Below are 144,179 nucleotides of genomic sequence, written 5' to 3' on the forward strand. Positions count from 1 at the left end.
CCAAGATATCGCTTGATCAAACACAAATTGTTAAGGGCACTGCAACTCTTGCCATTCCATAAAAGAATCCTCATTTCTTTTAGGAAAAAGGCTATGCCTTTTCCCGGTCTCAATAGTTTTTCCTAGTTTGTTGCACTATTAGCTATAGACAATTTCACCTTGGTTGACTTTAGGACCCTCTTATTTTTTCTTTCACATTAGGTTTTTGAATCTGTGAAGGGATCTAAAAGATAGTCCTTACCTTTATGGTGTCTCCTTGATCATGTAATCCAAAATCATCTTGTCCTTCTCCTTCATCCAAAGAATTATATTCTGATTATGTATTTAGATTGTTATCTCCAGTATCCCTTAAACCTTCCATAAAGTTCACTGAATTTCTTATAGGGGATATTTGAATGTCCTTACAATATCATCAATTGTGTCCTCATATTCCCTAAGGTCAAATTCTCAACAATCTATTCCCACCAAATCTTCCTTGTTGCTTCTTGGCTTATAACCTCTACCTATGGTAATATGCCTTATGACTTTTGGAGTTACTAGTTCCCCCTCCAATGAGTCAAGGAAAACTAAAGATCATCCAAATTGGAGTCCTATCCCAGTCTCTACCCCTTTCATCAATCTCATATATATTTGTTTGACTAGTGCCTTGCAAACCTTGTTAGCTATCCATCATATCAACTTGAGAAATGTTGTTTCCTTTACAATCTGCGTAGAGTTTAAACTCCCTAGAAATTTGGCAAGGTGCCACTTATTTCCCAATCTCAAAGGTTGACTAGGTGTCCCTCCAAAAATAATCATAGATAAATACCCTTTCCTCAAATATTTGTTCCTTCCCAAGGATCATCTCCTCCACACACTAGATCGACCATGTGGGTTTAGAAGTGAGTAGTTTGGAGCTCTCTTTTATTCGATCCAAATACACTTTTTCTTCCAATCCCTTGCCTTGCTCATTCTCTAGGTCCTTGAATTGTTCGTCACTCAAGCTATCTGCCTCAATCTATTGTTGCAATAATCCCTTATCATAACCCAACACTACAAAATATGGTATTTTTTTGTATTCTTGTATTTTGACCAAAATACTTGAGTAAATAGAGATTTTTTTTGCATCAATCGATTCCTCAAATTGAATAAAAGCCCCATAGTTGTCACCTATCACTTTTAGAGTCTCTTCATCTTGATATTACCAAGCTAAGTTTGTAGGTTTCATCCAAATATCAATTTCTTTGACTTTCTTTGTTACCAAATTAAAGTTAAGCCTCCAATCATAGATACAAATCCCATTCCTTCAAGCATATAAGGGTCACCTTTTTAAGATTCATTCCTTTCCCTCTTTTGTAGGGCACAAGATAAAAAAGAACTCGTTTGACATTGTTTTTATTACAAAATGATTACCCTAGTGTGTCTCCATCTAGGCTTGGATTAAAGAGAGAGATGGCCATGGGCCTAACAATTTCATAAAGATAGCCCTATCTTGCAATCTACTCACAGACTCTACCCATTGTTCATTTTTAATAAATAAAGAAGAAAAACTATGAACCACCATATCACTTATTTCCTAATCTACTTTGGTAGTCGGAAAAATTACTTTTGGATGCCAAAACTTCAGCTCAATATAATCCCATTTTCGAAGATGAAAACACCTTGTCTTCTTCTCGCTCTTGCAATTCCAATTAACCTCAACCCTTCTAAAACTTCATCTTTCACAAGAATCATTAAGGGGTTGCTTTGGCATTCTTGCCCTTGTATTAAAGCTCAACATTCATTTCTAGTTAAAAGACCATCAAGCGTTATTGACCTGAGCTCGACCATATGTCAGATTACTTATATTTTAACTCTAACACCATTTCCAGATTCTAACGTTCCTAATAAACCCCAAGAACCAAAATCCTTCTACCTATTACCACCCTAAAAACCATTATTGCCTAACCGTTGTAGGGGTGGGCACCATGACCATTAGCACTCTACATACACCATTTTACATTTATCACATATTTTTATTAAAATATTATACTGTATTTTTAAATAATAGTTCTTATATAATTTAAATTATAAAATATTATAATTATTTTTTAATTTAATTAATATTATATTTGATTGAATGATTTTGGAAAAAAGAGGGGTAAAAACTTTATTGAAGAAGAGAGCAAAGCAGTACAAAACAGAACAGGGCCTAAACCCCAGGAAACACTAGAAACCACAAAAAAACCGTAGAGGCAAAATCAACTCTCCCTGATACCACTTACATCCTTTGTCAACGTTCTCTCCAAGTCTTGACGTATCTCACCTAGCAGCTGCTCCCGCTCATCAATCCGCCAACCATCTACATTTCCAAATGCCCACTTTGCCAAACTATCAGCTGCCCTATTCCACTCCCTTGGAATATGGGTATAAGACACTGAATCCATCATAGAACTAACCTGCAAAATCTGTTGCACTATCAAAGACAACTCCCAGCTAACATCCGAACACTTCCTCTCAAGTAGAAGATTCACAAGAACCTGAGGGTCAGATTCACAAATCACCTTGCGCCACCCCAGAGCATATGCCCTCTGCAAAGCATAAAGAATAGCCAAACCTTCCATTCTATTAACAGTTTGCATCCCTTTATTGACTGAGAATATAAAAACCACCCTTCCAGAAGAGTCCCTACCAATCCCACCTATACCAGCAGGCCCTGGATTTCCCCTAGACGAACCATCAGTATTAGCTTTTAAAATGCCATCCGGAGGGGTCATCCACTTCCCTATCCTTTGGACTTTATGTTTCGCCCTTCTGCCTCTCCTAACACAGGCAGAGTCTGGGGAAATTCCTTGAATTCCAAACCTGTCAACCATTACAGCATCGTCCCTCTCAAGAGGCATCAACACCTCACTTTTAGCTAAGACTGTGTCCTGGATCATTCCCAAAATTCTAATCCAAACCTGTTGAATCCCCAAAGCTTCTCCCTGAAATATTCTCAGATTCCGTTCCAACCAGACTTGCCATAGCAAAAAGGTAGGTCTAGTATACCAAACATCCTACAAAAAGGAAGCCAGGGATGGGGGCCTCCCCAGTCTCAAACAAAAATCCGTCAGAGAGGAGGCGTGAATGCACGGGCATTTCCAAACCTCCCACCAGAAATGCCATAACTGTAGAGTGAAAGAGCAATGGAAGAATAAATGCATAGAGTCTTCTTCCTCACTACTACAAAGGATACATCTCGACGGGCCGGAAAAACCCCTCTTCAGAATATTGTCCCAAGTCAGGCACCTATTCCAAGCCAAGGTCCAAATAAAGCAGTTACATTTTGCCCAAGAAAACTGACTCCAAACTTTCTTCCACCAATGAACCTCCCCTCCCACCCGCTATTGGGAGAGCAACTCCTGATAACCAGAGGAAACAGTATAAATGCCCTTGGGATTAGGGGACCAGGCTAGCACATCCACACCCCTTAGGGCATTACAGTCCCGCCCCGAAAGAATGAACTGGAGCTCAGCCCGCTCCACTTTCGAACCAAAAATAGGCCACTCCTCCAGATTCTTCCACCTTGCCTCCACCAACTGACCCTGAGGGGAAAAGGATTTAAAGTCGCACACTCTTGACCATCCGGCATCACAGAAACTCTGAGCCAACCTATGCAAATGAGGATACTGAACAACCAGGGGAGGATACCCATCCCAAACATCATGCCAGAACTGAGCCTCTGAGCCACTTTTGCAGATCCAGTGTAAGCCACCCTTAATGAGGGCCGCTCCTTTCTTGAGAGTACTCCAAATCACAAAGCCTTTCCCACACAAGCCATACTGAGGAATATCATTATGGGGGATCCCTGGAAGGTACTTCAGAGACAAAATTCTAGCCCAGACCTGTTCCTTATCCACACACCAACGCCAATACAATTTAGCAGCCAGAGTAGTACCAGTCAGCACTAATTGCCGTAAACCAAGACTAGTATTTGATTGAATGATATTTAAAGCTAAAAGATTAATAAATGTGAAGGGTGGGTGGTATTGGAAAAGTTTTTTATTAGGAAATTAGGTTTTGAAGGGACCTTGAAACCCAGATACAAAGAATTTGCAAAGCCAAGCAACCTGCACACAAAACTAAATGATATGCAATAAGTTCTACAAAAAAGGAAAAATACATAGATAGAACAAGACACAGACAAAAAGGGGGATCCTGGCATCTCATCACCCCCACAAACATTGGCTAGTGGTCAAAAGAAATAAGTTCATGATAACTTGACCACCCAATAAAGATAGAAAGATAATAGAATTAAGATTTTCCCTTAGCCTCTGACTTGTGGGCAAAAGGAGAAGATTTGGATGGATACTTCTTTGAATGTTTTCCTTTTACCATAATCCATCCTTCCTTAATCTTGGAAGTCATAGGATGCTAGGCCAATAAATCAATAGAGTTAATAGCATCAACAACCCCAACACCATTAATGACATGGCCAATAGTTTTAGAATCAACAACACCATATCCACCATTTAGGACATGTCCATCAGCTTAGGTCTTCCCTCAAAAGCCACTGAACTGTTACACTGGGATTTTCCAACAATAAAGGACTCTTTGACCACATGTTGGGTGGAGGCATCAACATTGATCCGATCAAAATCAACAATTGTAGTAATTCCAGGTTCCACATAACCATCCAAATGAAGGACAACAACACCAACATCCTCTTGACCAAGACCAGCTACCCTCCCATGATTAGGAGAAGGGACAACCTCTCTTTCTTGATAATAAGCAATAGCCTCATAAGATTGCTCCTTGGACACCAAATAATGTTGCGACAAAGCACCTTTCCACTATGGGGAGGGTTTCTTAAATTAACCTTGTTAGCCTCACACTTTGCCACAACATGCCCAATATTAAAGCAAATCTTGCACTTGAATGGAAGACCTTCATAGTCTAAAGATTGAATCCATGATCTTATAGGATAATGTAGTTTGATCTATGCCAGAAGGCCTTTGGACACATCAATATCCACAAGAATCCGAGCATAGGTAGAATGCAAACTATTAGAAGATTGTGAGTCCACCATTAAAAAATCACTTAAAGCCTCACCTACTTCCTCAAGAACAAAAGTATGCCAGAGTTGAAGATGGAGGTTAGGAAGTCATACCCATAAAGACATTTTATAGAAAGAATCAACAACTGGATTGAAGTCTTTGTGCCTAGGTTTTATCATCAGAGGATAGCAATTTTCCCATGTGAAAAAATGGTCACATAGAAAGGTTTTCCTATCCTTCATTGTATCAAATCTAACAACAAAGAAACCCTTCACCATGGGAAAGACTTGAACAACGTTTGTTAGATATGGCTCCTAGTGCTTGACAATCCAAGTGTGAAGCTCCTTAAAAGAAGGCCAACAGCCCCAGAACTGACATATAAAAACATCCTCCTCAAGGGGTACAACCCTTCTCTCAATCTTTGTAACTGCATCTTTCTCCAAATCAATTGCAATGGATTGATAGGCCGGGATGACATTAGAGACAAACTTATTGCTAGTCCTCAAACACCCACCTTTAACAAATTGGGCATAAGAGGGCCCATTCAAAACCTCCAAACCCTGCACCACAACCTCTTTCCATGTCACAACTTCTTTTAGAATGGCTTCATCAACAACAAAATGAGATAACAAAGATCTGATCTGAACCCCTCCAGTTGAAGCACCTCAGACCCAACAACTAGAGGAGAAACACCTCCCTCCGTAGTAAAAGGAGAAACCAAATCCTTAGAACTCACAGACAGAGGCTCGCCCCAATAGATATAGTTGCAACAATGAACACATAACCTAAAACCTCCATTGTCGAGATAGGAAACAATGAGGTTGAGGGCGGAGAACGTGCGTGCCAATGATTTCAAATTCACCATCATGGATATGTGGTATTGACAAAGTGAAATGTATTGTTGTCCATTGTTTTTGCAACATGTGGCATTTACAAGCATGCACATTGTTTATAGAGTTTCCCAGCCTTTCAAAACATATTTGATCTTTAATAAAAAATATATTATATTAATTATATAATAAATATTTTATGTATTATAAGACAAGATCCTATACCACACAATGATAAATTGTGAGCCTCTTATCTATAAAAAAACATTTCACATATTGCAATAACTTTTTAAATAAATAATAATTCATTTACATATTATAATAATAATAAAATTAAATATTTATTTATATATAATATAATCAAATTTTATATTGAATATTACTCAAGGTATAGAAATGTTGGTTTTATAAGGATATATTTAAGAAGTAATAGATTCAATTCTAAACTTAAATCTCTTGAAATGAAGTAAAACAAGGGTTGCGCGAGTAGCTCAAGTCCCTGCCTATGGCAAAGGAACATGAAGGAAGTGTAGAAGAAGGGAAAATACAATGTTAATTTTGTTCATCTAATCAATATAATTGCAATTTATTTCTTCCCACTCAATATTGATTATTGTTTCACTGCAACATTATTGAGGTTTTAAATGATGATATTGCAGATATAAGTTAAAATAACAAACTCATGTAATCTTAGAAGATACTTTTAATCTAAGGAATTGAACTGATTCTAAACTTGGCACCTCAAAAGTCAGTGATAGCTAAAGATTGGTTCAAGGTTGTTACAAAGGTTGAGTCCATCAAACTGATTGTAGATTGATAAGAAAATAAAATTTTAATCTTTTGCTCTAATATAGTTCTAAGATAAGAATTAATTTTTTATTTGGCATGCTTATCACCAAAGAAAATTTAGAAAAATAATATTTAAGATTAGGTTTTCTGCTTTGAACAATGGAAATATGACAATAGATTTTTGCATCTAAATATTAGAGCAGTAATGTTTATAGATTCAACAAATTAAAAGGACTTTTTCTTTTTATAAAGGACAAGAGCTTACTAAGCTGAAATTTAAATCACAATGTGCTAGATTGATGATCACATGTATAAAATATACATTTTCTAGGGTAATGCACAATTTCTTCATCAAGCTCAAAAACAATGCTTTGAGTATGTGTCATATTAATTGCTATTTCATCTTTGTACATTAATAGGTCATTCACTAGAAAGTTTATTAATTCATTAAATTGTCAAAATTTGAAACAAAACCAAAAGCACAAAGTAAAAGAAAACAAGCCATAAAATACATATATGTCTCTTACATTTTGAGTTCTTTTCAATTCCTAATTTTTTTTAGCTTATTTTTTCATATTTGTTTCTAGAGAGGTCATGTTTATCCAAGTTGTTTCAAAATCAGTTAGCAACAAATATGACTAGAATGCTTATTTTTTAACATTAGTCATTGGGCTAATTAGATTTGACATCATATTTTTTATTTCATTTTTAAAATATATTATTTATATCATAATTTAAGAATAGAAAAAATTTAAAAAAATATTAAAAATTAAACCAACATAAGTTAATGAATTAATTTAATATGTTATGTGGCTTGAAACACTAAACTTGGAACTCAATAGTAATTGACCCAAACAAATAATAGAGTTAATTAGATTTTTTAAAATAAATTTTAATTTTTTTATGTAATAAATAAGAAAATGTTAAAAATAAAAATAAAAATAGAAATAGAAATCTTGTATTTTAATGAATTCATTTGATATGATATGGTGCTCAAATTTTTAAAAAGAATTACTTATGAAAAGTAAAACAAATATTTATAATAATTCTTTTCTAAAATATATTTTTTCAATAAAATTTATTTTTAAGTATTATTCTTACATTGATACATTTAAATCTTCTTATATTTTAACTTCTTTGATTGTGTGGAAAATGTATCAAATATTAATAAAATAAATCTGATCAAAGAAACTATAACAATTTATTTAAGATAAATAATAAAATCAATTGATTAATGTATCAAATAATAATAAAATAAATCTAATCAAAAAAATTAAATTTATTTAAAATAAATAATATAATCAATTGGGGCTACAGAAACTAGCTAATTTGAATAAATAACAAGTAGTATTTACCCTAGGATGAAATAGAAGTAGATATAAACTATTTGACCTAGCATGTGAAACATTTTTTTTTCCTTCTCTATATAAGACATTTGAGCTAATATGTAAAACATTTCTAAATTCTCACCAAAAATGCAATTTTTAAAAATTCAAATAAACATAATCATGAAACTTCATAATTCCTTAGAAAAGTGATTGCATTAAATTTATTTAGATAATCCACAAACATAGCACATCATCTTGTGCATGTTAAAAACTAAGGTTCTTTCCATTGCCCAACTGAAAATAAAGCTTAATTTTCCAATGACATTAGTAAAAGATTTCCAATAAATTTTTGATTTGCAAAGAAAATTTCATTTAGATAAACTTAAATATCAATATTTAATCTTTTAAGAGACTAAGGGATTGATTACATTTGCTACCAAATCAATTACGAGAAAATTATAGATATTTGGACAGTTGCCAATGTATACTATTTCAAAGATTTTAACAATTCTATGATACAACGATGTTGTTTTTGGTGGACTCCAATTGTATTATTTTAGTAAAATGTAATATATTTTGTATTTTTATCACTCTTGGATCAATGTGAATGTAGCACCTTTTTCCCAATGGTGTTATTTAAACTTCTTTGTGAATAATTGATTCATTTTATCACGGATATGAAAGAAATTTTTTTAGAATATACGCCTTTATCTCTTTCTAAGAGGCTTTAGAATGTGGTTTCTGAGTCACATCTTTGTTTCAGAGTCATGCCTTTCAAAAGGAAGCATGTAAAAGCTCATAGTTTCATCCTTTAAACTATTACAGATTTGAAGAGATTGTATTTATAATTATTTTGACCACTTTTTTCATTAGCTTCATTATGTACAAAAAATAAAAATAAAAATCAGAATGACAGCTTAGAAGGGCAGAGAAACTTAGAGAAGATCGAAGATGCAAGGACTCACCATACAATGTAGAAGCACCCATTTTTCCTTTTGGATTTCTTGAGAGAATGTAGAAGCACCCATTTTTCCTTTCGGATTTCTTAACTCCTCTCTTGGATTGGACATGCTTGAGTTTCCATTGATTGGACATGCCCAAGTTTTTGTGGGCTAACATCAGGTAAACAAGAAGAGGGACAAGGCCATATGAGACACCCAACACAAGTGGGAAAAATAGGAGGAGCAAGAATCAACATGGAAATTGTATAAAAAAATGTCAAGACCCACCATACAGTGCAGAGGAGGTCATTTCTTTGTTTCATATCCGCAAAGCATGCCCCTATACGAAGCCAATTATATCTCCAATGAATGCACCAACATAAACATCCCCTTATCATTTAGTCTTGCCCCCATTCAATGCACCATACTGCTAGTAGATGTGGTCACCATCATCGTAACTCAAGATATAGTGTTTGGAGAGTTAGATAGATAGGTAGAGGATAGTTGGTTGCTCACCCTAGCTTCATTGCAAGCCATAGACAACTAACTAATCCTCAAAGAGCGTATGATATATTTCCATTGAAATAATGGAAATCTCAAAATCGTTACAAGCAGAATCCTGCAAATTGTCAAAGAATTTTATAAATTGTAAAATCTTACCTGAATGGCATCCATGAAAAACTAAGCTAATGCAGTGGCACATTGGTAACTTCAATCAATATGCAAAAATTAACATCCTTAATTATTATTCATGGCCCTATTCAATGCACCAGTAAGTGGATTTGGGTGCTATGGAGATTATCTTTTAATTTTTTAACATTTTGTATAAAATGAAAGCCACTTTATGGTTGCTGATGACTTCATTTTCTCTTCCTACTTCGAAGAAAATTGAAAAGTACTATATGAAATATCTTACCAGCAACTACATACAAAATGAAAAGACCTTCCTACATAAAACCAAACTATTATAGCTCATTAATATGAATATTATTATTTATGTTGTAGTTGGCTTGTATTTTCTATGTTTGAATGATGAAAGATGGACGAGCTTAATAAAAAGACTTGCAACATTGAAGATATATAGTATCTTGATAAAACGATAATATAAAATTTAACAATAACACCATGGATGGAGACCCTTAAATAACACATATGGTTACCATTTCAAGGATAAATTTTATGATAAAAACTTGCAATGAATACTTCTAATTTATTTAAAGCTTTCAAAGATTGTAGGCAATAAACCTTCCCATAATACTAGAATAAATACAACACAGATCTCACAACCACAAATTAGATCTCAAAACCACAAATTAGTTCCTGAGACAAACATCAACATAAATATCCAGGTATAAGAAGATAAGATGATTACAAATTAACATAAATATCCAGTTGTGACTAGCATACATGTGAGCATGTCCGGCTCCCAGTTACTTCTATGACATAGCTTGATATTACTGTTGTAGGAAAACATATATAGCTATATATAGAGAAAGCCTTCACTATATATACAGAAAGCCTTCAAACTTACACAAATTGAAGAAAGTACATACAATGTAGTCTTGGCAAAAAATCCCTAATAACATATATGAAATTCAACCCTTGTTTTTTTATCATATTAATCCCCAAAAGAAAAACACGAGGTTGCAGAGAAATTGTTGAATGTACATTTTTTCTTTTTCCTTTAAAAGCAACACTATTTGTAGTTGCACATACAAATTTGAATTCATAGATTCGTATGAGAAGAACATTGCAATGGAACATCCCTAATGGAGAAAATCTCAATTCCACGGCCAACACTGGCAAGGATAATGCAGTGCTTCACCACATCAAAGGCGAACTTTGACGACCTCCTCTTTGGCCATCCCTACTCCATATACTCCTTAGATCTGGTAGATGACAATGACGAATCTGCCCTCTAGCAGGATCTGGTGACCTACATAACCTTTAGATTTCTTCATTCATTCTACCTCGAATTGATTATGATAAACTCACTAAACTCAGCGGCCAACAAATTGGTCCCAAAAATAAGCTCAAAATTATAAATCAAAACTTTGAAGAAACTACCAAGCCCGTAACCATAATTTGAAAAAATAAAAAATTGTGATGTTTCCACAATTAGAGATTTGAAGACAAAGAAGCAACAATAATTCTAATATGAAATCAAAATAAACAAGAAGCAACCCAAATTGCAGTACCAGATCCATGGAAAAGTCTAAATGTCTCTCCAATTTTTTTGATGAATAGTCCTTTCCTTATACTAATTTAAAAAAAAATAAAGTTACATATTCACAAAAAAAGGCGGCCGAGGGAAACAAGATCACCTCGTGAGTTCATACGGCCAAAGGCCGGATATCAACTATTCATAAAAAAAAACTTCAGAAAATGTAAAAAATCCTCAAGCTGCCAATGCAGTGCCAGCCGAGGGAGGAGGATCCTTATCATCAGATCCCCACCCAAGGGTGAGTGAGTAGATGGCTCAAGGAGAGCCCATTTGACATTTGACACACTATTTTATGCAGCAATCTCTACCATTTACGTCCACCTCAACACATGCAAGAAAATATTTACAACCACGTATCCTTCTTCAAAATGTCATTTGTAACATTTTCATATTTTCCTTCATATTGCTGAGGAAAAAGAAAAAGACTCCCAAGAAAAATGACAAGAACCAATGATAGAAATAGAAATTTATATTTATGAAGCATGTTTAATTGGAAAATTTCTGAACACTATTTTTTCATAATTTTTCCATTTTACACAGTTCCCAAAATGAAAACTAACAATTAGAAAACAAATTTGCGAGCTCCATGTGTATATAAATTTAGAACATGGAGGGTCAACATCATCTAAATACTTATTCTCTAATTCAACGCAATCATTCGTGGAAGCTCTTCCACTGCGGTTGCAACGCCAAGACCAATGGAAAATGGCGTAGCAATGTCCTAACATCAACATTAAAATTTAACATTAAATGAAGATGTTGACAAATTCAATATTTTTTAAATAAATAGTTAAATAACTAGAAAATACGAAACAAACAAAACAAACCTCACATCCCAACAACCGAAAGAGAATTAACGATAGCCGACCTTGACATTCTGTAAAGCTGCAAAATGCATGATGCACTCACACTCACGGGAAACAGATTTCACTTCCAACGAGTTTCACGACAACTGCCGTATTTCATTTTACCCGTCAACAAACAACAAATTTCGTGCGTGTAAATCATTCTCCGCAACTTGACGGTGGGGCCCGCGCACTAGAGATAAACCGACGGCTTTTACCCACGACAAAAATTCCCACGTCCAAACGGTCTGCAGGCTAACGTTTTCCGTTACGTCAGCTACGCCGTCCGTCTTTGGACGGCGGGAAAAGGTAAGCGGAGGTCGTGGTTTCGAGTCTCGGGGCGGATGCGGAGCGGCACCTAACAGGCGGCAAGCAATACAGAATACCTACAACATTTATTATAAAGTAGGGCCCACCACTCTCCGTGCTGAGGGGATGTCCGAACTGCACATGATTTTATCCCAGATATATTTCCGTTGAGGTGAAGCTTCGACTGTAGAGTGCATTTAATTATTATATTTGAATTGCCCTCTTTTCAGCCTACACAAAAGGGCTCTCGCAATTACGACCGATACTCTTGCGAGGCGCTCCACTTTGGGTTTCGCTGTTTATATCGATGGGAGAGGTGTTTTTATTAATTATTAGCATGGATTGTTGTTGTCTTTTGTGTAGGTTTTTGTTTTGTTAACTAGAACAAATTAATGTGATTGCAATTCATTTAGGCATGGTCATAATCAGTTGAGAAGGATCCAATTTGTTGCTTTTCTTTTAGTTCATTCACATTGGGAATTTGTTTTGTGTTAATGCCCTATCAAATCAAATTTCACTCAATTCTAAGAATAATGCTATTTTTGATATTTAGTTTCATTGAATTCTAAGAATAATGCTATTTTTGATATTTAGTTTATTTAGTTTATTGTTGGTTGAATTTTAAGAATAATATCATTTTTGATATTTGTGTTTTTGTTTTAATGAGTAAGTCAAGTATATATATTTTTATATTTTAGTGTCAATAAACAATCAATTGTATAATTTAGAATTTTAAAGTCATCTTGAATTGTTTATGAAGAGAATCATTGTGCACAATGAGCAAAATCACTATTAATACTTTATTACAAATAATGAAGGTATGGAGATTATTAATGAGAAGAGATAGATTATGAAACTTAAATTGAGAACAACATAAAAATACTAAAGAATCAATTGACCAAACTCAAGAAGTAAACCTAGAACAACCATTGATCCTTGGTAATCAATTTTCTTTTGTTGTGAATTTGGACTAAGAATCTACTATCGATATAACTTATTTATCCTTAAATGAAGTGTTTAGAGACCCAACTTTTTAGAATGTCCATATATTTGCCTTAAATGAAGCACAAATCATATGTCATTTTGTTTCTATTGACCCACACATGCCAAGAAGACAAACCTTGTTAACCCCCTCCTTTTGGAGCCTAAGTCTTTTTCTCGTTCCTTAACAAAGAGGTTGGAGTTGTGTGGAAAGATTGTTAGCTCATGGAGGAGACCCTTTACTATACAAAATGGTGGACAAACTAGTACTATAAAACTATCTAGATATTGTCCACTATGTAAGATTTAAGTATTTTATTATTGGGTAGATGTCTCCATACACAATGATGCAAAGATTATTATTATTTTTAAATAGAAATAATTAGACTATATCTCGAACATTTTCCAATTAAATCCACTACAATAAAAATATATTTCTATTATTTACACTCTTATTTTTAAAAATATATATATTTTTAATATTGAACTCCATAATAATCCTTCGTATGACGAATCCTTCTATAAATGATTTTTTTGGGTTTAGATGAGTTCCTCCTCTTTTCCATATATTTATTACTTATAAATAAAAAATACGTTACAAAAATTTAGGACCTGTGTACATAGTAATGAACCATGCAACAAATTTATTGCGGATCTCCTTGTACATGCTTTATTTTCAAATTTTACGTAGGTATAAAATCGCGAAATTGAAGTAATGGAAATATCGTGGTATAAAACTACTTCAAGTTGACGACGTGGAAAGTGAACGTTGTACGACGTGTTTGAAAACTAATTTACGCCACGATTAATTGGCGCGGCCGCGTGTAATATATGGGGGTAGGAGTGGGAGAGTGAGTATAAAGCCCGGGTAAATGGAAAAAACCCGGGTTCGAACACGGGTGGGTTTGCGGTCTGCCACGCTACTGGGTGTTCTCGGGCTTTTCTTTTCTCCCTTCTGGCACGTACTCTGCAGTTTGCTTGCTTTTGCTGCAAAAGGAGATGATCAAACAATTCGACAATTGATGACTCTGTTCTTTTGAGGGATGTGCAGGACTATCGATTTTGATCATCTATGAAGCTTCTTACAGTTTTTCCACCATTATTTATTCTGCTCTGCTCTCCTTTCCCTTCCATTTGTTTATTTTTTATTCTTCTTTCACTTACTGGAAGATTTCTGCGGCATTTGGAAGTCCGGCGCAGCGATCTGTCTGGGATCGCTAATCTGTACAGGATATATTGTGAAGGATCCATCGATTCTCGTTCGATTATTAGCAGAAACGAGGTGTCATTCAGCTGCGACAATCTTAACCTCATCGACAGCATTAGAGAATGTCTTTGTTTAAAAGGCTTTTCTACAGAAAGCCGCCGGACGGGCTCTTTGAGATTTCCGAGCGCGTTTACGGTTAGTTTTCCGATCACTGCGTTTTATTTCAATTCAATTGTGTTTTTATTTCTATGGGCAGGTTGAATTGATCACCGAAGAAAATGCAACAAAGTAATTGAAATCATGACATTTTTTTGTCTTGATATTCTGGAAAACCAACATATCTTCCCTCATATTTGGGGCTCTGTAAAAGATGAGCATTTGTTTCCTTTAAGGTTTTAGATTCGAAGAGTAAACGATAAACTTACATAATACGCTGTTCGCTGTTTTGATTTTGTATTTGGGGTTTAAGAAGTTCAATTTTGGGCCGTGCAGTGTTCGACTCCTGCTTCTCAACAGAGATTACGGACGAGCGGGCTTATAAGAAGTACTTGGCAAACATTGTTACACAGTTACATGACCAATTTAGGGATTCTTCATTCATGGTATTTAATTTTAGGGAAGGGGAGAAACAAAGCCAGCTCACAGAGATTTTGTCTCCATTCGACATGACTGTAATGGACTATCCCAAGCAATACGAAGGATGTCCCCTGCTCTCGCTTGAAATGATCCACCATTTCTTGAAGTCAAGCGAGAGTTGGCTAACCTTGGATCAAAAACACAATATATTGCTAATGCATTGTGAAAGAGGAGGGTGGCCTGTGCTGGCTGTTATGTTGGCCGGTCTTCTTATTTACTTAAAACAGTATCCAGTGGAACAGAAGGCATTAGACACAGTTCACAGACAAGCACCCAGGGAGCTTCTGCAACAGCTGTGCCCTTTGAATCCTATACCTTCTCAGCTCAGGTATCTTCAATACGTATCAAGAAGGAACATTGGGACAGAATGGCCCCCTCTTGATAGAGCCATGACATTGGATTGCCTCATGCTTAGAGTCATCCCCAACTTTGATGGCGAGGGAGGATGCAGACCTATTTTACGTGTTTATGGTGTGAACCCCTTTAGTGGCGATGATCGGGCATCCGAATTGCTCTTTTCCATGGGAAAAAAGAATAAGAACGTACGATATTACTCTCAGGTATTAATAGTTTAGTTCTTAAGAAGGGATGCCAATACTTTTTGTTTAGAACTTGTTTTTATTGTTTCCATTTAATAATTTAAGAAGAATGATGGTGTGCATCACTATATGGGGAAAAACCTCGTTAATTCAAAAAACTGAGATATGAATTATTATTTTTGAATTTTGTTGTTCCTGGTGTCGGTTTCGGATCGTGGAAGTTGTTAGTGGATAGGAATTAACTCCTTTATGCGAATGGATTCCTACCATTAGACTTATAGATTTCGAGTGCCTATGTTAGACTGCTGATGGCAAGTTCCAATGACCCATTGGATTAAACCGCAATTATACTGACCTTCTGTCTATTAATTTACTTCAAAATATTCCATTGCAGGCAGATTGTGATATTGCCAAAATTGACATCCGCTGTCATGTGCAAGGCGATGTTGTTCTTGAGTGCATCAATTTAGATGCAGAATTGGAACAGGAAGAGATGATGTTTCGGGTTATGTTCAACACTGCATTCATTAGATCCAATATTTTGATGCTAAATCGTGATGACATTGATACTTTATGGAGTGCAAAGGATCGTTTTCCAAAGGATTTCAGGGCAGAGGTGTGCATTCTTTATCTCATTTATATGTAACTAGTTGTTTGTTGTACGTCAGTGACTAATATTCGTGTTATGTCTACTTATAAACTTACGACACTGGATCGGGGTTCTATGGATAATCAGGTTCTTTTCTCTGACCTAGATACTGCTTCATCACCTCTCAATGTGGCAACATTGAGAGAAGAAGAAAAACACATTCTTCCAGTGGAAGCATTTGCGAGGGTGCAAGAAATCTTCAGCAATGTGACCTGGATTAATGGTAAAGAGGATACTGCAATTCACATACTTGAGAAGATAACGGCATCAACTCCTCTTCAAGAAAATCAGGAGGCACCGGCGAAGCAGCAGATAGAGGCAAAATCACAGACTGAAAACAAACACGAGGACAATGACAAGGATGATACTGCGATTCGCATAATTCAGCAGATATTGGCGTCAAGTACTCTTAGAGAGAATCAGGAAACACTGGTGAAGCAACAGATAGAGGCCGAATTGCAGACTCAAAACAAACAGGAGGATGGTCAAGAGAATGGTTCAGACAATTTGTTTTCTTCACAGCAAAAGGAGGAGAATCAGGACAAACAGGTGAAGCAGCAAATTGAGGTGAAACCACCGATACAAAACAAACAAGAAGACAGTAGAGAGATTGGTTCAGATAATTTGTTTTCTTTGCAGCAAAAAGAGGAAAATCTGAACATTCAGGTGAAAAAGCAGATTGAGGTGAAAACACCAACACAAAACAAACAAGAGAATGGTTCAGACAATTTGTTTTCTTCACAGCAAAAGGAGGAGAGTCAGAACATACAGTTGAAGAAACAGATTGATGTGAAGCCACAGACACAAAACAAACAAGAAGACAATCAAGAGAATGGTTCAGCCAGTTGTTTTTTTCAACAGAAAAACAACGAGAATCAGGACATACAGGTGAAACAGCAGATCGAGGTGAAACCAGAGATACAAAACAGACAAGAAGACAATCAGGAAAAAATCATAAATTCTGATTCAGAAATTTTGTTGACTTCACAACAAGAGGTGGAGAAGCAGGAGATGCATTGGAACCAAATAAATCAAGTTGAGAAGCAAGATAGAGCCATAACTTCGGATTCCAATTATTTGTTGTCAGAAGAGCAAGAGAAACAGGAGGATAAACAAGAGATTATAGTACCTTCTGATTTAAATGATACATCAGTTTCACCTATCTCAACTTTGTTGGTGCAAGATTTGTTTCCAGAAGAAGAGGACATAGATTGGAAGGAACTCCAAAGCTCGCGTTTATTACCTGGGCAGCCAAAGGCTTTAAGTCCATGGACACAACCACCTTTTTTTTCAGATAGTATCGCTAATGCAAATGCTAATGTTTCACAGCCACTATCTGTACCTCCTCCATCAAGATATCATAGTGCACCAGCAGCTCTTGGAATCCTTTCTTTATTGCAACTCCGTGCTGTATATAGAAATACTGTAGAAGTAAATTCAACTTCTGCCGAAACCCCTGTGCATGGGAGGGCTTCCAACTTACGTCCATTTCGGCCTGTTTCCATTGTTACTCCTTTGCCATCACCTTCTCCATCATTACCTCTGTCAGGGAAGGATTCCTCCTCGTCATCTTCTTTAACTCCTATGAAGATTCAAATACCACTTACAAATCCTTCCCCACCGGGAAGTAGTCATATGGCTCATACTCCTACACATCCTCAAAGTTCACTCCCAGTCCCTCGCTCTCCTGTATGGTTGGGAATTAATACAGCAGCAAACTGTCCAGCCTCACCTTCCCCTTCCCCTCGTCTGCCTTGCCTTGAATCCTCCAAACGTCTGCCACCAACCTCTCACTTGACTCCTCATTTGGGCGCTCCTGTTCCTCCTCCTCCTGCCCACCCACCATCACATACTTCATCTCTTGCCATGACATCCCCCCCGCCACCTCCTTTACCACCCCCACCACTCCCCCCTCCCATGCCTCATTTGCAAAATCGTACCTCTCATCTTTTCCCATCAGCCCCACCAACACCACCTCCCCCTCCCCCTCCTCCCCTTTCTAGATCTATAATGACTACACAATCCTCACCACCTCCACCACCACCACCACCTCCTCCTCCCTTTCCAAGATCTATAACTACTACACTGCCCCCACCTCCTCCCCCTCCACTGCCCCCTCCAAGATCTGAAACTCTTGCAACATCCCCATTGCCTCCACCTCCACTACTTCCTCCAAAATCTAGAACTTTTGCACCTCCCCCACCACCACCACCTCCCCCTCCATTGCTTCCTCCAAAACTTGGAAATTTTGCACCACCAGCCCCAGCCCCACCACCACCACCTCCACCACCTCCTCCTCCTTCTAGATCTGGAATTGTCCCACCACCCTCACCTCCTCCCCCTCCACCGCTTCCTCCAAAATTTGGACCACCACCACCACCACCACCACCACCACCTCCTCCTCCTCCTTCAAGATCTGGAACTGCCCCACCACCCCCACGCCCACCTCCTCCCCCTCCACCTCTTAGATCTGGAACTTCTGCACCAGTCCCACCTCCTCCCCCTCCTCTTCCTCAATCAGGAATTAGTGCCCCACCTCCACCTCCACCTCCTCCTCGGTCTGGACTTGTTGCACCACCCCCACCGCCGCCTTTGCCTCCTGGAGGTGGTGTTCGTAACTCTCCTCCTCCTCCTCCACCACCACCACCACCAGGAAATAATAGGGGAGCACCACTACCTCCTCCTCCTCCAATTGGTAGGGGAGCACCACCTCCTCCTCCAATTGGCAGGGGAGCACCACCTCCTCCTCCTCCTCCTGGAGGGCGTAGCATTCCTCCACCACCACCAACACTACCAAGTGGGAAAATGCCAAACGGTACTATTAGTCCATTGTCTGGCCAAGCACCACGAGCTTCTGGACCCCCACCTCCTCCTGTAGGAAGAGGACGAGTATCTCCAGGATTTGGATCGCCTTCTCCTGCAACACCCAAGCGATCATCATTAAAGCCATTGCATTGGATCAAAGTAACGAGGGCTGTGAAGGGAAGCTTATGGGCGGACACTCAGATATATAATGAAGCAACTAAGTACTTCTCTAAGCATCCTTTCTAGTATCTACTATTTTCTTGTCATTAGCATTTAGAGCACATTATGGTCATGACTTTTCATTATTTTGGATTGAATTTACAAATAATCTTTAATTTTGTCTGTTTGTGTCAGGCCACCAGAGTTTGACATGTCAGAACTTGAGAGTCTATTCTCTGCTGCCATGCCAGCTTCTGTTAATAGTAGCTCAGAAAGATCAGGAGGAGGTCGTGCAGCTCGAGGGGCCAAATCTGATAGAGTGCATTTGGTAATGTGTTCTTGTCTGTGTATACTATGGTTCTTTTCCCTTTTCCATTCCCTTATTTGCTTTTTATCTGATCCACCTATTGTATGGCCTTTATATTTCCATTTTTACAAGTGATCAGGTAAGCTTCTCACGCTTAAGACTGTCCCTCAACCTAAAATCATTCCAATTTATAGGACTATTAAAGTATTCAAACATTTTCTCGGCAATTTTTTATTAATCTTTCACTTAATATAGACAACAGACAAAAAAAATTCATTTCAATTTATTACATCCAAATCATGCTTCTTAAAAACCATTGATGATGAACACATTGGTTGTGAGCACAATAATACATTTTTTTGAGTGCACAATATAAACATGATGCGACTTTTTGTTGAAGGTTTAGATTCTATGAGAGGAATAGATTGTCAGTGTTTCATTTCTTTCTTCTCCAATCTCAGTACTATCATTTTCAGCAGTGGATGCAATAAAAATGGACATACATGCCCTAGTAGTATTGTTTCTGCTTGCATATTCTATTAGTAGAAATTAGAAAAATGTGTTCTTACAAGGAATATGATGAGGTGGATTTTCTATAACATCATAGCCAGGTCAAGGATTTGTATGTTTTAGCATTAAATGGTAATGCATTATTCTATAAGACACATACAAGTTTTGGTTGAAATTATTGCTTTTTAGGTGCTGGATATGAGATCTATGTAAGTGGGGAAAGATATATGGGGGTTAGAATAAGAATCCCATGCTAAACAATTGTTTTGTTATATCGCAGGTTGACTTAAGAAGGGCTAATAACTGTGAAATTATGCTCACTAAGGTCAAGATGCCATTGCCCGATGTGTTGGTAAGCTATTGAGTAGCTAAATATAATAAAACTTAAATAGATGCTGCAATCAATTTTGTTCTCTATATCTTGTGTAAAAAGTAATTTGTTTATTCCTATGGTAACCATCCCTTTGACAACAATCAAGATGACTGGAATCAATCTCTTATTGGAGCTATAAACATGTCCCTTTTAATGTGCCACTGGATGCCATTGAGTTCCTGCTTTCCTAATGTCAAAGTCTCGCATGACAACAGTATGTGCTTGCTTTATATTTGAAATTTTGAACTATAATTGTATGCAAAATTCTGATATTTCTTCCTACCAATGTTAATTACATAAAATCTGTAAGAGGAGCCTAAATAAACTTGAACCCAGATTGTTATTCTCTATGGTACGGTTGTTTTCTATCACTGGCATGAACTGCACGTAGCTTGAGTTTGAATGTTGTCAACATAAATGTATACTTTGTCAACTGGAAATCTCTACCAAGTGCTTGCCAACTTCGGAAGCTAGTTTTCAAGTTTTATTCCAGTCTTCCTCTTTTGTATTTTTGATTGGATTAGCAGGGAAAGAGCCCTGATCCCAGGTACAAAACAATAAACTAGGACAGCAAGACCAGAAGTACTTAACCAGTCTTCCACTTTTTGTTACTTTTCTAGTCATTTTCAATTTTGTATTCTAGGCAGGCTTGTAGGTGGTTTGGATTTGAATAATTTATGAAGAAGTTCGGAACCACTGTAGAAACTTCTTTTTCCTGTCTTGTTTGTCTGACTAAACATGTTTTATGCTTTGATCATAGAGTGCAGCATTGGCCTTGGATGATACAGTCTTAGATGTTGATCAAGTAGACAATCTCATAAAGTTTTGCCCAACAAAGGAAGAAATGGAACTCTTAAAGGTGCATGCCATTAGAAATAGAAATTTTAATATGCAGTTTATCTCATTCTTTTACATTTCTTGGTTTTTCCTGGATAGATTTGATGCCAGGGCTTTGTTTATCATTGAGCAGTTATAATAGTCATCTTATCTGAGACTAACAATAATTTTATGTATTTAATCTTTAGGGTTATACTGGAGAAAAAGAGAACCTGGGCAAGTGCGAGCAGGTAGCACAACTTATTGCATTTTAACACACATTCTTCAATCTTTATAATCTGACTGAGGAAAGTAATTGTTTTTGCTTGTCAATTAATTTTATTTATTTTAACAATATTTCAATATAGATAGTAGTGTTTAGGTGTGAATAGGTTATATTAGTTTGTAAGAATGTATGTATCACATCCGACTTTCTCAATTAATTTTTCACCATGTTTAAATTTGATATACATGCAACTTTATTATCATTATTAATATTTATTCATTTACATAGGTTAAACTTCTTTGAAGATATGAGTGTGAATACACACACGTCTATAAAGATTTACTGGGAAGACTAATACAATGTGATCATTTAGCAAAATGAATATAATGATAGGTTTCTCTAGGAAATCCTAAAAGATCCCATACTAGGACATGTTTTTTAATTTTACATGATGTTCTTTGTTGCACTCAGAAGCATAAGATTCTTTCCAGTTTGAAACAATTTTTGGGCTAGGGCAAGCCTAGCTCATTCTTGCAAATGCCAAAGTGATTGCTGTAGGAAATGCTGAAAAAGAACTAGATAAGATCTAGCATAGCATCTATTGAGGGAAGTGGATAGAATATACTTCATTCAGGACAAATTGCAGAAATGTTACCCTAAAACAGGACACCACTGTCACAGTCTTCCCTTGTTCCTTTTCTTTCCACGGCAACATAGCTTCTGAAATTAAATTTTCCGTCTTGCAAGTGAAAGATTGAGTTCTAATATATAGCAGATGCTTTCTATGCAGTAATAGCAAATCAGAGCAGAAATGAACACATTCAAAAGGGACGATAAAGTTGGAAGCAAGTGGGTTGAAAATGATATGTAAGGCAGAGTGCCTTAAATAACTAATTGATTGAAATAATAAAGCAATGGCAGTAGGCAAGACATGAATCACCCAAAAAACAATTTTCAAATGGAGACGATCTTTGTTTTAGAGAAAATTACTGCTGAATAACCTTTAAGCCCCTAATTAGAAATAAGAAACTGTCAAACTACTAAAAAAGAATACTCCAAGGTTATGTGCTGCATTAACTGTGCACTCTATGGATGAATAGGGGATTAATAAATGTGACAAATTAAATTGGACCCATACTATTACCCCAGAATTCCAACGAGAGGCAAACTCTAAGTATTAAGTAAAATTTATTTACAACAGATTTGTGATAACCATATCCTTCCCACTAAATCCACAGCCAAACCTTTCTTTACATTCGAGTTAAGGATGTTTGAATATCATGCTAGAAATGTAATTCTTGCTTTACTTTTATTTCTTTGGTGCTGAATATTCATGTGCATGCCATCTCAACTGCATGTGTATGCAGGCACAAGAAAAGTTGTTTGTAATGGCTTATTATCATGTATATTAACTTTGTAATGGATGTAGTTCATATAATGTGCTTCTAACTAACAAATGAAGATCATATTATCAACTTCTTATTTCTATGTGAAATTCAGAAAATTGTAATAATTTGTCTCTCACTTAAGATGTCCAAGTTAAGAAATACAGAATTTATTTGAACATAATTTAAGGACCAAGATGAGCGTAGATCTAACACTCTACTTTTTATGCTAGTTATATTGACAAACTCTACAATGGTGATAATAAAATTGCTTCTGGAGTTGCTGTGTGTATTTTAAAGTTTAAACCATGCTTACCCCAAGTTCTGGGATGGGGGGATGTGTTTCCGAACGACTATAAAAAATAGGGAAAATTAAAATAAATAGAAAAAATTAAAATGTTCATGTGAAAACATGGATAAAGTATGCACATATACATATAGAATGTTAACATAAAAGATTTAGCAGAACTCTTATGCCAAATTTGTGTTAAATTGAAAGTCAAAATCAAATTGCTAATTGAATATATTATCAATATGTAGATTTATAAGGATGTCTCCTATCCCCAAGACATTTTGGAAATGTGGACGCCTGCAAAAACCCCGAGGACATGTCCCTAGGTATTCAACCAATCGTGAATTGGAAAGTTAATGCTAACTGATGGTGATAATGTTTGTGATGCATAACCCCTGTGGATGCACTTTCTAAGCTTCGCTAGGTTTTAGTGAGTGTATAGTTGAGGCATAAAAATTTGGCTCTTGAAGAGAACTCAATATTAAGATCATTACTTTTTGTTTATCATTTTTAATGGCTGTTTAAGATGTGGAAGGGCTTAGGGTATACCTTGTCCCAATCCTCTCTTCTTTCACATAGATTCTTGACAAGGAGATTTGTTCTACAAACAAAGTCATGTAAGCAATTTTGAGGTGTTCAGAAACGCTAAAGATTGTGGATTAGAAGGTTTGTGTTGCATTCTTAGAGGCCAAATGATGAAAGTCAAACCTTGGGTTTAGTCAAAAATCACATAAGCACCTCTAAACATTTGTTAGTATGAGAGGAGTGGGAAGTATTGGAAACTCTACAACTTTGGGCATTGCACTCTCTTGTGTCTCTTCCAGGAGAGAATTCAATGCATATAAAGGCTTTACAATTATTCGGTTCACATATTATCAATAAGGGATATTCCTTCCCAACACATTGTTTGTATGTGTTGATGTTGTAGCTTCAATCGGATTGAATTGATCTAGAGACTATCCGTCTATGGTTATTGGTTAAACAATATTGCATTTGATTAATCATCAATTAGACATATCAACTTATATATATATGTTTATATATATGCTTATATTTATATATATGTTTATATTGTTGTTGATATTTTCCAATGGTAACTAATTTACAATAACCAATATTGATTAAGATAGAGACATGTCTCTTCTACTCTCCTATATATATATACATTCAAATCCTTGGAAAACACATACCATACAGGCAGTGCTAATACATTTGCAACGATCTTATATTTAACATGGCATCAGAGCTAGACTGTAAATGCATATATGAAAGGGTAAAAAACTATAGTAAGCTATTTGTTGGATTGTCTCTTGGAGATAACTCATGGAATGGAATAATGTCCAATGCCATTTTTGGGAGTCTACAAGGGCCTGGCTTGGCAAATAGTTGTAGAGTGATTGTTGAAGATGGTACCCACGTTTGAAGTGGATCATTGTCGATTCTATAGGCAACACGCTACTTTTTCAGGGATCCTTACCATTAGGTGTCATTTTGAGGTTGAAGTGCAAGAGATCATAGTTTGATTGGCACACACAATGAGTATGGGCGCTTGTTAGTGCCAAAGGCAATTGCAATTTTAAGTATTTTGGGTGTTGATCAGAAAAGTCCACCAAAACACGATAATCTCTTTGGATTGTCAAACACATAAGTTTATACGGAATAGAGGAGCCGTCAGGGATATAAGTAGCAACATCGAGCGAAATAAAGAGAAACATTTGGATGGAGGATGTAGAGCAAGGTCATTGCATGGAACAAAGATAACATGAAGTTTGGAACCTATAACATGGGAGTTTGCAAGGAAAGTGACGTGGACACAAGACAGGTATAACCTCGATCAAGCCCAATCACCCAACACATAGAGCAATTGGGCCAACATTGACAAGTGGAGAATTCTTCTGTCCTTGTGAAAGGATTGGTAAGAAAAAAAAAACGTACTTAATAAGTATCATGGGCATTTGTTGAAATCTTGGGAATCATTATCCTTTAAGGTAAGTATTTATGTTGTATTATTTTTCTTTTCATAATTATTATAATGAAATATATTGTTTAAGTGCTTTATATTATTAATAACATGTTATAGATTTATGATAGATATATAAATAAATATGGAAATCTATAAGGATAATATTATAATTCATCATTAAATGTAAGGATTAATTGACGATAGCATAAATTCTTATGAATATAAGTGAATATAGATGGGAAAATTGGTCAACTTATATTATTATATGTGGCATTCATAAGGAAATAGTATGTTGAAAATATAGATTAGAGTATATATGTAACATGGAACATATGCGTATATGTTCAAAGTATATATTTAAATTAGATATTTACTTGATCTATATTATATTGGAATGAATATCTTATATAATTATGCAGAATTATTTATTATACTTAAGTGTTATATTAGCCTCTCTCATATTTTTATTTATTTATTAATATGTACTATAAGAGCTACTTGCCTTGATCTTTTCCTTTTTCTTCGGGGATGATCTGCAGGAAAAGGTATTGGAGATTGTAGTTCCGCTCGAGATCTTTTTCTCTGGGTGTTATTACCATTATGGTCATCTTCAGTTGAAAAGGACATTTATGATAAATTGTAATATTAAATATTAAGATGTGTCATAAAACATATGTTGAGGCATGAAAATTCAAAGAGTTTTATTTGAAAATAAAGAGTCATATTTTGGGAAACTCAAGACACCTTCGGTTGTAATGTATAGAGTTTCTTCTCTTGCTATATATATTAAATCGAGCGAAGGACATTGTATACCTGAATTTTATTATCAATAAAGTGATATTTTGCTGTGTTGCTGGGTTTTTCCCTTCATTCTAGAATGGTCTTCCTAGGATATTTTTGTGTGCCTCTTGCATCTATTCTAGTTATTTTTATTGCTGATTATCTATTTTTTGGGCAAATTTTTTAACATGGTATCAGAGCAAGGTTGATATTAGAAATGAGGGAATTTGCCTCTTTGAGAACTTGTCTTGTGTAAACCTTTTTTATGTCTCTTCCTCTTGTAGGTTTGTGGTTATTGGATATGTGTGTGATCCAAGCATATTATTTCTGTTCTGTGTATGAGCATTACATTCTAAGTGTTATCTACTCGATTTTCTTAGTTGTGGTCCATCTCTAGGACCCCTCTTGACCTAGTAAATTTTTTATCGTTGTCTGTGGATCTTCATTATTCATAACTTCTTGGAGAAGTCTTTGATGTTGATCTTTTAATAATCTCATCTTTTAACTGTTCCTTCTTTTGATGTTTGAAGTGTAAGTGAGTGTAGAGCAGTTAATTGGGTTACTGTGCTTTCTTAGAAGTGCTCAAGTTTGATTATCCGCCTAATCTCTATGCTGTTTGTAAATTTAAATTGGATTGGCACATTGGAGTTAGTACCTTGCAAAGCTTTATGTCTTATAGTAGCATCGAAGGAATTATAATCAATGTTATTGGTGTAGCGCTCATGTATCTTAGTTTATTCTCTAGTGGAGCTTACTGGAGGGCTGGAAATAATTATTTGAGTTACTTGAACAAACTCCAGAAGCTGTTCTTTGATCAAGTGCTGGCATGATATCTCTTTCATCACTACCGTTATAATCTTCAAGTGAGCAACTCAAGGTAAAGGATAATTGTCTAGGTTCACCGTGGTAAAGATTAATGCTGTCGTGGCAAAATGCAGATTCTGATTGAGATTTTAATGTATAGAATGATCGTATGTTTTGAGTGATACTCAGAAATGTCGGAGAAGGGGATGTTGGAAATCCAGGATGGGCACGGGTAGCAAATTTTTGATGGTAATTCTTGATCAAAGTTAGCGAGACATTTTTATAAATGTTTTCTGAGTGATGATTGTAGAGGTATCAACTATTGCTAAATGCGATGGCAACCAAACCCTCGATCTTTTAGCTTGGTGATTGTTGCATTTATTTTGTCTTGCTTGTGCTCTTTGACCCTATCAGAGTCTTTCCTTGGAAGAGTCACTGTGGTTAAATCATTCATGTATGAGTGTTGAATTTCATAGTTGTGAGTTTGTTATTAGTGTCTATTCTGCGAATCTTGTCTTGGATTGTAATCAAAAGAAGCTTGGATGAGATGTCCAAGATCAACAAGCTTGAGGTTAACCAGAGCAAAGGACAACTTGGTTGTGTAGAAGTCGAAGGTAAAATGGGAAATCAACAATGAAGAAAATGAAATCGCCTTATAGTTCATGAGTGCCAGCAGGTGTTGGAAGAGTTCAAGACTCAAAATTATGTCAAATATTGCCGAGAATCTTAATGATTATTTTTCTTGCTAGTTTATGAAGTCTTACACTACAGCTATTAAATCCTTAGCACCGTGCGTGTGTTGAGTATGGTCGGATTATGCATTTATAGTCACAATTTTGCATATTATAGAGTGAGAGGGAGTATTGAAGGTCCCGTCAGACATTTTGAAGAGCATTGTCAATAAGAACAAAATATTGAGGGCTTCCATTGTCGACAGTCGTTTTATCTTCTACTTGTCGGGTCTTCACCGCTTGCTGCTATTTAGTAACCAACGTCAATTTCGTATTTTCTATTCGTTATTTCTTTGGCATTCATTTTGTTGTTGTTCTTTGTATGAGTGATTGGGTGATTACGGTGAAGCTCGAGATACTCATACTGGATTGATTCATATTCATTCTGATACTACCACCATGGCTATGACAGTCTTTTAGATTCCTAACTTTTTTTCTATTGTTGATGTTTTGGGATTACATATTCTCCACGAGTTCATACTGAGATTGTTCTTTACTGTGAATCTATAGTTGTTTTGATCGTTGAATATTAACATGCATCTATAAGGGAGCAGTGATTTTGGTTTTGCAAATATACTTAAGGAAAACCTTGGTTGTTGACTGGATGACACCCAAACAAATTGATTTTCTCAAAGCCCATCATTCCGTTATGAGGAGATGACTTAGTTGTTATGTGCGGGTCTGTTCTGAGGTAGTAGTGTCTAGCCACTGGTGAGGTTCTGGCTCCTCTATATGAAAGAGATAAGTATTCTATTTTTATAGAATTCATATATTTTTATATAATAGCATTGATATTTATGGTTTTAATATCTCTCTTGATTATAGGATGCAACAAGAAGCAATGGGATGTTGTCTTGATGTTGCATATTCAAAGGGAGCTTGTGATTAAGAGGTAGATGTTCAACTTCAGAGGGAGGTTACATTAACAATCTTATTGTGTCGATCAAAGTTATCCCTGCTGAGAGGGAGTCTTTTGTTGAGAGGGCGTTTCAATCATTGTATACATGTTGTTAATGAGTTTCCTTAAATGTGATAAGTTATTGATATTGTGATATTGAGACTCTTGATGGACATGAGTCTCAGCTATGATATTCTTTTTTGTTAATGATGAATTCATATTCATGTGATATAAATTAAATTTGTAAGGTCAACTTGATAACTCTTTCACTTATGAGAGACTCATAGTGAGCATCATGTAGAGAGAGTCCATGATGTCATCACAGTGAGATATTCCATGATGGGAGTTGGAAGTCATATTGAGGGAGTCCATGACGGTATCATGTTGAGAGAGTCCATGATAAAATGCTGGTTGTAAACCTTACTAACTTGTCATTTTGAGAGATCGCATGACATCAAGTTGAGTGAGTCTGTGATAAAAAGTGATTGTGATTCTTGCAGGTTTGTCTATTAAAAATGAAGTGATATTTTGTTGTGTGGCTGGGTTTTTCCCTTCATTCTAGAAGGGTTTTCCTAGGATATTGCTGTGTGCCTCTTGCATCTATTTTGATTATTCGTTATTGCCAATTATCTATTTTCTGGGCAAATTTTCTATCAAAAGGAAGATTGACATCAGATTCCAAGGGAGTTTGACACTTCATCAGAGGCAACATCGGATGAGGAGCTTAGAAGATTGGTATTTAGAGGGAGTGAAAATCCATGTGTGCGATTTTATGATTTTAATGGGCTTGCCCCCTGTGTACATCAAAGGAAGTGACGACTTTCAAATGATTATCACTTGTATTTGTAGAAGTTATTGAAAGGTGACGATCTTACAATAACTTTATCTTCTATTATGATGGACATCTTATGATGTCTAAGTAGATCATGATAGATTATAACTTGCATGGTGGATCAAGTTCCTTAAATAGACCATGGCCTTGTATTATGATGGACATCTTATGATGTCTAAGCAAATCTTGATAGATGATAACTTGCATGGTGGATTAAGTTCCTTAAATAGACCGTGGCCTTCTATTATGATGGACATCTTATGATGTTTAAGCAGATCATGATAGATGGTAACATACATGGTGGATTAAATTCCTGAAATAGATCATGAATGTTTCTATGGTAAGTATTATTGAGGATACATTATCTATGGACATTTTTTTGAGTATATCACGCGACTTGATATTTTGAGGCCATTACTTAGAGTGCTTGGTGAATATCATGTGACTTGATATTCTGATTCCATTATTTTTGATATCATGAGATGATATCTAAATTGCGAGTATCTTCTGATCAAAGATATTCTTAATCATGCCAAATTGATATTATATTGAGGTAATACCTAACCATGTGTTTATCCTCCCTAACTAAGAGGGAGTGTTGATGTTGTAGCTTCAGTTGGATTGAATTGATCTAGAGACGATCCCTCTATGGTTATTGGTTAAACATTATTGCATTTGATTAATCGTCAATTAGACATATCAACTCATATATATATTTATATTGTTGTTGATATTGTCTAATGGTAATTAATTTACAATAACCAATATTGATTAACATAGAGACATGTCTCTTCTGCTCCTATATATACACATTCAGATCTGCACCTGGAGAACACATACCGTACAGGCAGTGCTAATGCATTTACAGTTATGATAAAATTTAACAGTATGGAGTAAGAACTTCCTTTTCAACTTTGTTTTATGTTTTGTGTAATTGAGTGAAGGTGCAAATAGTGGTAATAATAAATGGCAGTAGACGCTAGGAAGAGAGATAAAAAAACATCTGTTTATGTCTATTAATGGAAAACAATTGCTTAATGGGGTTGCTGCTAATATGTCTGTCAACTTCACATACATTCTAGCTACTAATGACATTTTATAAAATTATTCTATTAGTCTATTTCTTCTTTCCTCAGATGTAATATAAGCTTCAGGTCATTGAGCTATTTAAGCATCTGGCTTATGGTTTGTAATTGTGGGGTAATGCAGTTTTTCTTAGAGATGATGAAAGTTCCAAGAGTGGAGTCTAAGTTAAGAGTATTTTCCTTCAAGATTCAATTTCAGTCACAGGTATGCATATATTGGTCTTTTACAAATTTCATTTAGCCTTTCTAATAAGTAGAGGTTGTGGCTCATAAGAAACATTTATAACACTATCACCTTTGGTTATTATCATATTTATTTGCAGGTTGCTGAACTACGAACAAGCCTAAATATTGTAAAGAGTGCATCTGAAGAGGTGATATCTGATTTCATTTCATATTAAAAATAATAATTATAGCTGCGTTGTCCAGGTTAATTACTCTCTCAACTTTTACCTTGAGCTTTGGCATTTTCACAGGTCAGGCAGTCAGTCAAGCTACGGAGAATTATGCAAACGATTCTTTCATTAGGAAATGCAATGAATCAGGGAACTGCACGAGGTGAGTTCAGTTTAATCCCACCAAATTGTTTTTCATGATTTTGAAACATAAGTTCATAGATGAGATGGAAAATATTGAAAGAGCTATTTTATTTTAATTTAATGTTTCTGTATATATAGTAATGTGTACCCTTGTTACCCACCCTTGCTACCCACCCTTGCTGAGCACCTTGACACAGTTTGGAGATGTTATTTTCCCCTTATTAGTGACTGCAGCTCTACTACTTTTTTTCATCTAGTTTCTGTATATATAGTAATGTGTACCTTTGTTACCCACCCTTCGTGAGCTCCTTTGCACAGTTTGGAGATGTTGTTTTCCCCATATTTAGTGATTGTAGGTCTACTATTTTCTTTCATCTAGTTTCTCTTTTGTGTGTGGTGCAATCATTATTGTTTTTCTTATTCTTGTTGAGTTCAATATTTTCAGGTTCTGCAATTGGATTTAGGCTGGATAGTCTTTTGAAATTGTCAGATACGCGTGCTCGCAACAACAAGATGACTCTGATGCACTACCTGTGTAAGGTATGAAGGCTAGTCCCAGTCTTTTGTTCAGTCCCTAGAAAACATACTATAGAACTATGTTTCAATGCTTAGTCTTGGTGCTATTTTTTAGTGAGATTCCAACTATGTAGGAACATTGAAGGTTTAATGTTCACAGTTGGATTTCTAGGTGCAATCCATCTTTGTGAGGAGGTGAATCTATTTTTCTGCATATTTGATTTTTCTATTCAATATTTACTGATTTATTTTTTGTCAGCAGTTTAGAGACACTGCAAGTGGTATCAGAGTTTAATTGATCTTTGTTGCCGCTACAATTATGCCACAGTTTTTTTCCCAATAAATACTTTAAAGCTTGTGACAAGTGTAGATTTGATGGGACTTCTTGCAAAATTCACAAAAAATATTACTATGGTGCTTATCCCTGTTGGGAAAAGATTGGTAAATCTGGAGTTTAAACAAGATGTTAACCCATGGAGGAAATCTTATGTCCCATATGGGGAGACAGAGTGGGCGAAGGATGCCACAAGGAACTTTTTACTAATTTGCAAAGGTGCATATGGAGATCACCAACTATTTTGGGAAGGGAGTAGAGTTGCATACTTGGCTGAGTAAAATTTGGCTAGTAATTTCAAGGTGCACAGAGTTAATGACCTTAATGGGAAACTAAAAGGTGGATGTGCAACATCTCAATGGGGCAGTTGCTACCTATCTTGAAATGCAAATCAAAGTGTTCCATCCAGGGTGCTAAGGATTTGACTTAAGAGCAAATTGAAAATGAGACAAACCATTATTTATTGTACCCAAATCATGCCCTTTTCCAAAGCAACAAGCATATGCAAATATGAAGTCATGCAACTGAAGTCCAACTCCTATAAGATATGGTTCACAATATCTAAATCTCGAATTTTCGCTCACATATTCAAACAAATTATTAAACTTCAGAACCTTTGAAAATGCTATTCATATGTCTACGAGCTCAAAGATCAACTCAGAATGTATTAGAAGGAAGAGCTTAAGTTTGAGAAGGGAAATACATTTGATAGGAAAATTAATTGGATAAGCCTGTTCTTATGCTTGACATTTGGGTGTCATAAACATTAAGCCACCTACTGCCATTCCCTTTACAGAAGTTCCATATCCTAAAGTAAGGACCATCTATGTAATCCCCAAAACTCCAACATGGCTGAAGATGTATGCTTATTTAGGTCTGAACTTAAAATATGATAAAGAAGATATACATGAACTATGCAATATTGAGTGTGAACTACAAAATCAGTCCCTTCTTCTTGTAGAAATAGTCAAATAGTCAAATAGGGGGAATCCTTAGTAATACATGGAAGGTTATTAATCTTAAAGTATTGATCATTGTGGGTGTGCCTCACATCTGTGAACTCTTATGAGGATGAATAAAAAGAAATTTGCCATATTCCACGTGATGTAAAAATTGTTCAAACAATATAAGAGTGGGAATTTTACATTGTGGGGGGAATATAAACCAATGTTCCATTCCCATTGTTTGACAAATGATTATATAGAGGCATTTTCTGACTTGATGGATATGGACTTTCATTAAAGCAACTTGTATCAAGATGCACATATAAGTATACATTAGCTTTGAGTATTTTTATCTACTTACTATATTCTCTCTTAATTGTATCCGTACTAAAAGAGTTATTTGCCTTGATCTTTTCCTTTATGTGTAGGGATGTTCTTGTAGGAAAATAAGGTTGGTATCTTACACATGCTACCAAATATTGTGCAGACTCAATCTTATGACAGTAGCTTCAAAAGAAACTTTGAACTAGAATTCATTAGTCATTTGATGATTAATTCAAATTAGTAATTACTAATTAGATATATGTTCATAATCTATATGCAAGAAAATGACGAATTTTGAAATAATGGAAAAGATTCAAGAACTTAGAACATATGAAGATTGAAAGAGAAATGAATTTTTTTTGGAAAAACTAGAACAAAACAATAGTAAATAGAATAAGATCTTACCTCTTGGTCCTTTTCCAGCCATTGCAAGTTTGCAAATGTGTATAAATGTTGCACAAACACTTCAAGAACACCAACAAGTATTGCTTCAAACTTCTCCTTGCACAACCGAATGCTTGCTCAAAAACTTATGTGCTCTCCTTCAGGGCAAAACAACCTATTTAGAAACATCAAATGACTATGAGAGAGCAAAAAACCAATTCATAACACCTTTTTAGGGTACGTGGACTCCAAAAATTATAAAAAAATGCAAATAAGTCACTTTATTTCCGCGTCCGTGGGCGGGTTCTTGGTTGGGTTCGAACCTGGTTCAATTTTCCCAGCCTGGTCCGCCCGGGTTCGAACCAGGATTTGAAAATCGAACCCTGGTCGAACCCTGGTCGAACCGGACCAGAATCTCGAACCAGTTCGAACCAGTTCGAGGTCCGGAGGGGGGGGAGGGGTACTCGTGTAACTTAGGATTAAAGTGAGGCTCATGAAGCGATTATCCTTGATGATTGGAGAGGGAGTTAAAAAATACATGTGTGTAATTGCATGATTTTGATGGGCCTACCCTTGTATACATCATGAGGAAGTAACGACTTATCAGTAGAAAGTTGGAAGATTGATATCAGATTCATAGGGAGTTTGAAGGCATCCTTGGGCGAGTATAGCTTCTAATGGAGTAACTAGAGGACCTGACTTTCTAGGATCATTGTTCAGAGGGAGAAATTTTGACATGAGATCCCTTGTTAATAACCTCTTATAAAGGAGAAGTTGGAAGCAAGATTCTTTGCAATGCACTCTCTTTTATGAGAGAAAAGTTTGAGGTGATAGCCGGTGTTCCACCCTCTGACTTGGTCCATGGTGGTTACTATTTGGCATATGATATGTAATGAAAGGTGATGATCTTTCATTGACATATATAAACATAAGGTAACCATTATACGGTGATGATCTTATAAATGGTAGACCTGTTATCATGACAGACTTCATTAAGTTGTTGTCCCAGAGTGTTGAAAGTAATGATAACGAATGTATCATGAAAGACTTCATTAAGTTGTTGTCACAAAGTGTTGAAAGTCATGATAGCGAACGTATCATGATTAGACTTCATTAAGTTGTTGTCCCAGAGTGCCGGAAATCATGATACTTGTCATGATAGAGACCATGACATTGTGATTTCTTATTAAGTTGCTCTCCCGGAGTGTCGGAAATTAGATAACTCATATCCTTCTAGGATATATCATATTCTTTTGGTAGGCATCAAGGATTTGATGCTAGTGCACATACCATAAGAATATATGTATGATGAATATTTCTTGTTGAATCATACTTCAGATTATATTAAAAGATAACATCTAAGTTGATGGATTTATGTTGATATCCTTAAACATGCCATTCAAAGAATATCATACTGAGATGATATCTCTTCATATACTTAAGAGCATAGTGTATTCTACAAAATCCTCCCTAGCTAAGAGGGATTGTTAAGGTTGTAGCTTCAGTTAGATTGATTCGATCTGAGATACATTATTGTTATTGATAAATTATCATTTCCTATATATACTTATCCATGTTAAATAATATATATATATATATATATATATATATTGTTATGCATATTATTATTTACAAAGTATTGGACTCGCTCTGAATCTGATATCAATCATTTTTCCTGCAATAACAATCTCATAAAAGATCAAGGCAAAAAATTCTTATAGTATGTATGGAACAAAAAATAATTAGACAAATGTAACACGCAGTAATAATAACTAATTATCTCATATGTATCAATTTATAAACTGTCTTCATATGCATCAAATCCAAAAATGCCTAATACTTATCTGCATCCTTGATACTTTGGTAATGCCCCCTCTTATTGGACTCCTTGACTTCACTTGTAAATACCAATGTAAGGATACTTTAGATTTTTCTTGTAAGGATACTTATAATGTTTCTCTTAAATATTCTGTAATAGTATTTGACAACTTTTTGTGTGAAAATGTCATATACATAAGATAAATCAAAACTCTTTAATACTTCAATTATTTTATCAATTTTCTGATATGAATGTATTATTTCCCAATCCAATTTAACTTTCTCTTCAATTCAACTCTCGTCCTTCTTTTCTTCCTACTAAAATCCCTGCCTTTAAAGATGACAATTATTTCTTCATGCAACTTTATTACTCTTATAATTTTTTTTTTTTTCTCTTGGTGTTCGATGGCAAAGCTTAGTTATTAGTGGGTTGACCTTACTCACATAGCCTATGAGCTGTTAGGGGAAGAATTCTTGGTTTGAAACTAGATTTAAAGTAACCCTCTTCCGTGTGATTTAACTTCCTCCTCTAGTCCACGTTATCACTTTCCAAGCACCTTTCTTCGTTCTCCATTCATATATCATCTTTTTAATTCCCATCTTATTGCAATATAAATGTCTATGCATTTTGATTAGTCTTCGATAAAACTGCTTTGCCTTTCTTTAAAGGGTAGTTTTATATCAAAATCAATGTATTTCGACAAAAGACTCCGTAGTTGTTCCTCCAATATCTTTTTAAAATTTATTTCGTAAGTTGTGACAATGTGCGTTACTCCATTCGTGTAGTAGTAAACATTTTACAAACAACTCTGGTAACTGCAATGATGATATCGCAAAAGTTTGTCAAAGTATTATTATGTTGACGAGTTTTCTTGTTAACCGAAGCCGCCATGCGGGGATTTTATTTTATGGTGTTGTTTTTCTGACGGAACATCTTCTGACACAAATTATGATCGTCTTTGTTTTTCATTCGAAGATGTGAACACTTTTTCTTTTACAAAAGTTGCATCATGGTTTGACGTCATGCTAGAATGTCACAATCTTCTTGTCTCCCATGTCATGTAGCTGTGTGTGGGAATTTGACAGTAGGCGTTTTGTGTGATTTCAATCCTCTATATCCTCTTTGGTTCAAGAATCCAATTGGGGAAAGGGTATTGTAACAGCTAGGGGTCTAATAATCTTGGCTTTTGAGGGGTCATCTGAAAGTCTTTACTCTATGCTTCGATAGATATACATATTATATTTAGTGGTCCCCATTTTGATATTGATATGTTTGACGTTGACAAATCAATTAGAACCTGGTTTTAAAGCTGCGAGTTGCATTCATTTGAAGGTTTTGAAATCTTCATCCACAAAATCAATTATCAAAATTTTATAAGATTTCAATGACTCCGCACAATAACCTTTTAAAGAATATTTTGTCACTGCTACCGAAGGCATTCCAGGTGGTGTTCTTTTAATTCTCTTGTTGACTCATATTTTATCGTTGATTAGATTTAGCTTTGGAGAGAATCAACACTATGCAATATTATTTGTTTTCTCACTCTCGTAACTAGTTCCTGACTTTTTATTTCAGTCTTTCCCTCAAGGCCATAACTACCAGATTATATCTCTACTTGTGGTGCTTGTTTGTGACCATCTTGTCTTCTTGTTTGCTGACTGCTTAACATTTGCAGCCTGGCTCTGATACCATGTTAGTATCCAAGATCGCTGCAAATTTAATAGCGCTTCCATTTAATTTTGGTATGTACTTTTTAAATGGCAGCATCCTCTTGTATTTGCCTATTCATTAATATAACTACTATAATGATAATCTTAATTATATATATATGAATCATTATTATATTAATTAATCTCATAGGTTTATCCTACTAAAGCTACGAAACATCAACAATATGTAACTGAGGAACCAAAAGGTAAACAAACTAAAAGAAAAACCGAATACTTAGTATCCCAAATAAAACACCAAAACTCAAACTCTCTCTTGAACAAGGAAGCTTAATTGCTGAACTGTGTGATCAAATGAGACAACCCTAAGGTTTCTTCTAGTTGTGGACTTTCACTGAGTTTTGCGATGTGATATTCTGGGTATCACAATGGGACTTACGCTATTCATTTGATGGATATCAACTTTACACTTACTTTTAACCAACTAAACTACTTCTACTTGATATTAACAAAATCCCACCCTTAAGTGAGGTAATGTGGAAACCATGCAATACTCCAAACTAGTACGAGTAATCCACCATGATGACCAACAATGAATTATGAACAATTTTGGCAGTATTATTGCAACAATTTCAACAAGTCTCTCCTTTTACAAATGACAAGGCCTTGCCTTTCATAGTTCAATTAAAATGGATGGCCAAGATCAAGAGGTGAGGTTTATGCCAACAAAGCCCTAATCAAACTAATAACTACAAGCATTAAATGCTTGACCAATTACAATAAAGGATCACCTTGTGGTTAATGAGAAAATTACATTGCTTTGATTGACTGGCCAAAAAATAGGTTAGGTAAAAGCATTATATGGACTTCACACGTACACTTGGCATGATTTGATTTAATGAGCTTGGACACATGCAGCTAAAACCTTATGATTGGTGGAAGATGAATGGTTGCTACCTCAACATGCTATAAACTTGATTAGTTCCTTGAAGAAGAGGAAATAATATCTTTTAATACTCATTATCAAGCCTTGGATTGAGAGTGATGGCCCACATTCCCAAATTATTTCGTCTTCACAAGTTTTTCTTATTTCCTCTTGGTTTAGAAAAGTTTCTCATTGCCATGATTTTGAACTTGTAGAATTGATGCAGGTACTTCAAGTTAATGTACTTAAATGTTGAATATGGATTTTTGAAGGAAATTCAAGTTGATAACCTTCTCCCTCCTACTCGCAGCGTAAATCATTTTCTTTGCACAACTTGTTCCTTTTGAATTTCTTCTTGATCTAAATTATGAACTTGGGCTTGTTTGTTTGTCTTTAACCTTGAGCCATCATCCTCTTGTCTTTTTGGTAAGTAGCTCGCCATTTGTAGATACTTGAGTCCTTAAATTCTCAATGTTATATTGGCTTGAAGTCTTGAGCCTGATCTTGCCATAGTCCTTTGTTCTCCAACATCTGCTTCCTCCATCACACTTGGCAAAACAAAAGGAAGAATTGCATTAAGTCTGTGAAATAGATCAATATGGACAAGATTAAAATATTGTCTATGATCAACAATTTTTTAATTTCAGATTCAAGTCATGATTTTTTAAGTTATCAACCCTTCCTAGAGCATGCCCAGCAAATGTTGATCTCATAATTCCACCTTTACTAATGAACATGAGTTAATTCCTAACTTGAACCTATGATCTTCATCTTTTTGCTAACTTGATTGAGTTTTCATTGAATTTCCTCTCAACTTGATCAAGGATATCCACTGACAATTTGATTTCAATGTCAAATTGGAGGCTTATAGGCTGCTGGAAATGAGGGGATTGAAGTCTTCATTTGGTAGTTGAAGTGGTCAGATTCCAACCTTTCCATGTCGAACCTCATTCAAAGATTCACCTTCTCTTATATGCCTCCTTCATTTGTCAATTCTTTGCTCAAAAAATGAGATAAGATTTTGAATTTCTTGCGCTGAAGGGCCTGATTTCATGCTTGAGATGGAGAAATTTCCCTTTTACCAGCTTACATCTAACTTGACATGGCTTGAGCTGTCTTTCCTCATGCTTGAGATTGACATGAAGTCAAATGGCTCCTCTGTTTTTTTTCCTGAATGGCAGAAATCTGGGGTCTCAAGTCCCCATCTTGGACTTGGTGAGGTCGGATTCCAACCTCCCTGATTCGACCTCCCCAAGTCCCATTTTCATTCCAATTTTACTTTGAACTTCTATCCCATCTTGATCTTGGACAATCTTTGCTTCCCTTTAAACTTCCACTTTTTGATGGCTTGAATCTTGGTTTCACTTTGAAATGTTGGACTTAATCATATCCTTTCAGGTTTGATTGTGATGTTTTGATTGAAAAGCAGTCTTCAGTTCAGTAAAATCAAACTTGTATGGGTGAGGAATCTTGACGTTTACCTTGAAGTCCTTATATTCTCATGCAAGAAGTCATAAGAAATCAACATTTTATCAGGAAATATGGGCAGAATTTTGGATTTCCAAGTCCCACCTTGGACATGAGGTGGTTGGATTCCAACCTACCTATGTCCAGGCTCGGACATGGAGTGTTTGGAATCCAACCTCTAACATGTCTAGGTTCTATGTCTCCTTTCCATGAGTTCTTCACTCCATCTCCCAAAAGAAATTCAATCCACTCTTCTTGATTCATTCTCATTTCAATTTCATATCAGAACACCCTTTCCTGATCAGATTGCAGTGATTGCAATAAGCTTGATGTTATTTTTTCCTTCATTCGAGACCTAATCATGACTTTCTTTCTTTCCCCAAGGTCTGATCTTCATAGTTAACTTGAAATTTTGATCTTTTTATCAGCCCAAACAAGTTTAATTTGGAAGGGAAATGATGCTTTACAGCTTGAAACCCCTGTATTTTCACACAAGGATGCTCGTAGAATTGAAATTTTCTCAAGACAAGTGGGTGGAAATGTGAGGGGTGAAGTCCCAAGTTGGGACATGAGGTGGTCGGATTCCAACCTGCCCATGTTCAAGCTTGGACATGAGGTGGTCAGAATCTGACCACTCCATGTCCAGTCCTTTTTGTTCCTTCACTGTGATATACCCCTCGAAGAATAAAAATTTAATATTAGATCATGATGAATATAATGTTATTTAATTAATCTATTGATCACTACAGTTTATTAAGTGATAAATATATTTGATCATAGTATAACACCACTCAATATATTTACTAACCGGTAATCAAATAAACAAATAATATTGATAATAAACTTAAACATCATATTTATTAATAAATAATATTAATCAGTTATAGTTAAACAATATTAGCTAATACTAAACAAATATTAAGTATGTCACGTTGGCCTCTATCTATGACACATGTATCAAGAGGCACGATTTTTCCTAGGTCCCTCTGGTGGCATATTAAACTTTCCTAGTCATCGGATAAGTAAGGGAGGAGGAGATATACGGAGATGGGAGATAAAATACAAGTGAAAGGAGAGGTAGAAGGCAGACATCGCCCATATTCATCCAATATAGCCAGTCTGCTAACAAGAATCATCTTTAAACATGGAGAGCAAAACCTTGATATCTGACAACGTAGATGTCAAGGACCATCTTTCAGAATCTTAGAAGAAGACGAGAATCAAAGCATATGCCCTATCGTTGACCAGACGCTGAAGGAAGCCAGAAATACAAGGAATCGATTAAAACAATATGGAATACTGGAATTTGGCTGCGTTTATTGGAGAAGGAATAAGGAGATAATATATTTGAAAGAAGTGAATAATGACTTCAGACATATCATCGAAGAGCACTATACGAGACAAACAACTGGAGGCGTAGATAGAGCCTGAAGTTATCAATATTGTGAAATAAAAAAAGACAACCTTGCCAGAAATAGATGAATAGTTGTGAAGTGCAGAGCGCCTTTGACGGGAAGGAAGGATCACAACGAACACTGCCGAGTGGATAAATATCAATACCATCTGATCATCCAACACATGGTGTGAATACAAGCTTATATTGTTGAACATATCACAAGCAAGGGGATAGCATTGACGGTGAACAAGACATTGCACGATGCACTCAACACTAATTTCTTGATTAACAAATACACCCCTGGACCATATCTGTAGATTGTATAACACAGCGAATGGAGGAAAGAGAACAATATATTAGTCAAAAGAAGTTTACATGCTAGCAGAGGGACGGGACCATAAGTTTGTACACCCACGTCCAATTTAAAGCAATAAAACTCTGAACAACAATAGTAATAGGACAAGAAGCATTGAGTACAATGAAAATAAGAAAATAATAAGTCTGAAGAAAGAATACTGAAATAAGATAAAGGCATCATGGGACAAATAATTGAACTGTAACATGACTAGATGATAGAGCATATTGTATTACCAGAGAGCAATAAAGGAGGAAACATAAAAACATAAATTTTAACAAGAGGACAAGGAACGATCAGAACCAACATATAGCATGAAACGTATAAAGACTATTAGTGATCTGTATGAAATAATTGAGTCTCACAATATTAATGAAATATTACAATCATAGAAATATAGTGCAAAACCACTTTGATAGTGGAGACAGTAAAAATAATCGTCTGTTGACAAAGGGATACAACTCCAGATTTCAGAAAGAGGCATAGAAAATAAATATAATTATGTAATTGAGAAACCTATCCATCTAAGATTGATGATCATATGGGATAACAAAAATATAGTCCAAATAGAGACCAAGATTAATCTTGGTAGAGGGCATCTATTATAGATGTCAAGTTTCTCATTAGGAAAACTCAGAGGACCTTCTTAATTGAACGTCAGGATTTCAAATTGGAATCCTAGGGAGAGATTTACAGAGAATCTCTTAGAGACTATATATATAAATATTGTAGTGGCCAAACATATGCATATGTCAGAGATAAGAGACTTGGTAGAGGTGGGATCTCTACCGAGTAGTGTTACCAGAGATCCCAAAGAGGCCTTAGGGAGAAGCTTATTGTATGACAATTACCTAATCGAGATGTAGTTCTCACTAGAGGGTTAGGTGATTGGAGAAAGGATCTCTCTTGAAGGATTAGGAAGAGTAGCTTGGGTAGTATTTAGATTTGTATTTACTTAAATCTAATGTTGTTAATATGTTTTACATACAATTTTTGATATTGTACTAACAAATGGTTGGAGGTTATAGCGTTCAAACCTAATCAGAAAGTGGGGACATTACAAGTTCAATAAATTGATGGTTATTCTTCACAGTCCTTATTGGGGACACCACAGATACAATTACTATCATTTCTTATCAACATTCAGTAATTTACAATGGTTCATTTAGAAAAGGACACTAAAAAATGGCGATATCAAATTATTTATTATCTTTAATCACTTATCCTAGATTCTATAGAGGATGAATTTAATGTTCATTAGAGATAGATTCTCGGGAATGAGGTTGGGACTCCATAGAGGATGAGTGTGATGCTCATTAGAGATGGATCTTGATATTTTTAGGGGGGCTATCAGTGATTGTCATGGTCACCATAGTCTCAGGGTTCATACCCAAATTTAGGCAAATACGGTTACCATATTAATTGAACTATATATATTCATTAGAGATGGATTCCTATTTGAGGGGGATTAAAGGAACTTATGTTTCCCTAATCTCCCATAGGCAGTATACATACTAAAACCTAGTCATATGCATATGCGTAGGCTTGGATAATAGTGTCCGTATCCAAGAGATCTTGGATTAGTGCTTTATGGAAAGACGACATGATGCCTGACCTAGAGGCAATCCTAGGATCAATTTCCCTTACTAACTTAGAATAGATTATATTTTCTTACTAATATTTGATGTTATGCTTTACTAATACTAGTTTTGGAAGTAATTTGTGAGGAGGATATCCAAGGACATTACATTCACGTCTGAACACTTGTTTTCCTTGCAATTTCATGGTACTATTTCCCAAATTTAAGTTTCTTCATGAGTTTCACTTTATTTATTGCTGAGATCTGATCCAAAAAGATCTTAAAAATTCATGTTTTTCACACTACATTTGATCCATTGTTTTTGCTTCACCCTTACATTGATTTCATCTTTCTTCTCCAACTAGTTGTCTCTACCCTTGCTTTCATTTTCTTCCAATGACGAGGGCTTGAGATCATCTTGCTATTGTCATATCAGATTCAAGGCCTTTAAAGTTAGGCCAAGCATTGAAGTGTTGTTAATGATTCCACTCCTCTCTAACCCAATCATTCCTAGGACTTGACTCTTAGGTAAGCTTGACTTCTCCCAAAGTTGCTCAAACTCAGCTCACTGGCTTGGAGATTATAGACACTGCCACTAAACAAAGGCTAACTAAACCAACTGCTCCTACTACCATGCATAAAGAGGGGGTCTTCATTTGCAATGGGGCAATGCTGTGAAAAGGTCACAACATGTCACTAGCAATAAATAATGAATTATTAATCAAATATGATTATTATCCTTATTTGCTTCTCTTCTCTTCTAATTCTATAGTTTAGAAGCATTCTTATTTTAATTTAATTAGAAATAAATATATAAATTAAAAATAATAAGATAAGATAAATTTATTAATTTCCATCAAGAGACCAACAAAAGGTCTAAGGGACTAAAAGATTAGAGATAGGCAACAACCAACAACTGGAGCACCAAATGGTGTTCGAAGAAAAGCAAACAAGAAAGCAAGAGAGGAAGAACCACCAAGGCAAGGACTAGGGGTCCTTCCTTGGCATGAAGAAGTTCAGCACCCTAGGTTGTCTCCGAGTAATGCTGGAGGAGTGACGTTGTTGAGTGAAACCCATGTGGGGCCTCATAGATTTGGATTGGCAGGAGATAGAGATACTGGATGGCCTCTTCACACTTTGAGCGGGAGACATGGGTGAGAAAAAGGCAGTAATAAGTTGGTCCGAGTCCTGGCTCGGAGGAAATAGGAGCTGTAAGGTGTTGTTGTGGAGCTGAGTGGCCTCCCTGAGGTAGTGGGCAAGGCATCGTTAATGTAACATGCTAATCTCCCAACCATAATTAACAATTTAGTACAAATGAAAAATACAATACTTCCCATATTCACATGAAAATAGTTATAACATATTCATATGAAAGAGAGTTAAGGGGTATAACAGAATAACTGAAATATCTTTAACTAACAAATGAAAAGAGAATTCATAACTAGCCATTACTTGATGGAAAGGAAGATCATTTAGTACTTTCTAATTAAGAAGAAAAATACTTGCAACTATAAACTGGACTTGATTTACAACATAAAAGATTAATACCCTATAATTTGGTGATGACATAAGAATATAGATAATGATCTTGTCTCATGCAAGTCCTTCCATTTGGTGAGAGGAGAAGCATTGTCAGAGGCTTAACCTCCCAATCATAGACCCTAAGTATCCCCACACAATCTCAATTGAGAAAGGCACTCCCTACGCGGGATTAGGCATGGGACACCACTTATCCTGCTACCTGAGCATCTTGGTGTTAGAGTGTTAGCTATACAACCAGCTAGGCTATGGAGTCCTTCCCATCAACCTATCTATTCGATTGCAAGTTTCGTTGACCTCAACAAGCATGCCACTAACCTACTGTGTCATGCATAGCAGCAAGCATGCCACTAACCTACTGTGTCATGCATTGGATATATTTCCATAAGGTTGGGATTAGGCCTTGTCTTCTTCATGACTTTTATGATCGACATGGTTATCAATAGAGTCACCAATCTCCTATAAATAGAGATAATAAACAAACTGAGAAAACAAGTTAGGTACTGATCTTCACTTCTGTTTCCCCAATGCAGTCGCCAAAAATCTGTTAGTGAAGAGATTTGTCTTTCAAACACAAATGCATAAATTGACTCCAAATGCCCACAATGAAGTACAAATTGCACTAACAGTTGGATGGTTTATCATGGGATTGATAATCTTCCTCTGAATTGAGATGTACAACTCCTCTTATGATTTACAATGAATAAAATTATAAAAATATAGATATTCTTTTTACCAGAAAGCAAAGAAAGGCGTTAACATCTACTTATAGGCATCCAAGTAGATGTAAAAGGTTATTACATTGAAGATGAATGCAAGAAAAAGTAACACAAAGATCACTTAACTTTTGTTCATGAACAATGGCTAAAGGTAAGGAATGCAGTCCATTAAATAATTTGACTGAAATCAAAGTTTCAACATCAAATGCATACACAATTTTAATAAGACGGAAATGACATTGAAAATTATCACATTGAGTCACAGCTCAAGATAATTGAAAGAAAACAAACATGTATTCAAAGATCCATAAAAATGCTTTCTTCGCTTTTTCAACATCCAAATGAAAACTCAAAGACTCTCAGCCTTATGTATTACAACTGCATTCAAAGAAAAACCCTGTACTCATTAAAATCTTAAAAGCTTAGAAATCCACCCTCTCCTAAAGCACTATAGACTTTTCTGGAAAAGAAACGGAACTCCCATTCTGTTCAGCTTTCTACAATAAATAATCATGAGCAGCACCTATTTAGTTTTGTAGCTGAATCTTTAAATACCTTTTACCTTTTTACTTTCCCCATAAATCCCCTTTATAACATAAAGCCTTTATAAAAATTATAATTAAGAGTTTATAAATATTATTTAATAATATTAATAAGCAGATTTGGATAGGTGACATTTGTTGGTGATGAAGTATTGTCATCATTTCATGACTGGCATTGACAGTTTAGATAGTACTCCACTACAACATCCATAACTTTTGATCCGTAAATAATCTGGAAAAACACTTTGGAGAGGATTTAGATAATTCGGATTGCTAAAACATATCCAAAAATCAGCTCGATCCAACGGTTGGGTTAAAAGTTATGACCCCCGCACTAAGACCCATTTTTCAGTTTTTAGAAAACCTGTTGCTGCTGTTAAAACTGAACCATTTCAACTTGCGAACGTGAACCTGCTTATTTTGAACCTTTGAACTTGAACCTGTGAATCCAAACTTTTAACCATGATGATTTTGAACTGCATTCATGGTTTGGGCAGTGTAACACAGGGATGCGTCCCCCCCCAATTGGGCCATCTTGGAGACGGGGATGTCCCCAGGACGGGGGGATGGCGTCTCAGCGTTTCGGGTGGCGCCACTTAGAGCGCCACCTCCGTCGGAGATGGCGAGATGTCCCTTTTGTGGGTGTGGGGGGACACAATGGAGTCTCCTTTATTGCGGGGGGACGCAATAGAGTCTTTTTTATTATGGGTGTGGGGAGACTTGTAGTTTTTGTCTGCATTATAATATTATATACTTATTTTGATTTCATGGTTCATGGCACATGATACTTATTGTAATCATCTTTATGTAATGACTCATGAGTCATAACTCATATGATCATTGATTACTTTTAGATAGTAGAATCTAGATACTCATACTATTGATCTAAAGACTGATATATAGACTAATATTTGTTGATGTTCAATGTCAATGTTCATTGTTTGTTTGTCATTTGATCATGAATCATGATGTTCCAGTTCAAAATTTCAATGCAATGTTCAATATTCAATTTTTTATTGTTTAAGTTTATTGTTTTTTACATCTTTATATGATTATATCAAGTTATACTATATAATTGTAGTACAAATTTTCATAACTAGCATTTTAAGTACCAAATGTATAATATATACACCCCTGCTCCCCCCACCACCCACCCGTCCCCCCGCTACCCCCAAATCAAGGCCCCTCTGTCCCCCCGTCTTAGAAACTTGTCTTGCCGTCCTGCCGTCCCCTCGTCTCGTAGGGTGGTGTAACTATGGGTTTGGGGGTCTTGAGTCACCTTAGGATTTCGAATCTGAAATTGGATTTGCACTTCTGAACAAATGAACCTTGAACTGTGCCTTTAGATCATTGAACCTTTGAACTTGTTGGGTTCAAAAACCTCTTTTAACCATTTAGAACTTAGTTGCACTTGAATGAACTTGTTGAACCAGTTTGAACTTTATGAACCTATTCAGACCATCCTGAACCAATATATACTAGTCTGAATCAATCTGAACACTTTGTACCACTTGAACCTATTGAACCGATTTGAACCTATTGAACTGCTTTGAATTGGATGAACCCGACTGTACCAGTTGAACCAACTATACCTAGAATGAGTGGGCGCAAAACTTGTTGAACCATATTGAGCTGTATTGAACCAGTTTGAACCAATTCAAGCATTTTGAACTCTATTCAAAGTGGTTCAACGAAGTGAACGTGTGCTTCGAAACTGAACTTTGAACCTATCCACTGAACCTGGTTGTATTTGAAGTAGATGAACCAGTGAACCTTATGAACCTGTTTCTACCAGTCGAACTAGTTTGAACTAGTTCAAAATGGTTCAAGGCCAATTACTAAACCAAATTGGGTATGACGTGAACTAATTGGACCATATCAACCTAGTCCAATGAGGTTCAAGAATCAAGGGAAAACCAAAATTTTACCATATCAACCCAGTTCAATGAGGTTCAAGAATCAAGGGAAATCCAAAATTTTAAAATTAAAATTTTAAGTGTGGGTCTATATGTGCACCAACAAAGGGCTAGCTTCTTAATCGTCGATTTGGACTTAAACTTTCTCCACCCATTATAAGTATCGTTTTAGTTGCAAGTTCAACTTTGGCATTAACTTATCATTGTAATAACAACCTTAGACAACTTTGTAATACCATTAAGAAGCAAGTTTTATAAAGTCAATGATGATTTCTTGTTGAACTTTGGTCGAAGTTTGTAATATTCTTTCTTGTTTTATAAAATATTAGAGAAAACTTGTCAAAATGAAAGAGCCAATGTGCTTATTTTGAATACATATCAAGGAGACACATCCGAAAGATCACCATTTATTCGATCTTTTGTTGTCATCAAGACAAGAATTATGAAAATTTTGACTTCACACTTGCTACCCACACTCCACAAAATAATGCATTAGAAATACTGCCAAATTGAGATTCGACTCAACATCATAAACTTGTATTGACCAATTATACTAAAGTGTTCATAATGAACATGATGGCTTGTGAAGGAAGAAATGTCAGCTTATTTGCCAGAAGAATCAAGATGAAGATCTTTGCATGAAATCACATAGTGACTAATTGTCGAATTATTCACACCAAATGCATGAGATCCAGATTAGCCAGATAATGAATTAAAATTTTGGCTGGTTGAAAATAGGGGCTAACACATTGTAACTCCTAGAGATCTGAAACCTTCTTAAACATCCTGGCAATATATACGTGAAATATAACTTAAAGAATGAGAAAGGAAAAACACATATTGAGATGTGACTTAAATGTTATATTTCGTGTGTATATTCTATTGAACTGAAGAGAATGAGATTAACTTGAAGGCAAAGATGGGGAGGTAAATTGTAATATTCCCTTTTAAGTTGACAAGGAAATCTGGATGTGATTGGAGGAATTTTGACAAACAGTTTGCATTCATCCTGGTTTGAAAGCCATGACTTCCCACAACAACAGAAATAATAATACTTACAAGTAAGGAAGCACCAGATATTCAAGAAATGGTTATGCTAACAAATAACAGTATTAAATCTATTTGTCACACTATGCTTATTAAATAAGATAAACACTATAGTTCAACGTTTTGTATAACAAGTAATGATTTGATATTGATGCACTTGTAGTGACCGGTAGTAGTCTCTGTTTTTGTGCTAACACCCAACACCTGTAACAGTTGATGTTATCTTATGCTGGAGTGGAGATGGTCGGGTTTACTGTGTATTCAAACGCTGCGGAGAATTCCCGTACAGGAGAAATACCGGCCCACAATACGGGATCTGCCAGATGTAATTGCTCAGCAGTTGCACACTAACTGAAACCTCAATACGTCACTCCCCAGTCCTTCACACTTCCGCCCAAGCCCGTGATTGACTGGTTAAACCAAGTAACACCTAAACTGTTGTCTCAAAGCGAAGCTTTCACCACACTCAGTTTTCCTTATCTGTTTCCCACGCAGTGTGTCCAGTGATTGCCTCTTGTTGTGAGGCGTGGAAAAGACAACTGTTGCCACCGTACAACTTAAAACCCAGTCACACTCGTTTAGTATGTTATCCTGTGACTGGAACCCTGCGGCTAGATTTACTTCAGTTGGGTCTGCCCTCGCAATTTCTAGTTTCCTTATAATCAGAACTTGAGAACTTATATCACTGGATTACTGTACTTACTTCCTAGGACTGATTCGATTTGCAATTAAGATCACCATACAGCTAAACCATGAGAAATGAAGAAATACCAATGAGAGGCTGGGGCTACGTCCAACGTCTCACACTTGCCTTAAGGGGTTCCGTCCTCAAAGCAGCCAGTCACACTTAAGCAACCTTGTATTTGAATAATATCACATATCCGAGATGATAATCCCAATGCAAATGGTTTCTTTTATAACCTAAAAGTGTGGAGAGATACAAACATCTTAGCAATGTGGGATAAAAGACTATTTCGTCTTTTAGTCACTTAAGTCATTTTGTCATAAGTGACTTTAAACAATAAAGTACTTTATATTTCAACTCAATAAAATAAGTGACTTTAACCTTAGGATTTTCCATTTAAAATCTCCTCAACTGAAATCAAAACTCCTGTGACTAGCTGGCATCCTAAATCAAATGCCATTAGCCTGTCCGGATGGAAAGATAGACCAACTAGGCGCCATTAGCTAGCGCAGAGAAGGGGACATTACATAAATGTTACCTTTCATAAACCCCCAAATAGTAAAATTTTGAGACTTGAATAGGAAAAGAAATTAGTTTTTGTCGAGTTTGAGTTTCCAAATTTGCTTGAACTCGACAAGTTTGGCGAGTCTTTGAGATTCGGCGAGTCTTGCGTAAGACTCAATTGAGTCCGAGTCTGGGATCTCAGACTCGCCAAGGTCACCTGGCTTGAGACAAATCAAGTCTCTGCAAGTTTGGGATCTATGATTGAGGTAAGATGAATGCATTTCTTGCCATGAAGTGTGCTCATCCTATAAAATGTCTGATAAATTTCGACCTTGGTTTTCTTAGTCGTCTAGAATGTACGTACATGCCTATGGCTCAACTTTGACTATCATGAGACACAAGTTCATCATGTAAGCTAGTCGTAATTATTATTATATTTTCTTGGGCTTTGTATGATTGCCAAGCCTACTTAATTTCATTCATAGTTGAAATACATGGATTTGACAACTTCTCGCCAAGGCCCAAAAAAGAACTCAACTTAAAAATTTGCTTAAATTTGATTAGAAATGCATTTATTTTGCATTCAATGTGGGGATTTATCTAATGAGTAAACAAAAGAAAAAAGTTGAGTATGGATATATTTAAATGCAAATTTAGTACAAAATGGCATCTTCATGTGAAATGCTGATGGTTAGAAGCCCGATAGTCTGAAGCAAGATTAAAATAGAAAATTGTCTTTGTAAAACTTAAATACAACATTATAACCGTCTACATCTTCCTCCTTCCCTTCCCAACACCTCTAGTAAAAACAACAGGAGGGGTAGGGGGTCTAGTCCTAGGAGTCCACTGTGACTGCACCTCCTTGCTTGGCACAATCAGTGATTCAACCTCCATTTTGGATGTAGATGTTGCTGGAACTGGCAATGACTCCTTATCATCCTCATGTCATTCAGTCCTAATCCACCCCCCTCGTCCATAGCCCGCCTCTACAAATCTTATATCTCATTCTCTGTAAGCAATGGAGGCTACTCTTGTGATGCCCAATCACTATAAAGATCTGTATCATCTAAATCAAGTGGACCAACTGATTTTCCCTTTACCTTCCTTGTGTGCAACCAAAGATTATATTGCATAAAGACAAGTTCATTGAGGCCTTTATGAGCTAGCTTGCATGTTTTCTTCATGTGGATGGCCTCGAACAAGCTCCATTTGTGCTCACAACTGGATGAATTACAAGGCTGGCATAAGAATCTGAGGGCAAAATTTGAAGATTTTGGGCATTTCCACACCAAAAAATGGTTAGAAAATGGTGTTAAATATTATTTATTACACTGTAAAACAATGTAGAGTACTTAGGAAATGCCATTATCAAGTTTCTATAAACCTAGATGCACAAGGAGGAGATAAAATGATTTAAAAAGGAAAGCAAAAGAAATCTGAAAACCTATATGAGAATCCGATTTTGCTTCAAAATCATCCTTTTTAAATCTGCTTCAAATTGATTTAAATATTTGCAAATGACCTTGCAATACCTTGGAGGGTGTTTTGTGGCTTGAGCAGCCAACAAGAAGTCATAGAAACTAAATAAATATTTTGTTTTGACACTGAAACACTTTATACAGACGTGGCTGAGAATTTAACAGGGACTCACCTAGTTTTTGTGAAAGCTCAGGAGTAAAAGCCCCCAAAACTTGCTGGGTCTAACTTCTCACAAGAAATTGTTTTCTTACGGAGTTCTCTACGACTATTTCAACTATGGTTTCAGCCATGAAGTGTGATGAGTTTTTTGTTCCTTGTTTCTGATGTGATGCCTATTTATTTCCATGTTGGATTGAGTTGGGATAAGTTTTAATTTTTGTGTCCAAACTACTACTCAGCACTTTCTCTTTCAAAGAGAACAGTTGGAGTTGGGATAAGCTTTACTTTTTGTGCCCGAACTAGCACTCATCACTTTCTCTTTCAAAGAAAACAGTTGGAGTTGGGATGAGTTTTATTTTTTGTGTCCGAACTAGTACTCAGCACTTTCTCTTTCAAAGAAAACAGTTGGAGTTGGGATAAGTTTTACTTTTTGTGTCCAAACAAGTACTCAGCACTTTCTCTTTCAGAAAAAAACAGTCGTTAAATCATAACAGTATGGTAAAAACTTAAAATTTACTTAAAAACAGGCTTTATAATAATGCCAATACATATTATCTATAGAGGCTTGTAAATTTTTTCAAGCACTTAAAAGAAATTCTACAGGATCTAAAATTACTGTATAAGGTGATATTCACTGTCAAGGGTATAAAGTTTAGAGTTAGCAATTGAGGCTTCTATTTTCAAGGAGCGAATTCCTCTAAAATGATTTATATGGTAAATGCCCTTAAGAGAAACACCTAAGAATTTTGGAGTTTTAGAATTAATCTTGCTAGGGATAGAAAATGCGGTCTATGCTGGTGGTCAATATCATTTGTTGTTTAATTTCTCATAATTTACCGTCATCAATTAAGTGGAATTATTTTGGAATTGATGCATGTGAATAATTATCATGATGAACTTTCTCCTTTTGATGAAATTATGAAGGCTTAGAAGTTAGAGTCTAAAGATGATTTGACCATACTCAAAAAAAATGCTTGCTTGTTTAATGTTATTGCAGGTGCTTGCTGATAAGCTGTCTGAGCTCCTTGATTTTTACAAGGACCTTGCTCATTTGGAAGCTGCATCAAAGGTTAGTAGTATTACAAAGAGCAGGAAATTAAGCTTTTTTCCATGGGCAAAGATGGGGCAGTTATATTTTATAAACCTTTTGGATCACACAGACTACAGAACCCTGGAGCCTATGGCACCAAAAACAGCTAAGAGATAAAGCCACAAATCTCACAGGATATAATAAAGTAAGCTGGGTCTGTAGTAACATGAAAGAAAGCAAAAAGGCTCGTCTATTGCTCATTTGTTTTCCCTGGAATCATAAGACTACTAGATGCTATGGTTACTGTCTTCACAGAACACACCTGGACAATGTGGGCTTGCTTTGTTGTCAGAAGCCAGAAACCTTATAACCTCCTTTGACATTGTGATCAAGGTTCCTTAGGCTAGTTGAGATTTCAAACCATAAGATATCTACTACATGTTGTATGACTGATTTAGCAATGTTTGGTGAAAGTTTTGATATGCGTGCAACTCTGAATCTATTGCAACATAAATGCACCTTATAGCCCTTTAAACAGCTATGTTAAATCCTGTACAATTGGCTTGTGTTTCTACATTAGTAATTGTTGTTAATTTGTTAATTCTGAATGGACCAATAACCAAAGAAATTCAAAGAAACATTAGTATAGACAGGTGGCTTTGCCTTCGATACATCATCGAGATTCATCTTGATAGCTGGATATGACTTTGATGACTTCATTGTGGGCTTGCTGAACATAACCAATCCCTTGTCACTGGGAAGAAAAGATCCTGCAAACATTATGTTAGAATTGAATTTGCTTTATTAAGGATGTTGGTTTAATCTCCTCTCGATTGTAAGACTTGAAGATTTCCATGATGAATTCTTGTGTTTCACACCAAATTTTACAGTTCACTTTATTTTTTCCCTTAGAATAACATAGCACTCTGCTAACTTCAAATGTTCCATCAGATCACCATGAGTGTTCTAGACTGCCTGGTGCCTCCTCAATAACAGTAATTTTGTCTAATAATATCACCAATTACAATTACAAACAACACAATGGATTTGGAAGGAATATGAAGTGTCCTGCCAAAGTCATGAATGCCACTTGATCTGGGTTGAATTGCATGGCGTACTACCATCAGGGCTATCCACAGACGTGCCTTCCAACATTCATGAGCTCAGATGCTTTCATAACTAGTCAATTTGTTATTTGTTTTTGTGGATATATTTGATTTAGAGCTTTTTTGATAGAGTTTTAAATAGCCTACTTCACTAAACATTAGAGGATGTTTGTCGCTTCATCTATGATGGCTCAGGCTTAGTGATGTCAGCTTCCGACCAACATTGTGTTGAACTACTCTCAATAGGATAAGTTGTTCAATTGACATCTCTTTAGAGACTTTGGAAGTATATCACTAGATATACTGCAGTCCTGGGGGAGCAATATATTCCTTTAGATAATAGATTCAATAAGGGAAAGGAAGATTGTGCAATACTCTTTATTCATCAATGTCTTGAATGTCTAGTACACTTTATGGCTTTGCTCTGTCAACCCCTAAGGAATGTGCATGAAACATATATCTCAAAGACAACATTTAATAAATCCAAAAAGTGCGCAACCTAAAGACTATTACGATAATAGATGGCTTCTATTATTATCTATTATTATTTAATGGTTATCTATTTGTAATTTATTGTAAATATTAGAATGTTTCTAATATTTAGTTAGTTCTTAGTTAAATGTTAGCTAGAATAGGAAGCTTCTATTCTTTAGGATTGTTTCCTAAGGAAACATTGTTTATTCATTTGTATATATTGATCTTTTGATCATTGTTAATATCAAGCAAATATATCCAATTACTTCATAATATGGTATTAGAGCAATTACTTTGAAATCTTTTCGGAGAGTTTTTTATAATTTCTTATTCGAAATTATTAGAGCATTTTTCTTCCGAAATTATTTTCCTAACATATCTGCTTCGAACAAACTAGGGTTTGTTTACAACTTATGACCATTTTATCTGCAACTGTTGTTTGTATTCACGCGATCTTTACTGCTCGCATTTGGTAAAATTCATGCCATTTTTTAATGCTAAAGTTCGCGTCATTTTTTCTAATAAAAATCGGGCCTCAAAGGGTTGTGTTTTTCCTGCCACGATCTGCACATTTTTGGGATAAAAATCATGCCATGATCTGTACATTTTCGGCACTGGAAATACCAAAGAGTTAAAAACACCTACATTTTTTCTGTTGGTTGCCGTGCTTGTTTTTAAACCATAAGCTTGGATGGGAGTTTTTAGTCTTTTGTGGTTTTTTATGCTTAGTGCGCGATGTCTAGGGTTTCTTAAACCCTCAACACTAGATTTATGCCCAGAGACAACATTTTTCACTCAAATGTGCCATTGTTTTGTAGGTGTTTTGCAGCCAGGGCTGTTTTTGGTCAAAACCCTAATTTTTTGTATCGGATCTAAATGATTTTAACAAATTCTTGGTGGGTTTATTGAGAGCTCAACTAAGTTGTCCGTTTTTTCGATTTTTATGCCTCGATTTTCAAGGTAGCGGATCCAAAATCCGACAACAAATTTTTTGGGTTTTTCAAGCTTTCTTCTCGATACCTCTTCATTTTTTCTGGGTCTTTTGAAAATTTGCCTGGAAATATGCGCACCTTCACAGATCTTCACATTTTTCACTGAAAAACACGCTATGGCATCTTTGACAAATATTCTGCTCGAGGGAAATTCAAAATTTAATGGTTGGAATTATGGTACATGGAAGCAACGAATGTTAACAATCTTTGAATATTGAAATACTGATCATATTGTTCTAGGTGTTGCACAATGTTTGATTGCAGCTAATACTGATCACAATACATGGGATTAGAATAATCGGGATGCAGTTCTCAAATTATCCATAGCTGATAATCATCTGCCTCAGATTCCATTCGACAAAACAACTGCCGAGATATGAGAGCATCTCAATAAACTTCATGAGATTTCAAAAAAAAGCAGTCTTCTTTCTCAATAACACTTTTGTTTTCTATTGTCATGGATGAGTGAAAATCGCTCCAGGAACATCTAAATAGGATTTCAAGAAATCCGTGATCAATTGCTTGCCATTGGATGCAAGATGGAGGAAGAGGACACTATGGTTATAACTCTTAGGAGTTTACCCAATTCCTACTAGCATTTTATCATGACTTTCAACATCACTTCTACTGGTGTTGGTATGAAGTTCCCAGATCTTTGCACACTTCTGTTTCAGCAAGATCAGTGGAAACAACGGTTTGGTAGCAGTTCCAACTCCACCTCCAGAGAGAAAGCCTTTGTTGCTAAATCCTTTCATAAGGATAAGGGCAAGTCATATTCACAACACTACTATCGGATCTAGGACTGGATATGGACTTGAGCGAAGGTCTTGTGGCATAAGTGTGGGGCGAATGGAACATGAACCACGGGGTATGCTTTTGGTATTGGCGGTTCTACAAGTACTTCCCAATTGCACAGGTGCCCAACGTCAAAAAGTAGATTCTCCCTTTTATCTGTCGGACCTAATGATATATAAGGGTTGCTGCGGTTGCATGATATTAGTTTGGGTAGTTCCTTCCCTCTAGTTGGGGCTTTCCCTGAACGAAGGGGGTGGATCCCTAATGTGTGCTAGTCCCACTCAATTAAATGACCCATTCCTTAGTGAACGGCATCTAATATTATATACTCCCTACTATAGATAGGCTTCCTATTCTGCCCTTCCAAAACCCCACAGATTGACCAACACCTCGCCCACACATTGGTATACGACTCCCCACACTCTGCCTAGCTTTTTAGTCACACTCTTTTCAGCCGAAGTCCTCTTCTCCAGCTTCAAAAGGCTCCAAGAGAAAGAAAATTCAATGCAACTATTGCCGCAAGTATGGCCACATGAAGGTTGAATGTCGAAAACGCTTAGCTGCCCAATCTAAGCAATTTGGTTTGTAACCCAAAGCAAACAGTGCAGAGCACACTGAACAGCTAGAATTTGCCTTTTACGCCTTCATGGCTAAAAGGCCTACAGATCATGTGAAGTTGTTTGCCTAGTACATTGATTTAGGTGCCTCTTGTCATTTCAGCCATCGCAAAGATTAGTTCATTGACTACTAGCCTTATTCAGATTCTGTTATTTTTGGTGGAGGGGAAGAGTACATTGTTGTCAACAAAGGCAACATTCAGATTTAGTCTCCTAGCATGAATCTCATTTTCCTCGATGTGTACTATGTTCCAGGGATGGAACTAAATCTACTCTTAGTCAGTCAGTTGCTACGACACTCTCCACAGTTGAATGTCACCTATAGTTCACATCAATGCACCATCACTGATAGGGCGACTCAGTCTATTGTTGCAGTGGGTCTTAAGGATCATGGTCTTTTTAGACTTACTGATTCTAGTGATTCTCAGGACTTAGCTATGGTTGCTCAATGGTCTTCTGTCAGCACACTTTGGCATCAACAATATGTGCACTTAAATGTGCACTATCTCTCTCTCTGCTTGCTCGGGAAGAGCTTGCCCTCCGCTTGCCAGAGATTCAGACTTAACAACTTGGAGTTTGTGATGCATGCCAGGCTGGGAAGCAACATCTCACACCTTTCACTAGTGGCGATTCATGGTGAGCTTCTCAGGTACTTCAGCTTGTTCATGTTGATATTTGCGGATCTATGACCACTCCTAATGTTCTTGGGTCCAAGTATTTTCTATTGTTGATGATTTTAGTAGAAAAATGTGGGTATATTTTCTTAAAAAGAAATCAGAAACATTTATAGTATTTCAAAAGTATAAACCTTTAGTTGAAAAGATTCTGGGAAATCTATTATTGCTCTTAGGTTAGACAGTGGGGGGGAATTTTGTTCTAATGAATTCTCTAGCTTCTGTGATACTCATGGCATCAAGCGCAAGTTAACCACACCCTACACACCACAACAAAATAGTGTAGTTGAAAGTCAGAACAGAACAATCACCAAGATGGTTTGATCCATGCTCGAACAGAGACATTTTTCGAAAAAGTGTTGGGCAGAAGAAGTTAACACTGCAATTTATCTTTTGAACCAATCACCCATAGTTGCAGTCAAAGTTAAGACTCTGGAAGAGGCCTAGAATTAGTCACCTGAAGGTTTTTGGCTCTCTTGCTTTTGTTTGGATCCTTGATGCGTCACACACCAATTTGGATGCCAAGAGTCAGAAACTCATGCTTTCTAGGTATAGTAGTCTTCACAAAGCCTATTGGTTGATTAACACTGAGATATCTCGTCTCTTGTACAGTCGTGGTGTAGTCTTTGATGTGCAACGAGGACCATTCATGCATGTTTCTCCTATTTGCAATCTAATAGACCAGCCTATGCATGCTCATGATTTCGGAGTTCGTCTTCCATTATGTCCATCTAATGGGTGGGCTCCAACAACTCTTGCAACTACAACTATACCAATGATTCTTGTACATACATCTCCAACTTCTCTTGCAGGATCACCTAGATATGCCGATGCTTCACTTGAATTTGACCGATTCTTCTAATGAGGAGCTTGATCATACAACATCTCTTGATGCTAATGTTGGTCATTCTCCTCTTTGACCTAGTGGTGGGCTAAGACACTTGTTGATCTTCGCGATGATGAGCTCATTAATGGGAGAATTGCTCGGAAAAAGAGCAAACCTATAGAGTCAGTTAATTTTTCTCTCATAACCAACATTCACAGTGTGTTTGAACCTTAAACATATTCCGAGGCTAAAGGAATTCCAGAGTGGGAACAAGCCATGACATTTGAATACCAGAGCCTGTTGAAGAATAACACTTGGGCCCTTATTGATCTTTCACCAGGGAAGAAACCCATTGGTTGTAAATGGGTTTACAAAATAAAATACAAGTTTGATCGTACTTTTGATAAGTACAAAGCCTGTTTAGTTGCAAAGGGCTTTTCTCAGCGTCAAGGCATTGATTATGAGGAGACCTTTGCTCTTACTGCAAAGATGAGCACAATTAGATTAGTTCTAGCCATGGCAGTACAATTTGGCTAGAAGGCCCATCAGATGGATGTCAAGAGTGCTTTCTTAAATGGTGACCTACAGGAAGAGGTCTACATGACACAACCTCTTGGTTTCAAGGTTGTTGGTAAAGAACACCAGGTCCTTAGATTGGTGAAAGCTCTCCATAGTTTGAAGCAAGCCCCTAGGGAATGGTACATAAAAATTGATAAGTAACTCAGTGATCAAGACTCCTAGAGGAGTTCTTCAGACTCAAATTTGTACATCAAGACTACTGATAGTGACATCATCTTTGTGGTCATTTATGTGGATGATTTGATCATTACTAGTAATTTGACATCATTGATTCAGGGAATCAAATAGAGTTTATGCCAGTCTTTTGATATGACTAATATGGGCTCATGCATTATTGCCTAGGTGTTGAGGTTTGGCAACAGTCTTCTGGTATGTTCATTTCTTAGTCCAAATATGCTAGGGCTTTGCTAGACAAATTTTGTATTTAGGATTGCAAGCCTGCATCTACACTCATGGAGAAAGGTTTGAAGTTATCAGCCAAGTCTAATTCTCCTTGAGTTGATGATACTACATACATACAACTAGTGGGAAGCTTTATCTACCTCTCTACTATTAGACTTGATATGAGCTTCGCAGACAGCTATATCTCACGTTTTATGTCAGCTCCTAAGGCTGATCATTGGATGTCAGTCAAGCGTGTTCTTTGTTATGTGAAGGGCACTATTGATTATGGACTTCTTTATCCTCAGAGTTTTAATCCTAGACTCAGTGGGTTCATAGATTCAGATTGGGTAGGTTCTGTTGACAATAAAAAGTCAACTTCTGGATATGTGTTCAGTTTGGGATCCAGTGTTGTCACATGGACTAGTAAGAAGTGGTAGATAGTTTCTCTCTCCTCTACAGAGGGATAGTTAAGGCAGGTTGTGACTTTGTTTGGCTTTGTTGGATGCTTGGGGATATGCAGATGTCATCGGCTGGACTGATTACTTTGTTTATTGATAACAAAGGCATTATCAAGTTAGCATGGAATCCAGTCTTCCATGAACGAACCAAGCATGTAATGTTCACTGTCACTACATATGGTAGCTGGTTGAAGACAAAACAATAGACTTGTAGTATGTTCCTACTACAGATCAGACTGCAGACATTCTCACCAACCCTCTCGGTCCTGATAAGTATGTCAAATTCAGAGGATAGCTTGGCATCATGGATAGATTAACCATTAGGGGAACGTATTACGATAATAGATAGCTTCTATTATTATCTATTATTATTTAATGGTTATCTATTTGTAATATATTGTAAATATTAGAATGTTTCTAATTTTTAGTTAGTTGTTAGTTAATTGTTAGCTAGAATAGAAAGTTTCTATTCTTTACGATCATTTCCTAAGGAAATATCATTTATTCATTTGTATATATTGATCTCTTGATCATTGTTAATATCAAGCAAATATTTTCTAGTTACTTTGGAATAAAGATAGTACCTGCATATTAGAATAATTTAAACTTGTGGTTTATAATAACAATACTTATAATACATTTACAAGATTAACATTGCTAAAGATAGTTTTTGAACAGTCCCTACATTTTTTTTTGAGGGATAATTCCTGATCATCATTGCAATTTTCTGATATGTAAATAGCTATTCTATGAATAACCATAGTTTCATGCATATTAGAATAATTTAAACTTGTGGTTTATAATAACAATACTTATAATACATTTACAAGATTAACATTGCTGAAGATAGTTTTTGAACAGTCCCTACATTTTTTTTTGAGTGATAATTCCTGACCATCATTGCAATTTTCTGATATGTAAATAGCTATTCTATGAATAACCATAGTTTCATGCAATTGCTTTTGGAATAAATTGCGTTAAATATTTTTTTCATCAACGTTTTGGATCACGCTTCATGATATCATCAGGATGATATCTGATTTATAACTTTTCTGATAAGAGTTTTAAATAGCCTACTTCACTAAACATTAGAGGATGTTTGTCGCTTCATCTATGATGGTTCAGGCTTAATGATATCAGCTTTTAACCAACACTGTGTTGAACTACTCTCAATAGGATAAGTTGTTCAATTGACAGCTCTTTATAGACTTTGGATGTATCCCACTGTAGATATACCGTAGACCTGGGGGAGCAATATATTCATTTAGATAATAAATTTCATAAGGGGAAGGAAGATTGTGCAATACTTTTTATTCATCATTGTGTTGAATGTCAAGTACACTTTATGGTCTCGCTTTGTGAACCCCTAGGGAATTTGCACGAAACGCACATCTCAAAGACAGCATCTAATAAATACAAGTGCACAACCTAAAGACAGTACCTGCCTATTAAAACAATTCAAACTTGTGGCTTATAATAACAATACTTATGAATACATTTACAAGATTAACATTGCAGAAGATTTTTTTTGAACACACTCCCTAAATATATTTTTTTGATTGATAATTCCTTACAATCATTGCAATTTTCTGATCTGTAAATAGCTATTCTATGAATAAGCATAGTTTTACACAATTGCTTCTGGAATAAACTGCATTAAATATTATTTTCATCAATGTTTTGGATCACACTCCATGATATCATCAGGATGAAAGCATTAGAGAGCACGAGAAGGAAAACTACAATGGGAGTATTTTTTTTGAATCAAAAGTTATAGTTTTTGACATTTGTGTGTGAAACAAAACAAATGGAATCATGTTTAGTAAAATCCTGAAAAGTATAACTTCGGAGTTAGAAAATCAACTGTAGAATGATATTGATCAGAAACATAAGAAAACATGCATTCACATGAAAGACACAAATGTCAAATGTAGAGAAAACTGCTTGGGTTAGAAAAATCGATGGAAAAGTTTTAAAGTTGCTCTTAATCCTCTGAAATACTTAATGACATAGTAGGGATATGTATTCATTTTGGAAAAAATCACATTCTGTTTCAAATTGTGATTCATAGTTTACACAAAATGCTTTACTTGTATCCTCTGTTCTGATTAATCTCCTACTGCCCTCAAACATAATTTTCCATGATGATTTAAGACTGATTCTGGTTACTATGTTCACTAGTGGACGGGGAATCAACTTTCAGCTAGAAAATCTTCTTTCCTCCTTATTTGTGTGGTCCCAATGGAGTAGGCTACTTGCGCTTTAGGTTACTCAATGTTCCGAGCTAAGGGAAATTCTATATCTGCCAAAAATGAACCTCTAAAAATCCACAAGTATGGTGGGTGTATCTTCATTGATGATTTTGAACAATTTCCTAGGGAGGATTTTGTTTTCAATCATGAAAAACAATATGTGAACTGCATGAAAATTTTTCCCATTGTAGAAGGCTTCCAAAAACCCACTTACTTTCTCTTGATCCATATATTTTAAAATTAAATTCATATTAACTGTCATTATAGTGTTGTTCGTATGCTGTGCAAAGTCAACTCAATTTGTTTATTTTGTACATATCCCCTAACATAGTGATGATGGGTGTGAAATCTAGATTGTTCATCTTCTTGATTCTCCTCCAATATTCACAATGCAAAGGAGCTTGACTATTTGATTTTTCTGTAATCACCAAATTATCTGCATAAATTAAATTATCTCAGTGTCACAGGTTCTATCAGTTGCCATGTTCTATTCTACCTCTTGCCTAAAATGTCAGGTGACCAAAGTCCTGCAATGTACTTGCTTAGAAACTCCCACCAGATACTTGATAGGAATTGTAACCTAAGGCTACTCATCGGTTGCACCTGGCTCATTCTACATTTACAATCCCACTTAAATGGAAGGTTTTGAATTTTGCTCTAAAGAAGCCTAAATACAAGGCTCCTTTGATGCATCCTAATATTTTTTGAATGGAACATTTTTTTTTTGATTATTTGTGTCAAAATACATCAAATATGAATGCTGATCTATATTAGGCTATTTTTATTATCCTAGGTTTTTACTATTTTTAGCTCATTTTTAGAATCTCAGTTGATAGTCATTTAGGTGATATTTTTGAGTTATCTTAATTAGTTTATTTTTAGTTGTCTATATTCACATGACTTTTCTTGTTGCTTTTTCATTAAAAGCTTTTGTAAACTCCAGATTTTTGTGTATTTGATTAATACAATCAATCCACTTTCTAATAGAATCATGGTATTAGGGCAAGCTGAGATTTTGAGGGAACTTTTTTTTCTCAAAAGCGCAACTAGGATTTTTAGAAATAAATATTTCCCATGAAGCATGTTGAGTTGTGTCAATCTGTCTAGGGTCTTTGGTTGTTTCACAACTCTTCGTGCATCTGATTTCCACCTCAGAAGACATTATGAAGTTGTCGAGATTTTTGCTTCCCGAGGTTGAGCAGATTATGCCTAATGTTGAGATTGGCATTTTTGCTTGCTTCTCAAATCGTGTCATCTTCAATTTCATCAACTTGGAGAGCAAAATAATTTATATAAAATATAACATTTAACTTACATTATTTTCCTTTCTTATACTAAAGTTATATTTTATATAAATATGCTTAGAATGTATGAGAGTGGTTTTAGGTTCATAGGAGTTAGCCATATTTCCGGAATGAACACGCCTCCATCAATGTTATCTCCCACAATTTTCCTTGACTTTCCAAGATAAATTTGATACTGGAACAAGGATTTCAGTCCAATTCATCTAAAATCTCTCGACTACAGTCCCACATCCCTGACTAGCTTGGTCTAGCTCTCACTTATACACCTAACTAACTTGACTCCCTAATGAGCCAAAGTTGCTCAAACTCATCCCTCAGACTTGTGTTGATGTGAGTTTTGTATCACTACATAACATATTATTAATTGGATATCCGATATGGAGTATTAAACATACAATTCCTCTCTTGAAAAGTTATTGCTCATGGGATTTGAGAATTACTCCAATGTTCCTTACACTTGTGGATATTCGCTCAGTTTATCGATGTGATTTGCTGGTAATCACGTAGGCGGCCTTACGCTATTCATTCAAGGATGACTTGGGTTTTTGGTGAGATGGTGATGATTTTGTATGAGTGCCAGGTGATGTTGATGGTGACAGTGATAGTGGAGGATATAGCGCTAGATAATGTTGATTGCGCGAGGAGGAGGCAATAATGGTTCTAATGACTTCTACCTTCCTAACTTTCTTAGAGTGAAGTTCGACTACCCAACTACTCGCTACTCTACTCCTACTCCTTCAACTACTCACTATTCTACTCCTACTCCTATGAATGGAAAGGTTAGCAAATGGATGGGGATCGAATCTAATGAAAGCTTACCAGCGGCTCCACCTCCATAGATGTAGTGATTCAAAGGAAAATAGAACTAGTTTACCACACAAGGCTCCTTAACCAGCGGCTAAGATGCTAGTGGCCTAGTTGTAGATCTCTATCAAACATTCACTAACATCACCATACAATTAGCCATCTATTTCTACTCTAACAACATGAAATGAAATCCTACTTTAATTTGAGAGATGAGAAGAACTATGCAATACACCAAAAATGATCATATATATCCACCATGCAAGCCACAGCAATGAATAGAGAACAATTTTGATAGTATTTTGGCAACAATCCTCCAACATAACTCTGTCACAAATGAGAGCGAAATGGCCTTATATAGAGGCTGAAATTACAACCGACAGTAGAGATCAAAAGCAAAATCAACGATCCAGATTGGATCCTAGAAACCCTAATTAGGGTTGCCACCCCATTGGCCAATGAGAAGATGCCACCTTGTCAATGGACCAATGAAAAAAGCGGAAAAGTGGCAACCAATTAGAAGGCACCAAAATGGTAGCCAATCAGAATTAGACACTTGTCCTACCCTAGAAGAAAGAGAAATTGCCACTTGGGCTTACATTAAATGATCTTCTAATACAAATCTCTCGTTTTCTTTCATTCTTTTAGCTAAGGCAATGAACTTAGCTAGCCTTTCGTTGACTTCTTCCATGGGAGGACAAGGTGTATACTTCATCTTGAATTCAACTGATTTCACCGTGCTGCTTGTTGCTTGTAGTGTCTTCTCCACTAGTTACTGCCATATCATCTCCTTGTTGGTTTTCTAAGAGAGGGGAGTACTCGGTGCTCTCACTATAACCACTTGATTCTGAATCAGAGCTCACCTCTACTGCGGCCTCTTTATCACTTGAATTGGCCTCTTGGCTTCTAGCCTCAACTATGCTTTCCCTTGATGGAACTGGTTGCTATCTCTTGGTTGGAGGTTCCAGTGTTCTTTGCTTTTCTCAACCTCCAACGCTCTCCTTTTGTCTCTAACTATTTCTTGTTGCCGGCTACTTCCTTCACCCTTCTGCCTGACTGATTCTATTGGACCTTCTTTTGGCTTCATCTTCTCATAAGTAAGGGGAGTCCTTTGTCTTTGTAGCTTCCTTAATCTTTCATTATACCACGACTAGGTATGCAAATCAACTGCTCTTGTAAGTGCCTCCAAGGAAGGATCCCGATGGTCATCCCAATCTATTGGATTCAACTCTGTTCCTTCTACTGTATCATAATCTCCTCTCAACACATTACCATCATCTTCGAATTGATCGGGAATATCAAGGCCTCTCCATTTGATATCTCTCATCATGTTCACCGACAATCTTGAGAAAGTTAGCTTTCTCACATGAAAGTCATCCTTGGCATTGGCCCAAAAGTCCTCTATAGTGGGAATATGCTTAAATGCATTTCCATGAGATACCTTGATAAGACCACTAGGATCGAATCCTTGCCTCGCTTTGTACCATCCTAGATGATACCATTCCAATTTCTTCTTTGCAGTTGCATAGGCGGCCCGATTGGGTCAACTATCATTGCCAATTCTGATTGAGAAGGTAATCCCAGCCTTACCCTCGTTTTTCATTATTCTATCATAGTGCTCAAGTTGCCTAGCCAATTCCATCAAAACTACCTTGTCGGGTGGGTATCTTGGAAGCCTCTTGGGACAAACTGTACTCCTTGCTATTCTAATGTAGGTGAATTGCGGAAATTGGATGAACCAACTCCCAAACTTCTTTATCTTTGCCTTTGCTTCCGATGAGAGTCTCTTAGCAAGTGTCCCTTGTAGTACCCTTACTGTCTTCATGGCAAAGGCGTCACAGAATATCTTGTAATCCTTGTTGTTGTGCAAATGAAGTTGTGGATAGCATTCATGCACCAAATATTGCCCTGGCCCATTGCCAACTTCTTCTAAAGCCTTAAGTCCCGGACTCTTATACAGTCTAGCAATTAGGTAAAACAGATAGGATCCCATGTAGCATTGTTTTTGGTTTTGTACGGTTCTAAGTTGCAGTTCTAGGTTCTCGTTTATGATCTTAGCCCAATCAAATCTTCTTTTTCCTTTTTCAATTTCATCAATGAAGAAATACATCCAATTTTCAAATTGCGTACCTTGAGGTAGGCCGATGATCCGACTGAGAAGCACAATGAGATCTCCATATTCTATTTTGAAGTCTGCCACTGTAAGCTTTGATGACTTAGTTATGCCCTTCTTTCTTTCGTGTTGCCAATCCTACTTTAGCTGTGTGAAATAGGCCTCCTGGTTATCCTGAAATGATTTAGCTGCTCGATCCATCATCACTACTGTCATGCTCTTATATTGGGGAATATTAAATGCTTCTTCAATTGCTTGTCTGCCAATATTGGCCAACACCCTCTTCCCTTCATAAAAAATGATGGATTTACTGATCAGATCAAACCTGGATATGCATTCCATAACCAATTCCGGACAGGGCAATGTAGGAGGAAAAGCTGCTGCGTGTACAATTCTACTTCTGTATATCTTCTTTGCCAAGGGGGATTGGCCTTCCTTCAGTCTATCCTCTACTTGTATCATGTTTACTGTACCAACATTGGTATCAGTTATTTGCTTCATTTTCGAGAAGAAAGTTGTTTTGGGGATCATATCCTCTTTGTCTTTCTTAGTATTTGTTCCCGTAGGATTCTTGCTTGTACTACCGTCCTCCATCTCGTCGCCCTATTACGGGATGGTAAAGTGGTGGACAATGAATGCAATAAGAACCAAGGGAGACAATATCTAGACAAGAATGAAAGAAGAAAGTCAGCTTAAGGACCCCTTTCAACTCTAAATGATTAGAAGTCACCTCTACCAATAGTCGGATCTTTCTTTCGGAATTTAGGATCAGATTTGAGAATTTCAAATGCCTTGCAAATCAGAATTTTAATCTTTTGGAATTGTCCACCTTTTGCCCCAAAAATCAGACTTTCATCATGTATTTCTTCTCCAAACTAAAGTTGCCCATATCTGATATAAAAAATACAATCCCAAATGGAGAAAATCAGACTTCCATCATAAATCGCCTAGGGCATATGAATCAGATCTGCCCTCAAAAATGTCAAGAATGTAAAATTCTGCCCTCAAACTAATTCGCCCAAGCAAGAAGGTGTTCTCTCTCAACAAAAAATTGCCATATATGAGAGAATCAGTCTGCCCTAGCAAAAATTGCCTAACAATGGAGGAGAAATCTGCTCTCTCAAAATCATCTAACAATGAAAATTCTGCCCAAAGAGGAAAATTGCCAAAGGAAGGAGAAACTCTGCCTTGTAAAATTGCCAAAACAAGAAGAAAATCTGCTCTTGCAAAATCGCTCACACCATGGAGAGAAAAAAAATGAGTAGTGAGGGAAAAAGAGGAAAGGGGTTTCCTCTTATACCCAACTTGCCACTCCCTCCTAGCTGGCCGACTGGGACCTTGGGAGCAAGAAAAATAATAATTAATGCACAATTATGGCTCCCAATTAAATCCTTAGCTAAATAATAACTTTGCCAAGATGAATGTTTTTTTTTTTTTTGAATTGCCAATTAGACCAAAATTGCAAATAGAAAATAAATAATGCCTTGGAGAAACTAAATATTTCCATTTAATGACGATTTAGTAATTAATATGTCATTAAAATCGGATTTTGGCTAGCCAAAAGCCATTTCTCAATATTAAATTACCAATTTCATTAAAGACTTAAAATTTTCAAGGAAAATTTAATCCATTAAAGCCAATTTTTTGCAATTCAATTCAAATCGATTTTGCCAAGCAAATTGAATTTTTGACAAAAATAAAATCATTCTAGAGCCTAAGATCGATTTTGCAATTTGACTTCATCTCCACAAAATTAATTTTTTCACCAAAGAAATTTAAGATTTTCCAAAAAACTCAAATTTAACAAAATTTCACTTTTCGAAAATTATCTAAATTTACACAATTATATCCAAATTTTCAAAAGAAATTGTCTAAGTACAAATTTTACAAATTTAATAATTTATCCTACCAAGTGTTGCTTTTGAAAATTTTGTCTGGCCTAAGGATGAAATTGGTCGTTTTGGAAAATCAAGTCGGAACCGGGTGAAAATAATCTAAGCCTCTCCCCACTGGCCTGAAGGTGTCCAAGGCTTAAAAATCTCAAAAAAATTAAATCAAAATTGTTGGACAATCCGAAAATTTGCCAAGGCGATTAAAAAAAGGGGGTCCCCAAAATTTTGGGGTAATGGTGTGAGAACATCACAACAACTTGGAGACTTGAAAATTGCTACTAAATTAAGACTACTTGGGACAACTACTCCACTGCCAAGCAAAAAGAGGGGGTCCCCATTTGAAATGAGGCAATGGTGTGAAAACCTCACAACAATATGGAGAACAACTTGTGAAATCACAACAAGAATTTTGAGGAGAAAACCGTCAAACCTTTGTGCAGACCGTTGCCCTAGCAACTTTAGGTGTGTTCTAGAACAGCTGCAAGAACCACGATCTTTTGTGGAATAAGCTGACAAAATTGTCCAATGATTTCTTTTGCAGAAAAAATAAAATAACCTTGAGAGCAGCAACACCAATCATGATTTTTTTGGTGGGGGAAAATAATCAGGAAGCCCAGAAACAAATTTTAAGGAGAAAATCGAAAAACTCAAACAACAAAATCCGAGATGCAAATCAGAATCCAAAACTTCGTTCTTGAGGAAAAACAGTAAAATCCAACAAAAAATTACAAAAAATTCATATATTTTTGAGGAAAAATTATAAAAACCTAAGAAATAATTTTTGAGGATAAAAATTATTAAAGCCCAACAAATTTTTTTCAAGGAAAAATATTATATTATTATGCAAACCCAAATACTTTGCAACTCGGGCAGGCTTCTGCAGAGGATCTAAAACTGAGGTTGAAAAGTGTCAAAAAAAAAAACTCAAAAAATTCCCATTGCACATTGAGGAGAGAAAAATCGCGAGGAATGAAAACACGAAATGAAGTCTAGGCCCAAAAAATGCCCACATTGAAAAATGCTGCAGATACAAATGGGTTGAAAAACCCTTGTCATAAAAAATGCAGAGCCTTTTTGCATACAGAAAACTTTGAAAAGAAGGGCTGTTGCAAAAATCTTTTGTTTACAGCAAAATGCGGAAAAAGCCGCTGCAAAATGACCCTTGGAAGAAGTCATACAAATTCTGCAAACAAATGAAAATGCTACATAGCAATGAAGATGTTGAGAAATCGTGAAGATAAATCCTGATGCAAGCATAGGCAAATCGTGCATGGGGTGAAGAAACTGGGAAAGAATGTATGAATGAAGATGGAAGAATCATTTATATTTGTTGCAACACATCTTTTCATGTTAATCATCGTTGTACCTTTCTTGGAACCATAGTTCAAAATATCTCAGATATATATGCGATAAGTCTACTATCGCAATATTTTTTCGCTCCCAAGAAGGAACGTCAACTTATCTTGGATAAACCATTGCACAAAAGTTTAAAGTTATCACAGAGAACTTGGTAAAATATCGGCGGTTTTTCTCTATTTTATCTTGATAAATAGCAAACTTATCGCCTGATGACCCAAAAAAAGGGAAAAATACATTTTTTTGATTGGAAAAACAGATTTGGAGAGGACAGAAAGGGCAGAGAGGAGAAAGAAGGTTCCATCAGGATTGGAAATACAGATTTTTGACTGGAAAAACAGATTTTAAGTTTCCGAGATTTTCTCGAGAAGTTTCCGATTTATCTCCAGTATTTTCCGATATCTTTTCTTCTGCCCTCGGTGATAAGTTGCTGATAACGATATTTTGAACTATGCTTGGAAAAACTGCTGACTATTATAGATGAATCAGACCCCCCTTAGTGGAATCCTTTATTTGTTTGACTAAGTTGCACCTTTTTGAGGAAATGATTATTAATATATTATTTGCTAAATAAAACATAATTGTCGCCCACTTCAACAATATGTTTTATTTGTGAATCTCATCCCTCATAAAGATAAGCACCGTCTACTTTTTAACCTCTTTACTGTTATCATCAATCTGTTATTAATTAATTGAATCCTCCTTTCTTTGTTTTCCTATATGGATTGCTACTGTCTTTAATGAGTCGTTGATTAATATTATGATTCCTTATTTATCCTCTTATCGTTATGTTGTTTCATAAAGATTTGTATGCTTCTGCTTATCCTTAATATTCATATTATGGTTAGGACATTACACTTTCCTTTCCAATTCAATTTATATGCCCAAATACATGAGGCATAAAATAAGGGTTTAAGGAAGAAACCTTTAACTTCTTATTTGACTGGAGCAGAACAGCACAAGAGTCCTTTGAATCTGGCCATGGTATTCTCTGTATTTGTGATTTGAATCAGGGGTGAATCCTTCTGAATCAGTCAGTAGAGAGTTTCTTTCCTTGGAGGTCTATCTTCATTTATTTTTGTTAGAGATGGATGTACCAAGGAACTTCATTACTAATTGTTAAGAATAACATATTCAGGTTTTCTTTACTTAAATAATAACATCATTTTTTGTTCTGTTTTGAAGATACAATTGAAGATATTGGCAGAGGAGATGCAGGCTGTAAGCAAAGGCACTGAGAAGGTGCAGCAGGAACTGACAGCATCAGAAAATGATGGTCCAATATCTGAAGGATTTAGAAAGGTATGCAATTAAATATCTCTCTATGTTGTTTTGTGAGTTTCCATTAAGATGTTTTCAATATTGAGAGTTCATTTTCTAAATTGATTCTAGCTTCTCAAGATTGCACTATTCTCAAGTAATCAGATAATTCATCTTTTAGTTGTTTAATTTCTTCAATAAAAGTATGTTGTTTTAACTATCTTTTCATGGAAGTATGGTTTACATTACCTATAAAATAAATTTATATGAACTTTGATGGTTTATTTTTTGATACTCACAAGAACATTCTACCTTTGGTCTTTCTTGATTTTCTTGCCTTGAAAACATTGGTTTTGGAGCACTCTTATTAAGGTATACCATTTTCTAGTTTAATAGTTTTGAACATTAAATTAAACAGGGTTCTATTAGTTCCTCGTCCATAAAAGTTGAATTAGATCCAAAAGGGTACACTAGAGCAAATGGATAAACTTTGAGATAGGACTGAAAAAGGTTGCAAGCCAACAGCACCAAATAGCAAGAGCTCAAATACCAGAAAGGGCACAAACCATGCAAACTTGCAAATCAACAAAATTTCACCAATAATCTATGACTAGGAAAACTATATGTTAGCACTTTCCCTCTCTATAGGACTAGAGAAACCTTGTTTTCTTATGAGATATGAAAATCACCTAACTAAAGAATTTTTCTCTAAGGATGAATTTAAAAAGGAAATTTACTATCCATCCAGGCTTACAATCTAATAGTTCAGTGGTGGGTGCCAAATCAAAGTGTTTGGGAAACTTCGTCAACCAAATAATATACCTGGGAGAACAAGACCCTCAAGGGTTGGTCTTGTTTCTAAGCTTGTTCATTTTGTTCTTTCTTATGATATTTTTCAGGTTCCTAAACCACACAATTCTTCTTTTGCCTGAACCATACAATTCTTCTAAGGCCAAAAGAAGAAGTTATTGCTAAGGTTGAGTATGAACTTTGCTTAAAATCGTATTTCAGATTTGGCAGGCTGTAGGAATGTTGAAGTTGATAAAAGATCAACCCCACAACTCCCAAGAATCACCTGCATGCAAACACTTGTCATAGAAAGAGAGAAGCAAAAAGCTATGGAGGCTGAAACTCCCAGATCCACAGGTGAGACATTCTTGATGAGGCAAAAAAAGAGATTGCTATAATCAAAAGTGAATCAATAAATTGCAAAGAGATCAATTGTTATAAAAGAAGATCAAAACCCTAACATGTAAAACCTAGGTTGCATGATAATAATTAATAAAAGAATTAATTATTATATGTCCAAAGTTTAGCTTCAGTAAACTAGAGATAATAAGTGACTTAATAATTAAATCAATATGATTTAATTAATAAGAAAATATTTTATTACTCTAACACCCCCCCTTAAAATAAACTTAGAGAGTAGCTAAAAACCTAAAAACTACTACTGAAAGTAAATTTGGGTCCCGGCAACAAGGCATGATGAGGTACCCAAGTAGAACTAAATCTCTGAAAAGAGGAGAAATAGATAAAACCACATGAGAAAAACCCAACTCCAAAAAAAGATGAAAATAATGCTAAAAAGAACTAGTAAAAGACTGAAGAAGCCTCCAAACTAGGGAATGTCCTAGAAGATAGGAACAAAAGATGATCATGAAGAACACCACTGAAGCATGAAGCTGCAAACACTGCCAAACTGTTGATCTGAAGAACCTCCACTGTACAAAACATGACTAGTTAGAGAAGACTAAGTCTGAAGAGCTGATCAATCAAAGATGAAAGGTATTTTCATGACCTCCAAAAATAGGAATGAAAGAATCTCTATATGGTAAATGATCCATCTCACCGAAATGCATAGGTATCCAACCATTACAATTGCCTAGTACATAGGATCAAATATTGAATACATAGCTCACTCCATTGAACCAAGAAAGCAATAGGACCAACATAACCCTCTATAATGCTGAGAGGTAAGACATGAACACTAAAACTGAATGCAATATCTCCTGCAAAAAGAACCAAGAACATCGAGAGTGCAAAAGAAGTACAAACACCTATGATGGCATGTGTCATCGACACATCATGAGGCTAATGTCATGGAAGGAACACTCACTTGATAAAGGAAGATGGCGAATATGACCAACATGAAACCCCCCCAGGCACTTTATAATGTAGTGTGAGTACAACAAAACACAAAGATGTCCAAGATCTCGAAAATGCAATAGAGTGACACTTTATCTCAGTGTGTTTGCATAAATGCTACAAAAGGATGTCAACAAGAATAAAGAAAGGCATAAGGCTCATACAACAAATAGTACAACCCATGATGAATCATCTTAAGCAATAAAATCGATCTTTGGACCTGAAACAACCAAGATATTGTTGATTTGAGTTTTGTATCACTTACATAACATATTAGGATTTGAATATTCAATATGGGATATCAAACATGCACCTCCTCTCTTGAAAAGTTATTACCTATGAAGACATAAGCAATAGCTCCAATGTTCCTTACATCGTTGGATACTCGCTCGGTTTTATTGATGTGATTTGCTGGTAATCACATAGGCGGCCTTACGCAAATTGTTGAGGATGACTTGGACTTTGGTGGGATGAAAGTGATGGTGACTCGGTTTGTGAAATGTGCGGAGGCAGATAATGTTGATGGTGGCGATGATGGAGGATGTGTCTGCCAGTGATGATGTTGATGGGAAAGCGGAGGTGATGGAAGGTGAATGGATGTATTCTAATACTTAACTTACTCCTTCTAACTTCCCTCTCTAAGCTTCGGCTACCCAACTACTCACTATTCTACTCCTACTCCTATGAATGGAAGGTTAACAAATGGATGGGGATCGAACCTAATGAGAGCTGACCAACGGCCTCACTTCCACAGGTGCAATGATTCAAAGGAATAATAAACTAGCTTACCACACGAAGCGTCCCAACCAACTGCTAGGATGCTAGTGGCCTAGTATTGACCCCTATCAAACATTTACCAATGCTACCATACAACTATCCACCTACTTTACTTTCACTTAAACAACTTGAAATGAAATTTACTTCAACAACTTGAAAGAAATCTAACTATGTGGAAGTAGAAAACATGCAATAACACCAAATGTTTTTAATCAACATGCAAATCGCAACAATGAAGAAGAAAGCAATTTTGGTATTATCTTCGCAACAATTTCTCCAACATTTTACAAATGAGAGCAAATGGCTTTTTATAGGGGCCAAAAATACAACAGACGGTGGAGATCAAAACAAGATCAATGATCCTGATTGGATCCTCAAAACCTTAATTAGGGTTGTTGCCCATCAGCCAATGAGAAGATGCCACCTCATCAATGGACCAATGAAAAAAGTGCAAAAAGTGGCAACCAATGAGAAGGCACCAAAATGGTGGCCAATTAGAAATAGACACTTGTGCTATTCTAGAGGAAAGGGAAATTGCCACTTGGGCTTATATCAAATGATCTTCTAATATAAATCTTCCTTTTTCTTTCATTTTCTTAGCTAAGGCAATGAACTTAGCTAGCCTTTTGTTAACTTCTTCCATAGGAGGACAAGGTGTGTGCTTCGCCCTGAGTTCCGCTGACTTCGCCACGCTACTTGCTGCTTGTAGTATCCTTTCATGATCCTTCTCATATTCTTTCGCGAATCCAATAAAAGCATTGAGAGAGGAAAGGGTGCCCAAATGTTTTTTCCCGATGGCAACCTTTCTCAACTCATCCAACCTTGATCCAAAATTTGTCTCATTTATATCCTCTTCTCTAATATCCTCAAAATCAAGTGCCACCCCAACGTCGCTCATTATAGTTGACATAGAAGTGTCGACGCTTGGACTGTGTCTTGCAATCTCATTATGTGTTTCTTCAAGTGTTCTAAATCTGGTAGTTAATGCAACAAACCAAGATTCAACTATACTCAATCCTCTCTCATCAACCAACCTGGGCTTTTGCAAATATGCCTCTAGTAGCCCAATGAACGCCTGTAGCTTAGGAATAGCCAAATCTCTGATGGGAAGGAACCTTTCCACTCTTCTTTGAATAATCTGAATTTGTCTTTAACGGCCACTAATGACTGGAATGTCGAGATGAAGGAAGGCAAGAAATTTCGCCCATCTTGGATTGTATCATGGATCCAATCCTCGACTTCGTGTAGCTGAGCTGATGTCTCTCCTGAATTGCTCCCGCTATCTTGAGGAAGGGCTGCCTGGTGCAACTGTTGGATGGGCTGGCTATCTCTCCAATATTTGTTCTTGGCCTCCAACTTTACTATCCTTCCATTCGCCTTTCTTAACCTTTCTCTGATTGATGCTATACCTTCCTGGACCTCCTCACACTCCATATCATCTGTATTCCTTCCCAAGTTATGTTCCACTATCTCATATTCCTGGGCTGCAATTTCATCCATTGCCTTGTTGACTGTTGGAATAACAATCTGAACCCTTCAGTGACCATCACTGTCGCTCCTGATTACCCTTGCCACCGTTTTCGTCATTTGTTTTTGGTTCTCGCTATCACCTTTTTCCATTAACCCTTGAATGTCCTCAATTGTATGGGCCGTTACCCCCTCGCCTCTTGGCATAAGCATTTGCCTTAACCACAGTGGTGTAGTGCATCTCCCCAAATCTGGATTTGGTTCGACTAACACAGCATCATCAACAGCCTTGGGTGCTTGACTTATTGCCTCGATGTCGATCGGCCCATCTTCTTCTCTACTAGTTTCTTCCATATCATTTCCTTGCTGGTTCTCCGAGAGAGGGGAGTATTCGGTGCTTTCACTATAGCCACTTGATTCCGAATCAGAGCTCACCTCCACCGCGGCCCCTTTATCATTTGAATTGACCTCTTGGCTTCTAGCCTCAATTATACTCTCTCTTGATGGCGCTGCATGCTGTCTCTTGGCTGGAGGCTCTGGATGTTCCTTGCCCTTCTCTACCTCCAAAACTTTATTCTTGCTATTTCTAATCATTTCCTGTTGCCGACCACTTCCTTCATTCCTGCGTCTGATGAAAGTCTCTTAGCATGTGTCCCTTGCAATACCCTTACTGTCTTCATAGTGAAGGCATCACAAAATATCTTGTAATCCTTGTTATTGTGCAAATGGAGCTGCGGATAGCATTCATGTACCAAATATTGCCCCGGTCCATTACCAACTTTTCCTAAGGCCTTTAGTCCTGGACTCTTGTACAATCTAGCAATTAGGTAGAACAGATAGGAGCCCATGTAGAATTGCCTTTGGTTTTGTATGATTCTGGGTTGCAATTCTAAGTTCTCGCTTATGATCTTGGCCCAATCAAACCTTCTTTTCCTTTTCTCAATCTCATCAATGAAGAAGTACATCCAGTTTTCAAATTGCATCCTTTGAGCTAGGCCCATGATCCGACTGAGCAGAACAACGAGATCACCATATTCTGGTTTGAAATCTGCCATTGTGAGCCTTGATGATCTGTTAACTCCCTTCCTTCCCTCGTGTATCCAATTCTGCTTTAGATGCGTGTAATAGGCCTCTTGGTTATCTTGAAATGATTTAGTTGCTTAGTCCATCATCACAACCGTCATGCCCTTGTATTGGGGAATGTTGAAGGTTTCTTCGATTGCTTGTTCACCAATGTTGGCCAACACTCTTTTCCCTTCATAAAAAATGAGGGATTTACTGTTTAGATCAAATCTGGATGCACATTCCACAATCAATTCCGGACAAGGTAATGTGGGAGGAAAAGTTGCCGCATGTACAATTCCGCTCTTGTATATTTTTTTGCCAAGGGGGATTGTCCTTTCTTTAGTCTGTCCCTCATCTGTATCATGTCCACTGTACCGATATTGGTGTCGGTTATTCTCTTCATTTTCGAGAAGGGAGTTTTGGGCATCATATCCTTTTTGTCTTTCTTAGTGTTTGCCCGCTTGGGATTCTTACTTGCACTAACATCCTCCATGCTCGTTGCCCTATTACGGGATGGTAGAGTGGTGGACTAGAAGGCAAGAAGAACCAAGAGGAGCAATCGTTAGACTAGAACGAAAGAAGGATGTCAGCTTAAGGACCCCTCCCAACTCTAGATGATGAAAATTCACCTTAACCAATAATCTTACAGCGACTTTTCGGAACCTAGGACAAGACCTCAAGAACTCCAAATCCCTTTGCAAATTAGAAATTTAAATCTTTAAAGCTATCCAACACTTGCCCACAAAGCAAAAATCAGACTTCCATATGCATCCCTTCTCCCAACAAAATCGCCAAGTCTGATATAAAAAATGCAATCCTAAATAGGGAAAAAATCAGACCTTCACCATGAATTGTCCATGTCACAAAATTAGATCTGCCTCAAGAAAATGCCAAGAGTGGAAAGTTCAGCCCTTGTCTTAATTCGCCCAAGCATGGAAGTCCTCAATTTGCCCAAAAATGTCACCTAGGGCACAAATCGCAGCCCACAAAAGGAAAACAAATCTCTAAACTCTGCAAAAATCTGCCCTCAAAGGAAATTGCCAAGGCCTGAAAATGGCCAAATGCAAGCAAAATCGCCCAATAAATGCAAGCAAACTGCCTTCCACAAAATCACCAAGTCTGGAAAAATCTGCTCCTCAAGGAAATTCGCTCAACAAAGGAGAGGAAGAAATGAATTGTGAAAAAGAAATGGGAGAGAGGTCTCCTTTATACCCAATTTCTTTTGCCTCTAAGCTGGCCGACTTGGTCCTGGAGGAGAGAAAAAACAAAAATTAAATCCAAGTTATGGCCCATAATTAAATACTTAGCTCAAAATTTAATCTTGCCAAAAAGAAAATTGCATTTTAAATTTGCCAATTAACTCCAAATTGCAAAAAGAAATTAAATAATGCCTTGTGGGTGTTAAATATTTCCATTTAATGAGGGTTTAGTAATTAATACGTCATTAAATTTGGATTTTGGCTAACCAAAAGCCATTTTTTCAATATTAAATTATCAAATTCATTAAAAACTAAAAAGTTTCAAGGCAAATTAATCCAATTAAAGCCAATTTTTTGCAACTTTCTACCAAATCGATTTTGCCAAGCTATTTAAAATTTTATGACAATAAAATTGCCCCCTAGAGTCAAAAATCGATTTTGCAATTTAACTTCATCCTACAAGATTAAATCCCCTTTTTCACCAAAAAAATAAGATTTTCCAAAAACTTAAGTCTAATTAAAATTTCCCTTTTGAAAATCATCCAAATTTACACAATTAAAACCAAATTTTAAAAAGAAATCGTCTAAGTACAAAATTCACAATTTTATCCTACCAGTTGAAATTAACTTTGAAAATTATTCAGCCTAGGGATAGAATTGATAGCTCTGGAAAATCAAGTTGAAACCGGGTGGAAATAAGCTAAGCCTCCCCACATTTGTCCTGAGGGTGCCAAGGTGTGAAATTTTCAAAAGTCAAAATTTTTGGGCAATCCAAAAATTTGCCGAGGCGATTAAAAAAAAAGGGGGTCCCCAAGATTTGGGGCGATGTGTGAAAACCTCACAACAAATATCCACCAGAATGCAAAAAAAAAAAAAATCGAAAAGGATGTGCTTGGAGCAGAATCTGGAAAATATAATGTCTCAAGATATGTCTCCTAAGTGCAAAATAGAACCGTTGACTTTGACAGCATAAACTAGCAACCAAACAACATCAAAAGTCCAAATAAATAGCACCATCACGATGGGCTTAGAATCAACTTTTCGACGATATCTCATTTGTGAAGAATGGAGTCCGGATGAGCAAGTTATGGCCAAAAAACTACAGGTAGGTCAAAAAAGAGTTGGGAGGGCTAAATAAAAATTTCACCGCCTCAGGAAGCATGCTCACATTTACCACAAATTGCCTTAGGAAGCATGCTCGCGCATACCAGAAATTGTCTCGGGAAGCATGTAGGCTCAGTAGCAAAAGTGTCGTGGGATGTGTACATGGCTATACCAAAATTGCCCTTGGAAGCATGCCAACCATGCACCAGAAAATGTCGTGCTTTCTGCACCAAAAATCTCAAATTTTGTGCCAAGAAACTCGATTTCTGAGAAAAAATCTCGACTTTTGTTCGAAAACCTCGATTTTTGAGCCGAAAATTCTTGAAAATTAAAAAATCGCCACCTTGGGAAACGTGCACAAAAATCTAGGAGCAATATTTTTTTTTGCCTCAGATTCCAATTGTGTCGGAATTGGACAATTTTATATGAAAATAGGGGTTTTTGGGCGCTCTGTGTTCAACGGTGAGGTCCTTTTGGGCTCAAAGTGCACCGAAAAAGGTGACCCCACAAATACAATACAAAAAAACTCTGAAAGCCATGGATTTGAAAACTCTCAAGAACAAAACATGGGCATGAAGGTCCGGAGCTCTCATACCATGTTGAAGTTGATGAAAGATCATCCCCATAGCTTCCAAGTGTCACCTACATGCAAACACTTGTCACAGAAAGAGAAAAGCAAAAAACTATGGAGGTTGGAATTCCCAGATCCACAGATGAGACAATTTTGATGAGCAAAAAAAGAGATTGCTATAATGAAAAGTGAATCAATAAATTACAAAGAGATCCATCCTTATAAAAGGAGATCAAAACCCTAACAGGTAAAACCTAGGTTGCATGATAATAATTAATAAAAATATTAATTGGTAGCTTAAGTAAACTAGAGATAATAAGTGACTTAATAATTAAATCAATATGATTTAATTAATAAGAAAATACTTTATTACTCTAATAAGCCATACCTCTATGGAAAATCCCCATTGGGTAGAAATGGGCTAATAAAATAAAGAACTTAGTCTATGGTTTCTGGTATCAAAAGGTTTTTTGCAATAGGAGGGGATAGACTACCAAAAAACTTTTGCTCCTGTGAATATGGTCACATTTTAGTCGTTTATGCCCATTGCTGCTTGGTTTGGTGGGAAGGTGTATCAAAATGATTTAAAAAATGTCTTATTGAATGGAGGTTTGGTGGAAGGTGCAATCCAAATGGTGCTGAAGGAAGTCACTCAACAAATGATGTAGTTTCAGTCAATCCACCCATTCTCGGCCAAATTTTTGCAAAGAGAAGAAAATCATCCACTTGAGGAAAAACATTGCGTCCCACCAAGACTTGAGGATTTTGTGGCAACATTTCTTGCAGAATATAGTGCTCTAAGTCCAGCCATCTGCTGTGACATGTCATTCATGGATCATTATGATATGAAAACAAAGAATGATTTTCATCGGGGAAGAAGATATTAAGATCAATGAAGGAGAGATACACAAAAGTTGTTGGGATAGACCATTATACTCACCTATGATGGTTCCAATAACGTTACAAGTAGAGTTTGGTCACAAAAATTGGATACCTATTTCGCATTAAACCTTGTGTATGAGGATGAAGAAAATCAAATTTGTAACCCTTCACCTAGAGGCGTGACCCATGAGTGGTGGTACGATGGCATGGCGACCCAATGCTCAAATCACTATCCTAGAGGATTTTAACCAGAGATTGATGTAGAGTTCCGTCAACAAGGATTCAAAGATTCATTTCAAGGAGACATTTTACATGAGGAAAGAAGGTACAATTGAACATTGTGGCAGAGTTTCAAAGGCAATCAATGGTTGTTCCAAATGTAATATGGAGGAGATCCAATGATTTATTTTTGAGGACCTATCCAAACTACTAAGGGTTTTGTAGAGACATTTGATCCATTTTTTTCTAGGAGGCCATTAGCCTAAATTTGTTGGATCTAGTGACTAAAGACAAATTCTAATCCAAAAATGTGCCACCAATTCAGCATAAGGCCCATATAAGAGATTCCCTCTGTTACATCCCAATTTTTTACCTAATTTAAAATATAGCCGTTGAGGTTCACATGAAGTTAGTTGATAGTTAAGTTGTTATAATCTTGCGAAATGGTAAGATAGTTAATCGTTATAATTATTTATCATGAATTGATGGAATTGAATAGGTGGTTAGCCGTTATGATTATTTATGATTAAATAATTTGTTATGGTAAATTGTCATTATATTGAGGAATATAATATAATCGTGGAGAATTCCCTTCCAGGAGCACGTCGAAGGGGGGAATATTGCCAGAAAGGAATTGGGCACGGAGGGGCACCGCCATCACTGAGCAAATAGGTACAAGCCCTAAACCACCTGGGCTAAGGATAAAAACTAGGCTAAAGATAACAACTAGGCAGGCAAGAGTGTACGTTGGACGACCATGAGCTAACTTATTAAATCACATATCATTTAATAGTAAAGAGATTACTAAGCATGAATAGAACGAGTTGTACCTTTGTATTTGTGTTGTTGGTTGGAGCCTTTTGATGTATAATCATGTCTTATCATATCAACATCATGATATCTACATACTTATACATGTACATACATGTATATGCGTACATATGTAAACCAACTTTAAATATGTGAGGACGTATACGCATACTTGATATTTGGCATGTATGAAAGAAATACATGGTTGGGTTTACATATGTACACGTATATGCATACATACATATATAGGTATCTATAGATACCATGAAGCTAAATATTAAGACAATATTATTTCTTTAAACCTTGGCGGTGGTCTAATATTATTTCATGCATAGCAACCTTTCATATTCTGTTTTTTTTTCCATCGGCCTTATAAGTTGAGATGGCCATTTTAATTATTTATGTCGATGACTCCTTGTTGGTATTGTAACTCCTCCACCGCCACCCTCTTCTTGTCTTAACGTGCTTATAACTTCTTCTTTCCGTGGTTGGAGAAGTGGGTCTCTTCATTTCTGAATGTTCTGAGCTCACATTTGATTTGCAAGGCTCAAACCTGCGGCAGCATGGATTACTTCTTTTCTTGCATCGATAATTCTTTGAACTTTAGCCGTAGTTCTTACATCTGTTTTGATACAAATCATTTCCTACATTTTGAGTTCATGAAGACACAGAGTAGAGTCATTGGAAGTAATGCTTGTCGTGCATCCTGGTTTGATAGAACATGGCAACGAATTGTGTGAAATGACTCCAGGCGGAGCACAATCCAGATTATGGTTTGCTTATCATGATTGGATTTCTTTTATGTGGTCTTTGAAAAATATGCATCTAACGTGAAGCCTTTTTATAGATCAGCAGTATAGACAGCCGTCCACTGCGTGAATATGTAAGTAAGACTTTATTTCTTGAAGCTGTGATAGTGAATTGGATTGCCAAATTTGATGATAAACCTTGGTTTGAATGTGACTGATGTTCACAGGAGAGTACATCCATTAGTTTTAATAGGAATTACAAGTGTTTGCTGATTGATTCCCACTTAGAAATTATTCGCATAATGATACATGTTTTTGCTTAGTCAATCTGTGAAATATCCTCAGAATAAGGACCTTTATTCGTTAGTCCGTGAGTTAAGGACAACAAGTAAATAAGATGCAAGAATAGTTTGCTTCATGATATTGTGATAAGTCCGGATAGGACATAAGATTTGACTGTGATTATAAAACAGAAAGAACACTTAAGCATGCACCCAGGAATTCATCCAGGAGGGCCATCTTGGCTGAGATGAAGGGTGAGATGAAAAGCATTGTACCATAGAATTATTTCCTGCATGAAAAGAAAAGAACCATTATTAATAATAATTGCAAGCTCAAAGAAAAAAGATATTAATCATCAAGAGTCGGCTCATGGTAGTCCAGTATTCAATTCCTTATGCTTAGTCGAGCGGTGAAAATGATTCCCTAGTACCAGAATGCTTAGTGATGGGTTAAGTTGTTCCATGTCTACTTCTGGGTAGGGAGGGCCTTTCTCATTAGAGATTGAGTGGGGATAAGTTTTGGTCCGAGGTTGGGTGGATAAGCCCTTGACAATGTTTCCCCTCTCCACAAGATGTCGGACGTGCGTCAGACAAAGATAAGCTATGCATTCAATTGTTTGTTGGAAACAAGTATTTTTACTTTTATGAAGTATATGCAAGAAGGTAAGATTAATTGAGTTATATTATCATTGCAATTATTTTACACTTAGTTGTGAGAGATAGATTTATCTGATGGATTGTTATTTCAGTCTTTATTTTATATGAATATTGAATATGAGCATATCTTCTAATCTTAAGTTATTGCCACAATTAAGAAATCGGAAGGAAAGAAATGATACAGTGGTATTTGGAGCCCCAAATGATTGTAACAGCCGGTTTCATACTAACTAAATTCCATTATTAAACTAACCAGTGCTATTTCATATTCACATGACAAGGTTTTTCCATTAATTGTTTAAACTGAAAATATATTCCAAATTGCATTACTAATCTATCAAGAATTACATTGATAACATTAACTGATAAATTACTTGTTTAGAAGAAAAATAAATTCTTGTCTAATTCTATGATATCTACTGATTTGAAATGAAAGAACAATGGAGATAACTGCATTCTAATCTAACATCTATCTTTTAAGTAAATGACTAATAACTTGAAAAGAAAAACTAAACTTACAGATTTGATATGAGCATTCAGATTTGAGTAAGGCTTCCTTAATAGATTGTCCAAGCTCTGGCTTTGGTGAGAGAAAAAGCATTAACATAGGCTTAACCTCCCAGCCGTGGACCTTTTTACTTATCCCCACAGGTTCTAATTTAATAGAATGGCCCTCCCTACCCTGAGGTCGAGCTTGGGATGTTCATTGATCCAGCCATCAGAGTATTCAGGTGGGTTGAGGTCCCAACAGTTATTTGACGGAATAATTGAAGCGTCTGGACAACAACAAGATCAATTGTTTTATGGCAAGTTTGCCTAATTCCACCCTGGCCAAGCATTTCAAATGTGGGTTTATAACCTGATCTCCACCACTCAGCTTGACAACTATTTCAGAAGTGGAACTTGCATGAGCTAATATATATATTAGTTTGTCTATGTATGAATTTATAGGTTACTGATTTCTTTCTTGCTTTTTTTTTTAACAGGTTCATCTACACCTCCTCACCATAATTAGGCCAACAGGCCGGTGACTCCTTGGTGCCTAAACAATTAACTTTTACTGATATTTATTGTACCTTATTCACCTTATTCTGGCTCTCAGCTTGGTGAAGTCCTTGGTACTCTGTTTTATGTTCTCATCTCTGTTTTGAACAATTATTCCAAATTTCATAATAAAAGCTATCAAGAAATTAACTTCTCTTTAAGAAAAATTCAAGGAGATTGCCTATTCGGATATCATTTTCAGTTATCTGTTTTGGAAAGAAAATAAAACTAAAGTGATCGATTGATCTTTAAAGATTATAGTGATTTTGAAGGATTTATTTTGGTCTTATGACACATCAAGAACAAATTCAATCTAGAAATAATAGGACAAACTGGAAATGAAAATACAAACTGGAAAGAAATATGTTGGTTATATGTACAGTTTTTATGTTACAAAAAAGACAAATTATTTGCCATGACATAAGAGAAATCCTGTATGTCTTACCTACAAGTTTGACTGCATATTTTATTTCTAAGATGGAAAGAAAAGAAATTGTTTTTCTCTTATGGAATTTATAAGCTATCTTATGTGATTAAATCTGAGATTTTTGTGACTCGGGTTTTTGAGAGGACTCTTCTATCAGCAGCAATATCCCAGCTGTGAGCTCTTGTAAACTTGCTGCTTCTTATGTGACTGATTTCTATATGCTAGATTGAAGGTTTTAAAATGCCAAAATGATTCGCAAAGCTGAAAGCAATACTGAATGCTAAGGCTTGGAAAAAGACAAGGCGCCGAGTTACGTTTGAAATTCTTATAATATAGATGTGAGCTTGTCTATTCGGCTTCCATCAGTTACAAGATTATAATCATATTCTTTATTCAATCGACTAGAAAGAAATAAAGAAAAGGAGGGAAGAAATTAAAAAGAAAGGAGATGAAGAGTTTAATTAAATAATTAATATTATTTATATTATCTTATTTTCTTGATTGAGGTTATAGGTACGTAGTTGTAAGGTGGTATGATTAATGATTTTAATATAATGATGCCACTTTATAATTATTTATCTATGATTTTAATTGAGAGAATAAAATAATATTAAAATGATATTATTATTTAATAATTTCTTAAAGGTAAGAACTTTGTTTATTTTTTTAAATATTTATATTGTTTTTACTTTTAGCTCATGCAGTTCTACCATGAAATAAATTGCCAAGTTCTAATAACCTTGCCAGGGCGGTTTTTATGTCAAACCTGTCATTCTTGATGACTGAACCCTACGACCATCCCCTTCCAATGACCTCGTTTCGTAATGCTTCCCCTCTCTCCGATTTTCATCCTGTGAACATTTAAACAACATTCTCGCCAAAACATCAATTCAAGTATCATAATTTGTTAAATAAAATCATCAAGTGATCGTTAGGAATTTCATCATAATAACTGACTTATTCATCATGTATATACAATGGCTAGAATTATCTGACTCCATTTCACATGATCATAAGTAAATTAACACAACAGCTAGATTTAACTGACTCAATTTCATATGAACATGAAGGAAACGGCTATAACTTAACATATTAAAACAACGGCTATAATTAATTGATTCGATTTCAAATTAACATGAAAGAAACGGCTATAACTTAACATATTAAAACAACGACTATAATTAACTGATACAAATTCACATGAAGAAATAAATTGGGTTCATCGGCTATAATCAATTAAAAATTTTTAGGGCTAAAATTGGGATGTAATAATGACACAGTGATATCTGAAGCCCTAAATGATACAGTGGTATCTGAAGCCCTAATTGATTTAGTAGTATCTGAAGCCCTATTTGATACAGTGGTATTTGATGCCTTAAATGATCCAATGGTAATCGATGCCCTAATTGATACGGTGGTATGTGATGCCCTAAATTTTTATAGTGGTATTTAATGGTAATGGTAATTTGATTTTGATATAGTGATATTGAATGGTAGTCATTATATGATATTGTTATAGTGGTATTTGTGGACTAATCTGGGTGATTGCAAAAGCATTTTTACAATGATTTATCGATTCAAATTCCATGGTATGTAGATTTTAATTTCCATAGAAAATTTATTTATGGTATTTCAATTCCTCGTTATGAAATTTTGTCTAATTGATCTTAACCGTTAATCTCATTCACATGAATATAACTGATTTAACTGTCTTCCCATGAAAATGAAGTAATAATTGTATTTCTTTGATATGTTAAGTTGTTAATTAAGACCCGGATAAGGTGGATGTTACACCCTCAACTTAATGCACCACCCCTAAAATCAAAGAGGGTTAAGGAATCCAAGAATGAATTTTGAAGGAAAAACTATGCCTCACTTTTAGAGAGCCATAGCAACCATGTCACAAGAGTTTGGCAAAAAGGTAGATACAATAAATAGAGGCGATTTTCAATGAGGAATTCGAGGTAGAATAGTTTGAACCTAATGTTGTTATTGACGAGGTAGAGCATGAGGATGAAGGAAAGCTTTCAAGTGACACACTTGCAACACTTATAGGAGCACTTTGTTATCACCCTTTTTGAGTTAAAGAAGTTTTATAGGGGCATGTGGTCACTTTTGATTGATAGTAGAGTAGCATACAACTTCATTGATGAGACTCTGGTGATTAAGATGGTTTCAAGGACAAAAGGGTTTGAGGTTTTTAATGTTACAATGGTTGATGGATTTACGATTCCATGCAACTGAAAAATTCAATATTTGGGATTTTGTAATTCTAATCCAATGGGAAGGAGGTAGTTCGTTGTAGCCTTTCACACAAAATATTTGACTTTGGAGTGAAATTCTAATCTAATGGGGAGGTATATTTTTCAGCCTTTCCAATGGGGGTTCTATGATGGTTTCAACCATAGTTGGTAGAATTGGCGAGTACTTGTGCAATTGAAGAATCAACAACTGAAATTGACCCTAGGAGTGCACAAGATGTGAGATGACTTCTATGTGATTGGCATTGGTGAGTCGGATTTGGTGTTGGAATTCCAATGGTTGTACTCATTTGGCAAGTACAACAAAATTATCAGACTTGGGATTTGAAATTTTTATCCAATGGGAAGGAAGTAATTCTTTGTGGCCTTTCACACAAAATTATCACAGTTTGGAGTTGAAATTCGTATCCGATGGGAAGGATGTAGTTCTTTGTGGCCTTTCCAATGGGGGTCCAACGATGGTTTCAGCCATATTTGGCAAAATTGGCAAGTACGTGCCAAGTTTTTAAAAGAAAAGAGTAAATCGTCAATAAACTTGCCATAAATTTTGTAAGTTTGACGAGGAAACTCACATGATTCATCCAAAATGCAAATGCATCAATAAATGCATGGATTTGCTTAACACTTCTCCACACAAAAGTTGAAGAGAAAATTTGAGCCGATTGGAAAAATGTGTAGCCAAGTTTTAAGAATTTTAAGGGTAGATTAGTAGTTTTTTTTTTGGTTTTTGTTTTCTAGTTTTTAATTTCATTTTTGCTGCTAAAATCAACCATGCAGGCTATACAAATTTCAAAATATCCAAAAATTTAGTAGTATTCAGAATTTAATTTCTGACCAATTGGATTTGTCACCATTTTTTGTTCATTATAGCTGATTTTAACTAATTTATGTTGATTTGTATTAACCTTAAAATAATTTATGCTTATAATGGTTAATTGTTTTACATTTAAAACTTAAAATGTTGTAATTTCACTTTGTACTTGTAGGCAAGCTACAACAGTTACAAATACTGGTCCAAGTGGAGCTAGAGACCTTGCCTGGAAATATGTTGTATAGGGATTTTTCTTGGGAGTATTGTTTGCACCAGATGCTTGAACCTATATCATGGAGGCATAAATTGCCTCCAATATCATCATGCAAACATTGATCATTGTGATCTCAAGGCCTGTACCAACACTGTAAATAAAAATAAAATAGAGATGAATGCACACATTACATTGGTAGAAGAGAAAATTTAAAAATGGAGAAGACAAGATAGAAGCATCCATAGCTAGTAGTAGACATGGTCCTCAAATGTAAGCAAAACCTTACATTGGCAGAAGATAAAAAATTACAAAAGTAGCATTCAGAGCTCCATTGGTCATGATCCTCAAATGCAAGAAAAAAGAAGAAGAAGAAACACCATTTGAAGGCCTAATGCCTCCTTTGAGGTCCATTTTTATCCAGTTCATCTGCTTCAAATATTACACTTATACAAACTGATCATAGATTTTTTGCACTAAAAAATTATACCTGGAGCACAATTGTTATTGGAAGGTACATGGTGGAATGAGGAGGTGCATTGAGATGCAGATTAGGCATGTGCTAAGTTTTGGTATTTCGACAACCTTTCCTTTAATGTGGTGAGTAGTCCTTGGAGAATTTGGTAATTGCAGTGACAGTAGCAATCAAAGGCTTCAAAGCACCTTCTTGGACAGATTTAAGGGGAATGTTTCTCTAGATGCAAATAAAGAGGAAAAGTTAGTTGTGGAAGAACAAAAGAATCAATGGTGCAAGTATGGTTGCACTATTCTTTTAGATGGGTGGAAAAATGGAAAGAATTACACATCATTTTTTTGATAGCTTCAAATGGCGAGTTAAGTTTTTGAAACCAGCGAATGCTACTAACAAAGTAAAAAATATAGAAATGTTGGAATTAATGTTTTGAAGGAAGTTATTATGGAGGTGGGCTTAGAGAATGTAGTTTGAATCATAATTGACAATGTAGTAGCATTAGTGATGGTTGGGATTGCTTGAAGTGAGGAACCAATCACTCTTTTGGACCCTTGGCAACACATTGCCATGAACTTCTTTTGGAAGACATAGACGAACTTGATTGGGTGAGATCTATCATGGATGATGTAAGAAGCATGACAAAATTTATTTACAATCACCCTTTGACTCTTAGTTTGATGAGATATCACACCAAAGGGATAAAGTCGGTGCAATTGGTGTCACAAGGTTTTTAACAATTTTCCTAAGGTAGTAAAGCATTATCGGTTTGTTGACTTCCTTAAAACAAATGTTTGTAGGTCAAGCATAACAAGTCTTATCATATTCAAAGAAGCTTTAAGGTGAGAGGTTGCAAGGATAGTCTTTGAGAATTTTTTTGCACAAAGAGCTATGAAGATCACGAAGTTATCCTCAAAACTTTGATTTTATATTCAATTTTATTTTGCTTGTTTAGTATTTCATTATAAATTTGTAGCTGTAATCATTTTTTTTTGTGCATTTTAGTTGTCAATCTTTGGTTAGAGTTCTCCGTTTGGTAGATGAGAATCGAAACCTAATGGGGTACATTTACGAGGCCATTGGTAGGGCCAAAGAGTCCATTCAAAAATATTACAAAGGGGACTACCTTAAGTTTGATTCCATTTGGAAGATCATTAATCAATGGCGAAACAATCAACTCCACCAACCCATCCTTGCAATAGAGTACTACTTCCTCAACCCCAATATTTTCCATTAAGATGCCTTCTCAAATCCTAATGGAGAGATTATGTAGGGCCTCATGACATGCATTCAAAGGATGGCACCTCAAGTTGATGTGAGAGATTTCAATGTTCATTACTTAAGAAATGTATAATTATAGAACTAGTAGGTGTAAACTTTGTTCTTTGGAACTAGCTGTCCAAGGAATAGCCACGTAGTTACCAAGTAATAAAAATTGGAGTCTTTATATCCCAATCTACAAATTTCAAATTTACAACTATTGATAAGTTGATAAAATATGAATTTGTTACCAAATCTTTAATATATTATTTGTAGATTCTTGGTGGATAGATTGGGGTGTAAATGCTGCTAATTTCCAATGCTTAGCCCTTTGCATTTTGTGCCAACCTTTTACTGCATTTTGTTGTGAATGCAATCGAAGATAGTTTGAGGCTGTCTACTTAAAGAGGAGGAACAAATTAACTAAAAAATGCCTTAATGGTCTTGACTTTATGCAATACAACGTTCAACTTCGCATAGGAAGGATAGAGGGCAACTTAGAGGTCATTGATTTGGATGTCATTGATCCTTATAATAATTGGATAGGGTGGGATTAGTAGCCCCCGTTGTTTACTAAATATGAGACTATTGATTCTGAGAGGCATGCAATGAAGGATGGAAGTGCAACTTAAGGATCAAAGGAGTCATTTGTATCTACTAGCAGAATGGAGGTTGATCCTTGAGCCATAAGAACAACCTTCTATGCCAAGGGAGGAGCCACAATAGACTCCATGGATTAGAACCTCAATCTATTCCCAAGTTTTTACTGGATTAGGGAAGGGATGACAACAAAGTATCCAGTTAAAATAGTCACGCCACAATATACAGAACTACACCACTTTTCGCTTGCTTTGATTGCCTGCTGATTTCTTGCCCACTTTTACTATATGTAGTTCTTATGGATTTATTGTAAACCTCATTTGTTTGCTGTTCTTGGAAGTTGTGTTTTCAAGTCTTGATCTTAGGGTGGATGGTTGGTTGTGCAATTGAAAAACCAATAAGTGAATGCTTGTTTATTCCCAATTTGGTAGCCGATAAGATTTCTTAATGTTTGATGTGTCAAGTTACTAGTTCTAACCTAAGAAAGTGCCTTAGTCTTGGGAAATTGTTAATCTATATTGATTCTACTTTCTTTTTCCTATTCTATATAAGGCAATATTTCTGACTGCATTTTTGATGTCATGTAGACACTAAAGAGATTCCTTATTGATGCTGAAGCTGATGTGAGATCTCTAACTTCCTTGTATTCAGAAGTGGTATATTTTCTAATCTTTTTCTTATTTTACGGGTAATATAATTGCATGTAAGGTCTTGGGAATGCATACTTTCCTTATACATTCTAATCTTTTTCCTATTTTATGGGTAATATAACTGCATGTAAGGTCTCGGGAATGCATACTTTCCTTATACATCTTATTTAGTTTTAATGCATGCAGGGACGGAATGCAGATGCACTTGCTATTTTTTTTGGGGAAGACCCTGCACGATGTCCATTTGAGCAAGGTACATTTGTAGCACTTCTAATATCATCGTTCATTACATTTGTAATCATTTGTTTACATAGTTGTATCTTTTGGATTGGGCTTCACAGAGAGACTTGCAGATGGTCATGACCAGTTCTATTTAATATTGTTCCAATCTGAAGAAAGTAAATAGCATAGGCATGAAGTGTAGCATAGACAGACATCCTTATTAGTCTTAGATGCGCTTCAACTTCTTTGTTAGGGCTATTATTGTGTGTGATGAAATTTGTGTGTAATATGCAAATGATTAAAAAATAAAAGTTAAAACTAAACAAAAACAAAATTCAAACCAACACTGAAGATGAGGAAAACGAGGTAAAAAAGCATTAACTTAACAAAATTTAACTATTCAATTTAATGAAACTAAATTTGTTATAATTTAACAAAATTAAGCTATGTTAAGTCTTTCATTGCAACAATTTGCCTAAGATGTTCAATTTAGATGAGTGCTCACTCCCAATTTTGGCAGCATAGCATAATGGCACTTAGGTGAAAAAGGAGTGAGGGAGGATCAAAATGACTAGGGGTTTGATAAATATGATTTGTGATGAGATGGAATAGATGGTTGAGATTGGAGGATGAAAATAAAGGGTGGAGTATATGCTATAGTGAGAAGCTTCATTGCCTGGTTTGATTTGGACAAGTGCTTTTCCTGACTAGCACTTGCCATTTAATTATCTGTTGGCATGGAAAACTTGACTGTATTTGGTAAAATTAAATGGTTGATCTGAGTGATAAAAGTTTAATCATAGTTATTGTCTCTTGGTTCTGGATTATAAAAATTCTCTGTTTCAAATGATTTCTCATGATATGCAGGCTGGCTTTCCTTCCCATACTTGGAATATATGTTACTGCAGCTATCAGTCTTAAAGGAAGTCCTGAAATCTCTAATCAGCCAATAATCAATAAGACTAAATAGTTTCCACTTTCCTGCTTTGTCCTTAACTGGTGTTACTGCTACCATGACATTGATTCCTGCATTATCGACAATTCTATTCCATTAATAAGCAACTTTTTATATCTGATCTATTGAATAACTCTTGGCATTGGTTCTCTCACCATTAAACTTCTTGCATTGGCTCATTCTAAATGGGTTTAGTCATCTATTTATCTCGCAAATATGTAATTTTTGGTATTTTTCAAGCCTTAACCTCACCTTGAGCAGACTCTTTGAGCATACTGACAGTTGCTATCTAATTAAAACTCCACCTACTATAACTTTCTATATAATTTTAATGGAATTAATTAGAGCTTTTAGGTCTCAAAACCGATTGCATTCAGTTTACTTTTGGGACTATAATGAGCTATAATGGAATCAGTGAAGAATATAATGCATCATAATGAGGAGGAATACTTGTTTGAATGGAACCTGTCAATTAGTCACAAAACTTGTTTGAATGGAACCTGTCAATTACTCACAAAACTTGTTAGTCAAACTGACTCACGAGGAACTTGCAAAACAATTTGCAGCCATTCATAAAAATGTAAAAACTTTCAATTACTCATTAAAGCATACAATTTCTGTCAAGAACTTTTATCTGACTACTGCAGGTGTTTATTTTTGCCATCCTGTGATTTTAAATTTCTCTTGCTGCTACCCAAACATTTTTTTTCTGTTCTTTCTGCTGCAGAAGATGCTTCTATTAGGATTCAGAAGATGGAAACAGCTGCCTTTATAATGCTATTTGCTGCTGAGAATTGGGGATGCCTTTAGACTGTTGATATGTATTGAACTCTAATTTTGATCTATACAAGAAGGAAATCAGTGATATGCTCCCTAAATTCAGAAATATGCATGTATTTGAAGGATAGTTTTTTCTAGGTCCAATTTTGTAATTTGTTTTGGGTCAGCTGGGTTATTCCAATCTGAGTTTTTGATCTATGGTCAATGGATGACTATATTTAACTCCTGCATAATTTTTCTCTGAGGTGAATCCAACATACCATGTCTACTGCATTTTACAATTTCACTACTTTAAAAGTTTAAAATGCTTTATCAGTAAGTGTAATTGCACAACCTTTTGAGATTCATCAAAGTTATAATTTATGATGGGGAGAGCCATAATAATTTGAATCTTAAGTAGTCAAATCCTATACATTTAGGATAAGGGAATTATATAAAAGGATAAATGGAAACAAACAAAAATGGAGGGCACATCTGGGAGTTGGAAATTCAAATATTTAATGTTTGGGTAAGATGTTTAGCCATTCAATATAGTCTTGAGTAAGCAGTCATTCAGAAATGGAGACAGATCAACTTTAAAAACAATGGTTAGGTGTAATGTCTCCTTTTTCTGGGACATTAAAAACTGATAGGCTTATCCAATATATGACCTTTGAGGACTTAATACAGATTTATTAAGTCAATATTAATTAAAGGAGAGTGAATAAGAGATGAGTTGGCATGAGGGACAGGGACAAGAATACAAAAGTTGAAGTCACAAGTTGGGCCTTTAAAAGGTGGAGGAGAAGCTCATTTCTTCATGTTTGGGTATTTGCTTGGTTTTTTATCTGATTATTGGTCTCTCTAGGAGAGTCAATTGGAAGCTTCAGCTTCAGCCTGCTTGGAGGATGAAACCCCATAAGCCGGAAGACGGTGGACAAAAACCCATTGTGGTGGAGGCGTCATTTCAGGTGTCTCACTTGTGCTTACATTGTATTTCTGGTCTATTATTTCCAATCCGACTGTAATACTGTTTTAAGATTGGATTGTGATGATAATAATAAGTTATTGTATTGCTGATGTATAATGCAATAACGAAGCTGAGGTTATAGATATTGTTATATTGGATGAATTGCTGGTTATTGTTGAATGTTTCATAAAATCAGTTACATGCATTTATTGTTCAATATTTTCTGAGATTTCATTTGAGAGTTTGGAGACGATAACCTAGCCGGGGTACTACAGTGGTATCAAAGCAGGTTTTTCCTACCAGCCAGAATGGGTTATGCATAACATACATTTACAGAATTTTGGGAATTGATTCATATTTCTAAAGAAGCAGTGAATATATTTGGTTCATCAAAGGTTGAGAAAATTTGATGTGCCGATATCTTTTCATCTTTGCTGTGAAAGTCCATATATTCTAATTGGTCGCCTTCACAAAGTGCGAGTGCAAGTGCAAGAGAGATGTTCTTTAAAGATTTTTGAAATATTAATACTTTTTTGCTAGAAGAGTTTCGACTGCAGCTTGGCCAGAGAAATGATATATAGTCTCGTCAATATAGGGATAAATCTTTAGTATCAAGCATTTACACGTGATAAAATTGTTGTGAGCGATTCAAAATATTTCAAGCTTTCAGGTGTATAGCATTAGGGCTTTCTTCGGCGTTCACATAAGTCACAGGACTCTATTCTAGCTATCTATAGTAATTGGGAGTCTTTCCAAATTCGTAAGGAGAAACATATAATATAAGATGCATTCAAAGCTATTTAAGTGATATAACCATTCTTGCCATGCGCAGAGTTTTGGGTTGAATTTGTATTGGGCCATTGACGCTGTGTGAGTCAGGGCAAATATTTTATGAGGGGTAATAATTTATAATCTTGCTGAAACAATTAGAATTGAAATTGGGATCTTCAGGACGTGAAGTATTGAATTTCTATTTAGTGTTTGTTTTGGGAATTGGGCGTCACTCGGGCTTGAAAACCAATTGAGTCTATCGATGCATGATACAAAAGGAAATGAAACGAAATTGCCACCAGGTATAGGGTAAAGAGTTGTGAGATGGAGTCCTTGTAGTAAGATAACTTGGATGCCATTTATGGGCATGATTTTGTTTTGATAATTTAAGAATCGTGTTTATTGTATTGGTAAATTAACAGGAACTGTAATGTTCCCCATCTTTTAGACCCTTAATGGAGTTCTGAGCTTTTCATTCTCCAAAGGCTAAGTAGAGAAATAAATTAAATTAAAGTCAATAAATAAATAAATCTAAAGGTGACTTTATATTTAATTAATTTAATTTTTTAGAAGCACAACTAATTATTATATTGGAAAGGGGAAGCTTATAGAGAGTGCATTTTCTAGTAGCACAACTAATTATTGTATTGGAAAGGGGGAAGCTTCTAGAGAGTGCAATTAAATAATATTCTATTTCCTTCTAGAGAGTGCAATTAAACAATATTCTATTTCCTTCTAGAATTGGTGTTCTTGAAGCCTTTATATGCCTTGTGTAACATTACTTTTTTCAACTTTAGGAATCATTTTTTTAGAGTTATTGATGTTTATGCCTCAAATTATGCTATCAAGAGTTCTACAATTTGAAGATGGATTGCAAATTCAATGCCTACTACCACTTGGGTTCTATGTGGTGATTTTAATATGATTGAGATGACTTATGATAAATGTGGGGCACTGCCTATGAATTGAACAATAGGCAAAAGAGACATGGTTCTTTGTGTGCAATAAATTGGGGCTTTATGATTTCAATTACAGTCGCCACCACAATCATATGATGTGTACATGTGGAGTAATCTTAGGGTTGGAACTAATGGGGTCCATAATAGACTTGATAAAACCATGTTGACTACTCATCATTCTTTTCTTGGCTTGTTATTACCCTTTGCTTGTGGACTCGTTGAATGTCATCCTTTGACTTTCAATGCACTTTTAAATACAATTTTGTATGGATTAGCAACTTACTACACCCAAGGCGACAATATCTCAGTGTTTTGTAAACACATTGCTACTAACTCACAAGGCTATATTAGCTATAGTAGACATGTTTAGTATCTAGAACCATGTCCTATGCATAAGATAGGTTGGATAACTTGGTGGAATGGCAGGGTCAATCATACCTCTTGCTTCCTCTACATGTTACGTTCTAGCTTTCCTATTTTTGTTGCCTTTTCATACGAGGCTGCGACCTCTTTGCTTTGCCAATCCATCACGGCTATGAAATCTCAATCTTCCAACTTAGAAGCTCAGTTTTGAGTGATTGCGCTTTGTCATCCAAAATAAACTGCAAATCCTCACTTTGCCTATGGTGTACAAACAAAGTTCAACTTCATTGGCTTTAGATTGGAGACAAGGTCTCTAAAGAATTTGTTTTGGCTTTGTGAGCTTTTAATGCATTGCAAGCAACTAAGAAAATAATAGAGGGGCAAACAATTGAGCTTCCAGATATTCTTTACACCTTTGTCTGACATCATTAGCAAATTTTTACTGCTCAAGTTATACTGCAGCTCAAAACTTTGGTCTACAACAATTCTTAAATGTGGTTCCTTGTCAAGTCTCCATATTTCAAGTTTCAACACATTCTTTTTTTATTAGCTTCTCACTAAGAAAGATTTGTGCGAGGCTGTCTTCTGTATGTCCAATGAAAATGCCCTTGGCTTGGACATATTCCCTATGAGTTCTAGAAAATGTTTGTGATACTATATCAAAGACCTTCAGAAGATCCATCTGATAGCTTTTCAGGATAATTATTGAGGAAGCATAATCAACAAAGGCAACCCAAAGTTGGCAACCCAAAGGAATATACAATTGGAAGCCTTATTAAGTCTCCTACAAGATTATTGTTAAGGCTTTTGATTTCAAGGTGAGGCAATCCTTCTATAGCTGATACGGCCTGAAAAAATTAATTGCTATTAACAAGTTACATTGTTGACAACAGTATTGTTGTTTGAGAAGGGATGGAATGGGCTCAACATTCTTAGTAACTAGCAAATTTTTTTTTTAAACAAACTTTGCCTTGGCTTGTGATGCTTGGATTAGCCTTTTATTTTTACCATGCTTTTAAATGTTTAGTTTTGGGCCCCATTTTGTTTAGTTTGTTCAAATATCATTCAGAAATGTCTCAGGTTGCATCAACGTTAATGGCTAGCAATTTCATTAGTAACTTGCAATTTCTAAAAAATAAACTTTCCCAAGGCTTGGGACTGCTTTGATTAGCATTTCATTTTTACCAGGCTTTTAAGTGTTTGTCTTTGGGCCCCATTTTATTTGGTTTGTTCAAATATCATTCACAAATGTCTCAAGTTGCATCACCATTAATGGCTAGCAGTTCAAGTCTTTTGGGCCTTTTCAGTTTGTTCAGTAGGGATGCACTTTAGCTCTTGCACTTTTAACATGCTTGTTGCTAAAGGCTTGGCTATCTTTTGGCTCATGTGATCTCCCAAAAGTTGGTTAAAGGCATTGTCTTGCCCAATGCATCTACCAAGCTGTTTAATGGGCATTTTGTTGATATTTCTTTTCTTGCTCTTCTTTAGGATGGGAGTAATATCAAACAAGTTTTCCTTCCTTTGTCTTGATATGTTCTGCCAAGCTTCTAGCTTGAGTATTCAATGGCAAAGTACCTGGTGCTATGGGCAATATTTTCTTTGCAAAACTGGTTGGTTGTACCCTTTTTGATTGGAAATGAATTATGGGGATGTCTTTGTCGGGTACTGCTTTTAGTTTTTAGGCCCAAAAAATTTGAAATAATGCTAAGCAATTGGTTTGCTAATTTTTATCTTTGGTTGGCTCAAAATTTGACTCAGTGCTCATGTTTACAACTCTTCTCAGTGGGTCCAGTCTAATGCCTATCTAAAAGTTGAGAAGATTCTTAGGGACTTTCTTTGTGCCTTGGCAAACAATGGAAAAGGTTTTCTCATGTTGTTTGGCACTTTTATTGTCTTCCCCATGATGTTGTTGGTTTAGGGATTCTTTCAATCTATCAAGGGGCATTTCTCATTGTGTTAATTCTGAATTAGCAAATTCTCTCCTGGACCTACAAATTCTTGGTTAAATTCTCTCAAAAATCTGGTCCTTCTCAGATTCTGTCCAAAGTCTTCCGCAGAGACCGAATTTCGTTGGGAATTCTCTCAGAGGAACCCTAGCAGAATTCAGATGACTATTGGGCAACTTTGGTTTCCAGTAGAGGAATCCAGACAGAATTTTGAGAGATTTTGGTCAGAAAACACCTCATGTTTATTTATTTTTTGTTGCCAAATTAGACTCAAGCACATGATTAGACTCAAAAAAACTAATCAGATCTAATTTGAATTGAATGCTACTTGAGAAGAAGAATCAAGATGTATAAAAGTGCCACACATCTATTACGGAATGTATGTAATACACCATAATTTGTACATATATCCTAACATGTATAGAAAACTATGGATTGAACAAAATCTAAAGAGATCTTCACTGTGGATAATTCAGGCCTGCTTTCTTGGCTTCATCCAGTCTGATCCAAAGCTGCTTTCTTTGAACCATCCAGTATGATAATTAATGTGTGAAACTTACAATATGGCAACAATCACAACCTTGGCCTTAACGGGGCCTGTAGCATTATGTTTTGTGCTTCTAATTTGCAACAGCATGAGCAGAATGATGATGATTTGCTTGATGGTTTTTGATGATTTTAATCAATGATGGCTGATTATGGATATTGACATTTTCTTTTTGAACTGAAACATTGATATGGTGGTGTATTTTTCTATGTTGCTTTAATATTAGCATAGTGGTGTATGAACTTAGTTGTTGTTGCATGTATGTATCTGTATTTGTGTGTGTGTGTGTATTTTTTTAAACATATATTCTTTTATGGACGAACCCAAAATGAATCCAAACCCACCCCCCCAAAAATTTAAATGAATTTCAAGCCCAAATCTCGAACCCAAATCAGTACCCAAATCCAAACCGACAACTTAGTATTAAATGGATCATCGAAGCTCTAGAAGGAAAATTGTCTTGGAAACTTTTTTAAGGCACTGTATTTCATAAGTTCCTACTAGACAACCAACTTGGAAAGGGCTTGGACTCTACATATCCTCCCTACCATGAGGGACCCTGTCTAGATAAATGGCAGTGGGTACATTGTTAAGAGCATTTGGAAGGCCGTAGAGTCTGTCAAGCTTTGGCTTCACAGGGCTAGTAATGACTTCCATAGTGACCTCTGATTAAACCAACAATCTATTTGGTGATCTCTGATTCTGTTCAGTCATGGTTGTTCCCTTGCTAAAGCCCTTAGGTTTTAACTTAGAAATTCTTTAAAATTGTAATCAGAACACTATTGAATTTTTGCTAAAACCACCAAGAATTTTCTTTACTAGCTTGAATACAATATGAAATTTGTAATCAAGAGGAGGAGACCTTTCAAACTATTATTGATGCCATTCATCACATATGGTTAAAAAATTGGGGTTATGTCCTTCAAGATTTGGTGAAAAGGTTGGAATGGTATTCTAAAACACCTTTTCACAATCACAAATCCCATGATTTGTAGATTGCACTTTATATAATTGTGGACTAGTTAAATCACCATTGGCACCTATAGTCTTCTTTTTGCACTTGGCATCAATGGTTTTAGTTTGGGCAACCATTCTTAAGCCAAGAATGCATGTTGGGGATTGACCTTGTCTCTCATATAAATTTGCCTGAATGTGGCATGCTTTCATGGTGGAAAGTTCTTTGATATTTGGAAAGACAAAAATTCAATTTCTTTTTTCAAGTTGTTTGGCTGACTTTCAGTTTTTCAAAACCAGGGAAATTAAAAAATGTTGGAAGTTCATAAAGATGGGAAATGCAATAAATGCTGTTTATTCATTTTTAAAGTACAAATATGTTTCTTTTCCAATTGGTGCAGCCCACAACATTTTTATTTTTTGCTTTCTAAAACCAGAGTTGTGGTTTGGTGTTGGCATTGATTTTGCTAGGAAGCACAGATTGACGACATGAGCCCTTTGTCATACAATTATCCCTTTTTAGTAGTCACAAGCTCCAATCCCTTGAAAACAACTGCGTCAAGGCCATAAAGCAGTAATTAGGCCTTAACTGACTGAGAGTTGAACAGATATTTGCTTAAAAATATATTCCCACGTTGATCCAATGCGTGCTTGCTTGATAAAATCCAAATCTGCAATGAAATCTGAGGTTTTGACTAAAACTCAAAAAAACAAGTATTTTATAGGCAAATTGAAAAATCTAGATTAATTCCAGATGAACTGAAGTTTTAAAAAGAATTGTGAATCAGTTGCAATTTTTTTAAAAATGTGGTTTATTGCAGTTAAACTGGTCTCAAGAGTTGTGCCACTGATCTGATCTGAATAATATTGCTATCGTGACCTGCGAGTAATCACAATTTATTTCAGTTTGTGCTTTTATGGTAACATTTGCCTCAAGAATGAGTTGTGCTGCTAGGGATTGGAAAAATTAATAAGGTTATTGGGCTCATGATGCTTCCAATAGCCTATCATGGCTTCACAATATATATTGATTTTTAATGAAATAAAAGTCTGATCATTAACATTCGTATCAAAAGCCTTATTCCTTAGTTTTTACACTTGTATTTGAATGTGTATATATTGGGTGTTATTGAAGGAGTAGATTCCACTATTAAGATTATTATTCAATTGTGGTTGATGGAGCATATTTTATTTTTCAAAAAATTAAAAGTCAAAGAAGGGAAGTTATGTATATGGATATGATTAGCCTTGTTTTAGAAAATTATAGGTTCTGGTTTATATAGAGATATTTATGGGTTTACTTCTCATTGTGCAGTGGTTTCTACACTTCTTAACTTTGTGACAACATTTCGGCGGGCACACGAGGAGAATGTCAAACAAGCTGAAATTGAAAGGAAAAAGGCTTTAAAGGAGGCAGAAAAGGAGAAAAATAAGTCGCCTCCTATTAAAATGGAATCTAAACGACCATTTTTGCCTCCTATAAGGAAAAACTTGGAAAAAGAATGATGAATAATCTTTTATCTAGTTTTTCACCATGTAACTGCATATTCATCATTTTGAATTTTGCAGAAAAGATGCCCTTTTATCCATACAGTGTATAAAGTTGTGCATTTATTGCAATTTTGGCAATAATAAGAGAATGCGGTGATCCATGTGAAGATTTTACATGTGGAATTATAAAGTTCCAGTGAGTTTCAGCTTGCTGATCTGCAATGAGTTATGCACTGTGTAATCGGGCGAAAGGAAAAAAATTAAGGGCATCAATCTTCGAGAGTATAAGATTGGATGCTGTAAATATGTGGCCTTTTCAAGCAGATTTTGGTGATACACTGCGGAAAATTTGACGTGGAGATAACATAATTTATTCTTGGAAGCAAATAAACCATTCAGGCATTTCAGGTATAAGTTCTCCCCCTTCTGAATATTCATTTCAGTTTTCTCTGGTTTTTCATTGTACTTGTAAAGTCAATAGTTAAGGGGTTGATTTAAAATTTCATGATATTTGTTTTATAAATAAAGCATTTGGGCATTTCAGGTATAAGTTCGCCCCCTTTTCAATATTCATTTCAGTTTTCTCTGGTTTTTCATTGTACTTGTAAAGTCAATAGTTAAGGGGTTGATTTAAAATTTCATGATATTTGTTTTATTATTTTGTGTTGTATAAATTGTATGCTTTCTCAATTCTCAATTATATAAATCTTATTTTCTTTGGGGGTTTCTTTTCACATATTTTATGACTCTTTTTTTCCTGCGCCTTTTTTGTGTAGCTATCTGTGTACATCAGCATCCATTAGCTTATTCTTGAAGTCAACTTAAATACCACACAAGATGACCGTTGTCTTCCTTTTTCAAAGGTCTCTTTGCTCATCTGACATGACTTACTATCTTCCTCTCTGCATGATAATCTTTATACAGACTCCAGATCATGTTTACTTCAAATTTGTAGACACAGTTTGGTTTAGAGGGATAATGCTGAAGATGACTTATTCTGATGTTTTATATTTCTTTGTTAGTATCGTTTATTGCGGTTGCCCGTTTTCTATTGCCATACAAGTATATGCGTTTCAGGCATGCTTGAAATGTACATCTAAGTTATTCTTATATGCAATAATCCTTGGAGTTTGTTTCTCCCAAATCCCTCCCAAAATAAGATTTGCTACTATTAGAAGCTTTATATCAACTTTATGTTGGATTCTCCAGTTTCAAGGGGTGGTATCGAGGCATGTGTATGATAATGTAATTTCATGAGTGTGCTTCTGCCAACAATTGCATTATCCCAGATTTAAAGGAGGAATATTTAATCCAAATTCTTTGTTTTGGTCAGATTTCAGTTTCTCCATTTCTTGTGAACGGTGTTTTGTCAGTAGTTACTTTTTTTTGTGTGCATACTTCACCATTAGAAAATGCCAAAGTTTTGGCAGAATTTCGTTTAGAAGGGACTTTGGAAGTATATTGAATGTAGTTCTCATTTAGTTCCGGTTGCTTGCTTGCTTGCATATTTTTGTTTTTCGTTTACCCATATAGTCTTAATATGTAAGGTGTTTTAATAAAGAAATTTATGCTCCTGTTACTAGAGCTAATAACTTCCATGTATAGGTGGAACCAGATTTCATAAAAGTATAGGTCCAGTCAGGGATTCCTGTTCGAAACAGATATGCTATCATTCTTGTGAATCTTTGTGTAGGTGCTATTTTGTTTAAAGTTAATTCAGTTTTGCATATCATCCCAAATTTACACCAACAATTTACTCTTTATTCAATACTGACTAAGTTGGATCGTTTTACCGACAACCTACCACGGCTAAGTTTTGTCTTTAGTAATTTGAATGTATTGTTAGCAAAGGCCTTTCAACATTTTAGTCTTTTACTATTTACTCTGTACTTTTGTCCCTCTTTTAAGCAACTTATTGAATGAACTTCCAACAGCATTGTCAGGCTGCCTTTTTAATTTATTTAGAGTGATATATGGTGTTTTTCTGGCAGATGTTTAAATATCTAAATGCAAGCTATGTTTTAGTTCACTTTTTTTATTGTATTTGAGTACCAGAAGTTTTCCAACCCTTTTTCAATCTTATTTTTGCAGATCTCGTTTCTCAGCACCAGTTACAATTGCTTCTTTGCTCGAAGCATCTGTATGATCGTTACTTAAAAATGTTCACTCTTTCAAGAATCTGTTTTTCCTGGAGAACATGGCAGCTTAAAGAGGGTATTATATCTATTGACGAACATTTCAACTGCAAGAAAGTGTAATTTCGGTGCCACGGGAAGGACTTTCTGACTGGCAGCTTCAGTTGGGAAATACCTTGCTCACGAGATGCATTGACTAACTTTGTAATTTTTGTAATATTATAAAAAATATAATTGATGCTGAAAAGTGTACCATAGTATTTGTTTATAGGGAATTTTTTGAATTGCCTGTATGAAGGAAGATTCAATAATCATATTGGATCGCCTTGTCAGGCTTACTAGGCAACAGGCAAAATTCCATTGTAAACAGAACCGTTAAAAATGAGTAAAGGTTTGATTTTTCCGGTCGGCTTTTATCCTAGAAGCAAAAAAGTACCGTGAGACCTTATTCCTTTTGCTACTACATCATTTGTAATTTTTCAAGATATTGATTAAAACACGTGCTTGACATGGTCAAGTCGACCTGGAAAACAAATGCAAAATGGAAGGACAGAGAACAATTGGCATGCATATATCTGATTTTGTGAAATAAGAGGCTGGCGTACAGAAGAAAGATGTCATAGTCCAAAGCAACGGTGCTTTCATCTTGATGCAAATACCCCAAAGCCAACCGAAGCATTTTAATTAGTGAGTGAATCACTATCTTCTTTGAAGATCATGGCAGATTTACATCGAACTTAGCCTTTTCATAAATTTGGAAGATATGGACGGAAATTGACATCAATGTACACTATAAGATATTCTTATATTTTTGTACTGGGTTTGCCAATAAAAGGGTTGAAATTTGAAGGGATGAATACAATGAAATGAAAGATTTGTAATGATGTCCACGAGACCAACGGTCTAAGGGACCAATAAAAGACTCCGTAATCAGTTTGTTGAGATTTCTCCAAGCTGTCCTTTTTGTTGTGGATCTGTGTAAGTATCCTTTTTGTTGTGGATCTGTGTAAGTAAGATGCCCCTTTGTGAAGTCTTGGCCCTTCAAAAAGTTCTTTTATGCTGTTTATCTTTAAAGTGTCCTTTTGCAGGTTGTGAATATCCTCGTACGTGGTGCAATCTTTCACATAGTGCCTCTCTGTTTCCACCACTCCCTTGATGCAAAACCTACAAATTTTGCCCTTCCACTCTTCTTTAGGGACCTTCCATCTGCCAATTTCACATCTCAAAGGGTGTGATCTAGACTTCAATTAGGCGATTAAGATTTTTGCCTTTCCTTTGATCTCGGCTTCTAAGTACTCTTTTGTCACCATGTTCGCATGTGGGGTTAAATTCTTTGACATTAAGTTTTTTCTCTACTTAACTTATTTGTCCACATGATAGACCTGATTTTTTCTATCACCCATTTTTTAATTTCTAAGTTGGTTTCAGGGCACTCTTGGTCGTCAATGTTCCATTTGTTGAACCATTTGTTGTTTTGTTTCTTCCATGTTATTTTCCGATGGTCAAGCTCCTTGTCAACCACCATTCTAGGCCAGCGATGTGCATCCATTTTACCCACTTTTTTTAGATAGCTCAATAATCAAACAATTGTCAAGGCCTCCACCGGGAACATGCCTACCTCCGACAAAAGAATTTCGTAAGGAATTGTTGACTTGACTTTGAGGTTAGTTGTAATGAAATGCTTTGTATTCTTTCAATTTTTTGCCATTTGTGGTTTGATACATTGCTCTCCCATACCTCGCTACCTAAATAATAACCAGAATCACCAACCCCCCAAAGATGGTGTTTATAGTCTTCCAATCCCATAACTCTGCTGTCCTGCACCTGTTCTGAAGAAGGTAAGAGGCCTTCCAACCCCCCTATATTATTTTTTATCTCCATGTCTCCCAACCCAGCTGGTAATGGAAATCGATCCCCAAATACTTTATTCTTCCACAATCTCTAAAGCTTTGCCCTTAAATATGAAAGTAAGTTGTCCACAATCTCTAAAGCTTTGCCCTTAAATATGAAAGTAACTTGTTTTCTTTTCCTCAAGGAAAAGATCATGATCTTGGGCTTAGATGTGTTGACCTTCATCCCTACCTCTGTGCAAAAGGTTTTTAAATTACTCAAATGTTCCCCTAGCCCATGTGTTGTTTTAGCAATGAGGATAAGATCATCAACATAAAGGAGTAACCTAATCACATAATCAGCTAGCTAAATTCCCTTTCCATTGGCTTTGTTTAGCCATTCCTCTAGCTTGTCAATAATGAGAATATTTCGCATAAGCAATGGATCTGTGTTTTTGCATGTCTTTAGTCTAGCTTAGTGTAGGGTGTTCTCAATTTCACACAATTTTCTCATAATTTGAAATAGGTTTTTTGCTTAAGCACTTCGATCTAAGGGGTTACGCAGTTTGAGAGGAAGTTGGTTGTTTAGGTTAGATTCCAAGGAATGCTTTCTAAAATTAAATTTCAATGGTCCATCGAGTGGAAATTTGGGATTGGTGGGGGGCACAGGTGGTGCTTAGAAGTGAGGAACATAATTTTGTTCACAGTGATTCTCTTTTATAGGGGTGGATGTCTAGTAAGGGTGCTAAGTGGGAAGTTGATGTTGCAAGTATCTCCTTACCTTCCTTGCTTGATTGTAAGGTTGAAATAGATTCACTTATAGTCTTCTATGGCCCTTGGAAAAGTCCAGGTATTAATTGGAAACTTTGAGGTTTTTAGTGGTCATAGCACAACAATTAGTTATTCATTTGACGAGGGATGTTTCTCGAATTACATCAGGGAGGCAAATTCTATAGTGGACCTTTTTAGGCAATAGAGGTGTGGATTACGATCCACTAACAACTTTGAACAATGCTATTTCTGAATCTTGGTTGGCCTTAAAGGAGTAACTTGCTTTTAAGTTGTTATATAGGGGAAATGACCTAGTAGCCATCTAAGTTAACTTTGCACAGCTACAATTCCTAATTCGTATGTCCAAATTTGCCATTTTTTTTGATTGACCTTTGAAGGTGAGTGAAGAGCTTAAAGCTAGCCTTTTGGCTTTCCTGCATTTATAGAGCTATCTGTAGAAATCATAGTATGAGGTGCTCTAAAAGTCTCATTTTAAAATGTTTGCCCAAAACTTGCCTCTAAGACCCCATAGCTGCTCCAAAATAATATGACTTTTTGCACAAATGGACCAATGAGCAACCAAGTAAACTAAAAAATGAACAAAAACAAATGGCTATTGGTGTTCATGGTGATTTGTTTTGACATATTTGTATGTAGGTATTGAAGGTTTTTTTTGGTGGTAATTGGGGGGAAAGGTAATGGTTAATGCGACAACATTGCATAAATGGGTGGCAATTGGCTTGTTTCCCCTAGCCTTGTCTTGTTGTTTGTGGTATGTTCATGGCCTATCTGGAGTGGTTCAACATGTATTTGTATGGGCTCAAAACCTTAGTTTTATTGCTTTTATAATTAAAACTTATTAGTAGTTGTCGGAAGGCAATACTATTGTATTGACTAGTATTCAATTAATTAATAATCTCTACCAATTAGAATAGTCTATTAAATAACTATTGTAGTATAAACTACCTCTAACAAAAGTTAATGTTTATAACTTTATACTTTTTATTTAAAAATTATGATTTATCTCTAATTTCATTGGGTGTAACAATTGTGTCTTATATGACCGAATTTTAAGGAATAGAAAGTTTTGTTTTTTAACATAAATTAATAACATTTTAGTTTTCTCAAAAAAATCCTTCAAAATTTATATAAACTTCCTTCTAAAAACTTAACTTTTTAATTTTGTTTTTTTATAGAAAATTTCTAAATTTCAACTTTTATAATTGCTCCTAGAAATTGCTAAAAATTATTTTCATTACATGTGGTCTTAAATTATTCTCGGATTATTTTAAAATTTTAAGATTCTTTAATGAAAATTTTCTTATATATCTTCTTCTAAGTTATTTCTAAATGGAAAAAATGTTTATCTAGTAAGAGGTAAAATAATAATCTACAATCAATTTACTAATGGTATTTGCACATTGAGAAAATTAACCTTTTTCAAATAAAAATATAACACAATTTAACTGATCAACCTATGAGACATATTAATAATCTACAATAGATTTACCAATGTGTATTTGCACATTGAGAAAATTAGCAAATATTTTTGATATAGTTTTTAAACATAGCTTTCGTGTTTATCTTAAAATTCAAATTTAAATATATTAAAAGAAATTATCTTCTCATTGTAGCCAATCATTTCAATTAATATTTTAATTTTTAAACTTAAATAATTTGAAAAAAAAAAAAATATTCATAGATTTATGGTAGAAGTCAAATTTTACATTTACAATTAGTAAGATCAATTATGGTGAAGCTAGATCTTTGAGGAAATTTTATTATGTATACATTTACAATTGAAAAAATTTCAAAATTTTCAACTAATACATAGAATAATATATAGATAATATTATGCTATCTATATATTTAATTTAATTAATAATTAATTTAAATTTAAATTAATTTCCATCTTTAGTTTAATTGTGGATGGCAATTATTTAATTTCACTTAGATAATATATCATTATTTTAATATACTATTTAATTTTTTACATCAACTATTTAACTTTAGATGACCAAATTATGGCTATTATTAGTTCCTATCGTAGACTAGAACTATAGAACTATTCTAAATATTTATTTTAACTAAAATAAATTTACATATTTTTTGACAAAATTGATTTTCTCAACTAGACAATATGAATCCTTTTTTTTATATGGAAATGTGCATCATTTCATTTCATTTTAAATAGTGATTGCTATTTGCAATTTCACACTTATAAATTTTAGCATATCCATTATCAACATTTTAAATTTGAGATTTTTTATGATTATACTTGAACAAAAATTGGTAAAATAAGTAAAACATTAGACTTCTACTAAAATTTTATAATTTTTTCCTTCTATATATATAATTATATTAAGAATAAAATAATTTTATTAAAAAAAGTTAGAAAAAATTGCTACATTACATTAATAAACTGAACTCATCACATTCATTCTTAAAAAAATAGATATATCTAAAATCCTTTACCATAAATATAAACTTATGTAATTTATAAATTTTATTTATGTTGGATAAAATTGATTATTAAATTTAGTACTCATTTATTTACAAGCAAATTTAAGCAACTTTACCAACATTTTGGCAAGAACATATTTTCTTTGCATGCTTTTTATTATTTGTGTTTAAATGAACTATTTATTTAAATATATTAGATGAATTACTTATGGATATTATTCTAGTTTCTAGATGACATAACTATTGTTATGGATTCTAGAACAAAATTCTTATACCCGTATCAACAATGTAATTTAATATTCAAAATAGAATTACAATCTTATTATTTACAAAAAATATATTTATTTTCTATAACTTAATTTATAGCTATTCATTAACGACAAGTACTAGCCACTATGTGGCACTTGTTATTTTTGTGATGAATGGTTTTTTAACAAATATATTAAGGCAATTATTGATATGGAAGGACAAGTCATATGCTAAACTTCTTTGGTTAAGAGGGGAGAACTAAGGGTTATTTGTTCCATCAAGTTCACCAGTAAACCAAGGGCCTATTAACAATAGTTATCATTTTTGGCTCGATTGGATATTGGTAGTGTAGTTATAATAGAAAAAATGAATTGATTTGTAGAAAATAAATATAATGCATTAAAATGAATAAGGAATTTAACAAATAGCCAAAATTGTCATATAGAAATATATATGATACAAAGCTTGAAAGTCAATGAAGCAATTGTATTTATTTATTGTAATGTTTTGTGGTTAATATATTTAGGAATTTTGAATAATTTACCATAAAATGTAAATTATGCATGTTTGGATTATCCAAGTGTAAGGTGAGCATGTGATGATTGTGGCACTAATTAACTAATGATGACAAACTATCCAGTTCTACAATTTATGCAATACATACTGTTAGAGTAATAAAGTATTTTCGTATTAATTAAATCATATTGATTTAATTATTAAGTCACTTATTAATTCTATTTCACTTAAGCTAAACTTTAGACATCTGATAATTAATTATTTTATTAATTATTATAATGCACCCTAGGTTTTACCTTTTAGGGTTTTGGATCTCCTTTTATAAAGATTGATCCCTCATTGTAATTTATAGATTAATTCACTTTTGATAATAGCAATCTCTTTTTTTGCTTATCACGAATGTCTTATCTGTGGATCTGAGAATTACAATTTTCATAGTTTTTGCTTCTCTCTTTTTGTTACACGTGTTTGCATGCAAGTGATTCTTGGGAGCTGTGGGATTGATCTATCATCAACTTCAACACATACTTTATTAACTAACCACATCGAAGTTGCATTGCCATCTATCTTTATACATTTGAGCTTATGTGACTAGTAAGCCACACAAATTACAATTTGAATGATAGAAAAATTAATATGTTTCAATATTCAAAATTAAGAAATTTAGCAAACATTTGTCCAACAAATATAAAGTAGACATACCAAATTGTTGGAATGTGAAGTAAAAGAACATAATATAATTACTTGAAATGATCCTAGGCCAAAGGAAAACAATCATTTAAAACCTTTTAACTTCGGAGTAGATTTAGGGCCCATTAGCAATAATTATCATTTTTAGCTGAATTAGACATCGAAAAGTGTAGCTATAATAGAAAAATTGAATTGATTTGAATAAGTACAATGCATTAAACCAAATTAAGGAATTGAATAGATAGCCAAAATTGTCATGTATAAATATAGATAATACAAATCTTGGGAAGTCAATGAAGAAATTCTATTCATTCAATGTAATGTTTTTTGGTTAATATATTTACGATTTTTATAAGTTCGACATGAAATGCAAAGCTACGCATTATTGGATCACCCAAGTTTCTAACGATGATGAACTATGTAGTCTAGAATTGTGTAATACGAACTTTATTAATTAACCATGTCGAGGTTGCGTTGCCATTGAGATTTATACATTTGAGCGTATATGACCAATACGCCACACATAAATATAATTTGAATGATAGAACAATTGATATTAATATTATAATTTGAATGACCAATACCTCATCACTTATTTTCATACACTAGAAAGTGGTAAGCTCCCAATGTTAGGGTCATCTATAGATGTAGATCTACACCTGAAGGGTGTCTTTTGTGACGATCTCACCTATGTATTATTTTTTTGAATCAAATGCTTTGTGGTTTGTACGTTAATTATAAGGAGAGTCCATCCTTTTATTTTGTAGATCTTTGACCCCACCTTTAAATCACAACTATTCATTGGTGTAACCAATTAATAATGGTTATCAAGTTTTGGTTTCATATTAATGCATGCACACACAATTTACAAGTTCACATAGCAACCATATCATTTCATAATTGAAATTCATATAGTGTTTTGATCAAATGTACATCACTTATACATCAGACAATAAGTTCATAGAGGTGATACAAGTTTACTAGTGACTCAAACTCATCACAAGTGCAATAGTGACTTCAAAGTTGACTTGTGTATAATAGTGACTATCATACACATCACAAGTGAACAAGACATTAGATCAATCATACATCGCATATACTTAGTTTGAAGAACCCACATAATGCATCGCTTGTTCATATAAAGAATAATTGACACCATGGAAGTGGATGTGCAACCTATTATATGTGTTACCCACTAGTTTATTTACAAACACATACATTTGTAGGTACATCTCATTTGAAAAAAGAATGCTAGAGCATTCCATACAACACTGTGGGTCCCATGGTTTTCCCAATCCTTGACCTTTTATGATTAAATCAAGCATCGTGTACTAGATTTCACCATTAGCAAGAGCACCAATATAACAATGTGCACAAAAATCAAAGCCATTTACACAAGTACATAATGAACGAGTGACATATAAACAGTGGCTAACTACATTCACAATAAGTAGCAAACACCTACACCTTTTAGTGTTACCCATATAGAAAAAAATGCCAATGCATTATGTACTACACCATTGATTCATCCTTTCTTTAATCTTTTGTACTAGATGTTATGATGCAGGAGCATCTTGAGTTTCCTTACAATCCTGCACTTTTGCTCTTTTTGCCAGTATCTGCCAAGTTCTTAGTTGCTGCCGAGTTCCTTTGGTTGGCGAGTGATCTCTTTGGATGCCGAGTCATTCTTAGTTGCTGCTGAGTTCCTTTGGTTGTCGAGTGAATTCTTTGGATATCGAGTCATTCTTAGTTGCTGCCAAGTTCCTTTGGTTGCCGAATGGATTATTTGGATGCTGAGTGAATCCTTTGGTTGTTGAGTGCCTATGGTTGCCGAGTGATTTTCTTTAGGTGCTGAGTTCTTGTTGATGCTGAGTGATCCTTTGGGTGCCGAGTGCCAGTTTGATGCCAAGCTCGTGTGGATGCCGAGTGCCAATTTTCATTTGCTGAGATGTCTATGTCTGGCTCCAATTTGGGCCGACTCTGCTTGCATTTAATTTCTGTTAGGTAGCTAATATTTGTAAAGAGCCAAATTGTGGCCTTCTTATGTTCTAGATTCTTCTGTAAGCCGTTTTGGCAAGTATATATAGAGTGTTTAGGCTTAGAGTTAGGTAAGTAATGAGAAGAATAAGTTTTTGAGAAGAGAAATTCTGAGAGAAGAATTGAAAGTGCAATTTTGCAATTGGATCTTTGAATGTGAATGTATTTGTAATTGGCCGTAACCTAGAAGGCCTTACAGTTAGGCATGTATGAAGATGTTTTTTATGAATCAATAAAAGTATTTCTCTCTTCTTCCTCCTTTGGTTGTTGTTCCTTGTGTTTGTTTCCGTTGTGTTAACTCTTGTAGGGTGATTTGGATAGCTGGGTTAGCCTTTGGCCCTAGTTATTAATCCTTTGCCTGCATCTGTTGGTATCAGAGCTTGAGGTTCATCCTTGTGTAGATTGGATCGAGTAGAACCCTAATTTGGATTTGGTTGTAGGGTGGCAAATATGTGGATTTGACCTATAACTTGCAGAGGGTTACGATCTTGTAGGAACCTGATTTGTAAAGATGGTTTGTGGTAGAACAAATGCTGATGATGCTATATTGGATCAGTTGAGACAAATTATAGCTATATTAGATGCTGTGGAGACAACCCAAAGGAGAGGAGCACATCTTGATGATGTAAGTGATGATGAAGCACCAACACCAAACCATAATCTAGAACCTGAAGAAGATCGAGATGAGGAAAGAGTGTATTGAGTGTTGTCTAGGGAAAATTCAAAGCCTGCCGTAGAAGTTGTTCCTTATGATGAAAAATTGGATACCAATGCTGTGTTGGATTGGATCTCTAATATGGAGAAGTTCTTTGAGTATGAAAACACTCTTGATAATAGAAAGGTGAAGACTGTAGTCACTAGGTTGAAAAGTCATGCATCACTATGGTGGGAACATTTACAAATTGATAGACAAAAGAGAGGAAAGGAGAAGATCAGAACTTGGCCAAAGATGGTGAACAAGGTAAAGAAAAAATTCCTTCCTACTAATTACCAAGTTAGCTTGTTGAGGAAGATGCAAGATTTGAAACAAAAGGACATGACTGTGAAAGAGTATACTGAGGAATTCTATAGATTGGACATCAGATCTGGACATGTGGATGATGATGTAGAGAAAATTGCAAGGTACATTAATGGATTAAGATCTGGAATTCAAGATGAAATAAGTTTTGTGAAATTGGAAAATGTAGAAGAAACATATGAATATGCCTTGAAAGCTGAGGAGATCTTAGCAAAGAAGCATGAACAAAGACAAAGAGGCAGAGGTGGTAGATTTTAGAGAGGCAGAGGTAGATCTTATGGTGAAGGTGGCAGATCTGACAATTTTATGCAAGATAAAGGCAAATTCGAATGGAAGATTGACGACAAAGGTAAGACAGAATGGAAAAGTGGTAATTCTTGCCGAGGAGGTACTAGATCTTATCGAGGAAGAGGTAATTCTTATTCTAGAGGTGGATTTCATGGTAATTGTTTTAGATGTGGTGAAGAGGGACATAGATCTTTTGAATGTAGATCCTCTAAAAGTGGGCAAGGTAACCGAAATGCTGTGATTCGAGGAGATGATGAGGGCTCAACAAGTGGACCTGAGGATGGAGAAAATTTGATGGTGAGAAGAACCTTATGTAATAAAGGAAGTGACAAGGAACCCGTTTTAAGGAGAAGTCTTTTCAAGACAAGATGTAAGATGGTTGAAAAATGCTGCAAAGTGATCATTGATAGTGGAAGTTCTACAAATCTAGCATCAGAAGAGCTAGTTACTAAGTTGTAGTTGCAGAGGCTGAGACATCCCAAACCTTATCATGTTTCATGGATCAAAGATGAGCATAAGATATTGGTAAGTGAACAATGCCTTGTGAAGTTCAAAATTGGACATTATTTTGATGAAGTTTTGTGTGATATTATGCCCATGGATTGTTGTCATATTTTGTTGGGTAGACCTTAGCAATATGATAGATATGTTGTACATGATGGAAGATTGAATCAATAAACTCTTAGGGTGAATGGGAAGAAACAAACATTGTTGCCTTTGATTGAAAGTCTAGATGGGGTCAATTGTACTACAATAAAAGTTTACATGGTAATGGAAAGCAATTTGAAATGGAAGTAAAGAAGAATCAAGTTTTTTTTTTTTATAGTTCCTGGAGTACTGAGTGTTGGTAGTAATGATTGAGCAACAAAAGCTAGTAATGACCGAGTGACAATAGATAGTGATAGCCGAGTACCACTAGAAATTACAGAATTGTTGAATGAGTATAAAGACATTATTGCTGATGATATTCCTGATGGTTTACCTCTAGTAAGAAGTATAAGTCATTGTATGGATTTGATTCTTGGAGCTAGTTTGCCAAACAAAGCACCATATAGATTGACACCTACAGAGAATGAAGAACTTAACAAACAAGTGCATGAGTTGTTGCAAAAAGGTTTGATTAGAGAAAGCTTGAGTCCATGTGTTGTACCTACTGTATTAGCACCTAAAAAGAATGGAGAATGGAGAATGTGTACTGATTCTAGAGCCATTAGCAAGATAACAATCAAATATAGGTTTCCTATGATGACGATGAATGACATAATGGATTGTTTGAGTGGAGCAAAGTATTTTACCAAGATTGATTTGAAGAGTGGCTATCATCATATCAGAATCAGAGAAGGTGATGAATGGAAGACTGCTTTCAAAACAAAAGATGGTTTGTATGAATGGTTGGTTATGCCTTTTGGTTTGACTAATGCACCTAGTACTTTCATGAGGTTGATGAATGAAGTTTTGAATTTTTTTTTAGGTAAGTTTGTGATTGTTTATTTGGATGATATTCGGGTATTCAATAAGACTAAGAAAGAACATCTTGAGCATATTAGACAAGTATTGTAGAGGTTGGAAGAGGAAAAGTTGTTGATTAATCTGAAAAAGTGGTCTTTTATGCAAGAGGAGATTGTGTATTTGGGATTTGTGATTTCAGTTGATGGATTGAAGATGGATCCTGAGAAGGTCAAAGCAATTTTGGAATGGCCTACACCTGAGAATGTGGGTGAGGTAAAATCATTTTATGGTTTGGCTAGTTTTCATAGGAAGTTTATAAGGAATTTAAGTTCCGTTTGTAATGCCATGACTGAAACAATGAGGGGGGATAAAAAGGAATTCAAGTGGACACATGGAGCTGATAAGAGTTTTGAAACTTTGAAACAAAAGATTGCTGAATTACCTGTATTGGCTTTACCTGATCTCAACAAAGTATTTCAAGTTGAATGTGATGCAAGTGGTAACACAATAGGAGCTGTATTAAGTCAAGAAGGTAAACCTGTTGCTTTCTTTAGTGAAAATTTGAATGATGCTAAAAGGAAGTATTCTGTCTATGATCAAGAGTTTTATGCTATTGTTCAAGCTTGGAAGAAGTGGAGACATTATTTGATTCCTAAGGAGTTTGTACTATATACTAATCATAAAGCTTTACAATACTTGGGAAGTCAACATATATTAAATCAGAGACATATGAAGTGGGTTGAGTACTTGAAAAGTTTCACATTTGTTACTAAGCATAAGAGTGGAGTTACTAATAGAGTTGCTAATGCATTGAGTAGAAGACATTCTTTGTTGACTGAAATGAAGGTTGAAGTTCTTGGTTTTGATGAAATAAAAGAGTTGTATGATGCTGATCCTGATTTTTCTGAGGTATGGAGAGAGTGCAGACCACCAAATCTAACATACCACATAAGTAAGTATGATGACTATTTCATTCAAGAAGGTATATTGTTCAAAGGTATTTAGTTGTGTATTCCTAGAAGTTCTATGAGACTGAATTTGATTAAGGAAAAGCATAGTGGTGGATTGGCCAGACATTTTGGAATTGATAAGACATTGAGTTTGCTAAAAGAGAAGTATTATTGGCCACAGATGTATAAGGATGTTCAAAAATTTGTAAAGAGTTGCGGAGTTTTTCAAATTTCAAAAAGAGTAAGTCAAAATATTGGTTTGTATACACCTAGTACTATTCCTACGAAACCTTGGACTGACATCAACATGGATTTTGTTCTTGGATAGCCTTAGACAATGAAAAGATATGATTCTATATTTGTTGTAGTGGATAGATTGTCTAAGATGGCTCATTTTATACCATGTAAGAAGACATCAGATGCTGAGCATGTTGCTGAACTTTTCTTTAAAGAGATTGTGAGATTGCATGGATTACTAAGAAGCATTATTTCTGATAGAGATAGTAAGTTTGTTGGTTATTTTTGGAAGACTTTGTGGAAGAAGATGGGTATTGAATTAAAATTTAGTTCTACATTCCATCCACAAACAGATGGACATACAGAGGTTGTGAATAGAAGCTTGGGTAATTTGCTGAATTTGCATATAATAATTCTGTGAATAGGAGTATTAGGAAGACACCTTTTGAGATTGTTAGTGGAATGCATCCTAGAGGTATATTAGATTTGAGAGATGTTGCTGGTGAAGAAAAGAGAAGCGCTGCAGGAGAAGAATTTGCTAATTTTATGAAGTCTTTACATAAGGAAGTGAAGTTGAGGTTGGAACAAAGTAATTAGAAGTATAAGGAGAATGCTGATAAGTCTAGAAGACATCCTGATTTTGAAGTTGGTGATGAGGTGATGGTTCATCTGAAGAAAGGAAGATTCTCAGTTGGAACATACAATAAGTTGAAGATGAAGAAATTTGGACCTTGTAAGATCTTGAAGAAGTTTGACAGGGGTAATGCGTATGAAGTTGAGTTACCTGATGACATGGATATATCTCTTATATTCATGAGTCAGATGATGAAGTTGTTGTACCTGCTGGTTACCCTAAGAAATAGATTGAAGAAGTTGAACATATATTGAGTCAAATAATTTGTAAGAGCACAAGAGGAAAAGATTACTATGAGTATTTGGTGAAGTGGAAGAATAGACCTATTGAAGATGCTACATGAATTTCTCAATCTGAGTTGGTGTCAGCTCAGGTTGTGACATTTGCATGATTCAGGAGAATCATTTTCTCCAACCTAGTTTGTCTGATGCAAGAGCATCCTGGGTTTCCTTGCAATCCTGCACTTTTGCTCTTTTTGCCAATATTTGCCAAGTTCTTAGTTGCTGCCAAGTTCCTTTGGTTGCCGAGTGAAATCTTTGGATGTTGAGTCATTCTTAGTTGCTATCGAGTTCTTTTGGTTTCCAACTAAATTTTTTGGATGCCGAGTCATTCTTAGTTGCTGCCAAGTTCCTTTGGTTGCCGAATGAATTATTTGGATGCCGAGTGAATCCTTTGGTTGCCGAGTGATTTTCTTTAGGTGTCGAGTGATCCTTTGGGTTCCAAGTGCCAGTTTGATGCTGAGCTTATGTGGATGCCAAGTGCCAGTTGTCATTTGCTGAGTTGTCTATGTTTGGTTCTAGTTTGGGCCAACTTTGCTTGCATTTAATTTCAGTTAGGTAGCTAATATTTGTAAAGAGTCAACTTGTGGCCTTTCTATGTTCTAAAATCTTCTATAAGCTATTTTGGCAAGTATATACAAAGTTTTTAGGCTTAGAGTTAGGTAAGTGATGAGAAGAGGAATTATGAGAGCAGAACTAAAAGTGTGAATTTGAAGTTGGATCTTTGAATGTGAATGTATTTTTAATTGGCTGTAACCTAGAAGGCCTTACAACTGGGCATGTATGAAGATTTTTTGATGAATCAATAAAATTATTTCTCTCTTCTTCCTCCTTTGGTTGTTGTTCCTTGTGTTTGCTTCCATTGTGTTAACTCTTGCAGGGTAGTTTGGATAGCTAGGTGAGCCTTTGGACCTAGTTATCCATGTTGTAAAGACAAGCATGCCATACTACTCACGATACCATCAGATTATTGGAAGAGGACTTGGTGTATCCCATACTGCATTAAGGATCCTCCCTTTAGTCCAAGGGCCATTTAGGCATTAATGAGATTTTTTTCAAATAAAAAATCTACCACCTAGTAGATTTAACTTCAATCACCCTTAGACGCTAGAAATAATTTTGTCCATCTAGAAATAAATAGCTTTTGATCAATATCACTTTGTAACTATTGCCACAAAAGTCTGCACCCTTGCTTCAGTTATGACTCTCAAGCGACCTTGTGTAACATGGAAACGACATCCAAGTGTGGGATGCACTCTGAGGTTAAATCTCTAGAGAAGGCCAACTTCCTTACAATCAGGATGCACCTAACTACTCTTTGAAGGAAAAGGGAGAAGGAGATGCATGGAATCAAACTATCTAATCTAATCTAAAGGGGGGTGATGCACCTGATTGAGATGCTTACAACTCTATCTAGGGATGCTTAACACATTAAAGAAAAGTCCAAATATACTAGTCTTAACTCTATCCTACTTTAGAAGAGTTTGCATGCAAGTTTTGAACTAATCAAATCAAGGGAAATACATCTTCACAATACAACAATCATCAACAATTTGGATGCAACGTACGAACTTTAGAAGACATCAAGAAACATTCAAAACAAGGCAAAATAGATGCACGAATAGTGAATAGCAAGAAGAGGTAAGGAAGGGAGCCATTTCATTAATGGAAGGCAAAGAATACAGTTACAAAGTCTAAGGCTACTGCAAGTAAACATGATAGAACAAAGAGGAAACCTTTACAAATATTTGTAATTTCCTTTTATAGAGTTTAGGCATAACTCTGATATTACATTGAGTTCAAACTCTAACTAGGTAGAGTTGATATTGTAGAGGAGTAATAATTGTTAAGCCAAAGAGATCATGATTAGGTGCACATCCCCATGTAAGAAATCTAATCTTTTACGTGCAAATTTGGTTCTGAATGGACAAAAGTGATCACCATCATCACTTGATTGGGCAGAAGGACAAACATAGCAGTGATTGGAAGAAATTTGCATTAAATAGGCATGGAGAACACTCATAAGTGGTTGTAGATGATCAAATAGATCTAATTTCCATTAAAGAATTGTATCTGCTAGTGTTTTTGATGCCAAATCAGCCATGTCAGATGGTCAAATGATGTCAATCCATCTACCCTTTCCATTTGGCCCAACATCCTCTAAGTATTCTACCACTCTGCCCAACATTCTATCATATGTTGAATCGTTGATTGCCTCTGCTTGTCTATGGTTTCACAACTTGAAATCCTCTCTAACCGCATGACCCTACTAAACAGTGGCTACCCTTGTCTATTCTTGATCACTGCTTCACAAATTTTTTTTACCTTATCCCCTTAACTGCAGTGACCCAACGATTGCCATGATCATCGCTTTGTAGTCAATTTATACCTTAGCATTTAAAACCAACGACTAGGCAAACAAGCATTTCCTTAGGTGTTCCTGATTGCTTTCACCCAGTTGTGGCTATCTCAAACCCTTCATTCTTTAAGGCTCTGACCGTGTGAACAAAACACTTTGAAGCATCCTTTCCACTTAGGTGACTATGCAAATAAGGCCATGCTGACAACTTCGCTCAGTTGCAATACAAAATTCATCTAGGCACTTAACTACCACAACTCAACGAATAAAATTAATTATAGCCTCTTCACGGGGTCGCAACATAAGATGTTGTAGTTAAGAGGAATGAGTTGACCATGTGATCAACATGAAATTGACCCTTCACAATATCGCCATAATTAGGGCCTTAACATTTATTTTACCTGCAAAATTGCGAAGCCATTAGACTTGACCACCATCGCCCAGTCACAACCTTAACTCAGGTTTGCATTCAACTCTCTATTATGCTATGAACAAGAGGATCACCACTTCACTGCCCTAGCCCAAGGTTAACCTTAATCACCTGCGACTATGTGATGAATTGATTTTGACTGAGCTATTGACTATCACATGGTTGTAACTTAACCTTTTGAAGCTCATTGATGGAGTGTATTGAATGAAATGATCTATCCTTATTTGATGAAATATTCCTTCAAAAATAATCCTTGCAATGTTGCAAGCGAAGGAACTCAAAAGGATAAGGCCCACCCAAACATGTGTCCACCTGTCGCCTACTTGCAACCTACAACTAGGGTTTGGCACTTAACTTTGCGAACATGCGCACAAGAAGATTTCACCATTTTACAACTCTAACCATGATTTAAGCTTAACTCTTTGCGATGAAGTGACTAGAGACATTTCACCGCCTCATAACCTACATTTGAATGTTAGCACTTTGTCTTGCGAAGTTGCATTAACCGCAGTCATTAACTGTTCATGCATTCATGGCCTCTTTGATGGTTAAGCCATAAACTACAATGACCAAGTGATGAAAGGCAGTTGCATGGTTGCGACTTGGATTTTCTCATATGATGCAAGGGGATTAAAGGACTTAGGGATATAAGGAAAAGTCAAAGTTTTACCTATCCCCTTATCATGCATGGCAACAAATGAACCAATCAAATAAACATGATCATGGTTGTCACCCTGGATATTCAAATTTTGGAAGGAGGGAAAAAATGGTTGACAATAACCTTATTGATATTTTTAACTATCTTCCTAATAATATTGGTACCACTTGGTGTTAATCACCTTCAACATTATGTGACTACATGCTAAGACTCTTAAAGTGGCTCTTGTTATCATTATTTGTACATTAGGGTAACTACAATTCAATATTTCACATATCATATCAAGGGTATCCCTTAGTAATCCTTTATTGTAATAAACCAAGTGGATGTTTGATGCAGTACAAGGCAGGTGTGTCCCCAAAGGAGATGATCAAGCTCCCAACAATAATAACACAAGTATAACAAGATACAATTGAAAAAAAATCACTTATTAACAAGAGATCTTCATTTATACAGCTAGCTACTAATTGATAAGATAACTCGCATGTAATATGTTGGGTAGTAAGGCCTTCTTGGTTACGATAAATAACTCTCTACTCTTGAGCTATCATCTTGCTCTACCTCCTTGATCACGAGTAACTCTCTTTCTAAGACTCAAGCACATTACATATATAGCCACCAAGACACACAAGTCAACTTTGAGTTTACAATATCCAATATAGTAATCATGTTATACAATATAGGACCGACCCTCTATGATTTAATGACCAAATACATAATAAATTGTAAAACTTTATGCGGCCCTGAGTATAGGTCCACACGTTAAGCATCTGTCTAGATCCAAGAGCACAAAAGATAACTCTTAAATATAGAACCTCACCAAATTAAATAACATCGTAGGAAGAACAACATTTTAAATCAACAGATGAAGCATAACACCCACTAGTTGTAACATTAAATTATGTGCACTTAGGATAGTGATCCATGATAGGTCCATAGTATGAAGCCAAGCTGATAGAATCTAGAAAGGAAAAATAAGTCTTCACCAAATCAAACTGTTAGACATATAAATGAAAAATAGAAAACAATAAAATATCTTTTTGGGTGATGCAAGATTGACAACAACCCAAGGATGCTCCTGCATCAGTCACCCACATGACAAAAGATGTTCCATAAGGACTTATGAACATCTGAGATAATTCTAAACGTAAATTCCATGCTAATTCTTAATCCATAAATGCTCTTCATTAATCAATATAGAAGTGTGCCTAATCTTACTATTGCAACCAACTGTTCTATCATATATCATAGATCTATTACTGCTTCTACTTCCAAGATCAAATGAATCATACCTGTTGTATGCCTTCATTTGAATAGAATATTTCTTTTCTTTACCTATGTTCTTAATCACATGATCATATAACTTCATTAATTCAATCTATCTAACCTTAACCACATGTTTTTTTGTCCTCAAATTAAAACTCTTGAAAACACTTAGGTTATTTTCTTTGCCTCATTCCTCATTTCACATCCTTCAAAGGAATCAAAACAAATTTCTTGTTATCTTTCTCAACTATAAAAATATTATTTTTCCAATCATGTATAGATTGTTAGAATCCTTGGATCTAACAAGTAGAATGCAAGCACACAAAATGATCAAATCTTCCATTATAATGAAATGGATTGAAAAATATAAATGAGCTTTAATTGATATGAAATACGTGTGGGATATCTTGTTTATATAGGAAAGAGTCACCTACCAAAGTTTGGTAGCACATGTGAGAAATGAAGACATGTGTTTAATTCCTATGTGGAATTAAATATATATCTCATAAATATCTCACAATATTGTCTAAATAATAAAATTAATCTCACCTAAGTAAACCTAAGTAAACTTAAGTAAACAATGAAATTGGGAAAATACCAATTTACTCTAACACCGCCTTTTAAGTGCAACTTAGGGAGACATACTTAAGCTCACAAAGCTAGATGAAAATGCATGATGGGTCCCGGCTATGAGGCCATATTAGGTACCCATGTACAATATTATACGAAAACCATGCAATCTGTCACAAATTGAAGAAAAGATCAAAAAACCCAATGGGAAAAAACTGCCCCCCCAAAGAGAGGAAATACAAAAGCCTAAATAAAAGGTAGGAGAAAAACAAAATCCCATATGAGGAAAGAGTCCCCCCCACAAATTAGAAGAAGAGAGGAAAAATTGCCCCACCTCAATCTATAAAGTGTAGTCATGAAAGATGCTCTAGGTAGAATAAAGAAGTTCTTCCATCTATTTCAAACAATGCTCCCCACTTAGGAAGAAACAATACCAAGGATGTAGGTATGAAGTCTCCCAATCTATAAGTGAAGATATAAGAACCCACAAGATGAATGAAGTCTTCAAAAGTTGTGCAAGTGTCATGAAGATGCTAAAAGATGATGCAGGAGCATCTTGCATGAGAAAATTTATCTAAAATTTTTTTTAAAAAAAAATGGAGGAGAGAGAAAGTGACGAAAATATAAAGAAAAATAAATAAATTAGAAAATACAAAAAAGAGGAAAAGAGGAATTTCTATTTTCAAGGTGCATTGGTGGCATAAATAGAAAAAAATGAGAAAATGGTTGTCATTCTATTTATCAAAGTGTGTAGGTGGAATCTTAGAAGTTTGTGGAAAGTTCCTTAAATCATACATTTAATATTTGTTGTGATCCATAAAGGAAATGTAATTTTCTAATTGGGCCACATGTTGGTCCTTAGTTGTATTTGGGTGGGAATTTAATATTTTTTGTAAGGTAGTTGCATTTACCTTTTATCCCACATTGGTTGTGTTTGTAACATCTTGGGTGGAAAGTGCTTATTTAAGTAAGGCATATGAGCATTTCTAATCAAGCTGGAAGGTGTGAAGGCTTCAAGGTGTGAAAGCTCTCAAGGTGTAGCTCTTGAAGTAGAAGTTCTTGGGTGGAAGTTTAGGAAGTGTAAGCTCTTCTTGTAGAAGCTCTTGGTGTGCAAGATAGTTGGAAGCCCTCAGTGAGGAAGCTCTCTTATATTGTAAGAATTTGGAGTTCTCTCATTTGGTGAATATTGTAACGATTTTCAAGTATAATAAAATTTCTTGGGAAGAATTTTGTCATCTCTTTGTCTCCATATTGTTGCATTTTTGGTAGGGTGGTGTGGCCCTTCATCAAGTGGAATTAGAGCGAGAGTTCCTGAGCATGTAAACAGATCGCCGAAGATGAGGTAGTTTGCGCCAGGACTTGGGTTGGAGAAGTAGATCTGGGTTGATTTTGATTTGGTGGTGGATTTTTCTTTCTAGAGTCCTAGATCTCTTGGTTGTGAGGTGGAAGATCATGGTTCTGACTTGCAATTGCAGAGGGCTTGCAGAAGGATCGATGGATACAAAGATGGAAGACTAATCTTGTTGAGGCATTGCAGATCCATTGTCCTAGACTTGTGATGTGGTTCCTGATTGTTCATGTGAGGTGGTAGGTTGTGATTTGACTTGCAAACAATTCAAGGTTTTTATAAGGAGCATGGGAAGGATTTTTTGCAGAGGGTTTATGAAGATCTTAGGAGATGGCTCCGAGAGGATTGGACCTTGAGATGATTGTAAAACTCCATGATATAGTGGAGAGGAAGTTTTTTGAGATGGCTACTTGGCTTGAAGCTAGCTTGGTTGATCAAGTTAGGGATGGGGTGAGGAAGGAATTCCATGAATTTTTGTGGAGCTGGAGTCTACCGATCTAGAAGAGAGTTGTTTGGCCAGTTAAGAGACAAGTTCAAGAGAGAAGATGGCATCCCAAGGTCGAGGTGGAAGAAGTTGGTTTTGTTGATCAGATTGTGGAGTCTGATACAAAACTTGTAGAGCAGCTAGAGGTTTTTGCTGAAGATATTCCTAACCTTGTTGATGTTGGGATGGAGATTGGTTTTCATGATCAATTAGTTGAGTCTGAGATGGAGATTGTGGAGTACTTGGTTGTGGATGATCTAGTTGTTGTTGGTGATGACTTGTATGTTACAGAGCATCTTGTTGTGAGAAATGAGATTGCTAGTGTTGAGAGTTTGGCATGCATTGATGGAGATCTACATATTGTTGTTGATATGGAGTTTGTTGTTGTTGGTATGGATTCACTAGTTGCTGATATGGATGAGGGTTTATTGGTGAAGCATTATGTTCAGTTTGTTCCTGGGAGTGAGCATGCTGATTGGATGGTTGATATTCTAGTGTTTGATAGAGTGATGTAGATGTGGAAAATTTGCATGTTGGTTTTCTTGTCCTTGTTGAGCTGGTAACCTTTGGTGAAGATGAAGATGGTTGTAGATCTTTCTTTTGGTGTGAAAGTGTGGGCCTCACTTTTTTTTAAAGAATTTAATCTACTTGGGGAGTCTGATGCAGGAGCATCTTGCATGGGAACATTTATTTAAAAAAAAAATTAATTTTTTTGGAGGAGAGAGAAAGTGACTAAAATAGGAAGAAAAGAAATAGAAAATAAAAAAAAGAGGAAAATAGGAATTTCTATTTTCAATGTGCATAGGTGGCATAAATAGAAAAAATTAAGAAAATGGTTGTCATTCCATTTATCGAAGTGTGTAGATGGCATCTTAGAAGTTTGTGGAAAGTTCCTTAAATCATACATTTAATATTTGTTGTGATCCATAAAGGAAATGTAATTTTCTAATTGGGCCACATGGTAGTGCTTAGTTGTATTTGGGTGGGTATTTAATATTTGTTGTAAGGTAGTTGCATTTACCTTTTATCCCACATTGGTTGTGTTTGTAACATCTTGTGTAATGGACACCCAGGAATGCCCAAAAGCTGAATCAACTGCTAAAATTATATTAATTCTAAAAATGTTGCAATCAAGTACAAAGAGATGTATTCCAAAGGCCAAACCCTAAGGGAATGGTGTCTAGAATGTTACAACAGATAATGAACGTCCTCTATTGCCAAAAAAGAGTGTGATTCACACATCCAAGCTCTTATCAAATGCAAGTCATAATCATCCGATACAATAATCCCATGCTAAACAATGAGACTCTCACCCCTATTTATCCTATTCCTTCACCCTTCTAGAAAGAACTAAAACATTAATTAATTGCAAATTCTAGAAGCTTCCCCCTTCCAATAATTAATGCACTCTCTAGAAACTCCTCTCTTGCAATAATTAATTGTGCTTCTAGAGGCTTCCACCTTTCCAATAATTAATACACACTCTAGAAGCATCTCCTTTGTAATACAATAATTAATTAAATTAATTAAATATAAAGCCACCTTTTAATTTTAATTGAATGACTTTATAAGAAATTAATTTAATTTCTTCTTATCCTCCACTTAGACTTTGGAGAACGTGAAGGCCAAAAGATGGGATCATTACAAATCCGCCCTCCTTGAAATTGTTTGTCCTCAAGCAATTAAGTAACATAATGAATGCCAACCTCCACCTGGATCCCAATTGAATTAATATGTGATATCCATATGGACATTAAACAAACTAAAAATGAACATCATTAGGACCAACCACATGTCCTGCAAGTTAGCTCCCAAAACTTGTGCTGATGAAGTATAAGTTTGGATGTCACCAGAAGGCGGCTCCATAGAAGATCTATGAAATCTCTTCTTCCCAACTGCTGCAACACAAAACTGAATCTTTGTAGATGGTGAAAACAAAGCCCAACTCCACTCAGGAGAGTGATCAATATTGACCGCAAACATCAAATTATCATAAGACAATGTGGCATCAATGTTGAACATAGTACTATTGCAGAAGTGAACATCAACACTTTGTTGATCAATAGTATAATATGACTCTGTCACTATATTACTCACCTCATTAGCAATAATAGGTGTACAATGATCATCAAAGAACATATCTACAACTGCATGCATACTACTAAACTCCTTGTTGGATGGTTCAACTGACACAGAAGTGGCTGCTGATATGACAGTATCCTCGCATTCTCCTAATCCCATTATTGTTGCATCGCCATCCCTTGACAAAGCTTCATATGTGGACTCCTGACTATCACCAATAGCATAGCCCAGTGGTGTCTCGATCCCATCTGAAGAATCAACTACCTTCTGCTTTGGAGCAACATAAAAATCATCAATGTTGATGCCCATCCTTTTTGCCATAAGTTGCAACATCATATCCATTCGCCTATTTTGCTCCTGTTGCATACAACGCCCCTTCTCTAATGTACCCAGTAATCTAAATATTACATTTTCTTGATCTGGACTGATATACATTTTGTCAAACACTTTTCCCTCTATTTGGCTATCTATAAGATCTCCACAGGATGGCAGGACTAATAGCTCTGATACCACTATAATGGACACCCAGGAATGCCCAAAAGCTGAATCAACTGCTGAAATTATATTAATTCTAAAAATGTTGCAATCAAGTACAAAGAGATGTATTCCAAAGGCCAAACCTTAAGGGAATGACATCTAGAATGTTACAACAGATAATGAATGTCCTCTATTGCCAAAAAAGAGTGTGATTCACACATCCAAGCTCTTATCAAATGCAAGTCATAATCATCCGATACAATAATCACATGCTAAACAATGAGACTCTCACCCCTATTTATCCTATTCCTTCACCCTTCTAGAAAGAACTAAAACATTAATTAATTTCAAGTGCTAGAAGCTTCCCCCTTCCAATAATTAATGCACTCTCTAGAAACTCCTCTCTTGCAATAATTAATTGTGCTTCTAGAGGCTTCCACCTTTCCAATAATTAATACACACTCTAGACACATCTCCTTTGTAATACAATAATTAATTAAATTAATTAAATATAAAGCCACCTTTTAATTTTAATTGAATGACTTTATAAGAAATTAATTTAATTTCTTCTTATCCTCCACTTAGACTTTGGAGAACATGAAGGCCAAAAGATGGGATCATTACATCTTGGGTGGAAAGTGCCTATTTAGGCAAGGCATATGAGAATTTCTAATCAATCTAGAAGGTGTGAAGGCTTCAAGGTGTGAAAGATCTCAAAGTGTAGCTCTTGAAGTAGAAGTTCTTGGGTGGAAGTTCGAGAAGTGTAAGCTCTTCTTGTAGAAGCTCTTGGTGTGCAAGATAGTTGGAAGCCCTTAGCGAGGAAGCTCTCTCATATTGTAAGAATTTGGAGTTCTCTCATTTGGAGAATATTGTAAGGATTTTCAAGTATAATAAAATTGCTTGGGAAGCATTTTTTCATCTCTTTGTCTCCATATTGTTGCATTTTTGGTTATGAGTTGGTAGGGTAGTGTGGCCCTTCATCAAAATAAGAATCTCAAACATGAGTAGAAAAGGAAAATGCAAAGGGCCATCTGCTACAACCTATGAAAAATCATTGGCATAGAAGAAAGCCTTGCACCTATCATTAGTCCTAACTACTGAATAGTTCAACTTGAGACCAAGAAATGATAAAAATGGAGCAAAATCTGAAGACCCATGGATCTCATCAGAAGATAAAGTGCTCTCTTCCAATTGATGTACATAAGAGTCCACAATCACACCAACCTCAAAAGACCGATCATGTAGAGAATGAATAGGAGGTTCAGAATGTTCCCTCATAGCTACAGAAGAAGAATCACCTTCTTCAAAGTGAAGATGAATAAAATACAACGTGTCTCCAAAATCAGAAATGTAGGACTCAACAAAAAAGGTGTGAATGTCTTGCAAGTAGTCATCCCATGAAGTTGAAGCTAAAAAACAAGAAATATGTTGTTGTACTAAATGACAAGGCACTGAAATTGGTGCAACACAAGTAACCTCAAGTACAATAGAAAATGGAGGAGATGGAATCTTAGGATGATGTTAGTGAACAGATTGTCCTCCAAGAAAACATGTGCAAATTTGACCTTGAATGCCCAAGTGAGAGGACAAACTAACACCAACAGTTGGATAGGTTATCATGGATTGATAACCTTCCTCTGAATTTTTATCAGGTATAGCTCCCCGTGTGAAATATTCAATGAATCAAATGTGAATTCTTTTACTAGAAAGCATAAAAGGATATCAAACATCTACTTATAAATACAACGTAGATGTGGGAAAAACTAAACAACTACAAGAAATTAAATGATAAATGACACAAATTCCATTCACCCTGACATGCTACAAAAGACGAAATCAAGAAACATATTATCCATCTTCTTGAGAAAGTGCAAAAATGAACATATGGAGATATAACAACATATTTCAGAGAAAACCAAAGTGATACAAAGATCTCAATTAGTGGAAAGTAGATTGCTCAAACTCAAAGTTTTGACAAACAATTAACTCTCAAGTCTCCCTCCTCTAAAAGCATAAAATTCATCATTATTACAATCACCATTAATAAAATCATGAGGTTTTCTTTGCATTAAAAAAAAATACAACTCTCTTGACACACAGTTCAGAAAGAAAAGAAAGAAAACCCTAGCTTTGCTTCCCATGACCTGCACAAGAAAATGGACTAATGGTTGGAATAATCTGGAAAAGTTTCCCTCTTTGCTATAGCACCAAGTCTACAGTCTTGGACAGAAAGATCTGTGTAACCTCCCCTGTGAATACTTCCTGTCACTTATTTATTCTTCTCTTTTGTCAATCTCCATTCACCTTCCCGTAATTGATTCTTGGATATCAATATTGTTTAAAATCATTTTCGTGGAGACTTCTCAAATTTTCCCCCACCATTGGTTTTCCTTGGTGAACTTTATTTAAAATTTATGTTCTTTTCTTTCTTTAGGTGTTTATATCATTATAAAAATAGTCTTATATCTTAGCAAATTCGTGTCCCCTATGGTATACTCATGTTGACAAGTGGCATTTGCTGATGATGTGGTTCTATTATAATTTTGTGACTGTGATTGATAGTTTTGATAGTGATCTACTCTGTCGATTATAACTCATGAACCAAGAACAATTTCAAAGATCGCTCCAGTCAGATTGTGCATAACTTACTTTTCAACAACATATCCAAAATTGAGCCAAATCCAAGGTTCAATTGTGAGATACGACCCTCAAAATATGACTATTTTTAGGCCATCAGAGAATCTGAGATTTCTTCTACTTGTATATATTTATTCCACTTTAAGATGGATGCATTCTAATGTAAACTCATTGTATGTATGTTGCATGAAATCAATACTATTCTTATCAACTATTCAATTTAGTTAAACTTCATGCAAATCCATATCACCAATATAAGGTTAATGCTCATCACCTCTATCAAACAGACTAGTCTCTTCGAGCTAGAAATTGATTTGTTTTAATGCATAGACAAATGATAGCTCTTGATCTTTCTCAAACCTTAACCATGATTCCATGTTCAATATGTGTGTGGAATTTTAACTAATCTTCTTTCACATCTAAAATTCACAAATTGACTATGCTTGAATCTGCATTTAGACTCTGGATCTAAGCTTGATTCTAAAACTAAGTTGTTGTTCTCATTAATTTGGATCTCAAAACCTGACAAGCTGGAGCTCCAAATTTGAACTAATTTGAACTGTCTTAAACCTGTCACTGTAGAACCAGAATCAGTGTGCAAAGAACATTAACAAATAAAGTAAACATTCACAAACCAAAAACTAAATTCACATATATGCTTAGACAAATGAAGAAAACAAGAAGTGCAAACCTCACAAGAAAAAGCACTCCATGCTTCCTTGATTCTGTAGATGTGTCCTTTTTCTGTGGATGTATGCTCAAGATGCTCAAAAGCTTGCTTCAATGGAGATGGGTAATGGCAAATTGGTAGCTTTGTGAGCTCTCAATTTGGCATTATAAGGGTAATATTGATGGCTTTGGTTCTCAAAATAGCATGGTAACTTTAGCTCAAAGATTGTTGATGAAATGGCTTGGGATGGGATTCAATTTATAGGTTAAGGGGTAGAGGGATGGAGGGATTAGATGCAAGGATGGATGAAGGCTTAAGGAGGGCTAAGATGCACTCAAAGGGGAGCACATGGATTGTGCTTGTTTAGCACCAATGGGAAGGTGACACTTGTCACAAGGAGGATGAGTGTGAGAGGGTAGGGTAAAGGGTTGGTTAAAGTCATGATGAGTGGGGTTGAGTATGTAAGAGGGATGTAAGAGGAATGAGTGTGGAAGAGGGAAGAGTGTGGAAGATGGGTGTAAGAGTCATGAGTGGGCTTGTAAGAGTCTTTATGTTTTGTAAGAGCACTCATGACTTAGTGGTTGGGTTTTTTTGAGGGGAGACTTTGGTTTGGATTAAGAAAGTCTTAAACTTGTTTAAGGAATGTGACAACATTAGGGGGTGGATCAGGCTTGGGTTTAGGATTAGATTAGGGATGTTAGAGATGTGCAAGTGGATGGCATTAATGAGGGTGGGTGAGTTAGTGGCTAAGCTTGGTTAGTATGGGTGGATGGGGTGGATTAGGCTAAATGGAGGATTAGAGATAGGTTAGGGGTTTTTGAATTTGAGGATTTCATTTATCAAATAGATTTATTTAATAAATGGGGATTTTTGGAATTAGATAGGAGAAAAGGATTTAATTGATAAATAATAGATTATTTGATTTATCAATTAGGACTATAGATGATTAATTAAATTAATCAACTAGGGGATGACAAAGGATTAATTAAATAGAAATTTAATTAATAATGCCTTTTTAGATAACTAAATAGGATTACTAAAATAGTGTAATCAAATTTAGGTGTCTACAGTCACATCACATGAACTTTTTTGAATATAGAATAAGCCATATTGAATCAACAAGCTTGTAGGATCATTTTGAAGGCATTGAACCTGAAACTTGTTTCCGCATTTGAATATTAAAATTTATGAACCACTTTGCATTTTTAAACCATTGAACTGCTTTGAAGTACTTCGAACTTCAGTTCGAAGTGGTTCAGAAACCCTGAACTTGAAATTTAAAACCGTGATCATATCGGGTGCTAATAGATGAGAAATCACCCCAAGATTTAAGTAACCATATGAAATCTCCTTAAATTTGTTCATAATAGGCTGAACTAAATCAGTAATGAAATATGAGAAGGTATAGAATTGTGAATGGTGATCAATAGGTCCCCAACTATAATAATATCTTAGCTATGCAAATCCCAAACAATGACATAATCAGGTGTGAACTCAACAGTCTTCCTTGAACCATTATGTGTAATCTGATAAATAGAAAGGATGTTTCTTGACAAAGAAGGTACACATAGAACATCATTGAACCTTCCATCTTCTATGCCAATAGACCCCTTCCCGCAAACTAGCAAAGATGAATCATTGGCCATCAAAATAGTTGGTGATGAATAAGGAACAAATTAAGTGAACTTATTCTTGAAGGAAGTCATGTGATGTGAAGCTCTTGAATCAAGGATCCACTTATATGAATTTGATTCTACAACTACAATAAGCACTCTCCCTTTAGAAGAAGATGTAGTAGATGGAGTTACCAAACAAGATTTCCCTTTTTCCTTAGAGGTAGAATCCTTCTCTTTATAAGCATCTGGCAACTTAACACTATTCTTTTTGAGAAGATACTTCAACTCATCAATTTTCTTAAGATAGAAATGATGCTCATCATGTCCTGATTTCTTGCAATAGGCACACATAAGATCCTCTTTTTTCTTGAATGAATTCCTCATGGAAGAGGATGAAGAATCTTTGTGTGGAGATGAAAAATATTGTTTCTCACCTTGTGACATGGGTGAGAATTATTTTTGGCCTTTTCCTTTTTCTTGTTTCATTTGATTCCCTTGTTTGACCATCAAAGTTGTTGACTTGGAGGTCTTAATAATCCCCATAGAGGTTAATTTAGCTTGCTCATACATCAACATTTTTGCAAATGCATCAAATGATGGTGGTGCATAGAAATTACCCATTGTCAACCTATGGGTTTGGAAGCTAGAAACAAAGGATGAATTCTCAAATGGAAGTTTGACCAATAAATTAGAGATTAATTTTGCATCCTTTTTCTCAATGTCACAATCCTTTAACATTGATCTTAACTCATTTGGTTTAGTAACATAATCCTAGAGTGAATTAAAATTACTAGGATCTAAATTGGTGAGATCATGATCAAGTTAAAATCCCCTAATTTCATCAACTTTTCCATATAAGTCAGCAAGTTTCTTCTAAGATTATTTAATTGTTGTACATCTATCAATGTGAAGCATAAGATGATGCGAAATGTATTTTCTCAATGTTTCGATAGTCATAGTATTTTTAGTTAACCACTCCATGTGAGCATCAAGATCAGATTTAGGATTTGATGGTGCTTTAATTATTTTGTCAACGTAATGAGTTTATCCCTTTTCCATTAACTTACTCCATGCATCTATTTTCCATGTGTCATAATTGTGAGGAGTTAGGAGTGGAAATTTAGAAGAACTTGAGTGAAAATAAAGCAGCACATAGGTGAAAGAGGAGAAAAAAGAGACAAGAGAAACCTTCTGAAGTGAATCAAGTAAATACCCTCCTTATAGTGGTGATTGGAACTTTATGCTTAGTGCATGTACAATGTGCCACTTGTAACCAAGGTAAATTGGACTTCAAATATGAATTTTTACAACTTCTAAACTGAAATTTATAGGCTCAAAAATACTAATATAAGAGAACAGATCAAGATCGAACCATTGCAAACAAATAAATGGGTCAAAAAGGACCAAATATAGAAAGTAAAACTCAAAATTATTTGAATCTGATGATAGATTCAAAAAGTAGAGGAAAAAATATGAACTTTCAAAAAACTGGCGATTGAAAAGGAGTCTTTATGAGCCAGAACAAACTCTTCGAAGTTGCACTTTTGAGGATTAGACATGAGTTGTCACAAAAAAAATGCTTTTTTTTTTTGAAAAATTCATCCATCAAAATATAAATATGATTCTACCACTACAAAGATAATTAAAAATTAGCCCATTTAAAAAAAAATTGCTCAAAAAAAGGAGCAAAAATGAGCAAGTTATCAGCTCTAGAAGATTGAGTATCAAATTACAAAATCAATTGGAGAGGGGGTGTGTTATAGCCTTGGAACATGAGTTTCTTCCAATTCATTTCCTTAATGAAAAATCTAAAAATGACCAAGATGATTTTTTTGGTGGCTAACCAAACTCAGAAAGTGTTTTTCATTATCACTTGTTGATGATGGGGCTACAATGTACAAAAATGCGTTTTAGCACCACAAACGACCCCTAGAATTATATTTGAGCTAAGAGAGTCTCTGGGAAGCCTTGAAAGAACTTGTAAGTTAAAATAAAAATATAAACAAAGTATATGTGACTTGCAAACACTTGTTAAGGCTTTGATACCATGTTAGAAACCTTAGATCTAACAAGTAGAATGCAAGCACACAAAATGATAAAATCTTCCATTATAATGAAATGGATTAAAAATTATAAATGAGCTTCAATTGATATGAAATACATGTTGGATTGCCTATTTATATAGGCTAGAGTCACCTACCAAAGTTTGGTAACACCTACCAAAGTTAGGTAGCACATGGTCAAATCCACCTACCAAAGTTAGGCACCTACTAAAGGTAGGTGATGTGTGAGAAATGGGAACATGTGAGAAATGAAGACATATTTAATTCCTATGAGGAATTAAATATATATCTCATAAATATCTCACAATATTTCCTAAATAATAAAACTAATCTCACCTAAGTAAACTTAAGTAAAGAGTGAAATTGGGAAAATACCATTTTACTCTAACATAGATCCTCTATCAAATTACCAAGTCTTTCAAGTAAAACATGGCAAGCGCTCATGTCTACTACATCACATAATACTTCATCCTTAAAAGGTCGAATACTAAAATTAGCCAAGTATTATTCTCTAACTTGCACCCAATGATCACCTTGAAACCAACTGATACTATAAGGAGTGGAATGTTTCAATCTTTGTCAACCAAGTTTCCTAACCATTTCTTTAGAAATAGAATTATCAATACTACCTCCATCCATAATAACTTTACAACATTTACCTCTAGATTTGCAAATACTTTGGAATAAGTTTCTTCTTTGCATTGGTTCCACATTGTGCTTATCCATCATGACTCTTCTCATCAAAAGAGATTCTCCAACTTTAGGTGAAGCCATATCAACATCAGAGATTTCCACTTTCTGATCTCCTTGTAGTACCAAGTTCTATTTGTCAATCTTCACACTAGGACATTGAAAAGATTAGTGTCCATCTTTACCACAATTAAAACAAGTACCTCTGCATGCATATTTCTTATCATAAACAACTTGCTTACCCTTATCTTCTTTAGTCAATTGTCTACCTTGTTTCCTTCAAAACTTTTCTTCAACCTTCAATGCACTCTAATAAGATTTTTCAATTGATCTAAGACAACATACTCAATTCATCTTGAACATTAAATTTCAAACCATTAACATGCGTTGCAACCTTTTCCTTAGAAGATTCATGATGTCCAGATTTGATTTGTATCTTATAAAATTCTTTAGTGTAGATCTTTACATATATATCTTTCTACTTCAAATTCTTCAACTTCTTAAGCAACTCAAGTTCATAATCTTCAGGGATGAATTTATCCCTCAATATAGAACCAATGGGTTTCCATCTACTAATCTTAGGTTCATCATTATCTTCTCTATCCTTCTGGAATTCCTTCCCCCACAAGATAGGATGACCTTTCAACTTAGTTTATGCTAGCCTAACTCTTTGTGGATGTACAATATTTTTAAGCTCAAAATAAACCTTAAGTTCATTAATCCAATTCAATCAATTCCTTGGGATCTAAAGAACTAGAATAGTTTGATAACTTCATTCTATGATTCTTACCAACTTGTGTCATAGCCTTCAACAATTTTTCTTCTTCTACAAGGATCTCTACTTTAGGTACTTCAATATCTTCAACAACTTCCACATATTTATCTTTTTTTTCAGGATTCCTTTTCAAGTTAGTCAAGACATTATAGAGCTCATTCCTCATCTCAGCTTTGAATTATTCAAACATATTTTTCAACTTAATAGGATTCATCCTTCTAGGCAACATGCTGAATCACAACAAGGTGTAACTACCTCAAACTTTGGTGATGTATTCACCAACAAGAATCAACAGGTCTATAATAGTATACCAACACAACTTGAACAAGTCCTCTTCAATTGTGAGCCAAAAACACAATCTACAACCCCACAACCAAGATGTTCATGTCTTGACAAGTCTACCAAGCTTAACCATGATCCAAATAAGGTCAATATTCTTTGAACCAAATCAAACCACACTCTGATAAGTTGCTAATTAGATCAACCTTCACTCTAATACCATTTGATGTAGTATAAGGAAGGTGTCTCCCCAAAGGAGATGACCAAGCCCCCAATGATAATAACATAGTAGAAGTATAACAAGATATAATTGAAAGAAACTCACTTATTAACAAGAGATATTCATTTACACAACTAAATATTGACTGATAGTAATACTAGCATACAAAATGTTGATTTGTAAGGCCTTCATGGTTACAACCAATAAATCTCTACTCTCGAGCTATCCTCTTTCTCTACCTCCTTGATCACAAGTAACTCTCTTTCTAAGATTCAAGGACATTAAATAAATAGCCATAAGGACACATAGGTTGGCTTTTGATGCAAGAGCATCCTGGGTGCAAGGGCAATCTTGCATCACCCAAAAATATTTTATTTTTAGTCTTTTCTATTTTAATAAGGACTAGTAGACATGGTGATTAATATTTATAGAAACTTACTATTTTTAGTAAGTTTTTTCATATGAACTCAAAATGTTCTCATTTTCTACAAGAAGGTTCATTTTAGAGTTGTAAGCCTACCATAAAAATTTCATTGCTCAAGCATTAGTATTAGAGAAATTATTGCAGAATTTTGGTGGATAAATTTGTAGAAAAAATCTTCAGGATCATCATTGGAGGCCTTAGAGTGCTAGAATGAGGTCCAAAAACTTGATGGAAGAGTGCTAGTGCCATTTCGAGCCTGTAGATCAAAAGCTGACATTTCTAACAATTAGTTATAATGGCCAATCAGAGCAATGGTTTGTGAGTTATGGCCTTTAAAAGTTGGGCTACATGAAATATCTAGAATAATTGTCAAAGATGTATTTGGCCAACTGTATATGTATTTTTAGGGTCTATCGGCCCTAGGTATTAAGTTTCAGTATCTAGAACCTTCTCATGTAGTATAAAACTGCCTATTTAAGAAAGACCCGAACATCGTCTAGAACAACTCTGGGTGGTAGTTCACAGCTTGTCTTGCAAATTATTGTACTGAAGGTGCCCATGTGGGTTAGCATATTGTACTCATGAATTCTGTAATTCTATATTTGTGGCACAAATAAGAAGTCCATATTTTGTTCTCGCATTTGCTATTGTTTCTTTGTTTCTATTATAAGTTTATGGTATTAAGGGGAGCACCATGTGTTGGCTTCTCAATTAGATCAATAACTTGGTTTACAAACATAACTCATGGATTAGACATCCAAAATGAGCAGTTATCTTTCTAACAGAGAAGGTTCATTTAAATTGTCAACCCAAGGATGTATACTTGAAACAAGTCTGCAAAGTATATGCACTATAAAAATTTCTAAGTTATTCTATTGTTGGAAAATGACAATGCTGAAAATAAATCTAAATACACAGTAATGGCTGCAGGAAACTACAAGAAAACTACACAGTAATGGTTGCAGGAACTATATAAATTATCTAATCTATCTATAGCTCTATGTATGTCTGCATATCAAATGCATGATTACAATTGCAAATATATAAGATTATTTACTCTCTAAAAACCATCTAACAAATGTCTCATTCCTTTAAATAAGGAAGAGATTTATTATAAAACTAATGACTAAGTGTGTTGATTTTTTGCTCTACATTTTTAGGAGTCCACTCAAATGCATGGTTCTCCTTCATTATTTTTAATTATATCAAACCCCTTTACCACATTGTGCTCCTCCTTTTCTTCTTTCCAAATCATTTTGAAAATATTAATTTCATTAAGAAGTGTGGAAGTTATGGCCATTTTATTGGAAGTGGTTTTATGTTGCTTGAAAATGTGCCACCTTTTACTCAATCAACTTCTGATCTGTGGTGTTCATTAACTATTCCAAACTATTGATAAGTAGGAGATAATTTCCAAAACATGTCAAATTGTGATATTGCTATCAGGATTTAACTGTGTGATTTTGAGTCAAACTCATTGACCCATGTTTCATGAGTAGTGATTTAACATGAATCCATCTCTCATGAGAATAAATGAAATGCTTAGCACTAATTGGATCTAGGTGATGCTCTCATGAGACATGGATTCATGTTGAATCACTACTCATGAAACATGGGTCAATGAGTTTGACTCAAAATCACATAGTTAAATCCTGATAGCAATATCACAATTTGATTTGCTGTGGAAATTATATCCTACTTATCAATTGATGAGTTAAGGGGCTTTCTAATGAATGGTTTATAAGGCACAACACTTGGTGAAGGTATTTCAAATGGGGTTGCAAGCTTTGGGTTTAACCATGGAGGAAACTCTATAGTTAAGCGTGCTTAGGCTAGAGTAGTACTGGGATGGGTGACCTCCCAGGAAGTCTTGGTGCTTCACCCTTGTGAGAATCACCTTTATCCAATGAGTGTTAAGTTTTCCATTTATTCTCATGAGAGATGGATCCATGTTGAATCACTACTCATGAAACATGGGTCATTGCGTTTGACTCAAAATCACATAGTTAAATCCTAATAGCAATATCACAACTATTCCAAACTAACTCAAATGCCCAAAAGGGTTTGTGTGCCTTGTTTTCAGCTTTCCAAAGATGTAAGCCATTCTTAAGTTTATTAAGAATTGAGAGAGATGTGCCTATTTTACTGAAACTGACTTTTGACTTTTCTCCATTTCCTGCAACTACTGAATGTTGGAAGTGTCAACTTGCTTCTCCTTCTTTCAAGCTGCATGAACAATTAAAATATCTCAAAAATGATATGTTAATCACCTCAAGGTAATTACTATTCAATAATAACCATTTATCATAATAATCATCACAATCTAGCATCAACTAGCTACACATGCAAATGCTAATCAATAAATCATTTATCATAGTTAATGCTTCATAAATCAAGTTAATGTATAGAAATGGCTTGGGAATATATTGAAACCATGGGGTAAAATGTTACAATAAATGGATATAGATATGACAAATTATAGGCTCATCATTCCCCCTAGATGAAATCTTGCTTGTCCTCAAGCAAGGGATAGACATTAGATAGTCATGAAAGCTATCATCATTCCATACTTTTTTCCCTCTCTTATCTGCATATTTTTCACCAAGAATATAGGAGATAGCCTAAAAATATTCATGAAATGTCACCCTCAAATGGTCTATGACAATAACACAAGGCATGTATGTGCTCCTCCCAACTAAAAGGTTGTTTATCCTCAAACAATAATGTATGTATGAGGGTAGCATCAAATCATTCATGAAACATATAATTACAATAATGATAATTGAAAAATAAAATGCAATGCATAGATAATCAATTACTAAAAATGATAAATATTATGAATAAATGGAAATCATAAACATAGTACTATTTGTGTTGTTGTGAGAAACTGAAAACTTTGCGAATAGTTGAAAGTACAGGTCCCTTGATTGTTAAAATTTAGGTCCCTCCAAGAGTATTGCATATTTAATATGAGTATTGTAGTTGTCTTTTAAATAACTTAGTAGCTGTTGTAGGAATTTCTATTGAATCAAAGAGTGGCGGTTGTAGGAGTGATTGTTAAAACCAGATAGTAGTTGCTGTAGGACTAACTGTTACAACAAGAAACCTACAAATAATACCAACTAGACACTATCATTGAATATACATTCTTGACATCATAAAGACTCAACTACTGAATGAAACCTTTGGAAATATATGCAAAGTCTCTCTTCTAAAATTAGAAACTTAACTCACTCACACCCTTGGAAATATGATATGAAATATGAGCAACCAACTAGTTGTAAACTCCAAAATAGTCATTGATACAAGAAGAATTAGGGAAAAAACTAAGCTAGACAACTACTAACTCTAAGACATTGTGTAACAACACTTAGTGAATGAAAAACCTACCCTAACCTACCCTAACCTATCCTAACCTACACTAACTAGAAAATATGACTTGCTCAAATAAAACCATTAACTGGTTCTTTGAAGTATCTCCCTCTTCTCAAAATATTGCAATGCTTCACATGCTTATGGGCAATTGGAAATAGTTGCAACATCAATAGAAACTTCACAAACAATAATACTTTTGGAAATGCATCAACAAACTCACTTATAATTTCATGTTGACAATATATATTGCTATATTGAAGTGCATAAGTAAGCTAAAATGTTTCCCCTTTAGGTGTAGCTGCATATGTAGCTTCATCTTTAATTGTAAGTTCTTCCCTTGCTGCAACCATAGCTTGTGATAACATATTTTTCTGCATATGAATGAGATGTCTAATAGGAAACCCTCATGAAAAAACAAAATTTGAACTCTCCTTGTTGTCTTTGTGTAGATGAGCTACTTCTTCATCCTATTCTTGACTTTTAAAAACCAATTTGTGTGGCTGATTTGATAAAAATATAGATATTTCTGCACCATCTTCATAAGGCTCATAGTTTCTCTCTACAAGAGATGCTGATTTAACATCTAATGTTAAACAAAACTCTTCTAAATCATCCCAAAACTGATCTTCTTCAATATGTTCTTTACTTTTCAAAATGAGAGGACTAATTTTCACTTTATTACAACTCTCTTCTTGAAGTAGGAGTTCTATTTTGACATCACATTCATCATTATCAACAACCTTGTGTATGGTGATTTCATCATTTTGCAAAACAAGGCTGTCTTCATTTGACTCTTCAAAAATCAACATTTTTTCATCAATATGTGAACAAAATTCCTCTATGATAGTAAAGAACATGTCTTCCTTGATTTCCAAACTTGTTGAAAATGATAGTGGCTCTTCATTATTATTCTCCATGGATTTAAAATTCATATTGTGTTGCTGCAAACTTTTCTAATCCTAAGTGCTTTGAATAGAAACTAAGATTCTAGAAAAATGACAAAGAGCTGCTAAAAACTCAAAGATTCTCATAGCTTGACTTGTCCCCAAAAATGGTGCCAAAAATGTTGGCTTCTCAATTAGATCAATAACTTGGTTTACAAACACAATTCATGGATTAGACATCCAAAATGAGCAGTTATCTTTCTAATAGAGAAGGTTCATTTAAATTGTCAAACTGAGCACGTGTACTTGAAACAAGTCTGAAAAGTATATGCACTATAAAAATCTCTAAGTTATTCTATTGTTGCAAAATGACAATCCTGGTAATAAATCAAAATACATGGTAATGGATGTAGGAAACTATAAGAAAACTGCATAGTAATGGCTACAGGAACTGTATATTATCTAATCTGTCTATATCTCTATGTATGTCCACATATCAAATGCATGATTAAAATTTTAAATATATAATATTATTTACTCTCTAACAACCATCTAACAAGTGTCTCATCATTCCTTTCAACAAGGAAGATATTTATTACAAAACTAATGACTAAGTGTGCTGATTTTCTACTCCACATTTTCAACAGTCCACTCAAACGCATGGTTCTCCTTCATTAGTTTGAATTATATCAAACCCTTTCATCAAATTGTACTCCTAATTTTTCTCTTTCTAGGTCATTTTGAAAACATTAATTTCATTAGGAAATATGGAAGTTATATCCATTTTACTGAAAGTGGTTTTATATTGCTTGAAAACATGCCACCTTTTACTGAGTCAACTTCTGATCCTTGGTGCTCATTAACTGTTTCAAACTAACTCAAAAGTCCAAAAGGGTTTGTGCACCTTATTTTCAAATTTCCAAAATTATAAGCCATTCTTAATTTTATTAAGAATTGAGAGAGATATGCCTATTTTAATAAAAACTGACTTTTGACTTTTCTCCATTTCGTGCAACTGCTAAATGTTGACAAGTGTCAACTTGCTTCTCCTTCTTTCAAGCTACATGAAAAATTAAAATACCTCATAAAAAATATGTTAATCACCTCAAGGTAATTATTATTCAATAATAACCATTTATCATAATAAATCATCACAATCTAGCATCAACTAGCTACACATGCAAATGCTAATCAATAAATCATTTATCATAGTTAATGCTTCATAAATCAAGTTAATGTATGGAAATGGCTTGGGAATATATTGAAACCATGGGGTAAAATGTTATAATAAATAGATATAGATATGACAATTTATAGGCTCATCACCCTGCATCATCTTTGAGTTCACAATCTCCAATATAGGAAATATGTTATATAATACAAGACTGACTCTCAATGATTTAATGACCAAATACCTAATACATTATAAAACCTTCTACATACTTGGGTATAGGTCCACACACCAATCATTTTTCTAGATCTAAAAGTGTGTAAGTTAACTCTTAAATATAGAACCTCGCCGAATTAAATACTAGACATCATATGAAGAACACATATGAAACCAACTTCTAAGAATATGAAGCATAATTTCCACCAGTTGTAAAAAATAATTATGTGGACTTAAGATAATGATCCATAATAGTTCCACAATATGAAGCCAATCAGACAAAATTTGGAAAGGAAAAATAAGTGTTTACTAAATTAAACTTTTAGATAGATAACTAGAAAATATAAAACAATCAAATATCTTTTTGGGTGATGCAAGATTGCCAACAAACCAAGGATGCTCCTACATCAATGTTAGCTAATCCATTGCATTATCCTAGACATCAATCATCAACACAATCTAATGACTACCTTTCACTACCTAGGTATCCTAGTGATTCAGAGGTTTGGTAAGCTTTATGGTCTTATAGACTTAATATACATATAAAAAATGTTCACAAGTACTAGTCAAGTGCAAATACATATGCATATCACAATGAAGTAATTGATTAGCCCTACATAAAGTATTATAGGTTTGGGAGTTGATTTTTTCAAACACAAGCATCACATTGGAACCACACAAGAGAACCTCTAATCAACATTTATGAATTTTTTTTATAAACTATTTAGTAGTGAAAACAACTCCTTTCATTTAGATTGTCAACTAGGTCACACTCTACAAAAACATATAAATTAATAGATAAATACATGGGCTAAAAATCCATTTTATTCAATAATAATTCTATATGTTATTTATAATGACATCTAGACCATTCCAAAGTCAAACACAACTCTAACAAGTGGACCATTCCTAGAAACTAAGAATATCCACTGTTAATCTTATTAGATCCTACTAACTAAGTTTGTAAATAATTTTTTAATACAAGTTATGAATTTTATTCACAACCATCTAATGCTAATTTGAGTTTCAAATTGAAGCCAACTAAAAAGAAGTTAAACATGTTATTTAACAACCCTAACCTTGGAATTACTCCCTAAAACCTCCCTATGGACTTAAGGTTATATGATCATCTTTTATTGAAGAATTATTTACATAGATTCTTTGGAATAAGGCCAAAATCACTCAAGGTGTCTCTTGAGAAATATACACTTGGAACTCCTACATTGAAAATATGTTGGCAAGTAGCCAAATATAATGGCATGGGTATCATCATTTATGGAAACACTATTAGATGGTAAGGTCTGTATATTTTTGGTTTTGGTTCAAGATAAGAATTATCTAAGTACATTTAAGGAAAACTATCAGTTTTTTATTTTATATATTGATCATAAAGTAGAACAAAAATTGGATCTCTAAGGAGCTTCTACAGGTCTAGAAATATGCCTTTGAGAATGGCTCTCTTGGGAGAAACATTAACAAAGGGGTTACTAAACTTCTCCTTAAAGATAGTGACAAACCCTCAGGTAAAATAATTAGGTGCCAATTACTCTCTTAAATCTATCTTACAAAATAATTGCTAAATTATTGGCTAGAAGACTTACTAACATCTTAAACAATATCATCTCAGTGACACAAACGAAATTTATCAAAGGGATATATATCCTAGAGAATATCATAACTAGTTGGGAGGCTATGCATTAGGCTAAAATGGATGGTCAAAATGTTGGCATGATTTTGTTAGACTTCGAAAAGGCTTATGATAGAATTGAATGGTCTTTTGTGATCAAAATGCTAGAAAATTTTGGGTTCCTTGAGTATTTCTGTAAAAGGTGAATATCTTGTTTAGAGATTGATCTACAATCATTAAGGTGAATGGAGAGCTATTAGGCCCTATTATTTTGGGGATATCTATTAGACAAGGGTTCCTTCTTGATCCTTCCCTTTTTATGATTCTCGTTGATGCTCTATCTTATATTTTGAAGGCCAATGATTTTGGTCCTCTTGTTAAAGGCATCACATTACCTAATAATGGGGATCTCAATCTGGAGCATTTTGTTGATGAAACTGCACTTTTTGTGGAGTTTTCTAAGAATAATTTTGATAATGTGATAAATATACTTTAGATATTTTGTATGGTCTTGGGAGAAAAGGTTTCTCCTCATAAGTCTTATGTGCTAGGTTGGACAGATTCCCCACCTAATTGGATGTAATGCAAAAATTGGAAATGGTATGGCTTGAATTATGCTGTGAGGTATTTTGGTATACCTTTTACCCTAGACCCCTCTTTGACTATAATGTGGGAGTGGTATTTTAAAAAGATTGAAAAAAAACATATCAAGTGGAAATCCCACATGCTTTCCTTGGTTGGAAGGGTTGAGTTAGCTCATAAAGTTTTGGCATCTCATGCTTTATACTATGCTTCCACTTGGCTATTTTCTTAGTAGCACACTAACAAGATGGAGAAAATTCTTAGAGATATGTTTGTCAAAACTAGAATTGGAAAAATTGAACTATGTTTTCATTAATGTCAAACCTTAGTGGTGAGACAATTGCTACCTGAGTAGAGTGCCATATCAAGATGATTGATGAAGAGGATTTGAGAAAAAGAGATAACAAGAGGACCTAAAGGAAAGGTTGAGTTATGGAATTACACTGGACACTTGATCAGTCAAACTTTAGCAAGATAATGTGTTATTTAATGATAACACTAAGTGGAAAAGATAGTTGAGTTAAATCCTAGAAGAGATTATCAATAAAGAACAAATACTTAGGATTAATCAAGCTTCAAAGCATAAGATTGAGGAACTTAGAGTTAAAGTTGAGCTATGCTAGTGTTGATTGAGTGCCAAGAAAAGATATAGTAATAGAGAAGTTGGATTGAGCACCAATATATTGACCAAGTGAATAAAGTGTAAGCCATGTAAGTTAGTGTAGTGATGATCGGGGTTGAGGAACACAATGTTGGCCGAGTGACAAGATTTTATAGTTTGTGTAGGAATTGAATTTTCTGGCTGAAATGGTTGAATTATTGGAATATGGAGAGTGTGTTGAAGATAAGAATTGATGAGCTAGAAAATTTAATGATAAAAAAACCATGTTTGATTATTTCTATGTATGGATTCAATAAGAAGTTTGGAGAAATTTCTAGAAAAGGAAGGAGGAAATGAAAAGATGGAAGGATTCGTTGAATCTAACCTAACCCTAAGATTAATGATGGTGTTTAAGTGGAAAAAGATTAAGCTACCTATTTAAAGATGCATAAGGGCTAACCTAACAAGGTTGGATCAGTTGTTGATTCTGTTGATTAGTGAATTTGAGTAAAAGGGTGAACAATGAAGTGTTGAGGTGAGGAGTGGTCGCTTGAAGGGTTGCCAAGTAAATCGATGATGGAGATAATAATAGAGGCCAGTCAATAAGTCATTTGTGTTGGAAAAAATTAATTAATTATGTATTGTCTTTGGTGTTACACAAAATATCATATCATTTCCAGTTAATGTATATCGATAGTTTCATGTGTCTTCTGAGCATTCCAGAGTTTGCCTAGTTCAAAAATAGTGTCTATCAATTTCACTCAGGTGACAAAAGAAAGTTTGCAGAAGTTGAGTGTTAACCGAGCTCACTCAGCTAATGAAGGAAATGTTGGATGGAACTAGTGTTAACTGAACTCACTTGATTACCAAAGGAACTTTGTGAATATTTAGTGTTAACCAAGTTCACTTGGTTAACACAAAAAAATTTCCTTGAGTTAGTATCTACCAAGAAGGGTCAGCTAACGAAGGATTTCTTATTTTGGCATATTGAGCTCAATTGAATTATTTGTTGGTTCTAGCCGAATGAAAAGATGAATATTAGTTATTCTATGTTGTATTCAAGTTGACTTGACAATGTGTAAGATATAACTATAAGGTCAAGTTGAGGATTGAATGAGTGGAACATAATAAAATATTTGATGATGCTTAGAGGAAGCAAATTAGAAGGATAAGTAGAATATCATTGTTGACCTACAAAGATACATTCAATTAGGAAGGATCAAGTATACAAGATAGAATTGAGATCTATAATCAATAATTCAGTTGCATGAGAAATTAGGTCATCTCACTGTTACTCTCTAACCATTGTAGTAGTGATCTAAATCTCTTAACAGAGTTGGCCTAACAACTATTTAATAAATCCTCTAACAAGGTGGCATTTCTATTGAATTTTCTAAAGACCTCTAACAGGGCCAATCCTAATAGGGTGATTAAATCCTCTAACAGGGTCACACCTAACAGTGTGTTTTGTAACCTTTAATAGGGTTGGCTCTTAACAGGGCTCACTTTAGAAGAGTACAAATTAGTAACTAGTTGCAA

The 144,179-nt window shown here is 35.2% G+C and overlaps 1 protein-coding gene across 3 annotated transcripts; it reads left to right on the plus strand.

Annotated features, from left to right (window-relative positions):
* Positions 1–14,103: 14,103 nt before the first annotated feature.
* On the plus strand, positions 14,104–102,611 carry LOC149532885 (formin-like protein 18). 3 transcript variants are annotated; one of them, XM_089807185.1, is made up of 18 exons: positions 14,104–14,646; positions 14,944–15,647; positions 16,021–16,242; positions 16,363–19,301; positions 19,435–19,567; positions 20,337–20,408; positions 21,190–21,288; positions 21,455–21,496; positions 30,366–30,446; positions 30,565–30,615; positions 30,718–30,799; positions 31,226–31,320; positions 52,078–52,149; positions 69,922–70,038; positions 89,593–89,661; positions 89,842–89,908; positions 99,417–100,000; positions 101,684–102,611. In XM_089807185.1, the coding sequence occupies exons 1-17, from the start codon at positions 14,574–14,576 to the stop codon at positions 99,605–99,607; spliced, it is 5,109 nt and encodes a 1,702-aa protein (XP_089663311.1). In that variant the 5' UTR covers positions 14,104–14,573; the 3' UTR covers positions 99,608–100,000; positions 101,684–102,611. The 3 variants fall into 3 exon arrangements, with proteins under 3 accessions (XP_089663311.1, XP_089663312.1, XP_089663313.1); XM_089807186.1 differs by lacking the exon at positions 101,684–102,611 and having other exon boundaries at positions 89,827–89,908; positions 99,417–99,501; XM_089807187.1 differs by lacking the exons at positions 16,363–19,301; positions 19,435–19,567; positions 20,337–20,408; ... (10 more) ...; positions 99,417–100,000; positions 101,684–102,611 and having other exon boundaries at positions 14,132–14,646; positions 16,021–16,272.
* Positions 102,612–144,179: the final 41,568 nt, after the last annotated feature.

This window comes from Cupressus sempervirens, chromosome 10 (assembly GCF_028749045.1).
Source record: "Cupressus sempervirens isolate cs-2001-9-10 chromosome 10, ASM2874904v1, whole genome shotgun sequence".
NCBI classification, from domain to species: domain Eukaryota; kingdom Viridiplantae; phylum Streptophyta; class Pinopsida; order Cupressales; family Cupressaceae; genus Cupressus; species Cupressus sempervirens.

Bases quoted from the DNA above. Each gene is read 5' to 3' on its own strand.
- LOC149532885 (XM_089807185.1), top strand. From the start codon at position 14,574: ATGTCTTTGTTTAAAAGGCTTTTCTACAGAAAGCCGCCGGACGGGCTC. The intron at 15,648-16,020 runs GTATTAATAGTT...ATTCCATTGCAG, and splicing joins ACGTACGATATTACTCTCAG to GCAGATTGTGATATTGCCAA. The intron at 31,321-52,077 runs GTATGAAGGCTA...ATGTTATTGCAG, and splicing joins TGATGCACTACCTGTGTAAG to GTGCTTGCTGATAAGCTGTC.